We start from the raw sequence: 122,682 nt of genomic DNA, 5'->3' as shown, positions 1-122,682 counted from the left end.
TTACCGAATGTGAATTAGAGAGACGCAGGGAGCCTAAATACAGTCTGAGGGGGGTGGATGAAAGTTTAGTCCATAATTTTACAGACAGAGAGGAATGACTTAACCTGTGCATTAGTTTTCGGAACCAGATGTTTAGCTCGCAATGACAAGATATCTGCACTTTTATGATAAACACGGGAGTCAGCGGCTTGGAGAAATGGTGCTGACTGACTCCTCTAGCTCTTGACCTTATGTCACATCCTAACCATAAACGTCAACGTAACATACAGAGACTTTACACTAACTCAAAAATAGTGCAAGGAGTCATTTAGTTACCAAGACAATTGTGACTTTCAAAGAAGATGGAAAGATAAAAAAAGAGATGTAAAATCCAGTATATATTAGGGTTTCAGGGCTCAAAGGTTCAAAAAAGGTTTGATGCATTTTCTTGTAAAGTTAACAACTGTAACTTCACAAGAGTCTGAGTTGGTCCCAGCAAAATAGTTTCAAATTAGATTTGAAAAGAAAAAAAGAAACAACGTATATTAATTTACAATAATTCGGTGCAATAGCAAGTCTATGTTTCCATATAATATGTTGTTAAAAATGTTCTGAAACTAATAGTAACGGATACTATTAATTTTATATAATGATGCTAAGAGTAAATAATCCTAGCTAAAAAAATATGTACTTGACTAATTTAGGTAATTACTATTACTTGATGTTATTATCTATTTTATTCTAAAAAAAAAGGCTATTTATTATTATTATTATTATTATTATTATTATTATTATTATTATTATTATTATTATTATTATTATTATTATTTGCTTATTTCGACTCAGCAGTTCTTATATCACCTACTACCCACACATTGCTTCAACTACAGGTTTGCTGTTGAGTTTCCCACGTTTCACGTTAATGTCTGGGACCCCGAGAGCAAAAAGCATCTGAAAGCTGCATCAAACTAAACAAAAAGCATTCAAGCACATGCAACACATTTCCAGATCCCGCTTCCACCGCCATCCAGATACGAGTGATGCAATGGTTTCCAGAGCTCGACGTGTTTGGTTGACTGTTGCTGCTTTTTTGTTTTTGCATTCCCGGCACATGTTGAAAACATTCCGTGGCCAGCAGTATTCCCATGCATAGCTTCTGCTACACATCATCAGACGTTATAGAGTTGTGAGTGTCTGTGAGAAACAGATAGAAATACAAACCCAAGGGGAAGGCCCCCTTCGTCCCCCCTTTTTTTTCCTGGAGGTCATTTCCTGTCTGACCATATCCATTTTATACTGCTCTGGATGTCTTCTACTTTTTCTTTCTCTCTCTCTCTCTCTCTCTCTCTCTCTCTCTCTCTCTCTGCGTATCTGTCTGAATGTCTGTCAGGTCCATTTTGGTCTTGTTCCCTTAGGGGACACGCACATTGAGGCCACAGTTGGCCCCAGATTCGGCAGGTCCGGTTCATTTGTTTGTACAGAAGTTGCCTGAATTGTCCCCAGGATTCAGAGAAACAAGCAAAAGTTTCATCTTCATCCTGCTTCTTAATTCAAGATCAGAAGTAACATCCGCATCTAAAGAGGAACAAAAGGAGCACGATGCATTATTGAAGGAGTTCCTTCGATAAAGTAACCGAAGGGAAAGTGGAAGAGCAGCGTTAGACTGATCCACACAGCAGATTGCTGTCTGGGATGACCCAGATTCACAAACGCACTGAAAAAAAGAGAGACTCCATTGAGAGGAGTGCGGTGACCAACTCTCAAAACTGTGTTTGGCTAATATGCAGTGCATAGCTAAAGTATTCATACCCTTTGAATCACAAACATTAATGCATTTGTTGCAATTTTATGACATAGACCGGCACAAAGTAAAGGTAAGAGAGCACACATAAATCTGGAAGGAGAGTGGCGCAGCTGGAAACTCAAGAAAAAACTTTTTTAACGTTTTAACCTGCATGCAAAACTCTAAAGGTGGTAGAAAACTTATGTGTTTCTGATAAAACTTTGCACGAATGTACGTACCCAACAGTTATTAAGTTGTAATTTATATTGCTGGACCCAACTTTTCTGTGTTAGTGCTGGGTTTCACCCACCGGGGATTCACGTGCTGAAACATTGTAATATTAATAGGAACTAAAGGGATTTTCAATCAATCTCTAAGCCCTCAGAGTTAGAAAGATCTGTCGACTCAAACTTATTGGAGAAGCAGATGGTTGGGGCAGGAAGAGGAAGTTTAAGTTTCAGTCACACAAGCTCATATTTTTCCTTCACATTAAACTTTGTCAAGCTTATATCCAAGGGAATATTACTCTTACAAGGGGGGAATATTGTTTTACTGGTTATTCTTGGAGACAGCGTGGTGTGTTCTTTAGAGCTCGGTGATGCATTCAACAAACCAGAACACACAACTGAGCTAGTTTTTGGTCCTAACCCTAAACCATCTGCAGCTGATAGACAAAAATAGTCACACCCAGTGATCTTCTTCCAGATTATGTCGTGTTGTAGCCCCAAAGTTCAATGTATTTTATTGAAATTCTACATTATAAATCCACACAAAACAGAGCATAATGACGTGGATACAAAGAATTAATGTGTATTTTTGAAAACTACAAATTAACTGTCAAAATTGTCGAGTGCATTTGTATTCAGCCTGCCTGAGTCAACATTTTGTCGAACCTTTTGCTGTAATTACACAAAGTCTTTTCAAAGATTTTCGATTTGATTTTAACATGGCTTGTTCAAATCCAGCAAAATCCCAATAAAAACACTGGAGTTTTGTGATTGTAACGTAAATAATTGCCGGGGACAGTGGGGGGGCGCTAGGGGTATGAACACTTCCTGCAAAGCAAAGTGTCGCAAACCGATGAGTATGGGTGACATGACAGTAAGAAAGATGTTGGATCAAGTTGGGACATGCACACAGGAGTTTGTGCACAAAAAAAAGGTATGTATTATTTTTCTGGTGCTTCAATCTTGCAATCAAAGAAGACAGTACTTGATAATTTAGTTAACACCATCCAGAACGTTATGGTCAGTGTGGATTGTTGTAATCTAACCAACAGAGAACCATAGAGGATGGCTGTTTTCTGCAACCACAAACTAAAATCATGTCAGCATTTTGTCACTGTTGCTTTGGCAATATGAATGAGCCGACGCTTTATGGGGCTTTTAGACTACTGGAACTTCAACTTCATCTTTGATTTTCATGCACACAAAATGGATTCTTTGTTCTGGTGCCTGAGTATTATAAATAGAACCATCTGATAAAGTGCTACAGGTCAGTGATAGCGCTTAAGTATGGATGTTCTGACGCTAGCTGAGGATAATTTAGTCAGTTTAAGACAGAATTTTACATCTAAAATATTTTTACCTTTGCACAGAATATTGTTTTGTAAAACATAAATTAGTAGATAAAGAGGAGCGCAATGGCTAGAAGAAGGTATCTACATTTTATAGTTTTTTGAGGTGTTACTGAACAATCAGAAGCCAATTAGAATGAAAATGACAATAAAGTGTGAGAAGTCGTGCAAAAAAATACCAAAAACTTACACTTGTTTGTTTTGAGTTTGCATTACAAGAAATATAATTTTGTACAGGGACCGAAAATCTTTTCGAGATGAAGTGCTACGGTTCCACGTTTAGTTGGAGCTCTTGGATGTCAGACTCTGCTCAGACGGTGCTCTCTTCAGACAGCCGGGGTTTCCAGATAGACGTCGAAACAGATGGCATTTTCTTTCATCTGGAGAAAGCACATGTGCAAAATTCCAGGCAGATTTATCGTCTGCTACCATAATGATTCATGGGACTCTTTAAAAATAGACACAAACCACCACGAGAACCTGCTGATTTTGGTTTCATCTCATCGTGCTAGCCCATGTAAAACAACAAATCGCCAGTTCAACGTTTGAAAAGCACCTTAGCCTCATAATCTCACAAAATAGAAGCCTGTGAAGCTTCAAGAAGCTACGAAAAGTGGATGTGATGCTGACAGTGCAAAGGCGGTTCTTTTTAAAATTGCATATAAAACCAAAAAAAAAAAAAAACAATTTATTTACATAATCTTCTACTTTATGCCTGCTGAAAATTAGGTCACCTCCTTTTGACTTAGCTATTATTAGCCCTTCAGCTATAAACTAGAACTCATTCTCTGGAGGGCTAAAACCTTAGTAGGTCACTTCACATATTATATTCATATTCAGTCTAAATGTAAACAGAGAATTACCACACATGCACTAATAATGGTGGGTGGCACAACCTAGACGATGATTTGTATTGTATTTTGCACATGTACAGTAATAGAAGAGCAAATAATGGATGGACAAAATATTACACCTTTGATATTCACAGCATTTATTACCGATCTTTAAATTCTTCTTAGATCTTCTTCAGGTCAAAATTTTATACCCAAGCTTGCAGGCTTCTTGGGTTTTGAAATTTTTAATTTATTGTACATTTTGTTTCACAGTCAAAAACATACATACATCACCGCTAATATTTGGGTAAATGTCTTGCAAAACGTTTTGCAACATTTGTGCAGCTTCTGTTATTATACTGGTTAGATATTTGACCACTGACAAGAGGAAGTTGTGGAGCTTATTTAAATCAGTTGGTTTTCTGAGACATGGTTACAGCTTTTCACTGTGGTTAAGGTTACGGTCCGGGTACTTTCAGAAGCTTAGTGTTTATCTGCTCTATCCATTTGAATAACATTGTGCGCTGATGTTGGCTTTGTGATTGTTGTCCTTTCGGAGCCTCCAGCTGTTTCCATGTTTTGACCATGAAGCCATTTGGTTAATTCACAGGTGAATCATATGGAGGCAGTCCTTTATCCTTATTATTGTGCACCATTGAAAGACCGAATAACAGCAATGGCAGCTAAACAGATCCTCAGCGTGATGCCACACCACCATGATTGACAACAGGGACGATGTTCTTTCACTTTAAAGTCTCACCTTAACTCCTGAAAGGTATACTTGTTGCCAATGTGGCCTAATCTAATCTTAACATTAACTCTCTCTCAGATTACTTCAGCTTCTTTATGTGAGCAGCTACATATTGTTGTCAATCTGTGAAAAGTTGATTTTGTTCAGCAACTGATGATGCCATTTTGGGTTTAAATGGTTGGAACTTTGACAACGTTTAGTAAAAAAAAAAGAAAGAAAGAAATAATAAGGTGAGTCATCATTTAAATTATATTTGGAGGCATCAAAGTATGATGCATTACACAAAGTGAGTGGCATAGTGAAAATATCGCAGGACCTCTAGATTCTTCAAGTTCATGACCTCCGACGAACAGGAAATAGTTGAAACAAATTTACTACTGCCTTACCTGTTACAATACCAGAAAACATATGTGGCTGCATTTTTCCATGCATGTATTTGTAAATTTATCAATATAATATAAACCATTCTAGGCTTAAACGTACATGCAAGGATTAAAGCGGCAAAAGGAGGAAAGGAAAGGTTCAAAAGGAGAGGATGTGAAGTTTACATGAGCAACAGCTGCTGCAGTCATTAAGTGCTTCTGCCTTAGCTGGGCTTGAAGCTAAGGCTTCGAAAGCTGAGATGCAGTACGACTGTGTGCGCAAGTGTTTGTTGTTTGACAGATATGTGTGTTTATGGACTTAGTGGACGATGGTGAATGAGATTTTCCTCAGAGAAAATAACACAACCATCAGGATGTATCACAAACATGCCAAAATGTTGGATAAATGATGGACTAAGAGTGAGAGGATCACCTGGGCCCCATGCCTGCAGCCATCTACATTCCCATTGCTCCCCCTGCTCAGCTATCCCTCCACCCCCAGGTGGTTCCCATCACACACAGGGGGAAAAGAGGCCAGCACAGACAGAAAAGGACAAAATGACAACGATCTCGCCCTTATCAAAACAACGAAAGAATCTTCACCACGGTCAGAGCTGGATAAAAAAAAAAGAGGATTTTAGAACCAAACACAGCAAAGTTGCTGAATGCACTGTGCCATGCAACATGGGAATTGGGATTTCTATTTAGGAAAATCTCCAGTGTCTGCTGCCTGACCTCCTGGGGTCACATTTGGTTACAGAGGCCAACGCGTTGAACGACCAGAGGAGGGGAGGGCAAACCTTTACAGGCTCGGTCAGCGTGGGGAGAGCAAAGAATGGAGGGATTGGAGCAGGGAGGACGGGAGGTAGTCCACATCTGGAATAAATTACAGAGCATGCAAAGGCCTTGTTGAAAGGAGAGAGCGGAGGGGGAGATAAAGGAAATAGTACTGTAGTATAGTGGCTCTTGTGTGTGTGTGTGTGCGTGTGTGTGTGTGTGTGCATTGAAAGGCAGACGCTTTGAACTCAGAGCCCTGATAGAAAGTGTATGAATAGTCATAATCAGTCTCAATCACTTAATGACACTGGCATGGCAGATTGCACTGACATGTTAACCCTGCTGAGCTGCTCACAAGATAAGAGATATGCATGCACACACAGAGGGATAAAAGCGATCCCAAAAGCGCCCATATGGACATGATCTCGGGATTAGAGTCGCTCGGGCTAAGTCGGTGTGGTACAAGTAACAAGAGTGTAGAAAAATGTGGCCTTTATGACTCATTAAAGCACAGTCGTCAGTGGGTAATTTAGGTTGAGACATCTGAGCAGCAGCTGTCTGAGTCTGATGGTGTGCTGTGTCGCCCTCTGCAGACACATGAAGGGATCATCCTTTCAGTTGTGCCACTTGAAGATTTATCTTTTCTCTTTACAGGTAAGACTAATGTTGTGTGTCAGACAGTTTACCGTTTATCTCCAGATTGTTGCTTGCATCAAACGTAGTTGTGCTTCACTTTGCACATTAGTTTGCGAGGAAAAACTGGATAATCAGGAAACGTGGTGCACTAAGGACTACCAGCTGGGTATTAGACAAGTACATCTCAATAACATTTTCTGCACCAGCTTGTCCTTTGCACTGTCAACTTTTTGGACTGTGGTACCGTTTAGTTGGGACAGTATCAGTGCTGCATGACATTAAGACAATCAACATGTGGTTCTGGTGAGGTGTTAAGGAAGCTCAGGTTATACCTTTGGGTCTGGTGTGTACTATGTGCCTTTGGACAATACTCCATTAATTCCCTATGTTGGATCAGGTCACGCAATGTTTCTGGCCAAGGAAGAACTGTAATTCCATGACCATTAAAACAGGTGCTAATATTTTTGACAGTGTGGGTAGGTATCACATCCTGCTGGAAAATTGAATGTCGGTTACCAGAAGGAAAAAGGAAGTGGTCTAAAATTTCCTGGTAAACTGACATGCTAAGTTTGTAACTGACTGGACATAGCGTCTCCTCAATTGGGCTTATACATCCCTTTACTCTTCAGCCAGACTGTGAAACTTTGATTTTCCAGTGAATTAAAGCATTTACTTTAATATGAAAAAGTACTTTGAACCATGAACAGCATCCCAGTAGGTAAGATGTTGTTTCTGCTTCAGTTGGGGCTTAATGACGAGAATATGACAGTAGTCACCCATGTCTTTGATACTTGTGTGTGACAGCTCATGATGGCTTACATTTTGTGAATTTCACCCAAATAGATTGTTTTTTATGTTTCTTTATCTATGTTTTGACCATCAACTATGATTGTGGTTAAAAAAAACAACCAAAAAAACAACCAAACAAACAAACAAAAAAAACAGATCCTAGTTTTGACAAGAGTCGAATCTCTCGTCCGATGTCAACTGTCCTCAAAAGGAACTCATTCTGAAACCACTACTGAAAAATCAAGCAAGGAGCTGAGGGGCCTCCTTCTCAGGTGGATGAGGGTCCCCAGAGTGACGCAGACTTTCCAGACGGGTGACGGCAAGGTATATTATGCCTTCTGGTTTGGGAATACCATGAGGTGCCCAAGAATGAGGTGGAGAATGCTGCTAGCGAGAGTCATATGGGGGTTCTCTAGATGAGCAGAAGATTATGGACACATCAAAAGAGGAAAACAGCTATGTCATTCCCAATAGATTCCTATTGTGGCGTTATACTACATTACATCTTTTAAGCATCAAATGCTCATAAAACACATCTGGCTTTTTCACACCTGTGCCGTGAAACGGGTATGGACAGTGATCGACCATTTCCAAGAAACAAAATCTCAACTATCAGGCACCATCACATACCTTCATCAGATTAACTCTTTTCTTTTAATGAGAACTATTTGTGGGAAAAAAAATAAATCAAAAATGCAACACAATTGTAGGAGCAATGTCCATTTTAGAATCTTTGAGGAAGACTAATGTCTTTGAAAGACTTCCAGTCCAGAACCTTGGGGGTCCAACTCTAAGAACGTTTTGCTTCTATGTGGTTGGGTTTCCTGCAAGTCCTCCCAGTTTTGCAGCCTCCAGCAGCCTGAATAGGAGCCCCTGAGTGTGCAGTAACCAAAGAGAACCTGCAGATGTCACTGCAACACCCAGTCTGTAGGAGGCTTTGGACGTTTCCATGGGGTCTGAAGTGACAGAGAGGGCCTGCGGTATAAATAACCACAGGTTTCATTTAAAAACTTTATTTATGTATGCTTGCTCTGCTTAATTGAGACCTTATCCAGATGTCAAAATCTTTGAAAATTTTGAAAAACATTAGCCACATTCTGAGTGTCCTTGTTGCAAGCCAGGTCAGGGTGTGTTCAGTTGTGGCTATATGTAAGTGCACACTCCTTAAATGAGAGCACAGGAATCCACCTTGTTTAACAATGTAAATACCTGAAATATAAACCCAGAGAACAATCTCTTTATATAACCCTTCCATTCCAAACACCACCCCAAATGCAGGCAGCTGCCACACTGTCTGTCAGGTCTTGACATAAGAGGCCTGCATTCCTTTCACAAATGAACGCTGTTATGATTTTGTTGGGCTTTGAATGTCCCGACACACCCAGCTATCTTCTCAGAAAGAGTGAACCTCCTCCCCATCCCCCCACCATCTACTTTTTTTCATGTTTTTACTTCATTCCGTTGCCATAGAAATAAGCCCTGGACAGGAAGTCAGCCTCATGCCCATGCAAAGGAGGGAATTTGTTTTGTTGGGTAAACAAATCCAAAGCATGAAGGTGGTGCACTGAGCCACAAGGACATGAGGAGCAGAGCTTCCAGAAAGAGAGAAAAGATATAGAGAAAAAAAAAACCATGCCAGATTAGGTAGAGACAGATAAACAATTCATCATTTTTTCCTATCCAATTACATCACGTCTCTCCATTAGTCATTACTTAGGTATAAACTCAGAAGACATGCGCAAAGCCAACTTTTGCAATAGTAACTCACAGGAAAATCACCAGTCATCGGATGTGTGCTGTTAGGCAATGAAAGGAAGCAGATTAATAATGCATCTTCACATAAAGTGGTTTGGGGCTATTGTGTAAGCTACAGTAACTATGTTTACAACACAATAATCTTTGTACAATCCAATATTGGTGGAGATAAACATGTTTTTTTCCCCACCAAGTCTGTAATAATTCTTTGCCATGAGGCAGAACGTCAGGAATGCAAAGCATCAAGATGACTGTTAGCTTTCAATCAAGAACGCTAACTTGTGCTGGGACACTTTATTCTCTTTTCACTGCCAACTAAAACTCATGGCTAGTTGATTTGTTAGACATGATGTTGTTTAGTGTTTAATACTTTAATTACTTTATTTCTTGTCTTATATCATCTTATCATTTTCACAGGACAAATGATTTCACATTTCTTATTACTCTGATCTAAAATAAACACTGAGGAAGACTGAAATTAGGATTTCAGAATTAGGATCTAAGTATGCTGTATTGAGATTTAGTTTAATAGGCCAACACTAAGCAGAACATAATTTTATGCAGAATATTTTTTAAGTAGATCAAAATGTTACTTTCTAGTCTAAATCTAAACTAACGACATACTAATATGTTGAGTGGGGCAATAAATGGGGCCAAATAAAGGGCTAAAATGGAGGAAATCTTGTTTGTGAAGGCAAAAGAGACTGAGCTCAAGACAATTTCAAAAAACAAGACTTGATCGAAACAAAAAGACATGTTTTAAGATAAAAAGAACAACTTTCTGAAAAAGATGTTGCAGAAAAATCCAGATTTTCTGAGTTACTCACTTTTTAATGCACATTTGTAAACCTCAAATTCGTCTTTTCTGGATACATTCTTGATATATTCGTCTCACTAGTTTTAAAGTTGTAATTGAGATACCTACAGTATTTAGATTCTGATTAATACAAATATTTTTGACGAGAATAAATAATGTGATTAATTTCTTACAAAGTAATAGGAGGATTAAATGTCAGTGGTCACAACGGGCTGCCTTTTTAATTTTTTACCTCGTTTGATTTTTCAGGGCCTCTCATTCTTGCTTCTACGTCACAATTCCTGCCAGTTAGAAGAACGTGCCCGCTCTATTTTTCTTTTTCCAACCTCCACTCATTCTCAATTCTGATTGGATCAGAAGCACGTCACTCTAACCTGCTACTCATCTGGCTCCTCCCCCATTAACACCGTCCAACTCGCTGCTGTGGAACGAGTAGCTGTTCGGTCCAAAACCCGGTGCTGTACTGCTTGTTGAAAGGGGACACGATGCTGTAGCTTTCGCATACGTAAGTTTCTTTATTTCCTAAAACTTATGGGAAATGGGCGTTTGTCTCTAGCTGTTTGGTTTTTGGCTGTTTCCGTTTGAATGAAGCGACACACTTGTCAGCGCCGACTGTGCTCCGTCTGTCTAAAGTGAAATATCGTTTTCGATAGAATTATTAATAGACCCCTCTTGATATCTGGTAACCTAATACAGCTAGTCTGTAGCAGATTCCATTTAGGGATTTTAATATCAGCATCTAACGAGGCTGTGTAATTTTCGACTCCGGGGAGTATATTAGACATTTTGTTAACAAGTTTGGTTTTGCTGTGCTGGCTGCTGTTGGGCAACAGAAGCTGTCTTCTGCGTGGCCACCTGTGGTTTCTCCCTGTGGAGTTTCACCCCGTTAATGAATATTTCATTCAACCAATCCGCCTCGACAGCCTTTCTGACATCATCAGTAAAACTAACCACGAATTTTCAGCATGTTTTATGTTGCATGCTTCCGTTTATTCTTGTTAGCGTGGTTTGTTTAATCAGACTTGTAAATTAGTGGTGTGCATAGTACTCTTCCATTGTGTGTGTTTGTGTGTGGGTAAAGCGATAGTTTGGGTTGTTCTTATTAACTGTTAACTTATTAACTCCTCAACCAGATAAGATTTCTAAATCCATGAGAAGTGATTGTATCACTGTCAGGTCAATAAATACCAATATTTTCATTCAAGGCTATTTGGCTGCCTTGTAAAAAAATATCAGAGAAAGCAGAAACGAACAGTAAAGTGATATGAGGATTAGCGTCGGTTTGTGTCCTCAACTGCTATATTATATTGTTATGATTCATTTCAGTTGTCATCTTTTGAAAAGCAACAGTTTTTCAAATCTTTTTTCTTTTCTTTTTTACATCTCCAGTGTTTGTAAAGCTTTGGTTCGGAGTTGAGATGTTTTTGATTTTTCAAAATAACAGCGTTGAAAATGTGCACTTCCTGCCACGAGCAGTCGTTCATCGTTTGTTGCAGGAGCTGAGGTAACGTCATATGGTGTGTGTGTGTGAGTGTGAGAGTGAGAGAGAGAGAGAGGCGTTATTGAGTTTACTATTATTTCAAGCAAACAAAATAATTATACAGGAGACATTGTAAGATTGTTTTTTTTATCAGTAAACAGTGGTTACTGCTTGCCTTCCAAGGAGATTGTACACCCTCAGCTTATTGGTGAGATTTCCTAAAATTTGGCAATGTTGTTGGTGCACTTATTTCAAGAGTACATTCAACCACTGCTTAAAAATTGATACCAAAATTAACAGCCAGTATGCTTCTGTTGAAACACAGTTTCCTTTTAAATAGCCTCTTACACCTTTTTGCTCTTCTTCTGATTTTATTTTTAGTCACATACTGGAAATACCCACCTTTCACACTGCTGTTCTTGAAAGCTGACCTTCTTGTCCTTGCAGGTCTTTGTTGTCCTGACACCTTAAAAATAGAAAAGTTAAGATGCTTAAGTTAAGTTCATGATCTCAAATATGACAAAACAGGCTTCTTGTCCTTAAATCAAAAGACATAGAGTTTATTGCCATTGAGTGACCAGCATATGTATTGTAGGGATTGACCTCAGATTGGGCAATGTGGAAAGTTTTATCATGATATTTTGTGATACTTTTCTGACAACAATAAAAAGTTACATTAAAAGTAACCACTTTTTATCTAACTGTGAGGCTGTTGCTGCATGACTCAGAGAAATCATAGTTCCAAAAACATACCCATTTCTAATGCGCTTCTTTAGGACATCAGCCACGCAAAGTTGTGGGATTTGTGTCACTAAACCACTTAAAGTAACTGCATTTAGTCATATTTTCAAATTGAACAAGCAGTGGAGAAAATATTAAAACTAACAGTTCCAAAACTACAGACAATTTTGGGGAGGTTAAACACAATAAATTGGAATTTATTGAGACAACAATATATCAAAATTCTTACAATAATAATAAATGTATCGTGATCAACGATGAGTGATATGATAAACACCCATAGATTGACCTTTATTTAAAAATACTGTTTCTTTGAAAAGTAAACCAGAAAAAAAAACAATTGCAGCTACAGGCTGATTATAGCTGTTTTATTTCTGCTTTTATATTGTCACCTTCCTAAAATAGCAGCCTATGTCATCTTTTGTCAAAAAATTATTTAGACCATTATTTTAGTAAGGTGATATTTATCTGTCAACATTTTCTTATTGCCCTTGAGCAGATATATAGAATAAACTAATGTGTTTATTGCTCAGAAAGTTTTTTTTGTTTTGGTTTTAATAGAGTTACATCAAATGTATAAAAAGCTGGGTAATAAATCAAACCATCTGTCATCTGCTGAACAGAATGGCTTATTTTACCTTGACACATTTCTATATTTCTTCTACTTTTTTTAAGGTTTATGCAAGACTTGCACTCAGTGGTGTGCCTGTAAAGCAAGAAGGAGAAAATTCAAAGAGAGTTGTTGGAAAAATACTGTAGCTGTTTAAAAGATATGGACCGTAACTGGGCCTACGTTGCCTTGGAGTTAATGGCTCAGTGAGTAATACTGTATGTTTGATCATTTAAGCACCACAAAGCTCTGACTCAGGTGAACTTTATTTATAAAGCAAGTTTGACCCCAGGGGCTTTGAACAGAAACCGGACTTAAACGAAAACATCTCACATTATCCGTCATTGTAATTTATTATGTATAAATTTAAGTCTTCCGTTTGTAAAGATTGGTGGTATCAGTAGGCCTGTCACGATAACAAATTTTGCTGAGTGATTGATTGTCTGAAAAATTATTGCGATAAACGATAATATTATCTGAAGGCCTTTTTATTCTGATTTAATGGAAATGATGGATGCATGTGATTTCCTGCCAAAGATAAATGCATTTTATTTTCAAAAGAACACTTAACACTGGAACTGATAAAATAACCAAAACAATCAAAAATAAAATGGATTCTCAGTCTCCATTAACAAGAAATGTACTAGAATAAAAACTAAACAACATAAAGCCAAAGTGGAAATAAATACTGCATTCAACCAAAAGAGTGCAGATTATGAAGTCTGTATACTACATTGCCCTTCAGTAATCATTAGATTTAAATAGAAACAATGGGCACATCCGGCTTCCTGATGCAATAGTTCACACTACGCGATTTTTTGCCACAATTTTCCCCTTACGACAATCTTAGAACATTGGACGTTCTAAGATTGTCGCTTGCGATAACAGATCATCCTGTAGTGTGTGGTGTGTTACGGTAGATCGTCAAGGCCTCTCAGATCTAAATCAGAGGTTTTCCCCGACTGGGAGCGTTAACCAGCCTGTTAAATGTGACAGGTAGCCAATCAGAAAGCACGGATTCCGCTCGTACGGAGAGTAATCCCAAACAGCTGACACAGCGTAACCCGAAGTCCAGCGAACATTGGAGATGATATGTGGAAACAACATTAATGTTTATTCAAAATTTTGTGCAAAGAATATAGAAATGACATGGGAAGGAGTTGGAGCGAAATTGCTACTGCATTTGATAAATCCGTAACTTTTCAGCTGTTCTTTATTTACGTGACATAAATAGGTTATAATGATTTTCATTCAGTCAGGACTGACACTAGAGCCACATGCTTTGCAGGTAGATTGTAGTAAAACATTGATTAATGCCTGGTTTTAAAATGAGTGAACTGAACTTGTAGCCATTATTTTGTACCCACTGTTGGACACCACACGGCACGATGGAACCCGATCGAACCGTTATACCTAGGATTTCTGTCAGCTTGTGTGATCTCAGGTTTTGAAAATGGGCCGACAATCGGCCGACAGCCTAAGATCATGTAGTGTGTGCTGGGCATTACACTACGGATATGAGGAAGGGAGGGTCAGTGGAGAGCACCGGAGTTGAGCCTTTTTTATTCAGTGCCATTAACAGAAAGAGAAAAAGGCCGGGAGAAACAATAATGCCGATAATTAAAATGAGGTCGATAGTTTTAATTTATCGTGCGATTAATTGATTTATTGTTTATCGGAACAGGCTTAGGTATCAGGAGTAACAGTGAGGCCATAGGTAAAGCCAAAGGCACTCAGGTGTGTTTCTTGTAAATACAAAGTTCATCCATCTCACAATAAAGGACAATTCCTCTACAATAAGCCTGTCTAAGTATGCCAGTCAGCTGATCACCATTCAGTCCGGCATTCCTGGGGCGTCAGCATCCAGTGTGGCTATTATGATTTGCTGAGTTATCTCTGTGTCACTTTCTCCTTTGCACAACACCCACCGCAAAGCTGGTAAACACAGAGCACTCCTACTCGACTAATTCCTCAAGCAGTAGCTCTGATAAAAGCCGTCCTCTGCTGGTGTAGAGGTTGGAGGATGCCGTTCCTCTTGCACTCAAACCACCGGTCAGCACAGCGACTCCATATAGTTCAGCTTCTATAAATAACCCCTCCTTAACACTCCCAATTATTTATTTATTCATTTTTTAACAAACATCAAGCTGACTATAATATTGCTTTGTTTTGTTGTCTCCATAGCAACTTGTGATTGAGCAGCAACACAAAGTGTCTCTTGTCTCAGCAGGAAAAGACCAAAAGACGTCTTTTGTGATGCGGCTCTGATGGAAAATCTGCTTCTAGACCTGAGGGCATGATGCTGTTCGGCATATTGGAGTCGATGCGTATCATTTTTATGATCACCGCATTGGTATTTCTCACAATAGGTTCTATTTTCAGACAGAAATACTTTGAAATAGTTTTAAACCAGTCTGTTATATCTTGCGTCCTGTCAGACTTAATGTCAAAGGTCAGACAAGTGCTGTCACCATCAACTATTTCAAAAGCCATATGCTGCCTTTTTCTAAAATTTAGATCTAAAAATAGTAGATATTGCCTGATGTTAGTCTATTAAAAGCATCCAAATGCTGCTCTCTGATCATCAGAGGATCATCCGCAGCTGTAACCTGATAATTCTGTAATCTGTGAGAGAAGCTTTTTTTAAATTTTATTCATTTATTTATTTATTTTTTTGCATTCGCTGTGTGGTAGTATCAACAAGGTGGAGGATATTTGTCGGGTCGACGGCCCCTCAAGCTTCAGGAATGCATAGGAGAAAGTTGCTGCTCCGTCAGCGTCAGTGTGTGTATCTTTAGAAAAGTATTTTCTTATGGCAGGATTAGAGTTCCCAGTCCTGACTATCCCTCAGGTGTCAACCTGAAAGTCAGGAACAATAAGGCTTAGCTTGGCTGTATGGAGATCACAGGGTTTGTCTAAAAATAGACAGGATGTGTGTTGCCTGGTGTCACCCACAACCCAGAAAAGGACAAAGACTTTCTTTGTTTTGTAGTATTCCTCCAGTTCCTGGATATTGTAAGAATTATGTGCACAGAGGAGTTTGGTCCAGCAATCCTTAAGATAGGCAGAAAATGTCATCATCACCTAATCTCAGTGTCCTCATTATAAGGAAATCAAGTGTGATGCTTTGTGATGAATTTTGTATTTACAAGAAACACACCTCAGTGCCTTTGGCTCTGCCTATCACAAGTGGGTTGTCTGGTGATCATGAGCCCTTATAGACTGTAGGACATGTCATGCACGGAAAGAAAATGTCATTTTCATCTAATCTCAGAGTCTCCTCACTATAAGGAAATTAAGTGTGACATATGGACCAGAAAAGTTTAATGTGGAAAATTCTGACATTTTGGGCTTTCTAGTTTAGTTTAGACATAATGAATAGCAAGTCTGCTGTTGTCTTTTTTTTTTTTTTGCCTGACCTACTAGGACTTTCTTTAATAAGTGCTGTTCAGCAGACCAAATGGTAAAATTTCTGCAGTTCCTTGCATTCTGGTGCAACCAAAAACGAGCATATACTGTACCTGGGATTTTACCTGACAGACCTACATAAGTGGGCCAGAATTTTGGTTTCCAATATTCTCTACAGATAATAAATCTGGCTTGGATTTGTATTAAGACCCCTTTTTTTCTGATTAAAGTCTCGTGCAACCAATTAAGAATCACTCTGTGTAATGCACTCTATGTACTCAGTAAAAAATGCACAAAATTCACATGTGGTTGAAGAAACAGCTTCATGAAGACCACAGAAACATAGGAGTTAAGATATGAGGCAATGTCTCTGTTAAGCACTATTTTATCTCTTATGAAAGAAAAAAATAGATATGCAGTGGCACAATTGGAAACCTACCAAGTAGCCTGACAGACTGGTCAGTGGGGCATTAATTAAAGAGGCAGCCGAGAGGCTCATCATAACTTACCCTATCAAAGTCCAGACATTAAGTCCAGATTTTGAGAGTGTGAGGATCAAGAACTGAAAGTCACTGTGCTCAGATGCTCTCTATCTAATCTCACTGACCTTTGTCCGAAGAAAATGGGCAGAAATTTCACTTTTTATATGCGCAACAGTGGCTACAAATGCATACCCTAAAGACTTTCAGTTGTAGTTGGTGTACAAACTATTGACTGGTGGGAAATACAAATGCACAGCAGATTTTCAAAAGTGTAAAAAATGTTAAATTATTTCTGTTTTTACTTCCAATTCAACAACTTCCATTTGTTGGTCTACCACTTTTGTCTCTCCTTTGACCCGCTGCCACACTATTTTAGCATAACAAGGAATTTACAAGGCGTTGTGCTGTTAATGACTGACTCACATTATGTAAGACAGGCTTGGGAAAAAATACCAGCCTTTTCTATGCTTACACCGCAGAAGACTTTGATAAACAGGTCTGCGGTAAGTGCCCAGAGGAGATGGCGTAAGTAGGCCACACAATTACACAGGATGTTCAGGGAATCGTGGCCCATCTTCATTCACAGTTTATCTATATGGAATCCTGAGTACTTCTTTTACACAGCAGATTTATTACAGCCTAGCAAGAAGTGGATGTGCCATGAGGTAGTGAGAGTTGAAACCCAAGCCTTGCACTGATGCACTGTGGTGATTTCTGAGGTTTTGCTTGAACCCCTTGACTGTCACCACAAAAGACACATGCTTGCAAGTCAATGGGTTCATGAGGGGTTTTAAAGGAATGTTGTTGCAAGTGTGGTTACTGAGCTATAATGAAAGGGTGGCAGGTGTTGGAAGTATGGATAAGAAATAAGTTGATGAATCTTTTTATGCAGCATTGTTTGGATGAGTTGAAATGTGGTCACTTGTTCTCATGTTTTGGTAATTCTGAAAAGTGATCCTTAACAGTCGATGCTCGTTATGTTTTTTTGGAGTTAACATTATTCTGCTTGTATTATTACTTGCACTTGGTCTTTTTTTAGTAAAATTGCAAAGTTTAGAAAGTCCATTGAGCCTTGGCAGAAATGTATCAGTACTGTGTCTGTTGGGCTGCCTTTGGTGAACTTTGTCTTGTTGGCTTTTAAGAGATGTTTCTGGGTCCTCTATAACTTTCTTATTGCATATACCGGACCATTTTCAGCAAAATTAGTCGGTGGCTAAGATAAGTAGCAAAGACAAAATCATTTCAAAATTCTTCTACCTCATCCCCCTGCACAAAGGGATGAGCCTTTGGGCAGATGCAATTTTTTCTAAAAGGTTTTGCAGCAAGCACTGACAAAATGACAGACACTTCCTTTACATATTCTAAAACAAGCTTATAACCTCATATTTGCATATGGTACAAACAAGTGAACGGCCCCGATCTGCCACACAGGTTGTCTCCAGTTCTGTCAGTATCTTTAACACATCTGTCACAGTTCAAATTCTCCTTTTTAGTGTATTTTATTTTTAAAGGGACCACATTTGGTTGTTTGACAGTCATCTCTCCTCCAATCATAATGAGTGTCAACTTCCTGACAAATAGTAGATGCAACCTTTCACTTCTACAAGACTGAATACAAGGCCATATAGACTGCAAAGGTACTGTTATTAGTTTTATTATGGGAAAGTATTTACAGGTGTTTTACACAAATCATAGTTTGATAACTGTAGTTCTTCATAATACAAGTTTAAAAATGATTTCTATTCATGTCTCTGGACACTTTGTAATTCAGAAACTGTTTCAAGAAACTTGATTCCGCTTTGAAGCTCGACATGTGTCGAGCCCTTAATGGCTAAATGTCTCTGAAGCTAAATGGGATGTGGTATTGTAGCTAACATCCTTCCATCCAAGCAAGTAAGGAGTGGGTCTGCTGTGAAACCCACAGTGTATTCTGATCCTGTGACTAACCTTAAGCAGTAATGGAAACTACCACCACCCACTAACTTGTAAACCCTTTTGAAAACATGGAGATTTCAGAAGCAGGCAGCTGGAGAGACATTGCGAACTAATAGCTCTCCCATACTTCACCTGAAGCTGAACAGTCAATAGGTGGTGAGGTGGTTGCAGGATGTTCATATTCACACACCTACTGCTTCAGCATGCGTCATGCTGGGGTCCTGATGTATGCTGGAGGAAGTAGCAACTCTAATTTACTGCTTCTTCCAGTTTGCGTTAACGAAACAGTGATGAAACAGTGACGAAGCGAGTGCCACAACTTTCTGCTGACAGAATCCCGTCTGGATAACAATTTTGCAATTTCCATCCAGTAGATTGTAGAGATTTTGTGAAGAATCATACAAATATACATAACTTCTCAGGGCATCTAATAAGCGCTCCTCAAAAGTATTCATGCAGATATAAAAACTGGATAGAGGAAACGAGCTAGTTGAACATATCAACATTGCTGTACAAGCGCATTTCTGCAGAAAACACTGTCACAAACTTCTGATCACATAACACTTCGGACACAGCTCTGTCAGAATAATTCAACAAGGACCTGGTGTCGGGAATGGGAGGGCGACGCCTCCCTACAAGCAAAAAGAGAGCATTTTTGTCATGTGACCACATCAATGAAAACCAATTTTGAGTCTGAAGAAGCCTTTCATTTATTTATTTATTTTTGGCTCAATTTCTGGTTTATCTGCAACAGGTTTCTTCTTCCGGATAGAGAAATTGAAGAACTACTCTTCCCTCAGGTTTACAGTTTCTATATTTCTTAAAACATGTTTTTTGATTTAAAGGAAATGCTGACTAACCTTTTGTACTAGTACTCTAGTGAGAACCTTTAGATCCAAACTGACACCCTAGTCCAGCGGTCCCCAAGTCCAGTCCTCAAGGGCTACCATCCTGCTACTATTAGATGTATCTCTGGATCACATAAACTGCTCATTACCAGCCTATTGCAGAGCTGATTGGATGCTGGTGAGGGAATTCAGACATTTTGGAGCAGAGATGCATTTAAAAGTTGCAGGACGGTAGCCCTTGAGGACTGGAGTTGGGGACCCCTGCCCTATTCTATGACATCACAATCCAAGAGAGACCCTACCATTAGCATTTGTGTTGAGGGTGTGTGTTAGTAGATTCCTGACTTGATTATTCTGAGAAAACTTTAAGTGGAGCTGAACACACCTAGCAAGTCACAACCTGAAAATTGCAAAGTGAACAGCTCGACTGGCTAAATCAACATACCCGAGATTATCATGTGAAACGCACTCAAATATGTTGCCTGTGCTCCAAAGCTGTGAGCACAGCTTTGGAGCTGTGTGCTCCAGTCTGCTTTTAGTTGAGTGCTGACTGTAACCGCCCTGGTGTTGTGGTTGTATTGGAGGTAGCGAAGCACGGATTCTTTCCTGTCGATGACTCACGTCCTGAGCTCAGTGCAGACTGCAAGTGAGGGCTTGGGGGAACTTCAGAATCCGCAAACACACACATATTCATTCAAACCAAACAGGGGACTTACAGAGGGTAGAGGATGCAACTCTAATTTGAATCCAGGCGTTTATGTTGATTTCCATGCATGCTAGTGCACGCAATGCCTGGAGGCCTTCCCACCAGCCAGGGATGTCATTTTCATGTGGCCCTTCCCCTTTCTTGGAAACATTCCTTCAGAAGTATCCACAAGCCAAAGGCTTCCAAACCTCCATAGAGGCAAAACATTCTTAGGTCAGGTCATTTGTGGAAAGGAGAAGAATTTGAGTTGCATTATAATGTGTTTTTAATATTTTCTCCCCATGCTGGTCAATTATGTAATAAAGACTAGAATGTCACATTTACATAAATATTTGTAGTTTTGACTGTTGTCCCCTCTAGTTTTATGAAGCATTCCTTTTTACTGGATTGACTTAGCAATTAATAAACAGGGTGCCAACTTAACAACATAAGGTGTTAGTTATTTTTTTCCCTTTGTGGTGATTGTAAAGTTAATCTTCTAATAAGTCAGAAGCAAGACAGAAAACCTTGTTTGCTTCTTAGTAAAGCTCTTATGAACACATACTGGGAGAAAGTGCCTAAAGGACACTTGACTGTCTTAATCAATAATAAACTAAACATTTGACTAGATGTCACCAACAACCTATGTCTGTACCAAAAGAAGCAGTACCATTCACATTGTCAAGCGTGGTGAAGAGAGTATCATGCTGTGGGGATAATTTTAGTTTTTGATAGAAAAATCAGCAACATAGTTCAAGAAAATCTAATATATAATGAGGATATTTTTATAGAACGGTGATAATTAAAGGTAGGGTTTAAGATCATGCAAAGCCTTATATGTGCTACTCACAATATCATAAGCTTGAGTAATAATACTAAACTAATAGTTTTAATACAAAGATTTAAAATAAAAATGTAAAATGATGTAGTTATTTCAAAACAAAAAACTACTACAAAAACATTACAAAATAAAATGACTAAAATAAAATGCTAAAATAAAATAAAAAATTTTCAAGCAGTAATAAGTTATTTTGTTTATCTTTTATATAATAATTATTAAATAAGAATGTATAACAGGGTTTCCACCACAAAGCTCTACTTGTGCCCCCACCAGGCTAGGCATTGCTTATTTATTTAAGTCTTTTTAAAATGTTTAAGACTTTGTAGTTGGTGTTCAGGTGTTAATCTTCCAATCTTTCAATAGCACATGATTATCAAGTGATATTTTCAAATTGTCTGTCAACTCTTAAGTCAAAAACACGACGGGCTGCTGGATGACTGACTGCCCTAGCACCCAATCACCGGGCTTAGCAAGTTTTCTAGGGAAAACCTTATGTAAGGCATGTTAAGAAAAATGTGATTATGATCTAATTTTTTTAAAACAACAAAAACTATAATATTGTTCTACATAATACATTATTACATATTTATTACAGATATACTAATGGTGTTTGTAATTCCTTTATTGTTCTGGAGTGTGTTAATAAAAAGTTAGATCATAATCACATTTTGTGATTTTTTTTTTTTTTTTTTTTTTTTTTTGATGATTTGACAAATCATCAAAACCTAATTCAGTTTCAGCTAAAATCAGTTGGTCATGTTTAACTATAATGCCACATATTGAATAAGCACATAGCACTTAGTAGAGGCTTTAAGTAAACACTCTCATTCAGAATACTTTTACTTCCTGTCATTTTGCTTTGCATTGAGTTAAAGCTGAAATTATTAGAATAATTCTTGTGTGCACTTATCGAGTTTCAAAAACAAACATTTTAAGCAATTTGTGTGATTCTTTCATTCAATACTGAATGAAAACAGAATCACACAAACTATAGTTTGTGTGATTCTATATTGCTGTTGCCAACGTAGTACCATCATCACAGAGAAACGGTGATCAAAGACTGGCCTTTGATCACTGCTCTTCTATGGCACATGCATTGCAATAAATATTGACTTGTAAGCATTTGTTACTTATGCTCCCAGTCCACATTTATACGAAAGTCCACTAAGAGCAGGGGATAAGTCAAAGCACATCCAAAAGCACATTTAGCTCAATAACCGTCTTTCCACTTGTCTGGAAAGACAGCTGTTGAGCTTCCTCAAAGATCATGCGCTTTGGACCTCTGGGGATTTCATAAGTTAGTCACAGAGACTGTGAGTAAACGATTCCGCTGTTAAAGCTTATATTTCAGGTTCTTTTCGCGGCCACAGTTCTCTTTTGAATAAGTTTAACCTTTGTTATGTGACCTTTCTCTGCAGTGCTGACTGTCGGCGAGGCCTCCAAAGGTCAGAGGGATGCTCCTGGAGGCTTTCCTGTGATCGCGGTTTCCACAGAAGCATGACATCAAGTCGCGAGAAGATGACATCACCATCACCCACACACAGCGACAGCAGCGGCTCGTCCAAGCACGACACCAACCAGGTATGTAGGCGTGACGCTCGCATGCTCGATTTGGCTGTCGTTGTAGAGATTGTTTTTCTTCATGGGTAACGTGAGCTGACATCTGATTTGCTTTGTGAATGTGCTCTTATGTCACTGAGGCTGCAAAACAGGCTTTGTGGATTTAAAACAATGAAAAACTTCTAACATATTTTGAAGGAAGTAAAAATGAATTCTCTTGTAGCCAATTTTGCAATCATTTCATACTTTAGACAGCAGCTTTTTTAAATAAATACCTTTAAAAGTTTATTGAAAATATTTTAGCATTGTCTCTGTTCCTAATACAATAAGTCCAATGCAATGCAGGTTTTTGCCCCAGTCAAGGTACTGACAGAAGGCTAAAAGACAACTATCGTATTAAAATGAGACTACTCCTGTAAGCTCCCAATGTTTCAGATTCCTAACAGCACCTCTTGCTTTAGTTTAACCAGATGTTGTTTACATGTGATTACACTGATATGTGCAGTAGTGTACACAACATCTGTTTTCTGAAGGCAAGGAATGTGGCTTAGCTGTCTGAGTCATGGCGTGTTGCTCCTGTGTTTTCCTTCAGGATAGCTGGGAGATTGTGGAGGGACTCAGGGGGGCTCCTGCCAGCATCCAGGAGCCTGACAGACAGGAAGGCTTCCTGCTCAAGAGGAGGAAGTGGCCCATGAAGGGATGGCATAAGGTGAGCAACTCACCTGTCACTTTATAGCTCTACAAAACTTTAAAATGTTTTGTAGAGCTTGTTTTTTTAATTATTTGTTTATACTCTCGTTGTAATTATTTTTAAAAATGTCTTTGATTATTTTCAAAATTTTACATTCACAAAAATTACTGTCTTTAAATAACTTTAGAAAATCCAGATTATGATCTTATGGCCTTGAAAGCTTCTGATTCATACACTTCACAACATTGCAGTTAATTGGAGGCACACCTCAAGCACACTGCGTCCTTTTGTAAATAAATAATAAAAGGGCATCTCAATATAATAATAACAATAATTTCAATAATAATCTTTATTGTTATTATAAAAACATATAATACATGGACTATATTGAAATTGGGTGCCTTCCATTTAAAACATTCATTCGCACACAATACCATCAAAAGTTGGTGAACCTCCACATGTTTGGTTTAATTCCAGATACCTGAAGGCGACACTTTTTTTCAAACATCCAGTTAAGCACACAAATATTCAAACCGGAGCTGAAAACGTGTGTGTAAGCAAACCTTTTCCAGTTACACCAGTTCCAGCTAGAAGAATGGAGCAAACTTATTGCATGAAGGATATCCAGAGGGGAAAAGGTTATGTGTATTTTCAGGCTGTGTATGGTTTCAATTTTGCGTAATAGATTCTTTCCTTCACATCTTAATCTTTGACTGTAGCTCTTAAATCTCTAGCTAGGTTCTCATTTCATGCACTATTACCTTTCCTTTGTGTCTCAGTCTTTTCATTCTTTTATTCCCAAGAGCTACAATGCCAATGAGACAAATAAGGTTTTGCTTTTTCTGTAAAGATCTGCCTTGCAGCACCACACTCACAGTCATTCCCTAAGTTCTCCTGGAATGCCCTGTCAGCATACATCCAGGATTATAAAGTTAAAATGTCATCGTAAACTATGATTATATCAGTTGTGATCATTCTCTTTGCTGCTGGTCACCTGTTTAACTGCTGCGGTCATAAAATGTCAATGTCAAGGTTACGGGAAAGCATGTGCTTTTAATTTAATAATCATTGTAAAGAGCAGTTGTAAGAACATTGTCACGATTTACTACATGTTTTTTGTTTTTTTCTTCGCTTTTTTCCTTTAGAGATACTTTGTCTTGGAGAGAGGCATCTTGAAATATGCGAAGCGACCAGCTGATGTAGGTGTAACCTCAACAGCGCCATCTGTCATCAATTCTTTGCTATGTTTTTTTTTTTTTTTTTGTCACATTACAACCACAAACGCACTGCAAAAGTTGGTTAGTAAATCACTGATACCAAGGGATAGTGTACAAAAAGATTTTCACTTGTGAAAAAAATCTAAAACCATGTATCACTGTTATTCTGCTTCATAATTTGAATCTGCTGCGTAATAAAACATTGAATTTTTTGGTTTTAATGTGACAATTAAAAAAAAAAACCAACACAATAGAAACCAACTTCACCACTATTATTATTTTACCTCAGCTGCAGAAGGGAAAGGTCCATGGGCTGATAGATGTGGGCCTCTCAGTTATGTCCATCAAGAATAAAGCTATGTGCGTCGACCTGGACACCGAGGACAACATTTATCACCTAAAGGTAACTCTAGAAATACAGAGTTGTGGCTCGTCGCCTCCGGATGTTTTCTTTCATTTCCTGTGTCTGTTTCACGCAGAAAAAAACATTCTCAGACGCTTTTATTCTGCTTCCTAATTCAATCTTGCGGCACGCAGGTGAAGACTCCAGAGCTGTTTGATGAGTGGGTGTCAAAGCTGCGTCACCATCGTATGTTTCGGCAGAACGAAATTGCGTTGTATCCTCACGAGACCTACCTCTTCCACCCCCATGCCGCAAGCTCACCTTCGCTTAATGACTCACTTAGAAAAGTAAGTTGTCTCTTTTTTGCAGGAAAAATGTTTTTTTTTTTTTTTTTATGTTATTTTTTGGATTACGTCATGATTTTTCATCTCTCTTTGTGCCTTCCAACAGAGAGCGACTCTTACTAAGCAGGCGTCATTCCACCAGTCTAAGGTCAGCTCCTGGCTCCACTCTTCAGAGGAGATGAGCAAGTGCTCCAAAGGTGCGGCTCGTTTTCTTCTCTTCTCGTCTTTGCAAAGAAACAATCACTACATTTTCATCTTGCTTTTTTTTTTTTTTTTTTTTTTTTTTTTTGTCAGCACAGTCTTTATTCCTCATCACTGTGTCTGCACAAACCTTCACTTTGATCTAATAATAATCTGCTGTTCACTCAGAGCTGGAAGAATGTGAGTCTTATCTGCTGGAGCTCAACCAGCTGCTGAAGAGCATGGAGGTCATCCACCGCACGTACTCGGCTCCAACCATCACCGCACTACAAGTGAGCGCAGCCGCACGGAATTGCGTGCGCTTTGAGTCTGGACAGAGAAATGCCGTCAGCAGCTTGTTAATGTTCTTTGCAGTCATAGAAACGGCGCTCGCCTTAGCGATCACCAGCACATTCAGGAAGCTGTGCATCACTATCACGTGTTTGATCTGCCAGCACAAAACTTGGCTTGTACACATTGCGTGTATTTGGACACCCAGGATGTGAATCACAACAGGAAGTTCATCTACGGATATTGATATTTCTGAATATAAAAGTTATTTTAGTGCATTTATTTGCCTTGTGGCCTACTGAAAATCATCACACATTTCTGCCCTTGAAGTCTTTTTGTTTCAAACATAGTTATTCAATTCAGTTCAAAAATATTTTAGAATATTAAATATTATATCTTTTCTGACTCAATTTCCAGGCAACAGAGACAATATTTCATAGTAACATGTTCTGGATAGTGCTGCAACTGCTATTATTTTAGTAATTGATATAAATTCTGTCAATTATTATGACGATTAGTCAATTAATTGGATGAAAGATTTTGGTACATTCTGCTGATTTTTCATTTAACCACTTCACTATCTTGTACAATATTAACAATACTTGGAAAATGCTAATAAAACAATTAAATTCCTTTTCTTTAAAAAAAAATCATTGCATAAAATGCAGTGACACAGAGTTCCTTTTACATACACATGATCATTTGTACCAAAAGAAGGCTAAAATAAAACTTCTGACGTCAAAATGTGAAACACAACCCTTTTTGCTTAACTTAACGTGATTACAGTGCAGAGCTAATTTGTTCACAATTTTTTGACCAATAAACGGATACCAAAAGATGCATAATAGATGTTTTTTTTTTTTTTACAGAATTTGAACCGATTGAAGCTAAAATTCTACAACCTGAAGAGTTGTGGGTATAACATAGTTACAGACAAAAGTTTTTTTTTTTATCTCGCATGCAAAATGTATATATTTTTGTATACGGTCCTCTTTAATCGTGGTTAATCCGATTGGTCGTTTCAGCCCTATTCCTGGATGACATCATCAAACACTGCTAAACCGCCTCATTTGCTTTTGCTGCTCTCCTTTAAATCTCTGTGTGGCCGTATAAATAGAAACCCGGGCACTCTGGGATATGACTATATTCCAGAGTGGTCATACCCATTTTGATGAGTAGAAGAGAGGATTTGAACTTCCTCCTCTTTACCTGCTCTGTGGTCTTTCTCTGCATCCAGAAAGACTCCTTTTTCCAACTCCTCTGCAGTTTGGGGTCAGAGTTCAGGCATTATTTCAGCTTTTGAAATGCTAATCAACTGCTCCGAGTTGTAAACAACAACAACAACAACAGAAAAAGAACACAATATCTTGTTGCCTTGGTTACGCATTATAATAACTGCCTGGTCATAAAAACTTAGGCATAAAAATATTCAAAACCAGAGGCAATAATTGTCCAAACTTGCAATGCTTCTACCAAAAAAAAAAAGAAAAACGTAACAGTACTGCGACATGCTGCTACCTTCTACAAATCTATCAAAATCTTCTCTTTAAAATTAAGATTTTCTCTCATCAAATACAGATTTAACAGTGTGACAGACATGGAGATCAATCTAAAATGTAGCTTGAACGTTTTTTTTCTAAAATGTACCAACATTTTTAAGTTCATTAAATCTTGCTTGTCTTTCTTCTTTGGCACTACAGGCATCTACTTATGACATCCCCAAAAAGGAGAAGAGGCCCCGGAGATGGCGATCTAAAAACAGCAAAGACGCCAAATCCACACTACAAGTACACCTCTGCTCGCTCTCTTTTATTTATGTTATTGCCAGTCAGTCATACACCAACATCAGTGAGCGAATAAAGGGGAAAAACCATGGCTCCTCCTTTGATTGCTAGGTTCCAAGCTGCATCTCCACCCAGTCCCCTCGTCTCCATGCCTCCAACCCCAATCTCCCCACCACAGAGTCCGCCTCACAGGAAGCCTGTCCCCAGTCGCCCGACTCCCCGACAGAAGTGTCACGTCTGCAGCAGGACTTCTACCGACTGGCCAACAACAGTGAGTTGGAAGTGCATGGCATGTACAGTAGAGAGAGACAGACGGGGGGGGGGTGTGTGGGGAAGAGAGCTTGTGTATGTTTTCTTCTGTATGGGAGCATAGTTGCCATGACAACTCCTGTTCCACATTTCTTTCCTGTGTCTGGCTTTTGCCTCTCACCAGTTCATGTTTCACTGAAATCAGCGTACGGCTCCCTGGTAGCAGAGAGGGAGCGGCTGAAGCACACCATCGACCTGCAAGCGCCTCAGCCGCCTGAAGTCGTCGGTCTCAAGAACCTCTATGCTTCAGTAAAAGAATAAACCCTTCCAACTTTTGCATGGTTACATTTGGTTATTTGCATCATTTTGTCTAATTTATCTCAAATAATACCTGAAACCAGGAGGGTACAAGTTCCCCGCACTCCTTGGTCCACCAGGCGTCCGGTGAAAGCAGAGTATCTATCCCAGAGTCCATTTCAGAGTTCTTTGATGCACAGGAGTACCTTCTGTCTTCATCTTCATCGGAGAATGAGGTCAATATTCTCGTCGTCTCAACTGATGTTTTCTTCTTTGTGTTCAAAACCAAATGGGTTTGAAAAATGTTTTAAAACCACAATAATTTAACATCGGCTATGTTGTCTGTACTGCGACATAAAATGTTTTTGAATATTTCTTTGAGCGTAAAGTTGTGTTAGTAATAATCATACTAATCCACATATTAATACATAAAACTTAAATCAGTGGTTTATGGGGAAAACATTGATTGTTTTGAGACACTTAAAGCTGAACAGACGTAGTTGGAAAACACTTCAAATTCTTTAAATTGACACATTGATATTGCTAAATATTCTGAATGAGGATTAGTTTACAGTCTGTCTTGTGTTGTCTTTAGTAAAGCAAGAAGTGCAGTGAAAGTATTTACAGCGCTTCACTTTCTCTGCAATTTGTGTACATTACAGCCTTATTCCAAATTGTTTTGAATCTATTCTTTCCTCCAATTACCAGCCACAAAACACCCTGTCTTTAATTTCTTCCATCAGCCAATCTAGTTTATCTATTATCCATCCATTCAACCATTTGTCTACTACCATCCATCTGTTTTTCAATCTGTTTTCCAGTTGTCCATCCAGTTTTTCTTTGTTTCTTTGTCTCTACCTGTTTATAATATATTTGCGTTTTGTAACATGGACAGAAAATTCAGGAAGTATTTCAACCTGGAAAAATCTAGAATATTGAAAAGAAAACCGAGTAGGACCCCAATACAAATACTTCTAAACTGTTTACATCCTAATAGCAGTCTCCTTAGCCATCCTGCGGATAGTCTCATTTTAAAGCAGTAGCAACATTTTCCATAAAACCAGAGATGACCAGGAAACAAATCTTCCAACCTTGAGGACTTTACGGACATTCACGGTTTTGTCCGTCGATCCTGCTTACGGGGGCGTCTTTAATCTTTCCTCATCGATTCCCTTTGTCCAGGTGTCAGACGACGACTCTTATATCAGTGATGTCAGCGACACCGTCTCCATGGATACCTTCGACGGAGGCAGCGCGAGACACAACTCCGGTACACGATGAAGTTGTTTGTCTGCTTATGTGTTAAGTCAGACTAATCTCTGTAACAGATGGAAAGCCGCCACAGCTTGAATAGATGTTTTTTTTTTTTTTCTTGCTCAGCATTGGGCTGTTGATTCTGACTAAGTCTTGGTGTAAAACTTGGTGTTTTACCGACTTTCACCACTATCTAAATTCTGGATGTTTAAAATTGGTGCAGAGAAGGTGTTAAACATGAGCAATCTTAGCATCCGGACATGTTTGCAAACTAAATGTGGCGATTTGTCGCGGTTTATCCCAAGCCATCTGTTAGCAAAGATCGCTAAGTCACTTCTGCATGCATTTCCCATCAATTTCATTGCATCCGCTTAAAATCGCCTTTTGGTTTCTTCTTCTCTGGATAGATATTTAACCGTTCTCTGATTATTATTATTTTTTTTAGAATCTAGATTTGAAAATGTCTCAGCTGACTCAGATCTCTGTTTGAAACGTCCCGTTCCTCCTGCAGTCAGCAGCGTAATGACCTTGACTCGCCGTCGCTCCACGCTGCCATCGCCCTGCCCGTCCAGCACCGTGAGCCTGTGGAACATCCTGAGGAACAACATCGGCAAAGACCTGTCCAAAGTAGCCATGCCCGTGCAGCTCAACGAGCCAATCAACACCCTGCAGAGGCTGTGTGAGGAGCTGGAGTACAGCGAGCTCCTGGACATCGCAAACCAGACGGAAGACCCTTATCAACGGATGGTACATAAAAAAACTATGAAAACAAATTAGTCTACCAACAACAATCTATTTAAATTAGATGAAGTGAATTTTATCTAATTTTCTTGCCATAGATACCAGGTCAGCGTATTTTCAGTTGATTTTATGTGATGGACTTCAAACTAGTACATAATTGTAACATGGAAGGAAAATTATGGTCGTTTTTAATATTAGTTAAAGGCTAAAAGTGTTTTGTGCTTCTGCCTTCAGCCTACCTGCAGACTGCAACTCTTTCGGCTTATATCTCTGCCAGTTTAGAAACGCTAATCTGTACGAATTCTTCATTGCAAACTCAAAACTCGAGGCTTCAAATGGTGGGTCGCGCTATCCCCTACGCCACCGCAACACGCCCAGACTGGGTCTTTCTAATTTGTAAGAATGTTTGCAACCTGCAGCTCCAGAGCCTTTGGACGTTCCACAATGGCTCTTTAATATTTAATATTTTTAAATACAGATATAATAACAAATGCTGGCTTTTAACAGGTTGGTTTTTTTCAATTTCCCCCTCAAATATTAGCAACAGATTTCCACAAAGAATGACGGTAATAGTCCTAGTAATCCTTTTATAGTTTTCCTTTGTCGTTATGTTGGAATCTGTGCTTTTAAAAAAATAAATAAATAAAAATCCATTGTCTTTTATGTTTATCTCCATGTTAAATCCTAAAATAGAGCTAAAACTCTGGTGCTTTAAAAATGACAGTACATTTCCTGGAGTAGTCATGTGACATTTGTGGCTCTAAACAATGTTTATTTGGTTGTGAAAACAAAATTGCTCTTAAAGTTGGAACCGTTACAGAGCTCCGAACTATAAGTTGAATTTCACCCCAGTTTTAAGTCTTCTGTAACATCCAGCAGTGTTTAATTCCATAGCTGCAATTTTTTAGCTCCATCCATCAACCATCAGCTATTTTTTCACTGCCGAAAAAAATTCTTTCCACGGCTAGATGTCGCCACGTTTCACAGTGGGATGCGTAGCATCGGTTTTCCCCCAAACATAGCATTTTGCTCAATTGTTCAATTTGGATTTCATCTGACCAAAGCACCTTCTTCCTAGTGTTTGTTGTGTGGTTTTTAAATCGTCCAAATAAAATATATCTATCTCATTGCCTCAACCCCCAGGCTGAATGCTGGATAATTAACCAAAGGTAAATAAAGTGATAAGGGAAAACCCTTTGGGGTTGAAAGCAACACTGGCATCAGTGATTTGTTTTACCGCACCTCATAAAGATGTCTTCTCTTTTTTTTTTTTTCCCACTCACTTTCTTCATGGTTTTAGAATTGAACTAAACAGCTCTGCTCTCTCCTCACTACTGGTCAAACACATCATGAATGGGGAGCACAATGCAGCGTGCAGATCGCTATCCGCTGCATTCACTTGCAGTCAGACAACTGATAAGTACTCACTTAAACTTCAGATGGCATAAAGGTTTATATTCCACAGCCTGTCAGAATAAATAGCGCTGGTAAATTGGTGCCACATTATTATTTTGTGTAAATGTTGAAAGTCTAAGTAAGTTATTTGTTATCTCTTGTTCCTGCAGGTGTGTGTGGCAACTTTTGCCATATCTGCCTACGCGTCGTCCTACTATAGAGCCGGAAGCAAGCCCTTTAACCCCGTTCTGGGAGAGACGTACGAGTGTGACCGGCCTGATAAGGGCTTCAGGTTTATAGCTGAGCAGGTGCTATCACACAGTCTTCATACTCCACTCACTAAAGTATATTGTGTTCTCAAGTATATATGTAAAGTTTAGAGTATTTCTGTCCAAACTATTAAATTACCTACGCCCAAGAAAAAGAAAGTTTGTGCCATTCGTCAGTCACTTTTAACATTTTAAAAACAAACACAACTTGCACATCTGGTTAGACTGCTAATCTGTTTTGAGCCTCTCACTAGAGCTAACGTGCACAGCAGTCAGTGTTTTGATTTTACAAATTCACAAGGTCAGTAGAGGACAAACTAACAGAACAACTTAAACCACAGAAAGTGTCCTGTGTTTTAGATCTCCTGGTATTGCAAAAAGAAAATGGCCGAATGTAGCAGCTTCATGGCTATTTAGATTTAAATAAGATCAGTGGTTAAAGATCACTTTCACATTTAAGTATCGGTTGATCACCAGTCTACCTAAAATTTAGGAAATCAGGGTCGACTAGCAACTTTCTCTTTCTAAATAATTCAAAGCAATTGACTCCATTTTGTCTCCTTGCTTATTTTCACCAAAATAACTGATCCCTCATGTTTCAGTTGTTTTTAATATTTTCATACCTGATAAAACGTTGCAGTTGTCACATTGCAACCCTAGATTCAATACATTTTCAAACACAATAGAAACTTAAAATAAAGGGCCTTATCGTTCCTTCTCTCCGATTCCCAGGTGAGTCATCATCCACCTGTCTCAGCATGTCACTCTGATTCAAAGAACTTCTGCTTTTGGCAAGGTGAGCGCACGTTTGGAATTACCTCATTTCCTCCTAGTAGATCAGTGCTGTCACGCTGTCCGTTTCATGCTTCAGCATCTTAACGTTTTGGATGAAAATTTTTTTGTGATTTAAATTAAGATCATTTAGCCCTTTGCTGAAACATAACAACAGATGCATGTTAGGTTAAGCATAACTTCCATTTCAAACCGATAATCCAAAGGTAGTGAAAGAAAGAGACGCTTTGTTTGTTTCCGTTAATGTACTTAAACCAGAAACCAATTGTAAAAATTGGTCAGATTAACACTGTGATGATTTAAATGAGAATAGCGCTCTTTCTACGGTCACAGCCCCTCACCTGTTGTTTTGTGTTATCCATTTTAGATGTGCGATGGAAAAATAAATTCTGGGGAAAGTCCATGGAAATAGTTCCCATGGGAACCACACATGTCACACTACCTGCGTAGGTCCTCTCCACTTTCTTTTTTTTTTTTCAGATCCTGTGGGTGTGTATGTTTAATCGGAGTGTCTGGGTAATTATGCACAACGAAGCATGTTATTGTGAAACAATAATAGGAGAATTGTGCGCATGTTTGTCCCGCAGCTTCGGGGATCACTACGAATGGAACAAAGTGACGTCCTGCATCCACAACATCCTTAGCGGCCAGCGCTGGATTGAACACTATGGAGAGATGGCCATCAAGAACATGAACAGTAATGTCTGCCAGTGCAAAGTAACATTTGTCAAGGTGAAAAGAAAAATGCTGACGTGTTCTGTACTGAATGTTTGTTTCTCGCTTCAAATGGGTGAATCTGGCGGAGAAGTAATTCTTCTGTGATGTTTTATCAGAGTACTGTGTTTAAATAAAGAGCACTGTGCTGTCTTTTCTATGCTGTCGATGCAAACACTGCCATCTAGTGGAGGAAATATGGATATATTGGGGGGAAAAAAAAAGATGAGCTCAGAAAGTTTTTCTCCTAAATGCAAGTATGCACAAACTTGCATTTAGCACGTTCAAACTATGCAAGTAAATCCCAGTAAATTAGAGAATATCTCTGAACATTTACTTGTTTCAATTCACATAGTGATTCTTGCATACTGTATAGTTTCACTACAAAAACGGTAAACTATTTTAAGTGTTCCTATTTGTTGGGTTTTATGATTATGACTGCATGAGTTAGATTTTTTAAAATAAGTACAAGTAGACAGGGTGTCCACACATCCTTAAAATGTCTTAAATGAATTTGAGATACTTTACAGCCTTAATTTTGAATACACAAATTTAAGAAAGTAAGTTGTCGTTAAATACGTTAATTACAGGTGTTAAATTTGTTCTCGTGTCTAGTATAGTATGTGTAGATTTTATTTTATTTTCTTCCACGGGACTTTTCTGTTTGAGTCGTGCGCAGACATTTTGATTGTGTGTGTGACTCAAGGCGGTTGAGGCTACCGCTGACTAGCTGCTAACATGCTTTTGCTAGCCAACTAGGTTTTTTTTTTTTTTTTTTTTTGCCTCTGTCAAGGATAAGGACATATTTATCAGCAGTTGGCTGGATGACTTCTGTATTCATACATGTTTAACTGTAGTGTGAAGCAAAACCTTGAGTCTCTTTCTAAAAACAAATGTTTCTACTCAGGCCAAGTCATGGAGCTCCACAGTGAACGAGATAGAGGGTGTGGTTACAGATTCAAATGGGAAAGCGGTGCACAGCATTTTTGGAAAATGGCATGAATCAGTGTTTCAAGGAGCCCCTCCTTCTGCCACTTGTATTTGGAGAGCGAGTGAGTCAAAAAGGACAGCCAGGAAATCTCAGCCACCATGGTTCTTTTTAAAGACACGATGGTAAATGCTGTTTGTCATGTGTTTGCCTGCAGATCCCATGCCAGTGGAGCAGGAGCAGTACTATGGTTTCACCCAGTTTGCAGTGGAGCTGAATGAACTGGACTCCTCCTTAAAACCACTGCTGCCCCCCACAGACACGCGTTTCAGGCCGGACCAGAGGTTGGCACTCTTCTCATTCCTGTTTACTGGGCAGAATCAGAGCGTGATCACTACCCGTTGGTGTTTTTAAGTTGTTTTTTCTAACATGTTTAAACGGATTCAAATGACAATGTCAAAAGAGAATAAAAGATAGAAAAATCATTTAATTTCTAGACTTTTAGTTGTTCCTTTTTCTAAAGTTTCCCATCCATCCCTCCATCAAACTGCAGCAATATTTTGAGCCTCTCCTCTACATAGACATTTTCACCACTCAACTCCTTGTCTGTTCGCTTGCATCAGGCTGCTGGAGGAGGGGAACATAGACGGAGCTGAAGAGCAGAAACAGAGGATAGAGCAGCTCCAGAGGGAGAGGAGGAGAGTGCTGCAGGACAACAGCATGATCCATCAGCCACGATTTTTCAAGTACGCAACTTTCTACCTGCAAGTTCTTGGGCTCAATCTGATGCATGCTTTAATTCCAACTGGTCTGATGTGACAAGGGATGAGTTCATGCAAAAGCCTGACCTGTTTGGTCTGGCATTCGTCACAGCAAGGCATAATTTGTCACGCAGCTACTAAAGAAGTAAATCAGAAGCCATTCTCTGATTAAATATGCGTTGTTTTGTTTGTGTAGGAAGTCCAAGGATGACACATGGGTGAGCAACAACACGTACTGGGAGCAACGCAGAGACCCCGGCTTTAGCAAAGTGGACTTTCCCGTGTTGTGGTGACCTGCCGGTCAGAAAACATAATAAAACTAGATGAAGTTCAGCAATCAGGAACGCCGACCTGGTTAACATGAACTGCTCTGTGTCACAGTAGCCCACACATGGACCTCCTGCTTCCTCTTTCGGACCAAGTGTACACGGAACCTGTTGTGTATATATTATTCACGTTTGTGTACATTTTCTTCTACTGACTGTAACGTACACAGAGTCGGTGTAGATCAGTGTGTTTTACTGCTTTTCACCGTTTATCTAAGTGCCTTTTCACTGTAATGCTGCACTCAGAACTGCTGGAGCAGTTATGCAAAAGTACCTTTATTCAGAGACTGACGACCGTCTGAATGACGAGTGGACTAAAGACCGAGGACTGGAGGTCACATCCCACTTCTGTGTTCTTCTCTTGTGTCACACTGATGACACAATGACTTTCTGCTGACTTCAGCAATAAGCTGATCAGTTTTTATATATCTAAAAAAAAAAAAGAAAAAAAAACGTAAGTACTGCCTTTTTCAATATGCTGCCTTGTTCACATCATTCATGTCTGTAGCAGGACTGTGGATGGCGTTTTCTCTTAAGGAAACAGCACAAATGTTCCCTTTTGGAAGTATATAATAAAATATTACAATGGGTGGAAGAATTATGCATTATCTATTTATTATTAATAATACATGCAGCTGTTTATTTCACTTCATTCCAGGTGAAAATGATTTTACTCCACTCTTTAATGTATTTCTGTCTGCTTTGAAGTGTTGTAGGGTGGATTTTTCCTCATATTTTTCATATTTACCCTGCAAATAACAGGGTATATATGGGACAAACTTTCTCTTGACTTGTATTACGGTGTTATGATGCCTCACTGTGGTTTACCTCATGAAGTGAGTTTGCTTTTTTTTTTTTTTTATTTACTGACTTTCATGCCCTGTATTTGCCATGAGGTTATTTAGGTCACACATGGTGCCACTTTCAGCTGCTGCTGCTAAAACATTTTTTGACATCATATTTCACATCATATTTTTGAAAACCCATCTTTTGCTACTACGTCCACAAATCCCAGTGTTTTTTATTTGGATTTTATGAACTGCGCTTTTGTGAAGTTATTAGAAAATCTTGTAGAAACCTTTAGATGCAAGATTTAAGCTAAAAATCTACTAAGACCGCGAGAAGATGCATGTGTTTAGCTGTTTGGGAAAAAGACAAATTATTTAAAATCTTTTCTGGAAGCACTTTCATAGTGGAATTTGGTAGATTGTTTCAGAATTATTAATGCTAGTTCAGGTTTTGGTTTAAAATTCTGTGCACACACAGGAAGAAATGATAGAACTAGACTCTGATTCCACAGCTTGAACTGCACATTTTCCTTCTTGCCCATACAAATACAATGAAAACAGCTTAAAAAGCATTTTACACCTTTTTTTTTTTTTTTTTGCTTCCTGAGCTTAGTTTTAGTATATTTAATTTGTTTAAGTTTGGTACATAGGCTCCATATTTCTTCACTGTTTTCTTACTAAGGATTTACATGCAAAGGCAGCACAACGGTGTAATAAAAAGTAGTAAAACTACAATTGTTATGGTAAAATAGGCTCACTGGATATAAAACGTCAACACACCCTGTAGGAATTCATGGTGTCTGTGAAAATAAGGCCAATGTGAGTCATGTCAGGATTTTTTCCCACCTTGAAGGTGATATTCATTCTGTTATTGATCTGAACAACAAATATGTTGGGGAGAAACGTATATTGACAGAAAGCTGGAATAATCTGGTTATTACCTGATCATATCCCAGATTCCAACATCTCTCTGCATGGCTTTCTAACCACACAGCCAGAGACTTAATGAGAAGTGGCAAAAGCAAATGAGGTTGATTAGCAGTGCTTGCCAATAACTGATGGTGTAATCCATAACGTAACTGTGGAATATTGTCTCTGCGGCCCAGAAATTGAGCTATTAGCATGTCTTGGCAGTCATGAGACTGTTTTCCAGCAATAGTCTTCAGTCAGAGTCCTCTTCAGGTACATTGGAAGTCTGACTGCTACTGGAAATCCTTTCTACAGACAGCACCGCCCTCCACAATAACTCTTTGAAGGTACTTGGACGATATGTGATTTACAACATTTAATTCTCCAGTGGGATAAAGCGTGTGAATTGAATAGTTGCATAAATCTGCAAACCCCTAAAGAATATTTTGTAAACCTCAAACTCAGTCACAGCATTCACCCAGTTTTGGTACCCATCTGAAATCAGTTGGAGTCACCTAATTCATAAATTTGTCAACTTGTGTGTAATTTAATTTCTTCATCTGTGAAGAAATTAAATTACCACTCCAACCACTCTCCAACCAGAGTGGTTGGAGAGCATTACTGAAACGGCTTAACGAAGGCGACACCAAACAGATCAGAGATGCATAAAGTTGGAGAAAGTTATGTTATCAGATGATATGCCAAGTTTTGAACAGCTAACGGTGCATCAACAGAAAGGAGAGACTGATACAACTTCAAGCCTTCCAAGACGTGACCATCCATTGGTAGCAGCCAACTCTGGAGGAGCTGCAGAGATGCAGAGCAAATTTTAGGTCTAAAGTCGTTTCAAAACTGCAAACTTACCAAAGTGCTTTACACAGAAGTGTTAAACCGCAAGTTCAAAATGAGGGCACATAGCTAATGGTATGAAGCATAAAATGTCACATGCCAGTGAAACAAGACCAGCTTTAAGAGCAGAATTGAAAACATGCAGTAATACCTATCGGATAGGTATTAAAACCTCTGTCCTGAGCTTCCATGACAAATCCAGAAGAGGCTGCTGGTCCTGTGAAGGGAAGCTTAGTGGTGATGAACAGGAGCACAAGTTTTGAAAACTTCCTCACAAGGAAAAACAATGTCAGTCAACAGAGGCATATGGGCTGAAACAGTTTCTTATAGGTGTTCTGCATGGCAGGATGTGGCGCATTGAAATCTCCCTACCTACTTCTCACTATGTAAAACATGACTGCAGACAGGCACGACCAATACAAGAGCCATTAAATATTCTCTCCTTTGATTTTGACTGATCAGAAGTAAACAAAATTTAAATAAAAATCGGAAAGGCAAGTCTGCTCATGCAATAGAAACATCCCCACTGGGTTACTATGACTCCACCGGGTGGGCGGAGGAGTGGGCCGGCCGCTCGCCTTTTAACCCCAGATCTGGTCCAGCTCAGATCAGTTCGGAGAAGAGCCGCTGTCGGTCCGTTGTCTTCTGGATATTTTAGTCGAGTCCGCGTCTTTCTGTAGTGTGACATCCGGAAAAACGGGCTTTCAACTCTTCGTTTAAGGTAAGCAACTCTATTTAGGTCTGAACTATCAATACGTTTTTGGGAAGACTTGTTTATTTTTCTGTCCAGCCGTTTCCAGGCACTCCTACGGAGCCCCCTAGGGGACATGGGGATTTTTTTTTCGTTTGCGTTACCTCGCAAAACTTTTGCGTTACCTCCAAATACTCCAGATTCCTTGATTTAATTTTATAATGTGAGTCATGAGGCTCCAGGCGCAGCGTGCAGCTGCGGGGTCTGGGTGGTAGAGGGGAAAGTAGGGGGCGGGAGCGGAGTCTATATTTCCTGCAAATTACAAGTGGCAGGCTTTGGCGGCATCACCGCAATTTAACCCATTTATTACTGATAGAAACACCAGTGTGTTCATGAACCCTCTGACCTCTCATGTAAGAATTTTGAGGGTGCCAGGTGGAAGACCTCCTTGCCATCACCCTAATATTCATCTTTATTCACAAACAGAACTCTAGCCTTGACTTCTTTTCAGAAGAAAAAAATTTGGTAAAAAGAAATTTTCTTTGAACTTCCACCATAAGCATTCATTAACCACCCGTTGGATATATATATATATATATATATATATATATATATATATATATATATATGTGTGTGTGTGTGTGTGTGTGTGTGTGTGTGTTCTTCACAGTACAAAATGTTAGGTTGAAACGTAAATCATCTGAGTGGGATTTAGACATGAAATCCAGTTTGTAGTTACTTAGGTGACAATTTCATTATGTAAAAAAAAAAAAAGTGCCATGTTTCCCACTTGTTCTCCGCGGTTCAGATCACAGTAAACAAAGGCAACATGAAATATTCACCAACCGTACATCTGAGCCTGTGGATGTTGGAGTTGGAGGAGAGGGGAAAGGTTTGGTAGTGACACTACGACGACTCTTAAAAAATTCAGCCCCGGATGACTCAACTCATGTGAAACCCAGAGGAGTCAGAGTTGCTTCTTCCACTTGAAGCACGTTCAAATGGGGCCTTAGCCTGCTGACTTCCAGCCAGACGTCGCATCTGTTTTTTATTTCACGCATTCTTCTGTCCAACACAGTCCCGAATGATGCTAATCACTTTCTTCTGTTTGCTCCTGAGCGTTTTCGAAACTAAAGCCACGATGTCGGAGCCCCCACAGTGGTAGTGAGTGTGAGATTATTCCTGCATTTGTGCGGTAGTATTCGGGGGACTTCCTTCCTGAAGGGCTGCGTTGTAAAAAACCCACACTTTTCTGAAATACTACACTTCAAAAAAGATTTTCAAAAAATAAAATAAAATAAAAAAATCTATATGAGGTTGTTACACAACACTAACAGGCAAAAAGCTATATTAAGTTAATAAAAATACTGTGCTCTTTATGTCATAAAGGAATCCCACATATATAAATAAATAAAATCTCTTTCAGCTTTCCTGTAATCCTCTCTTGGTGAGGCCATGTTTTCCAAGGCCACTGCCAACTTCGTCCGTCAGGTTGATCCGGAGGGAAGCCTCATCCACGTGTCCCGAGTTAACGACTCCCACAAACTGCTCCCCATGGCAGTTGTGGTCAAGCGCAAACGCCTCTGGGCGTGGCAGAGGCCCAAGTACCAGCCGACTGATTTCACCCTGGGCGATCTGCTGCAGGGCGACGAGGTGCTCCGACCCGGTAGGTGTGCGTGTTTACAAGGGATTTCAAAGTCACACACACACAAAGAGGAAAGCGCTCGTTCTGCTGGACGCTGTAGTCACTACTTGGCAAGAAGATTCATAAGCCTTGAAATTTTTATATTTGTCAAGTTAAAACCACTGGGTTCGAAGGGTCAAAGGTTAACCCCGCTGTAGTCTTTTACAGTTTTTCTTCCAGGATTGCCCTGTATTTACCGCCATCTGTCTTTCCGTCGACTCTGGAGGCGCTGCCTCTTGGCTTCCCATTCAAAGGGATGGATAGAAACTAAGCCGATCTTATAACTGCTTAATAAAAACTGAAGACCTATCTCCTCAATAGACTAAGAAGAATGCTTTTTAAATGTCCAAATTGTTTATTTTTAAGTAGAGACTTTAGTGCATGGAGTATTTTTAGCACCCGATACAAATCTGGTGTTACTTTTTTTCTTTTGCAGGAGTTTCTGAGACAGAATTCCTGACCTACAAGGTGACGCACCGGGACGAGCATTCCGGGAAGCTGGACGCAGAGGCCGGTCCCGTCAACATCGGTCTGGAGGGACTGGGCTCGTCCAAGCTGGAGTCGTGTTTCGAAAAGCTGAAGAAAGAGGAGCTGGATGTCAAGAAGCTGTTGAAGGACTCCGACAGCAGGTCTCTGCCAGTCTTTTTCGTATCGTTTATTCTGCGTCGAGTCCAACGCAAGGAAGGAAGGAAGGAAGGTGTCTGGGTGTAAAACTGAAAAAAAGGGCTTTGGTGTGACAGATTTTGTCTGCCTCAGGCTAGTGGACATGCAGCACATGCTGGTGCAGCAACTGGAGAAGCGCGCCGAGGTTCTGACGGTGGTGAAGGAGCGCATCCTCACCACCAGCTCGTGCTTCGTCACCATGACGAAGAAGCAGCAGTGCACCTTTCAGGGCGTGCTGGGGCTGATGGGCCTGATGGGGGGCTCCGTGAAGGTTGGCCCCGCAGCTTTTCACATTTATGTGGCGCTTTGTATACAGTTACCTCCATAGAATAATGGACTAAGTTAGTTTTTGCAACAAAAAAAAAAAAGCCATTATTTTAAGAAGGCGACTATATGCGTGTTAAATTTGTGTTTTTAGGTGATTGGAAAGGATGTGAACAATATTGAGGTGGACACCGACGTTTTCTTGGAGATTCCCTCTGGCACCGTGATCGCGTACAGCATAATGGAGCTGGAGATCAAAAAGAACGGACACTACGGTGAGAATGAGTCCCAAAAAAAAAAGTTAAACCTGGGAAGGAGATGGGCTGCACAGTGGCGCAGTTGGTAGAGCTGTTGCCTCTCAGCAAGAAGGTCCGCTTGAGCTCAGGATTTCAGCTGCTCCTCCAATGTTAACATGGAAGAGGTGCTGGGACAAGGCTAGCGGTAGTATTGTTTTTAACCAGTTATCTTCAAATATTTCAAATCGGTTAGCACTTTCAAATGCGTAGGTGGCAAAATTTCTTCAGTTGGGGGAAATTGTGAAGAAGCATTCAAAAGGTTTCATAAGCCTTTGGATTTTGGAGTCAAAGAAGTACACAAAGACAAAACAGAAACTTTAATCACTGCAGGTTCCCAAAAGGGACACAAGTGTTGGCTTTGAGCATTGTCTTTTTTTCTCTCTCTTTTTCTCAAGATCCTCCTCAAAGTCATAAACTTGAATTCGTCATTCAGTCTTTCTTGTTGGATTTTTTGCTGTTTTCAATTAAAATAAAAATGTTCTCCAACTCTACACGAGTTTGATGAATGGGTGATTTCTGTAATCATTTTACTGACTAAGATCACCACACGTCTTCCTTTTCTTAGATGGCATGTTCTCTTGTCTTTACCATTTTGAAGACAGGCTAATTAAAACAAGCCTTTCCTCCATGGATTAGTAATTCAAAAAGAAACCCTCAACACGGATCATCCATCCATTTTCTCACACCCTTGTCCCTAATGGAGTCAGGAGGGTTGTCTATCTCCAGGAAATGTTTCAGGCAAGAGGCTGGGGTTCACCCTGGACAGGTCGCCAGTCTGTCGCAGGGCAACACAGAGACATACAGGACACACAACCATTCACACACACACACTCACACCTAGGGAGAATTTAGAGAGCCCAATTAACCTGACAGTCATGTTTTTGGACTGTGGAAGGAAGCCAGAGAACCCAGAGAGAACCCACCATGCACAGGGAGAACATGCAAACTCTGTGCAGAAAGACCCCGGGCCAGGAATCGAAACCAGGACCTTCTTGCTGCAAGGCAACAGCTCTACCAACTGCGCTACCGTGCAAATGTTTCACTGGGAGTGCTTGGTGTGTTTATCTTTGCTGCTGTTGGAATTATTTTCAGGCCTATGCCTGCGGCCCAGCGCTCCCGGAGGTTTCGAGAGCGACTCCATCCCGCTCGATGGTTCCTTGGACACAGTGGACAGCAGTTTTGACGGACACGGGGCTCGGGAAGATGCTCCTTTCACCGTTTTTCACAGCGGTAATTCACAATTTCTCTTCCATGGGAAAGACTAAAACAGTTGACATGAGGAAGTGAAACACACTGCTAACGTTTTGGCAAAGACGAAGGTTCCCTTTCCTTAAGCTAAGCTTTAGAGTGATTAACAAGCCAACAAATCTACTTCCTACTAGACTAATACAAAGAATCAAATTTCCTGAATCAGCTTTAAACCTAAAAAATTTTGTGTTTTTAAATTTTAAGTTGTAGTGATGAAGATATAAAGTAGTTTGGCATCTTGCAGGATGGTCGGATATGGACCTTTCTCCTCTGGCAGACCTCCCCAGGTCTACTCGATGTGAGTTGATGGACAAGCTCCGAGAGGCTCTTCGGGACAGATTTGTTCTGTCCTACCTACAGAGTGAGGTGAGGGTCACGCTAACTTGACGTACACCAGTACGTCTGACGACGTTTGACTATTGCTTAAATCCAGAGCAATTGCGCCACAAGTGACTTGCCTACATATTTCTATACAATTGTTTGGTAAATTAAGTATATTTCAGAAAAAAAAGTCTGCAATCTTTTCCCCTCCATTAGCTGGAGAAGTTGTGTGAATGTGAAACGGCGGAGACTCCTATTAATGGTGAGAAGGAGACAATTCCTGCAAGTTCATGTGTCCCTGAATGCGTCCCGACTGGCTTCTCTTCACACCTACCCTCAGCTTACCTGCTGGTCAGTGCCATGGAAGGTAAAGAGAAACCTTGAAAATATTTGAACTTGGAGATAAATCCGTGCAGCCTCGGTTAATGTCTCCATTTTTAATCTTGTTGCATGTCTTTGCTTCCAGAGCTCCCTGATGAGACGCTGAACATTTTGAGCAACAGTCGACCGGATTTTCTGTCAGCGTTTGACGTGCTGGTTGGTCGATTTCATTTGCCTTTAATATATATCCTTGTCTATACATGCGTAGGTGTTGGCCCCCTATTTATCTAGAAGACGTAATGAGATAGGCCTACAACTCATTCAGAGTGTAATAAATCTGTTTTTTTTTAATGACTATCAGTTATGCAAGGCAGCCATGTTGGATATCGAGGCTGCTGAGAAACATCCAACTTTCCCATTCAGATTCCCACTTCTTGGAAACTTTGTGTTTATTTTCCGACCTTTCAAATGAAAAATGAACGAGCCAAATCTCTCAACCGGTCAAACAATCCCGCTGAACGAGAGCGTTTTGCTGCCGTCGTGTTTAGGACACGGCAGAGCAAAACTTAAGTCCAGTTGCTTTCAATTTGCCTGTCAGGGTGACGGCACTTGGGAAGTCGAGTATTTCCTCAGGTGGTGCTTGTTAGGAGAAAGTCTCAAAACGATTGCAATAAGACAAATGGCCGTCAAACCGAATGTATTCCTCAGGGAACGTAAGTAATGGCTTTCTACACTCATTCAATAAATGATGTTATTGAAAAGTTTATTTATCGACTCAATTCACTTTAAACACATTAAACGCGTTAAATACACAGATACTGATTTCAAGCCTTTATTTCTGTTAACTACAATGGTTTTCTACTCGCAGCTATGCTACAAAGCTGGACAACGTTTGTGTGCTTTGGTCAAAACATTAATTTCCTTTCTGTCTTATCCCGCTGAATGAAGATATTTTTATTGTGAAATAATTCTGCGGCAATGAGAATACCGATCCATTAAACGCATCCATCTGTCTGTTAGATCAGAGTGAAGTGGGTTTTGTCCTTTCGTCTAAAGGTAACAAAATATCCCCATCGCAGAATTTACAGCTCACTGAACACTTACCACTTCCTGTTGTCCTCCTGTTCAACTCAACCAACCTGGCAGGTCCCAACTTCCGGGATTCTCATCTTGCGACAGGACATTAAAACGATCCTGTCTATTTTCTGCTTGCGTCTCAACAGATGTGCGGGTTAAAGGAGAGCGGTGGGAATCTGTCCATCCTGTCCCTTCCTGCACCGCTGCAGGACAACCAGGTCTTCCAGCAGGCAGAGCAGCTGCTGGGCTCCATCAGAATGACGCTGAGGAGGGACGCCGATCAGCTCCGGGTGGAGATGGAAAACCCGGACGGGGCTCTGGCTCCGCTCCTCAGCCTCAGCGTACACGGCCTGGCCCTGCTCTACACCGGCATGCATTAGTTACAGCATCTGAGTCTTTGTTGTTACTTTCTTTATGGAGAACATTTATCTTGTATAAGCTTTTCATATTCCAGTGCTTGACTTTGTCATATTATCTTTGCTCTTAACTCAGTTTTCCAATCTGTGTTATTTATCCCATATCCATATATTATTGCTTAAATAAACTGTTTATATTTTTGTACAAGAAATGATGAATCTGGATGGAGGTTTTGAGTTTTGAGCATCAGTCACAATTTACTGTCAATCCAGTTGTTTCTGGGTCCAGCTTTAGCTCACAATGACTGTTATCCTCAGTTATTGGTAAATCCCAGAAAGCTTTTTGTATTTCAGTAATTACACATTGACTAAAAGTTAATGTGGGATTTGTCATAGTTTGAACAGAATTTGAGAATTGATTGCTTTCTGACAAAACACAAGATGATGAAGTTTTAAGCAGTTTGTTTTGTTTTGTCAGGAGCTTTGGCTCAAAAGATGCTGTTCTTTAGAAGTTCTTCTCTTAGAAGTTCTGTTATATTTATATTTTATATTAATCGGCAAAGGTGTATGTGTATGTATATCTCTATATCTCTCTCTATATATAAAAATATATATATATATTTTATTTATTTTTTTTTTCACATTCCCTGAGTTACTGGTATTAGACCATAAAAAGCTACACAGTCTATTTTGGTTATTTCCTTTGCCATAAGCTAAAAGCAAGGTCATGCTTTAATGTTTAATGAAATATAATTTCATTGCCTGAAGACTTTTTAAAAGTTTCTTTTTATCGCAAATGTACCACTGTTTTAATGTTTCTAGTACAATACATTTTGTTTTAAAATGTGGAATACTGTTTTCTTTTTTTGGGCGCTGGTTATTTATTTTTGTTTTTTCTGTATTTTGTTTTACAAAATTTGAAAGTGTAAAATGTTCAGTGTATTTGGATTTATTGCAAGAATCTAAAAATGCTTACAGTTGTTGTGATGCACCAAATCGTGCGGTGCTGGACCCAGCAGATTGTGTGTTGAAGCTGTTACAATAATAGCATATTAAAAAGGATTATGTGACATAGTGAGAAGGAACTTTGCTGGAAGGAAGTGGTAGTTCTTTACTTCTTCATTCACCAAATCACACAATAATCCCATTATTAATACTGTACGTTGCTCATTGTGTAACTTGTACTGAATAAAGCTTGTTCTGGTACATCATCTGTGTTCACAAATCATTAATAATCCAAATGTAATTGTTTTTGTACACCAATTCCAATTTAAACTTTAGCCAGGATGTGTTAATATGCATTATATAATAAATATTTTTATTTTATGTTGACCTTTATTTATTTGATGAAATATTCATAGCCTATTCATTAATAGCGATATTTATTTATTTCAACAACTCTAATTTTCCTTGCCCTTTTCACGCAGTAAAAACCTGAGCAGATGTCTTAAGATAAAGCTGCCACACGAGGTCGCTGTGAGTGAGCACTGACCGACGCGAAATGATGACGTAGATCTCGCGCGGCCTGTTTTTCGTAAACAGACCAAAACTGTGCTTTGCCGCGCCGTCACAGCGCGTTTAAAATGGTCGTGTGTAACTTTTTCCTCCAGGGCCGCTGTCGGTACGGAGACCGATGTTGGAATGAGCACCCGAGAGGCGGAAGCAGAGGAGGGGGAGGTTATAATGACAGCTACAGCCGCTCCGGTGGTCAGCAGCAGCCCAGAGGAGGAGGAGGAGGAGGAGGTAACATGACACTGAAACCTTCATCTACCAAATTATGTCAATTTGCTGTTCGATAAAACCCCTGTAGGGAAAATTCTGTACAGTGTTTTCTGTAGGTACCGGTTCCCTCGACATGTTGGGTTAATCGGTTGTTTTTTCCTCCGTTTTCTCCGTTTTGCTTCCAGGTTATGGGAACAGAGTTTGGGTGAATCCCTCCCAGCAAAGAGGAGGATATATTCAGCCGTCATCCTTCTCCTCACAGGGAAGCAGTGACTGGGGTTCAGGACGTGGTGGTGGTGGAGGAGGAGGAGGAGGAGGAGCAGGTGGCGGTGGTGGTGGCGGCGGCGGCGGCGGCGGGAGAAGAGAAAACTTGAAGAGCTCTGATTTCAGCTTCTCATCTTCGAATCGATTTTCTGCTCTCGATGCTTCCAATGCCTTTGACAAGGGAGGAAGAGGAGCAGTGGCAGGTTTAGGAACTGCTGGGGATGAAGATGACGATAAGAAACTGTGAGTTTGCTTGTTTTTAAATAAACCTTTTAGGCTTATTGTAAGGTATTCATTAATGTTTATATCCAACACTTTATCAGTGAAGTCATTCAGGCGGACGTGGATGCCTGGGAGAGTTCAGGACAGTGGGGCTTCTCCTGCTACTCTAGCTTTAAGACGCCCATATCAGGTTCGTGTCTGTTTTATTCTGTTTGTTTCAGAACTAATTTGCAAATCGGCAGTTTTAAAACTTGGAACATGAAACTCTATTATTTTGCCTGCAGGCTTCACTGATCTGTCTCCAGAAGAGCTCAGGCTGGAGTACTACTCCACCAGAGCATCAGGGGATCTGCAGGGCTACGTAGGCGCCCGCCTCGTTCCTAATAATAGTCTGCGTTTGTTTTTATTTTGTGTCGTGCAGCAGTCCTAATGACTTCCAGTTCTGTGTTTTTTAGCTAAATGGCGTAAACCAGCTGCTCAGTCAGTGGAAAAGCAGAGTCCAGGAGCTGAAGATTATGAGTCCGTCCACACGTCTGGCACTGGTAAGACACAGATATACGCACACAGACTCACAAATACGGTCAATGTCAGACACTTTTCATCCGTCTGCTTGAGGAACTTCTTGAAAAATCAGTGAGCAGGTTTAGTTGATGCCAGGCTTTCTTTTGCTCACAGCTCGCCGAGTTAAAAGGAACAGCTCCGCAGTCGTCTTCAAGTGGCTTTGGTTCGACAGCGACGACAGGATTTGGATCCTCCACATCCGGCTTTGGCAGCAAAGGTCAATAAGTATTACTGTATTGCAAGAGTAGACAATGGAAGGATCGACTGTTACAATAGGAAACACATTTGGAAACACTATTCATTCTCCATCACTCCTTTGCTAATTCTGATCATTCCGACCACGCAGGCTTCGGTGCACCAGCCCAGTCCGTCACCTTCGGTTTCCCAGCTCTGAGTTCTGGATTCGGCTCTTCTTCTACATCTTCACTTTCAACTGGGTTTGGTAGCCTTATAACAGCTCCAACACAACCTCCATCTGGGTTCGGCTCTTCCTCCGTGCCGTCTGCTTCGTCCTTCTCATTCGCCGCCCCGAGCGCAGACAAGCCGCCGCCAACGGCGTCTTCGGGGTTCGGATCGGCCTCGGGGTTCAGCTTCTCCACCACGACAGCGACCACTGGGGGAGGGTTTGGGAGTGCCTTCGGGGGGACGGCAGCTTCACTTGGAGCCGGAGCGGTGGGAGAGACCACAGACGGTCTGTTCTCACCCGAGAGCAAACTCACCCAGGAAGAACTGAATCAGTTTAAAGCCAAGAGGTTCACTTTGGGACAGATTCCACTAAAACCGCCACCTGCGAATATGCTAGTGGTCTGACACTGTGGAAAAAGCTAAAGATTTTTCACTAATATTTAGGTGCACAGCACACAAAATGCACAGATTTCTACTTTGGACTCATTATAAATGAAGTCTTTTGCGCCATAAAATGCTGACTTCAGATTTTTACATTTGGCTGATTTTATTTTATTTTTTTATTTTTTTTTTTGTAGAACCTTCTGTTTGTTATGGCGAAAACTTATCTGTAAATGATGAAGAATAGCAACTGCAACAAATCATTGACGATCAGTGGCCCTTCTATATAGGTCACAATAAGCTGCATTTACTGGTGTTAGTCATAAGAGGGCGCCATGATAAAAGCTTGAGTGTTTCTCACTTTCTCTGCCTTCGTGTCTCTGGTGGCCAACTGGTTTAATGTGAGCAGTCGCTTTCAGATTGTAATTTTTGCCCAACATTAAAACAATAAATGAAGATCGGTGAGTGCAAAGCTATTCGCCCACAGCTTTCTGTTCGGCACATCACAGAAGGGAACACAGATAAGCGACGCGTGAATGCAGTCTGTGTTTATTAGACGCCGAGCACCAGCGGGACTACAAGCGGAGTAATACAGAGCACAGCAATAAGCAGTTTTACTACAGAGGCCACTGCGCTGCTGACTGGTGCATATTTTCAGCTGACGAGGACCTCCTCGTGTTGTCAGCAGAGAGGTGAAAGGGAGCCGAGTGAAGTGTTTGCCAGGTCAAAAGGTAGATAAGGCTAATGCAATTAGAAGCGTCCCTGCAAATAGTTGTAGAACATGAAGTGCAAGCAAATAGAGTGCCGTTTTCTCTCCTACCTCTCAGACTGTCAGCAGTCCAACCCTCCTCATCCGCCCGTCTCCTTCTGCCAGCAGATAATACATAAATAATTCAACAGATTAAAAAGGGGCTATCTCATGAAAAAGGCAGTCTCATTTCACTGGAACTCATTTAATTTGCAACGCAGCTCCATCAAATTGCCAGTGTGCTCGCGTTGATGGGTGATGTGTGTGCACGAGCGGAGCGCAGATCAGAGCTGTATATTACATGCAGTGAATGAGGTCATGGATGTTTGCATACACACACTCACACATGGAGACACACACGCAGCCAGATGTAGTTTTTTTTTTTTCTTCTTCTTTTGTTGCCCTTCTGCAGCAGCCTTGATGTTTATTTGCACACCTGGCAATGATGTATTAAAATCATAAAAAAATAAAATAAAATCTGTCATCTTATATTGCAGTGGCATCATCTCACAATAAACGTTTTGTTTAATTTGAGTACTGGTTTGTTTCAGTGGGTCAGAGCCCTATGTTGGGAAATAGTTATTTTGTGAAAATTGTACCTGGTGCTACTATTCTTTTTTTAAATAGAAAAGTAAAAAGGCCCCATTTCTCTTTGCCACACTTCAAATTTTAAAACACAAAAAGACATGCCATTCAAGTGAGCCAGATGGCTTTTGAGCCCTTTTTAGCACAATTTCCTCCATTAATATTGATACCCCTCAAGTTTAAAGCTTTTAAAATGAACTTTTTTTTCTGTGGTAGTATTAATTTAATTACAACGATAATTCAATACTCACCAATCTCAACACTTCAGCATATGAAAGCATTTTAGAAAAGTGTGATACTCTCAACTCTGTGGGAACTATTTGATGATGGCTCTTTGTGTTCCAAGGTCAATAAGGACACAGATGAGGAAGTTTCCTGACCCTCAACCCAATAGACAACCACAGACATTGTGTGTCCATCATTGTCTGATCTTAGAAATGTTGTTCTGGAAGAATAGCAAAAAAAATGTTGGGTCAACATTAAATCAAACCCTATGGATTAGGAATGAGATATCGCTCTGTGAAGACAGATGAGCAAATGCTTCCTTCAATATCACACTCCCTAAAGCAGATCACGCCCTCTTCCTCTACCTTCTGTATATGTGTTTCATCTCTAAATATTCACTGTTTCTCACCCAGTGTGATGACTGAACCAGCTGAATGAGGATGAAACTACCCCCTCACCCTTCTGACATGCTAAACAAGTGATTTGGAGGCAGAGCTCGCCTTGTTGACGTTCGTTGGGAGCTGATCCCGGTCGAGCCTCCTTGCCTTTACAGCACAGCACAAGGGTTACTAATTGGAACAATGAATCCCGCGGTGGAATTGATTGGGTTCAGCCAGGGCAGTTTGTCTATGGGAAACGGTTGCATTGATTCCCGGCGCTGTGATTCATGCCGATTTGAGCGGCCTCCCTCTTGGGTGACTGAGCGGCACATAATTCACCTGCAGACGTTGGATTAGAGGAGTCTGTGTAAGGCGTTTTAAGGATGTGGTTACCGGATCACAGAGAGTTATGGTCGTCACCTTTTCTTAACGAATTCTCGTCATTTGGACCATTGTAACGCCTATGAGCAACTTTTAATTGTCTTTATTCATTAAGCACAACCTGGGGCACCGCGTGGCTCAGAGGTTGAGCAGAATCCACAACACAGTTGTTCCCGGTTCGATTCCCGGCCTCCTTCCCTCTCTGCCCTTCATCTTGTCAAGCTACTATTGAATAAAAGACTCTAGAACACCTCTTAAAAGAAATATAAAGCATAATCTGCGATTATAGAGAAAAGCAAGCAATGGTTTTTCATGTCTTTTTCTGTTAATCAACTTTTAAGGAAAAATATCTGGCTCTTATGGTGCTCCATCCCTCCCAGATACGGCGCAGTTTCTTGGGCTGGTTCAGGCAAAGTGTCTGCATACTCAGCTGTGTTCTGGCACCAGTTCATGTTCTCTGAGCCAGCTCTGGCCCATAAATTGTTGTCAAAATTTGTCAGTGTTTTGGGTATGTGGATCTGGGCCAGTTTGGACTGAGAGCTGGCACCTTCAGCTGCTTAAGGACTAACGGAGGACCAAACGTGTTTGTTGACCTAAATTTTGGGGGGCGTACATTTCCAGGGCGCCTGACTCTGTGTTTGGGTTGGCTGAGACGCGGTCTTCTTCTCTTGATTTCAAGAGCTGCGGCTTTCTTCTTCTCACATGACTCTGCTCGTCTTCAGCCATTTTGAATTCAGTGCAATGTATATACAGAGCCACCGATCTTCACATGTTTTTTCACTTTGCCGTTACAAACCTTAATGTGTTTTACTTGGATTTTGCTGTAGACCAACAACAAACTGAGAATCAGAAGAAAAAGTATGCATGCACCCTGAGCTATGAAACCCTCATACAACTAATGTTTAGTTTGTCACAGCCAACATGTGGAACAGTTTTCACAAGTCAAGTGAAATTAAAGTAGATTTTGATCATGCTCTGTTGATCCATTTCTTAAATAAACTGTGAAAATACAAAATCTTACCAATTTTTTTCTCTCTCTAGATTCTAGTGTAAATATCTTAGTACAATCGAAATAAAATAAAACAAGCATACAAATAAGTTTTCAGTAAGATATTGGAGCCTGTTTTAAGTCAATAATTCCTTAATGTTGATTTAAAATAAATTTTAAAAATCTTTATTCCCACTGGCAGATTTTTTCACTAATAACAAAATATTTTCCCATATTATAAGTGAAAAAAAAAAAAATTGCAAGTGGAACTACTACTTCGTTTTTGCCATGTTTTAGATTAAAACGTGTTCGCTTTTTTGTGTCTGGATGCTCAATTGTTATAAAAACGGCCTATAAAGACTTGACAAAAATACAAATTACAAACATTTAAAATTCTGTGGCTGTAAGGTGACAAAATGTGCAAAGGCTTAGGATGCGTCAATATTCCTGCAAAGCTCTCTACATCTGCTTCGACTCCCTTGGTACAGTTCGCAAGGTTTCTTGTTCCAAGGTTTATTCAGAAGGGCTGTTCAGTCATTAAATCAATACGTTTAGGATTATTTTCTCCTCGGTTTAGAGATCATGGAGTACCTCTCTTCCTCTCAGTGTATGCCAGCCAGTTTCTATCTATAGATTTATCTATGTCCTGTTTTTCATCTGTTAAAATAAAGTGCATACAAAAATCAAATTAAAAAAACAAAACAAAACAAAAAAACACAAAATTGTGACAATGTAACAATAAAATAAGACAAAAGTTTCTGGTGTAGCTATCATAATATGATTATGAGTAAAATAGTCACATCTTCTCTGAAATTGACTGCACTGGTAAATGCTGCAATGATGCTATTACATAGTTGAACCGATGTTGTGTTCAATCTGACAATGTTTACATCAGTATTTAAAGGTGGAATGATGTAGCTCCATATTAAAAGATATGGTGGTGTAGTTTAAAGTGAATTGAATTAATCGAGACTGTTTTTTCTTTTACAAAAACATCTTTATTTGCAGTTCCCAAAGACGGACCCAAGTGGTCGCTGTTTGTCCAAAACACTTCCTGGCAGCTTCGCAGCAACGCATCTCTCTCTCTCTCTCTCCCCCCCTCCTTTCTGCTCTCCTCTCCTCCCAGCTCCGCTCCGCTCAGCAGTGCGTCCCTCACCTCCTCGGTGTGACCAGCAGCCTTGAGTGGATAACAGCCGTCCGGCAGAGAGCCGCCCGTCCCGCAAACCAGCACAGCCACCATAAAACCCGAACGATGACATTCTTACAGCAGCGACAGGGGCTAACATTTATTTGACAACTTCTTTTCCCACACCTTGCCTCCGCCGCTCCTTGCTGTTAAGTGGTGAGTCCCTTTTTAATCTGCAGAATCTTTTTTTTTAAATTATTATTTTTTTGAAGTGACGTTCTGCTATAGAAATATTTGGCTTTGCTTTCATAAAACGTATTATCTCGTCGTCTTCCTTCTACTGTTGCATATACCTTTTGTCATTCAGTCACATGAACTGCTTAAAGGGGTTATTATAGTCATACCAGACGGAGATGATTGGATTATACACATTATTAAAGCTGCAGCAGAGATAGCGGTGCTGTTTTATTTACTTTCGCTCAGAATGCTACCCTAATGCATTTGGAACTGCTTATCAAATCAGCAGCGGAAGAAGTAGGGGGGGTCTTGCTTAGGTCAGTCACAGCCCTCTGGTTCTCAGGAGATGCCTTGCATGGGGGGTCAAAGTCATAAATCCACCCCAGGAAGGATAAATCATTCAAGCATCGCCCCTCTTGTTGTTTGCGCGCATTTGAATGCATGTGACTGTCGGTGTGACAGGTGGGAGGGGGAGGGCGAGCACGAGCACATTTTTAAAGATGCTTCTGCAAGCATCCAGCCCCGGGCCAAGAGCATGCACGCTGAGGTGTGAGATAGTATCAGATGGCGGCACGCACGCACGCAACACAACACACGCACACGTGCAGCAGACTGGCTCGCAGAACGTACTTCACTCCTCGGGACGCAGGCGAATGAAAATCTGAAAAGTGCGCCATCCGTGTTATTTTATGCTTTTCAGAATCTCCTGTGTCGTTGTTGCAATAACGCAGGTCGCAGCGCTGGCACACTTTTCGGAAAAACGGTCTGAGAAGGACAATTTTCCAAGTCTTGCCGTGAGTTCGGACTTGTGTCTTGTGCAGGTTTCTCTGTGAGGTTAGCCAGACCATTCATCACATCAACTTGATCATACTTGATCCCTGCCCCTTCTGTAGAAAAGCGTCTCATCTGGCAAGTTTTGCAGTGGAGATGGTGTTTTCTGGGTGACCCCGCTGTGTTCATGTTTGATCACACGTATTTAGTTTTTGCCTCTCCGCCATAAAGTCTAGCTTTTGTCTTATCTGATTAATTCTTGTCCTGTTGACTGACACCTCCTCCCCCCACCTGAGCTGTGGTTTTCTGCTGCTCCTCCAAAGCTATCATGGTTCTTTCGGCTGCTTCTCTGAATGATGTCACACGCTAGCCTCGCTTTGCTAGAAGCAAAACACAACAATGCGATAATATTGTTGAGTGTTGCAGCGATGAGATTGATTGCAGGGACCTCACATTTTATTGATGCTCTCCTTCTTTCTCAACATCCTGGCGTCCAGGCTACTCTCCCTCAACTTTAACATGTTGCATAGCTCAAGAAATATAATAGCTTAGCAAATATTGCATGCCTTAGGAGGTGTATAAATTTTGGGATATTATTTCATAAAAATGCTCCACAACTTCCTCCCTGACCTTCACTGCTGTCTTCATTGGCCGTCAAGGTGCTGTTTGTTCACTAACAAAGGGGTTCCTACACACTCTTCCTCCATTTTCAAAAAGACAAAAGTCTATATTTATTATTTATATCAGCCTTATTTTCTGTGTCTTTCATTTCAAACAGTGGCCATTTCACTAACCACTCGGTTTCTAGACAACTTTAAATACAGTTTGAATTGGAGTTGTGGTTCTTAGACTAAGGCTTTAAAGAATCTGTATTCCATCTTCAATATTTAACTCCTTATTTGACTGGTAAAAGCATTTTAGATTTTGAAACGGTTCTGAACTACCTAGACATGGACTTTATTATCATAGCTGCGCTTTTAAAATGTACGTGTTGAGCGAAATTTTGTTGCAGGCCTCCCGTAACAAAAACAAACAAATTCAAATTGATAATAAAAGGTAACAAAATAGGTATATCTGCGACAGACTGGCGACCGGTCCAGGGCGAACCCCGCCTCTCGACCAAAATGTTCGCTGGAGTTAGGCACCAGCACCTCCCGACCCCACTAGGGACAAGGTTGTACAGAAAATTGATGGATGGATGGAAAATAAGTATATAAAGTAAAAAAGAATAATAATAAAAACAGCTAAATTCCCATTGTTCTTTTTTGGGAATAATGGACCTCTAGGTCCAGACGCTACGAGAGCATTGAAATGCTCTAAAAATTTGAACCCAATTTCAGCATTTTGGATTTTCCTTATTTTTGTAGCCTATAGACAATAAGACCTGAATACTGTTGAAAGAAGTTCAAAGTTAATTGCACTAATGTGGCTGTTTCCGCTGGTAATTAGGTGATTTACGAAGACTGCTGTTGGATGGGACTTTATTTAGGGGTGTTTGAGGAAAGTTGGGAGGGAAAATGGAAATGCATGGCACATTTTTCAGATTTCTATTTCTATAAACCTCTCTAGAAATGTGTATGACGTAGAAATACCTTCACGAGACACTCCTAAACGTTAGCGCTAACATTGTACTGATCTGGGGAAGAATCAAGAGATTGAGGCTAATGAGCTTTATGTCAGGAGGAAATAAATATAAGGCCTCTTAGACATTGATGCCATGCGTGATTGTTTCTTTCCAAAGCGTGTAAAGCAAGCAAATGGTAAGTGCTTTGACTTGCATGAAAAGAGCCGCCACGCTCTTGGCACGTTTCAAGTAGAATCTGAATAATTACTCATGTAGGTTGAGTTCTGAAATCTCGCCTGACTCAGTCTTGATCTGCGGAGTAATCCAGCGAGACATAATTGAGGCTGAACCTCTTTTAAAAAAATTTTTTGTTTTGTTTTATTTACCTCATAGTGCAGGTGCCGAGCTGAAACAGGCAGCAAAATTTCACACGCGTTCCTGCGCATTTCGTCTGAATGGTTTAAAGTGAAGTTTAGTTTCGATTCACCGGAGTGAGCTGTTGAGCGTGCGTGCGTTTTGAGGCAGGGCTGCGGTTGGAGGACGGAGCTCGATGCGTCGCATGCTATCAGGATAATCTGGCTCCTCCAAAAGGCCAGGCTGACTGCTGTGCAGGCGAACTCTTAAAAAAAAAAGAAAAAGTAGTTGGAAAGGTTAGCACACTCTCATTCAGTGATATTACTCATAAATGCAGTGGCACATGTGACCGCTCTTCAGATCCGTTTCTGCCCGTTGCTGGCACTCGCGCTCTTTGAAATGAAAATCAATTGAAAACAAACCGAGGGGGCTGAGCGGACACTTATCATAATAACGAGAGAGCCTCTGCTCGTGTACCTGCTTGCATCTCAGTGCGCGTGTTGTTGCACAGCGTGCTGCTGTGTGCACCGTTGGACGACCATCTGCGAGGCATAATTTGCTGGCTAAGGGGATGTGTATCATCGCAGAGTGAGGCCGTGATTGGTGGAACGTGAGTGGTCGGTTGGAGCTGCTTCGAACAGGACTGTGGGTTTTTTTAATGACTCACCGTTAGATTGCTTCGACCTGCTCAGACTAAAACCGTTTTAACATAAATGAGGGCGACTGTCAAATCTGTTAGACAATATGGTAATGATCGCAGTTTAAATATAGGCAGTAGTAGTCTCTCAAAGAACCGTCCAGCATACTGAGGAAACATGGCCTGCAGCAGCTTCAATAAGATAAAAAAAATAAATAAAATGAAACAACTGTTTATTACCAACTGTAGCAAATCCGATAAAATAAATTAAATTGATTTTTTTAAATGTATACGAAGGAGCGTTGCTAAAATATCCATCTCCTTGTTTATTCTCCAGAGAATGTAGGTCCTTTCCTTATATTGCCAAGAGGCAGCCATTTTCAAATCGATTAGTCTTTGTGAGAACTGGGTTTGAAATCTTAAAAAAAAAGGACATCAATAAAAGAAAGTAAAATAACAGATTTGCTTTCCCCCTTTTAGCCTTCCTATTACCTGCTGAAAGTCTCGCTCTCAATACTGGAAACACCTCACTTTGAGTTTTCTTCGCACAGTAACAGCATCCACATTGAAGGGTGTTGCGAGTAAGACCCGGTGCCTGTTAGTTTCCAGTCACTTCTCAGGCAAAGATTGACTTTTCAGTTTCTTACTTAACATTACCGATTTGTGCCGGTCAAGCAAAGACTCTTTCTCTTTTTTAATTTTTTTTGCATCGTAACTCATGTTGTCTATTTAAAAATAAAATCTTGATGCAGTAAGCCTTGAGAGGACAATCTGGCACTAAATGTCAAATTGAATTAAATAATTCTGCATGCTTCATGTTTCCTATTGTCTAGCTGTCATTGAATATTATAGGACTAAAGTGCATTTTATCATAATCTGACCATCTAAATATACAGTAATGACAAACCATGTTCCTGTGAACACACTCCTCGAGTTGTTGTCAGTTTCCCCTCAGCTGTGATGATACCAGCGCTGCCAGGCCTTTGGCTACTTCGAGATAATTGCACGCCAGATTTCCTGCTAATGTGGCACGTGCAAAGATAATTACTTCTCGGGGACATTTGCGACAAATTATTTGGAAAAAATCATTTAGAAGGGAAAACATTAACAAGAGACTCCGAGTGGAGAGCAACGCCTAAGATGAGACATACAGTAGCCTCCAAAAGATGAAGATGAAAGTGAGTGGCAGCTAAGCCAAGTAAATAGATCGGAGTGTTGCCTGATTGGCTTGGGAGATCCATTTATCCTCCGCATGTTTTCCACAGATAAAACTAAACATTTCAGCTTTAAATGCATGAACACGGACCCAAAAGATTTGTCAAACAGCAGGTTTCCACAAGAAAAATTTACTTTGCCTTAAATGTCAGAGAAAAAAAAAGTGTTTGTTTGCCTTTTGGTGCGGCTAAAAATAGATTGTTTCAAATTGAAAATGACTATTAAGCATAACAAGTCTATATGTAGAGTATAATTTATTTATTTACTTTTTTTTTCTTTTTTAAATCAAAGCAATATAGTCCTGGTAGTCATATTTGTTGAAATGTTTCACATGTTTCTGTGAAGCTGTGGTATTTTCACCCCAGGTTATCATGTCGTGAGAATTTCATACTGGCCCACGCCTCGCCAGTTATGGAGCTGGGCCCCTTTTGAGCCTAATTGGCCAAGACTGCTGACCGACTGTTTCCGTTTTGGATATATCTGATTCCCCTGCTGGTCAAATTTACATGCTTTGGTTCCCCGGATGGTTGGTGTCGTGCGTACAGTGACACGGGAGGTAAGAATGGGCAGGGAGGATACAAGATTGTCAATTTGTTTTACCTCCTAGATCGTCAGCGAAGCATTGGGTGGATTTGTTCCACGCAAATCCACAATTCAAAGATCATACATTGCCAACCAGGATTCCTGTACATCATTCATTTACTTTTCCAGACTTGTATTTCCAAACTTTGCTCTCCTTTTATCCCATTTTTAAAGACATACAAAATTCACAATGGATTAGTAGCAGATAAGTCTTTAAATATTGATCCTGCCAAAAACAAAACAAAACAAACAAACAAAAAAACAAAACAGAGATATTAAGAAAGAAAGGGAGGAAAAATGGGAGGAAGAAAAGAAGGAAAAGGTGCACAATACAGAAACAGCTGAATGGAATTAAGCGGGGGAGAAAGACTAAAGGGACGTCAGGCAGAAGTGGAGAAGAAAGTAGTGAAGGAACCAAGGATGAAGCTAAGAAAACAACAAACAAAAGTTTGATTTTTTTCTCCACGCTGCGTAGTGTTAACCTGGTTAAAATATAAACTTTTCGTGTAAAGCAGGTCTCTCTACTCAAAGAGCCCGCAGGTGCCAGAAGCACCCCCTTAATATTGATTTGTAATTCAAAATTCAACGTATTTGAGATGCCATTTCTTTTACTTTGGTTAAGTCTTACAGTACCTATACAAATAATGGCTGATGACAACTAAAACAGACAGGTCTGCTGACTCTTAAAAGAGCTGCGAGTCGACTGTAGGATTCAGTGACACTGGACGTTATTGGTTAAAAGACGGTATTAGTCCGATCTGTAAGTAAAAGAAGTGTCATGGAAAAAAAAGAAATGGGCCACGCTTTAAAAGGAGCGCGGTAGAAAGCCTCCAATAGAAATCTTTTGAGAGAAGAGATAAATATACATCTGCTTCTCCTGAATTCCTGCAGGGTTCTGAAGAATTTCGCTCGACCGGGAGCATTGACATTGTAAGTGGGGTGAGATCTTGTTTAGATCCAGGATTACACGAACCGGCCACCAGTATCCCAGTAGGGGTGGAGTGATGGTGGAGTGAGAGGTAGGGGGCTACAGAGAGAGGGATGTCACTGACCACATTAGTCACCATAGAAAGCAGGCCATGAGTCAGGAAAGCTCTCAGTCTCATCCATCATGCCCCTCTTAACCCACTTTCCTTCCAGCCTAGCCGCTCTGACTTTTTGTCTATTTTCTGCCGGCTCTCCTCCACCACCACCATCACAAACCCCGCCTCACCCCCCTTTCGCTGCTGACGGAGGAACTTTGCTACCCTACTTTTCATGGCTGAAGACGAAAAAGAAAACTCTCTACAGTGCTGCGCAGATTGCAGGTTGAAACCGAGCAGACATTTTTTCATGCGGCGGAGAACATCCGTCAACGAGGTGCAATATGAGTAAATACAGTAGTTAAAGGGAGTTTGTTTAGCTAGTCGTTGTGCGATAAAAAACCCCAAATATATCATTATAGTGATGTGGAGAAAGGGACCTCATAAGTGTCTGAGACTTCAGTTGTATTTTATGAGAGGTCTCACGTCTCCAAAACGCCGCTGGCTCAGTTCCTGGTAACAGGGCATAGCTGACTTACTGCTGCAATGAAAACATGACATTGCCTGCTCAGCTTTGGTCGGATTAGCCTGGAAAATGGGAGAAACTTGGGAGAAGTGGATGAACATTTCTGGGAATACGGTGTAGTGATTTCAGGCTTGTCACTGCTACAAAGGAAGCATTTTTCCGGAAAGCAATGCAGCTATCAATGACAGGATGAACACACTTTTATGAGGCATATTATGTAGCCTCAAGGCGGACACCAGTGTCAAAGTTTTATGTTGCAAAAGTTTACATGAATTAAGTACAAGAAAAATACTAGTTTAAAATGAAAGTACTATAATTGTTACAAAAATAACTAGCAGTGGTTCTGATTTTCTCCGGGTAGAAATGCGCAGTTGGAACATTTTATCTTTTAGCAGCAATTAGCTTGGTTAGCATTGCCAATTGGGAATACTCACAGGCTTTTGGACATGTATTATCTAACACTACATGTTTGATTGACATGTAGCGTGTGGGCATTTGTTCATTGCTAAAACATAAACCGCCTTCGTGATGTGCACAAAGACATTTTCCCTTTGGACTTCAGCCTCTGGTAGTATTTTCCTGACGCACCAATGTACAAAAATGCCGATTCGAACTTTTGACTTTGACTCGAATCGCTCAAAATTCACACAATGAAAGACTTCAGATTGGCTTAGAGTAATGATGGATGTCTCTCCAGCTGAACGCCGTATTGGTTGTGATCGGGTCGTTTCCTTCTGAGCTCTCCTTTTGTCGTCAAGCTAGCTGCTTTACTACAAAGGCATGTCCAGTTCTTCAGAACAGAAGCTAAGTTTAAAAAATAAATAAATAATTGTATTTACTCACCACATCATGCTTTACTGACAATGTTGCAGACCAGCACACACACCTTGGATGGTTTTAACAGCTTACGTTAGATAAGAAGAGTTTTAAATGCAGATTTGCAGCGTGGATTACTGGGAATTCTCCAAATTTGTGTGTTCTTACTGTGAGAAGATGAAAAACCTTAAAAAGGGTTCATACAATAGCAATAAATATGGAAATATCTATAAAGTGCAACATCTGATCAATGAGTGGACAATATAAGAATGCTATATGGTCATACAAAAGCACTTTGTTTATTTAAACATAAACACTTTTTTATATTTCCCACTGTGTAAATACTATTCATCGGTTAAAACGTTTAAATATAAGTGCATTTGTATACATTTCTTATTGAGTTAAATAGATTATTTTTTCATGCATTTTGAGCTTTTGAGTCAATTGTTTAAAAGTCCTAAAGAATAAATGTTAAGGTAGATTTGAAAATGTTTATTTCGCTCATTAGAGACTTAAGACTTAATTTGAAAATGACTTGTCAGCGCACGGAAATAGAGCTGTGCCCAGAGGCGTCTCTGGGTGCCGACTCACAGAAGATGCTCGGCAGCCAGCTGCCTCAGGTGAGGGTTGAATTAATACAGACATTTTTTTTTTTTTTTTTGATGGCTGTCATACAACACCAGGGTTTTATTTTTGTTTGTTTCTTTTGTTTTTTCTTGCCCTTTTTACACCTCGTTGCACACGCACACACACACACACACACACACACACCCTGCAAGCTCCCAGCACTTTTTCTAAGCAATTAGCAAACACGTCTCTCACATTAGGATGCCATATGATGGAGGACATTGTTCTTAAACCGTGATTTCTAAATCTGCTCGTCTATCCTGAAATTAGAACTTGCGCAGTGTATTCCGTTGTTTACCGTCTTTCAACGATTCTATTAGTATTCTGAACAGCCTCAGACGGGTCAATTTGACCTGTAAACGCCACTCTAATTGGGGAAAATCAAAACATTCGCTTCCTTGCCACGGACGATTTGATATGATTCGGGTTGTTTATGGGAAAACAAAGTGTGACGGATCATATTTTTGCGCGCTGTCATGAGGCGATGCTGATGCTTATTAAAGATTTTATTGGGTAAAACAAAGATAAATAAAAATTGACAGAGACGGCAGGGGGCTTGCTTCATGTCGACTCCTTTGTGCGTTCATTTCACAGGTCCGCTCTGTTTCGGTTTGTAGAAACTGGATGGTAGCGGAGATCCAGTTGGACTTTTCTTCCACTCTGAGCGGAATAAAATCTGTGTTTCTTAGATAAATATTTTGGAGGAGACTTGGATGTTAATTCGGGTCCATCGGCCAAGGCATCAACGCCCTCTGTCATCCGATATCTTGGCATCTTGGCTGCTGCCGCTCTGGCACATCTTATTCATTACAGCATATGTGTATTTGCACCACTCCGGGTTTCTCAGTGTGGGATTTTGTGCAGGATCCACTTGGCTCTGTGTAAGTGTTGGTGTGTGTGTGTGTGCAACTGTAAACCCATCCTTCTGCCTTCTCGCCTTATAGAGCCCTTATGATCAGAGAGATACACCAGCCACTCACACACACACATCACCAGGCCAGGCACAAAGGCAGCAGGCGCCGGACCGAATGGCACAGCCTGGGGACGTTTCCATGGTAGCCTTAACAGGAAGTGCATTACACCTCCTGCGTGCCCTGCTGATGTGATTTTTAGAGGATTTTCTTTCTGTGCATCTTAAACAGGTTGTCAGATGTACATATTCTCGATGTTAAAGCTTAATACCAGTTATTGCATTGAGTGTGTAGCTCTGATTCAACACCAGTAATTAAGAGATTCATTCAGCCGAGAGGTCTTTTATTAAATTCTGAGTCACACGCAAGCTGTTTGTGGTTAACACCTCCCTTACAAACATCAATAGTACAAGACTTTTGGATCGACTGGAACTGAAGTGGTCGATGATTTTTAATTGATATCAGATGACCTGTTGAGCTTCCTTCAGTGATGCACCTCATTTGATCTGGTACCCTTTACCCTGTTCTCTGCCGTCACAGAGAAAACAGCTTGAACCTTCCCAAAGAAATTCAATGCACACAAGAAGACTCTGAAATGACAAGAGAGTTAGATCTACAGTGCCTCCTTAATAATTACATCAATTACGGCGTCGCAGGTTAATTAAAAAGTCCAGCGGTGGCAGAGCGGTTTCTGAAACAGAGCAGTCTCAGAGTGATATTTAATGGATCCGTCAGCCTCTTGTAATCACAAGGCTGTGGTACTTGTGTTCGCATGTGTGGTTGATTCACACCGTCATTCAATCATGTAGTTTTTTGTTGTTGTTTTTTTACAGTGTTGTCGAATGTTGGTTTCCGTTTTGAGCAGTGATGATGTTCAGGATTCGCTGCTTTGCTACAGTAACCGTACCTCTCGTGGTTTTCAACACATCGTCCCGTTACAACGTCAGTGGGTTTTGTTCTTCAGAAATGAAAATCTAAAAAAATAGTGTTATTCATTTGTGTCAGCCTTTGTAAGAAAACACTTTGTAGAGCTACCTTGAGTTGCAATCAAAGCTCCAACTCTTCTGGGATGTGTTTCTTTGTCATTCTTATTTTGAATGAGCTTTAGACTTTGACTGGGACATCCTAATGCATGCGTGTGCTTTATTCTAAAACCGTTCCGTTGCAGCTCCAACTGTGGATTGGCATATATTGCATCTGTTATCATTTTCCATAAAAAAATTCTTATCATAGGAACTTTGATTTATTGTTGTCTCGATAAATTTCAGTCAATAACATTAAATAAAAAACTGACGGTATTGTCGGAAATTGTAATTTTTCCCTTACAGATTGAAAGAGTGTCAATAAATATCAGTCAATTTGAAAATAGCATTAAATGCAGTTATTGTGTTCAGTTTTAGAGATATAAACTGCAATTCTTTAAGTAAGTAAAAATGCCTCTAAAAGCCAATCACAGACTTATAGTAACCCAAAAACGAAGTAATGAATAGTATTTTTATCGTATTTCTTTGTCAATGTCAGAATAGTAAAACAAAATATCACGATAAAATTCCAAGTCCATTTCCACCCCTCCTAACTCTGACTGCATGTTTCGGTTCATTCCTGAGCTTCTCCTTTTTGTTTCGTCTCTTGCACCGTATCACAGCGATTCTTCCAGAATTAATCTTTATTCAGCTCACCCATATTCCTTTTGACCCTGACCCGGTTCTCTGAGACCACCAACGAAATTCATGCCCACAGCATGATGATGCCACCACCAGGTCCCGTGTCTCTAATGGCTGTTGCTCTGGTTAAAGCTCTCCCTGCCCATTCTGTCAGCTCTGGTGGATGCCGTTATTTTGACCGATTTGTATTTTGCCTTCTGTCATTCTTCAACAAATCTCTCAGACACGTGTCACACTTAAAGCCTGAGGGCCAAATCTAGCCTGTCGTAACATTTTATGTTTCCCTCTGGAGCACAAGTGTCAAACTCCAGTCCTCAGGGGCCACACAAATAGAACTTTTAAGATAAAAGTTGTTTGCTTAAATACTTTATAATATATATATTTTGAATATATAACCCTACCCCGCCTCTCACCCGGAACGTAGCTGGATATTGGCACCAGCAACCCTCCCGACCCCATTCAGGACAAGGGTGAACAGAAAATGGATGGATGAATATATAGCCCAAGTGTTTAACATAAGCTGTACAACTAGTGACATTTTTACATTTTCATGTAAGGATAAATGTCTAGGCATATGAATAGTGGATAGGGGACACACACTGTGTGGAGAGAAGCACAGGGAGTTGGACTGTTTGCTGATAGAGGGAGAATTAGCTTCTCTTGGATGAGAAGCTAAAAAGCAGAGACATTTGATGAGCATGGCCTGTCTGGTGCGGGAATGAAGATGGATGGGCGGCGGATCCGCCTTAAGGTCCGCCTGCAGGTCCAGTATAAAGTCAGGTGCATGTTGGCATGTGTTGTCGGGGCCACTGTGTTGATGATGGCGAGGTCAGAGGGTTTTCTTATGATGTGTTTCTGCATAAATATGGAATGAATTGGTGAAAAAAACAAACAGTTTCCTTTCATACTGATGCAGCAACTACCTGCCCCACTTTAGAAGGAAGCATTTTGTTGCTTAATTCATGAGGTGTGGAGTTAATGTAGCACTCAAATCCGTATGTAAAAAAAAAACAAACAAAAAAAACAACAAACAAACAAACAGGGCTCGAAAAGCAATTGAAATATGAAAGCTGTACTTGTAGAGTCAAAAGAACAGATCTGCCACATGATTGCACTTTCAAAGAGTAGCCAAACAAATATAAATATTTCAGATCGTCAAACTAATTATAATAACAAAGAAAACCTGAAAGCAAGATACAAATTGCTCTCCAGAAAACCTCCCTGAACAAGTAATCAAAAAATTTAGATATTCAGAATTTATATATATATATGTAAAAAATAAGAGATTACTGCAAAATACTTAATTTCTTTGATTTTACTTTTCATAAGTATATGCTTGAGTAAAATGAACATTGTTCTTTTATTTTATAAACTACTGACAACATGTATCCGAAAGTCCCGGCAAAGATTTAGTATTTATTTGCAGAAAATGAGAAATGGTCAAAATAACGAAAAAGATGCAGCGCTTTCAGACCTCAATCTAATGCAAAGAAAACAAGTTCATACTCATTTACAAACAAGAATTCTAATGTTTTAACTCAGGAAGAGTCCAGAAATCAATATTTGGTGGAATAACCATCAAGTTTTCAGTGGGGTTCATTGCGACGGGCTCTTACTTTTTTCCCCAGAGCTGTATATAGATATATATATACACTAGAATTTGTCTGCCATGTAGTCAGCATGTCATATCGTTCTTAGTCTCCTGCTCATGCCTCCAGCTCTGTGTTTCCCACAGATCTGGCCACTGCTTCCTGCAGTGTCTCTCTCTCTCCCCGTCCATTTATTATCATGCATGTCCTCCTACCACGTTTCTCTCCTCCTGTTATTCTTCTCCCTTCACTCGTTTTTTTTCTCTCTCCCCTCCCCATCCCGTCCTCCTGCTCTTCTTCGAAACCCAAATTATTCCATGTATCCTTTTTGCAGCCCTCTCTATCCCTCTCATCTGTTTATTTTTCTCCCCTTGCTTTGCTCGCTGTGTGTTCAAAAGCAGAGGGACCCCCCCAACCCCCCGCCCAGGAAGCCAAGGAACAGCACACGTTGGCTAGAACGAGGAAGAAGGGCGAGATTTAGGGCTTGTGTGCTTACCTAAATTTACTCTTTAAAAGCCTCACATTCTTCCTCCTGATTATGAGTTTCAATTAAAACAAACCAAACCAAAACAAAAACAACCCAAAATGTCAAAATGCTTCTTGAGACTTTTCTAAAGAAGATGATTACTCCTGTGATGCGCCCATTTCAGGTATTCTGTGAACAGTAATGGCACTGATGTGACAATCATGCTCAGCAGAGCTGAGGAGGTGATTTAAGGAGATGCTTGAAATGCATTTTGGGTGTCTCTGCTAGAGATTTAAAAGTAAAATCACCTCGCCGTATACACAATTTGCATTATTTATGATTGTCATTTTGTGTTAATGCCCTGTAAGTTTCTCTCTCTCTCTTTTTTTAAAGTTCGTTGTATTTTTGCACGCTCCTCTCCATCACCGACTGGGTGAGCAAAAACAAACAAACAAACAAACAAACAAAAAAGAATGTCTTTCAGACTTCCAAAAAGTCTGGAAATGAGAATATCACATGTGGTTTTTTTTTGTTTTTTGTTTTTTTGTGGCCACGGAAATTTGATAGAACACCACGAAGTAGAGTTCTGACACTCACAGCACTCGGATAATGAATCCTGCAGATGTTGGCGCGGGCCGCGGACTTTTCTTTCAGCGCCACCATGAGGGTTTACAGTTATTGCTTTCAGTGAGACTCCTGAAAGGCTATCGCATTTACAGGCGCGGAATTAAATTGGCTCTCGTCGATTGTGATCGCTGTAGAATCAGCAGGGATTATTATGACCTGTGATAATAATTAAGTTGAAAAATGCAGATGAATCCCACGTTTTATCTAAGAGGATTTGTTCAGCTGGCGGAAAATATCCAGTGTTAAGCTACAAAAGACATTTATGTGTTTTCTTTTTTTTTATTGTTATTTTTTTATTCTTTTTTGTATTGATCAGTAGACTCTTTGTCCTTTTTATTATTCCTTGTGAAAAATAAAAAAACATATGTTTTATGGAGAGCATAAAACATTTGTTCTCCATAAGTCTTATGGCATTTCTCTGTAACAATCTTGAAAATTGGAAAAACAAGGGTACATGCCATTTAAGACTGACAAATGTGTTAATCTTTCTATGTCTCTTTTAATGGCCAATGTCCAGCCTGAGGACGGATGAAAAGGTTGGAACAGTGGCAAATAAGGCCGGCCAGAGACACAAGCTTATATTTTCGCATACAGAAGAAAATACATTAAAAAACCCTCCAAAGCTTAGTACCGCAGCAGATTTCAAAATGTGAGTTTTTTGCTAGAAAAGCCAAATAAGAAAACATAAAACTAATCATTAAATGATTTTTCTTTTTTAAGGAGAGCTATGCAGACATCTTCATTTAGTGCCCAAATCATCATTTTGTAATGCTAACTTTAGCATTCAGCTGCAGGTATGTGCCCAAGCAAAGTGGCTCGATTCTTTTCCTATCTACATGCTCTTACATATTTAAGTGTGTCAGTGTGTTGAGGTAGATAAATTTTGCAAGGCTTCTATTAATAGGGTGATGAAACACAGTGCAGCTGCTGCTACTTGGTGTTTAAAGTAACAAAGGGGAGACAAATCTGGGCTTGAGGAGCAACAATAAATTGTCATGTGGAAGAAGAGCAGCGACGACGAAGAAATAATATTAAAAGGCTCACAGCGTCTGCATATTTAATTTGCCCAATGGCTGTCAGTTTAGCCTAATCCCTGCGATACTGTGGGAGAGAAAGGAAAACAGATAACAGATGAGTTCGAAGGCAAGATAAATCAAGAAGGTTTAGCGGCATTGCTCAGAGATAAAGAGCTTTTATCACCGAAGATGTTTTAATTTCCTTTTGGGGAACACACAAGTAACCATTTATTGAACCATGATTGAATTTAATAGAGCGATTAGACTATTAGGGTCATGGTAAAAAAACAAACAAACAAACAAACAAACAAACAAACAAACAAAACAACAGCAAGACGTACAGATGCACTGATCTGAGTTTTGTAAAGCCTTCCCTGCCAAAAGTGATTATTATTATCTACCGTAGTGAAAATATGTTTTATGGCATTTCTTAGTCATTTAACAATGTACATATTATGCAGTATTAACTGTAAGCATCAGTGTTTATGTAAGTATGGATACTTTTACTTGACTCTGATATTTTCAAACGGCTAACGACATTTTCAAATCCAGAACGCGCCATGACAGATACAAGTTGAACGCTCAAAAACATCTTGGTTTGGAAAATTCAGCTTCCTTTACGTAGCTTCCTACAGCTTATGTGCATTGTCACTTGAAAAAATCAGACTTTTAGTTGTCTTCCGTCCTTAACAACCCCCACACCGAAGAGTGTTATTGTTAATATGACTTGGGAATGCTTAGGTTTGGTGCTTTCACAGATTAGCTGAAAAAAAAGGAAAAGATTTTTGAGTTATTGACAGGCGTGTAAACTGAAAATCATCCAATTGTTATTATTTAGAGGTTGTCATGTGGAAGAAGAGCAGCAACGACAAAGAAATAATATTAAAAGGCTCACAGCGTCTACATATTTAATTTGCCCAGTGGCTGTCAATTTTATGGGAGTGGGAGTTTTGGCAGGCTTGTTGTCAGTATCTGGAAAACCGGCCTTGACATTTAGTGTCTGTGTGTGTTTGTAGGAGTGGCTTTGTTTTTAGCAAGTAAACAGTCTGCATCCATCTGTACTGTCCGCTCCTACTGACCTTTGTGTTCTTAGTTTCCCAAATGTCTGAATATCACAAAGACTTACATTCCTTCCAGCTTCTGTGTCTTGGCTAAACTTCTACCCTCACCTTGTTGTTGCTCTCTGTCTTTAGCCCTGTTCCAGCTGTCCCGTCCTCTCTCTGGTTCCCTCCCCACCCGTCGGACTCTCCGGTTCAGCGGGACCATGATGCTCAGCACCTCCGTGGAGGTGCCCAGCCCGGGCGGGATAAGCGGCCTTGGCGGGCTGAGTGCGGCGGCACGGAACGTGGTGCGCTCCTCGAGCATCTCAGGGACCATGTACAGCCTGGAAAAGAGCCCCAGCAACGGGGGTCCGGACTCGGCGTCGTTGACTGGCAACAAGAAGCGGCGCTCCAGTCTGGGCGCCAAGATGGTGGCCATTGTGGGGTTGTCACAGTGGAGCAGAAGCACACAGCAACTTAACCAGCAAGGTCAGTTTACTGGTGGATTATTTATATAAGCTAGAGGGTCTGAAGGTCATCCTGTGTGTTTTAAAGGCCAAATGTCCAATGCTGTCCTCTTTGACATCCTTTGAAATTGGTCTCTGCTTGATTTCTCTATTTATCATATTGGAATTAAAGTAGATTTAGATATAAATCTACCTCTACAGAGCTTAATCATCTGGATAAAACAGTACAAAATACTTCTTGATCATATATCACTGCAGATTATTATCTTTATTATAGTAAAAAGGTGCTTTAGGAACACCCCAATAGAGGCCTAATGCACTATGAAGTGTATTTGTCGGTCCACTGTTATAATAAGAGTATATATCTGACTCAACAAGCTTTCTGTGGCTTTGTAAGAAACTGCAGGTCTATTGTGTGCACTGCTGTGCTCGGATCTCTGCAGTGGGTTTGCATTGTGACCGTGGCTCCATGCTCTAAAATGTCCCCTATAGCGTGTAATTACAGATCCTGTGAAGCTGCGACAAACGTGCTTCTCGGTTTGCGCGTGTGTGGTGAAAACAAAACCGTTTGTTCCTGCTGTATGAAGGGATAACATGTCACTCGGTAGGAGAGGCTGGGCCAATAGGAGCAGGGTATACTGTGGTGAAACATGCTGTTTTGTTTTTTTTTTCTTCCAGTTTGTTAATAAAAAAGAAAAAAAAAACTGTTCATCTTGCGCTCCTTCCTAGTGGGTTATGTTTCTGCTGTGAGTACAGCGGCCGGCATCCTGAACAGATCAGTGTGTATCTGTCTGCGTTCTCTGCTGCTTGTCTGCAAACATTAGCGGTCTAACACTCCTTTCAGACATGCACTGCTTTACTGTTAACTGGCCAGGCTATAAATATGTCCGTGTCACGGTTGTAGGAACCTTCAGATCAATTTCTGTTACAGCGTCATGGTATTTGCACCAAAATGTAAAACAAATGAATAACATAAACAGAAAAGGAGGAATTATTCATCTTAATTGCAACAGGTATTATTACAGCAACATACTTGTTACATTTTGATACACAAACTTCAGAAAATAAAGAAACACTCCATGCAGCCTGCAGATTAACTGATGCTGCTTGTATCCTGCTGATAGTTTTTATATATATGCTTCTAAAAAAATATCAAACAGAACTCCTTTTATGGTCATTTTCCTTTTCCTGTTTTTAAACATTGTGAATATTCCCAATAAAAGGAACGTTCAACGGATGTTTCTCTTTATTGTTCTACTGACTAAATACCCAAGTTATACACTAGACAGATGTTCTGACTCACTCGAGCTAAAAGTCTTCAAGGACATCTTCAGCTTGTGCCCTACCTTTTTATGTATCTACTTTTCAAAGTGGTAATGTTTTTTAAAGTTTTTCTCCGTGAGTGGCATGCTAGTTGCTGTCTTGCTAGATACACATATTACCCCAAAGTTGTGCCAAGTGCTTAAAATTGAATTTAACTTTCATTTTGACAATTCAGGAAACAGATAAAAAAAAACCCAACAACAAATGTTAAAGTGTCATTATAATGTCTTAAGAAAATCTTAACACCCTTGCTACCTTAATAGATTTAGCATCATTACTGGTATAACATATTTGATTTGGGCAGAAAACGTAAATAGCTAGCTTTGTCAATTTTTCTATCTTGTTGTGTGGAGCGTCATGACAAAATGTTCAGTGTTTATGATTTCCAAAAGGATTCCACTCTAAGCAGTGGATCTATGACAGAACTTTACATACTGAAGAGACTCAAAAGCTACATCCAAATCCTGCCAACTTGTATTAGTCACACTCGTTTGTACCACATAACATTTATTTCAGGTATCTTATGAAACTTTGGAATCAATTACCCACACCTCTCTGACACTCAGGCTATTTATTCTCTGACTACAGCATCTAGATCATCTTTCGAAATAGCTTTCACTTGCGTTTTTAGTGCATTTGTGTATCGAGACACATTTACATAAAGCCCGTAGTCCTTTATGAACAAGCTATATAGTCTGCTTCTGAAAACGCCATTTCCCAATATAGATTCATGCACACATAGAAAGAACCCGCTCCGCTCAGGCACAGCTGACTCTCGTCTGACGCAGACAGAGCTGTCGATATTTTCACCACAGGGGCTTCTGTGTCTCTGTGTTTGTGGTGCTGAGGAGAGCACATAGGAGGGGAGAGAGTGGAAGAGGAGGCAAGGAGAAGCTAAGGATGTAGAAAAGAGGAAGGGACATGCATCTAAATTTAGATGTTCTTTGCAGCCAGAGGAACACATCAGGCCTGGAACTAAATCACAGCATCACAGCAACGTTCTTCTTTCTTCTCCGTGTTGTCAACAGGTTGTTACATAAATGTCAAAAGGTATTTCAGCAATTTGAGAAAATATAATTGTTCCTATTAACAAAATTACTGTTGGTAGTGAATTTGGTTATACTAGAGTTTACAAAAAATGATGCACACTCCTTAGAGTCTTTCACAGTGCCTTTGTACAACCATAGTTAAACTTCGGTGTGTTTTTTTTTTTTTTTTTAGGGTTTATGATATAGATATAGGCAATGTATTGTGGAATTGTGAAGTGGAAGGCAAAATATACATGGGTTTAAAAAAATCACAAGAGGTCTTGTTTGTAGTTCTCTACCCGCCAGGTGGGGAACATAGACATGTGGTAGAAGCTGCTCTGGCCCACTGAGACCCAAATTAAATTATTTGGCCTACAATCAAAGTTGCATGAAGTTAGTCAGAGTTAATGGGAAGATACGTGGAGCTAGCTACAAGAGAAAGCAGGGTTATTTTACTAATGCAGCTCATATAAAACATACAGTGCTTTATATTAGAGGTCCCAAAACCTGGTCCTGAAGGCCCATCGTCCTGCATATTTTAGGATTCATTCTTTAATAAAACTCAAATTTGTTTGCCTAGAAAGTCTTATTTCATTTGTGGAGGTGTGAATGCACAATTGGACCAAATATGTAACTTTGGCCCTCTTAAAAACCTGGGCCTGGTTCAGTTGAAGTGAACTCTGGTGCAGTTCGAATGCGTACGTGAATGCCAAACCGACTGGAGACCGCTCCAAGAGAATTATAGTGTAGGACATTCTGGATAAATATGACAATAAGAAACGTTCTTGTTCAGCGGTAGAAGGAGAAATGACTCGACTTTCGCAAAAGACAAAAGAAAAAAAAATCTCAACCACAAATCCTATAACTACAAAATGCAAACAAAAACAATGTTTATGTCCTAGGCGTCTTCTTCAAAAGTTTTTTGTGCTATTTCCCTCAGTGGTTCTTGGCGAAGCGCCACCACAGACGAGGGTGTGAACAAGTGTTTCTAAGGGTTTGGATTGTTTGACGCAGTGCAGTGTGAAAGTGAACCTCAGCAGCTGAAATTGTAACAAATGTAGCAGTTCTGGTCCACAACTGAACTGAGTCTACCAGACTATCAGTGTCGTGGGCAACTGATTTATAGAATTAAATCATTGGGCCACTCACTACCTCATTAGCACCAAAAAACAAAAAACAAAAAAAAAAAACAATTCTCGTTCTGGTAATTGTTTGTAGGAAATACCCTAAAACCTCCAAAAACAAAGGAATCAGTGTATCTTGACAAGAAAATGTTATTGGGGCTTACAGGGTCAACGTTCCAATTGATTTAGCTTCAAATTGAATCAAGTAATAGGGCTTTTGCACAACATCTGTCCAGCCAGATGATGTCACTCCTCTTCTAGGAATCTTCTCAGGCAAAGTTACAAGTCTGATACTGATAATCTAGAGGAAAAATAATCTTGTTTACTCAATGAAGGCTGGATTTGGGTCTTGTTTTCCAATTACTGCCTCTTTATTTGGTTTGCATAGATGCCAAAGTAAAGTAAACTACCTATGTGAGCCACTGAGACTGGGTGATAAAGAAGCACTGCGTCTTAAATGATTGGGCTAGTTGTGTCTCCTTTCAGGTTTTGCCCTGGCAGTCATTAACAGCTCCGTCCAGTCAGCTGCTGGAACTCCATGTTCCGACTGACACGTGCTGATTGGTTGGTGGGCTGGGTCGACCCAGCAGTCTGCTCCTTGCTCCGCTCAGTCGGTCAGCTAATAGCCAATAAGCCCCAGACTGATTTACTCGGGATAGAAGAGTGAGACGGAGTAAATCTGCACTCCATGTGTAGCAACAGTGGAAGATCTCTAGTAACATTCAAATCTGGTTCAGCTTAACGGTTTAATCTTATGTAAAAGTCTACAACTATTTCTCGGTAAACAATGAAAAGCAAACAATTATATCAATGCTTTAACTAGCAAGGGAGACACTTCGATGTGAAAAAGATAAAGTGGTCAAAAACAATCGGAGAACATGCCACCATGTCGCCATTACACCATAACGAGGTTATTGTGTTGTTATTGTGTCGGTTTCTGGAGGCCATGTTCTAGCCTGGCTCCATTTGTGGAATTGGACTCGGCCAGTTTTCAGAACCACACTTTTTATCATCTTATGTGAGCGAGTTTATTGTTTTATAGATGTGTCGTAGATGTGTTCTTAGAGGATTTGTGGAAAAACGTTTTACCTTTTGCATTTGTCATTATTTGGGCTGTAAAGGTCACAGTGTGTAAAAATGCAGAATTGGAGTACGATCAGAAATGAAGTTGGAAATATCATTGCAGTGCCACTGGCAGTTGCTTCAATTTAATCTGCCCTAATTAAAATCAAGCGATACAGTAACTCAGCATTGTGCCTGTTTGACAAAAGTTTAATTAAGTTGGACAAATTTACACAATGCTGAAAGCTGCTGCTGGGTTGAAAACAGACCAGTTTGGGTTTGGTTTATTTTGCTAACCCATTCGTGGGTTAGCAGGAAGTGATCAACTATGAGGTGGTGGAGCACAACAGAATTGTTTTATGTGTTTGACCTCGTTTAGTTTAGGTTAGGTTTTCCATGCTATGAAGTACGGTAAAGCTCCTTGTGGTATCCTCTCTAACCTCATAAACTGGGTCACACATTTTGACTCGATGTCTCTCACAAAATAGACAAAGCATTCGGCGTAAAATATCCTACTTTTCATCTAAAATTATCAACACTTCCCCTAAAATATTCGGTTTTGAAATCCAACAGTATGCATTCATGCTTTCAAATTCCCACTAAGTGTATTTGGCTTCCATCAAAAGCCGACTAGGGACACAGTATTTAAGGAACCGTTTGATTGGAAGACATACATTTTTTTAATTGGCTCTTGTGGTCATTTTGTAGCTGGCAACATGTCATAGCTATGTTCTGGAATGACAAATGTGAAAATATGTCCTATTACCTCATCTGCTATTGGTCAGTCCTTCTCTAATTGCTGTGGCCTAATCATATTATGTGGTAAAGCTTTCCGGTGCCAAGCCGCTAGGACTTTTAAAAGTTAGCAGTAAAACGTTAAACTGAATTCTGGAGTTAGTAGGAAATGAGTGCATGACACAATTCTGTTTTTTTTTGTTTGTTTTTTTTTTTTGTTTTTTTTGGTTCATTCATGTTTGTAGCCTTTTTCAGTTCATCCCTTTGTATTTAGTCTTGTTCTTGATATTATTTCTGCACTTCAGTTTTGATTAGTGTTTCCGTCCCCAGCTATTAGCTCCAGCTAAAACCTTGATGAACATTAATGTCAGTAACAAGCCCAGGTAATTTTTTTAGAACTGTGTGAAATGCACGTTAAAGTTTGATTTTCATGTTCATGTTCTAAGACTGCACTTTTTTTTTTTTTTTACTGCAGTGCAGCGAAGCTTAGCGGCTTTGTTGTATAAGCAGATATTTTATTTATTACTCCTCACCCATTTTAGCCTGTTTTCGTACATTCTTACATCCATAAGTTATTCTTTCACCATATTTCATTTTGTATTTCCATGCTGTTCCACACGTATCTCTAGTTTCCAAAATGTGCAATCCCGCCATCTCATTATTCTAGCCTTTGTAACTGGCAAGCCACAGTGATGGCATTTTGGTTTTGTCTGCGCTTTTTTTATTACCTGCTATTATTAGGATCGGTAAGGAGAAGGAACACACACGCGCACACACGCACACGGACACACACGACACAGTTCCCCAGGTTTAACGGGTGAGTCACTTCTTTACTGAACATGCTCTTATCTCCTAAGCAGGTTTTATCCATGGCTGAGAGCCAGCAGATCAGCTCCCAGTTCACCGTCGACCCTCACACAGAGGAAGACGCCCCTGATAGGAACCTGTGGAGCGATCAGATTAAAACCAACATACAGAGGAAACCAGATGTTTGTATACAATACATGCACCGTATGTACATATACTACAATCTTTCTTTATCTCACTAGCATTAAATGAACACAAATTTAATTTGTTCCAGCCTGCAGTTTGCATCCTAGACATCTGTATTTGGAAACGTGTGTCTACACTGAAAATAATGACAATTGAGGTAATTCATTCCAACCCAACCACCCACAAACATCAGTCAAAATCAGCCATTTTTAATATAACAGATTGACTGGTCCTATACCGGAAGATAAACTAATGATGAAACACTTAAATAATGAGAGTGAATACAGTTTTTTTTTGTTCGTAGCCCTAATTTGACACATTAAAAATGATTAAAGTTTTTTTTCAACACTTTTTCTTAACACAAGACATCATGGTGTGTTTTCTGCCGTAGCGATGTCAGCACTAGCCCAAAATCCAGCACAACAAGAGATTTCAGTATCACCAGCTTTCCAGCTGCCTAGAATCACTGGAAGAAATTCCATCATTGTCTAAGAACAAAAATAAACACTTAGTTGATGCTTGTGTCTGTGGGTCAAAATGTAAAAAAAAAAAAACGTCCCTCCGCATAGATTTATGCTGCCCGACACGGCTTTTTGCTCAGTTTTCTGCTGCACGCAGAAGTACTTTTTTTTTTTTTTTGCTCCTTTTTTTTTACTTGAGCACACATCCCTTTGACAGCACTGGAAGTGGTCACCACAACTGCTGCTTTGCAGGCCGAGCACAGAAAAACTTGGAATGCAACAGCAGGAAAAGAGCGCACATGTAGCATCCATGTATCGGGAATAAAGTCGCACAACGTTCTGGTTTGAGCTTTTAAGCTTGCAAGAGACATTCCACTCATTTGTAAAATGAAAATGATTTACACTTGTAGGATGACTAAATGGCCCAAATATGAGAATGTGAGATTTTATGAGATTTTTTATTTATTTTTTTTGTCTATTTTCTTGAATTTCAGAAGTGGTTGATTTGGGTCAAACATTGTGGTCCATCCTCAGTTTTCCCAAATGTTTAAGAGCATTTCGTCTTTGTCCACCAAAAACGTCTATATTTGACGGAAATATTATTCACTAGATTTACAAAACAGTTGTGTATCTTTAAATAGTTTTTTTTTTTCCAGCGGTAGAGTCTCCGTCATTACTTTCTTTTTATATTTTTCTGCTAATACATTCGACTTGTTCAAATTCATTTGTGATCGTCTCCCTCTTTCATTTCTTTATTTGCTCCCCTCCCTTACACATTCAACACCCACACTCATCTTTTTGCAAACCTCAAATCCTTTAAATATTCTTCATTTAAATCTTCCGTCTGTCTGTTTATTTCTGCTGCTCTGCTGCTGTGGCTGGAAATATGCCAGAGACAAAGACAAGAAGCAGAGACGGCAAAGGAAGAGTTATTTGACACAGGAAGAGAATACTTGTTAGCTTTCTTATTAAACTGAGTCCAAGTTTACTCTGAGAACAGTAGCAAGTGTCTCCCCTGCTGGGCATTTGTCACAGAAATAAATATGTTTGTGCTGACTGACTGGAAGTCCTGTTCCAGCTTGAGAATGAAGTGATGGGAAGTAGTTTAGATCATTGCCAGTGATGTTATTTCTCACTCTCGCAGTGGAATGCTGTCATTTTCAGCATGAGGACAAGACAGTAGAAAATTTCACATTGTATACCTGCTGGAAATATTTGCCATTTTTCAATACTTTTACCTTTTTTTTTTTTTTTTTTTTTTTTTTTTTACATTTATGACTGATCTGATGGTGATTGTTAACTGGAAAAAAAAATCAACAACATGCATATTTAAGTCCACTTTACTTTACTTTGTTTTTGTTAAACCAACTACAGTGCAACTCGTTTTAGTGGTGGGAAAACTCTAGGAGAAGTTGGTGGTCTTTCAGTAGCTACGTTTCCATCCACTTGTCATGTAAATTTTCAGTAAACTTTTAAAGCATTGCAAAAAGGAAAACAAAAAAGAAAATGTTGAGTGGCGTGTGTTTCCATCCACTGTGTTTTCAACCAGGCTATGCGGAACATAATTTTGTTAGATATAAGCATTGCTGTTTAATACAGCAGTGCTAATTAGATTGCTTTAATAAACAGGAAGGGCGTGAGGTAAAAGTTCGGTGTGTCCGAACTTATTTGACAAACTTACTTCCACAGCCCCTTTAGTGCGTTAACTCTTATTCGGAAAAGCCAAAAACCACCTCAAGCGAGTGTAAAAATATTTTTGCTAAATTGGGAAAGGTTGATGGATGCTAAATCCATCAACCTTTTCTATTGTTATATTTCCAAATGTTGATGGAAAAGCTAAAGTGGCTAATGCCAGAGCCATCAGAATGTAGATAAGAAAAGGAAGCTGGACAAACAAGAAATCCATAACACATTAACTTTTTCAATTGATTGATTTATTCAGTTGATTGATTATCTTCAGCTGGAAAGTTTGCAGCCTCCTTGTTCATAACAGCAATATTCAGATAGGCACTTTGCACACTAGGCAATAGGTAACAGAAATACCCTTTGAATGTGACATTTCCTCTTTGACCCAAAAGAAATGAATACCAAAAAAAAAGAAAAGAAAATTAAAATACTGAACAGTTTAAATCCTACCTGAAAATATTTCTCTTTTTCTTGAAGGAAATCAGTAAGGTCTTAAAAATATCTACATTTTTTAAGTATGCAAATTCAACTGAAAATTGTTTACTGTCCATTCCAACAATGAAAACTCCAATGTAAATAAAATGACAAAGTCCCTGAAATGTTGAGTCAAAGGCGTAAAAATGACAAACGTATGGTTACAAACTGTTCCCTCAGGTTCTGGTTTTTGAGGTTTCTGGAACAGATATGACAGCTGCAGACTGTCTTCCTCCTTTTGGTCGACAATGGAAGGGAAAATGTTCCACTCAGCTGAAAAACAAGAACTACAGCTGGGATTGTTTTTCCAGACCTGCGGCAGACAAAAAAAGAAATAATACTAAAAGAAAAATCTCTGCAGATGTTTGAACTAGAAATACAGTTCTCCCCAACACTTATATGGCTTCGCCTGGTGGGTTTATTTTTCGGTGATCTAAAATCTTTTCCAATGATTATCTGCTTTTTAAAGTCATTTTTAATCTGAGGTGTTTTCGACTCGACTCGACTCGTGGCCTACTTTTAGCTTCGCCTCTGAGTCACAGTTGGGAAACGCATTTTAAGTCATTTTTGTGGCAACGTTTTGGAACGCCCGCAGTAATCAGATCCTTCCTGAAAAGAACTACTGGAACTTTGCTGCTGCTGCTTTTAAAAAGACTGAGCGAGGCGAGCGGCGCTGAGTAAAAAGCAGTGAATTGTCATGATGAGGAAAGTTGTTTTGGTAACACTCTAACTGCCTTTCTATAATAATAGTAATCTCTCTCGATGAGTGCACACGATTGCTATTCATACTCCGGGTGAGTCACTGAAAAAAATTATGCTATTTCAGGTGAGACTAATGCTTTGTTGTAGGTACACAGCACCTCCTCCTGCTCTACCACCTCCCTTTTCCTTTCAAGCCTGTTGGGATTTTTTTTTTTCTTTTGCTTTGGTGTTGCAGATGCTCTGAAACTTCAGTCATGTCTCTAAGAGCTTTCTCCTCCACACTGAGGCTGTTGGTGGCTACCAGCCCTCTGCCAGGATGGCTGCTGATCACTTTCCCCGGCTCGTCCTGCCTGTCATCTCCCCACTCACCGTTCTCCCTTGCTGCCCTGACTGTGTTTGATCTGGCTGCTGAAACCTTCATTCCCCCCACCCCTCTCTCCTTTATCTCTCTGTGTCAATCCACATCTCTTTAGCTCCCAGTTTCACTCAGACATCTGTCACGTTTTCCTGATCATGCCCACCAGCTCGTCCGTGTTCTATTCTTAGCCAGACAGTCTGAACAATTCAACTGTTTTTTCTCTTTTTTGGGGGGGATTCTAGGGTGCTGCTCTGGGATTTGTGTCTAGGTTCTGCACACGCATCGCTGCATTCCTATAAGGTCCTTTTTTGACGTTGTGTGTCCGCAGTAAAGCCAACTGATGACTATAGTTTTGCGTATTGACTGTTACTATAAAAATTGTGACATTTTTGTGTAAACTTGTTTAATCCTGCCAAATTAAACTCCCCCTGGTTGCTTCTGGTCGGATTCAGTGGCTGAACGTCCCACAAACTCCTTCTGCTCTTTTTTTTTAATAAATTTTACTAACAAAATGGAAAATAAAATGAGATGTTGTCAAAAGCTATTTAATCCTCCTTCACTGAACTTGTGAACTTGAAATAGTCTTTCCTCTCTGCCGTGATCACTGTGTTTATTACAATGTTATAAACCACACATACGGCAAAACGCCACAAGGTTTCCTGCCTCGGGGTCTCGGCTCAGTGTGTCTTTTTGGACTGAGGAAGGTGTGTGTGTGTTAAAACAACCTCCCCCAAACCACTCGACCGCGCGTTGATGGTTCGACTTCAGTCAGACCTCGCCTAACCCTTAAATACGGCGGAGGTACATTGAGGTTGAGGTTATGTTCATGAGTTCGAGCACAAACAAGGAACTTGTTGTTTCCGTGCCCGCTCAACCTGGAAATGTTGTAATTTTGTGCCACTTTGCGATCGTCTCCCAGGTCATTATGTAAGTGAGGACAGCGAGTCCAGGCATTTGGACACACTGTTCTAACTGCTTCTCCGAAAAGAAACACACCACAGAGGTCAGGCAGAAGGAGAACATGAATCCATGGCGCCATTCACAGAAAATTTTGCACTTAAAAAAAATAAAATAAATAAGAGAAACTTTGTGGGAAACACAACTCCAAAATGACTTATGAATAAATCCTTGTCCGCGCTGGTAAGGTTCAAATCGGTAAAGGTTTGTGTGGATGTGGAAACCGTGTTGCCTCACGTTTAGTTTTTAAGAAAGATTTTTAAGTCTAAGCATTGGTCTTTTATCTTTACATATTGTTCTACCATATTGCAAACGCTCATCACTTGGTCATCGGGCGTTGAGTTGAGTAATCATAAGGAAATTACATCTAAATTAGATTACTCTTTTCCTCATTGTAATTAATTGGCATTAGATTAGAGCCAGTGGGGCACATTCACGCATTGACAGACATCCTGCCACACATGAAGACTTTCGATTTCAAGAAACCATTTCCTATGGATTATGGCTCTAAATGACTAATTTCTTCTCCCAGACCCAATACTTTCTACTGCATCCTCGTTTATTACCTCACAGAAAGGCCTGCCTTACACACAGAGACAGCGCAGGAGATTAGATTTGTTTAATGCCTCTGTATAATCATTAAACAGAAAACAACACTTGGATTATTGGATTATACTTCAGTGTCTGTCACATTGGGCTCTTTGTATGCTTCAGGGAGTATAAATAACCAAAAGGGAACAGATTTTTGCTTTTTTTTTGTTGTTCCCATTGATAATTTGGTCATTGTTATTTAACCGTAAGCTCCAAGTCTTTGAGGTTGGAATGCTTCCTACCCATAGCCTTAATCGTTAGCTCCCTGCTAAGAGTCTCCATCAAATTCATGTTGGGACGCTGGCTGGGCCACCAGGAGGCGGTAACATTCCCTCCAGTCAGAACAAACATGTTGGGATCACTTTCAATCTATGCCTGACAGACATATTTCTTCACAAACGCTTAAGGTAATCTAAAAGATGGATGCACCCATAGACCAATTTATTTTTCCATTTTCATTTACATTCGTTCCTTTCTCTGAAGTCGTCACATCAGAGAAAACAACTTTTGATGGGTCCATCTGCATTAGCATCAATTACAGTCATAGACCACACACAGTTATTTAAAGCCACAAAAGTTATTGATTTGCACAGAAGTTTGTTTTTACCCTACATGATGTAAAGTGAAATAAAAATAACACCTCCCTTACAGCCAGTTCAGTGAATCTGAAGTTAAAGCTGACTCTTCGACTCTGGCTGTGCGGTGAGTGCATCTGGCTCTGACAGCATCACACACACACGGGCCCTGAACACTCTGCTGTCTTTCAGAGCCTTCCACAGTAAGTCTCCCAGTGGTCCAAATTTAACAGGACTCCGGCGGTAAAGACACCACAGTGGGTCTTTCATGTCCAACACCCTTCCTTGGTTACGGTTGCTATGCATGGCGGCTCGTTGCCGTCACCGGTGCATCCAATAGGCATGTCGGCGCGGCCGGGGGAGTCTAAAAACAGCATTCTATATTACAGCATATAATGAGAGAGGCTTCATCAGTGTTCTCTCCAAATGTCAGAGCAGCTTTAATGATCTGCTAACCACACACACAAGCACACACTGATGCTGTGTGCATGCTATCCCAATGTGCGAGGCACATTGTTGGTGTTTTCTGTAATCCCACCCATCTTCATTCCTTATCTATGATTATATATTTGCCTTATCTTGTTACTTTCATGGTCACCATAAAAAAAAAAATAAAAAAAAATTCTGTTTCTCCACTTGAAAAGAAAGTTCCGCACATCTGTTCACTAGTTACAAATTTGCAATGTTTTTTTTTTGTTTGTTTGTTTGTTTTTGTCTCATTCGGTATTATAATGAAGACCGGATACGTTAAGGGTTCTGCTGAACGCAGAGACCCAGAAAATCCCTTCTCCAGATAATCTTAGACACTCGAAAGACACTGAACCTCCGTTCCTCCAGGATGTGTCTGTGCGGGTTTGAGATTAATACCAGTGAGTCAGCTCACATGCAGGGCAGGAGAAAATACGCTGAATTATTTACGGCGAGTGATGAGCAGATGACAAATAGATCGGAGCCCAGGAGTAAAGATGGACGGAAGCAGAAAAACTAAAAGGAAAAAACAGGACGCAATGGAGAAGCAGGTAAAAAAAAAAATAGAGAGAGAAGCATTTAATGGAAAGAAGCAGAAGGAAGAGTTTGTTGCCAGAACAGACAGAGAAAACAGAAGGCAGGCTGAAGATTAAGAGTTGTGGAGAGGACAATACAACCTAAGAGAAAGAGACAGAGTAAGAGGAAAGGCTTATGAGTGAACATGCCGGCCAGGGCTCTTGGTGCATTGCAGAAGGCATTGCCATGGAAACGAATAGGGGGAATGCGCAGGCAAGGAGGAGGGGATTAAATAGGAAGGAAGAGATCACTGCTTCACACAATTGAAGCTGGGAGGGAGGGGGCTCCGATGTGAAGGGCGGGGCATGCAGACAAATAACGGGAAATGAAGTTTAGATGAATAGCCTCTTACTACTTTACCACTGAGAATATTTCAGAGTGGTGCGTAAATTCATATTTGACGATCCTTTGTCCGATCAGAAACACACTTGGTTGCAATTATAAAACAGACTTTTACAATGATGATGATGATCAATCAGTAAAATAGTTTATTTACAATTTAATTCTTCCTTTTAGCTGTCAGTGATTCAACCATGTTTCACCAAGACGACTTTAAAGGTTTTATAACATATTTCTGCTTACATTAATGCCCTGAAAAAAGACTAAAGTTATTGAGTGAAAGTCGAAAGAGAGAAAAAAAGGAGCAACTTTGCAAATCGACTTACAGCAGATGGGCAAAGTTAACCCCAAATGTACTTCAGAGTGAAACTGTTTTCCCCTAAGCAACTGGCTGCTGCCAACAAAACGTAACGTTGATTCTCCCAATAAATTTTACTACTAATCAAGTTCAGAGTCTCTGGCTCCAAGTAAAAAAATAAAAATAAAACACTGCTTGAGGTCATAATAAATATTTTGGAATGCAAAAACATGTTGATTTTTTATTTTTTTTTACCTTTTTGGAGAAAAAAAAGAACAAATCTGGAAAAGGTTTCTAATAAGTTGAGTGCCTTGGAAAAGCATTAAAAGCATTAATACCCCTTGAACTTTTTCACACTTTGACACATCACAACCACAAATGTCAGTGAAGTTTAGTAGGGTGAAGGTTTTAGGTTTCAGACCAACAGAAAGTTTCCCTCCAGAGGTCAATTCAATTCAAAAATACTTTATGGAACCTAAGGGAAAACAAATGTTGTCTAATTAAATTTTTCTCAATGGGTTGTTGTAGATGGTGATGGCTATGGGCAATATGTAGCAGTCGGTATTACACAGATCAAATGCTTGAACTGGCTGCTGAAACTTGAGTACAAGTGCCTGCCACACTTTTCAGGTTTTTGTTTGTAAACTATACAGCTCTCCTTCCACTTTGTGTTTGTCTGTAACATAAAATACTAATAAAATTTATGAACATTTGGTGTCGTAGCTTGATCAAAATGTAATTAAGATCAAGGACTATGAATACATTTGCAACAATTTGCATGCTGTGGAATAACAAATTGATATTTTATGATGCTCCAACATTTTTTTTTTATGTCTGGGCTTTCATTATCTACTCATATAAGATGCTAAGACTTGTTACCTTCTGACCACGTCTTGAATAACAACTCGTAGCGCTTAATCAAACCTGTGTGTTTTGATTGTGAGCCTCCCTGCTGTGAGGAGTCTAGTTAAAGTGCCAGGGAGCTAAATAAGTGTTGCCTCAATAACATAATAATAATGATAAAAAAAAGTAACAAGAGATGAGCCGGTTGTCTCGGGTGGCGTTTTCTGGGTGAGGGCGAGGTTGTCATGGCAGCAGAAGTGTGCATGGAGTTTGTCTAGGTGTCATGCTATTAAGACACACACGCGCATGCACACACACACACACACATGCATATACACGTGGCTATTGGAAATATTCTTGACTGCAGGATTATAAATAGAAAGCATCAGAAGACAGTTGTCCCCCCTTGGGACTCCATCCTTCTCATCTTCGCTCTCCATCCTCTCCTCATCGGTGCCACTCCTCGTCGTTGACTCGAGCCCCTTCTACCCTTATCACCCACCGATCCCTGAAGTCTCATCGAGGGGCTCTGTTTGACTTTGTTTATCTCCATAGCGATAGTGACGATGCTGGGTGTCGGTGGTTGTCATGGCGATGAGACGGGCATGGCAGGGGTGCTTAATGAGACTTGAGTTGCTCGGGCTAATGAGGTGGGACGGCTGTGGCTGGGTGTGTTCTTCGACTGCGACGACAGGCAAACGGCTTGTTAAGGGTTCTTCCTTACAAGTAACTTCTCTGCGTTTTCTGAGCTGTCTGGGCTGCTATAAAGTACCACGCTCTGCCTGTACCACGGCTGCAAGCCTAACGAGTTGCACGGAGCCAGTGTTTATCCGGTTGATCACATTTTGTTCATGCTGTCATAACAAGTGGGTTGACGCGGTATATTAGCAAGTTGAAAAGGGATGGAAACTCTTTGAGCTAAAACGTAAACTAAGACAGAAGATCCTACCGTGTTTCTGACTTGTTGCTCTGCAGCTGGGAGTGCTCACACGTGACCACTGACTGCAAATATTGCATGGTATATAGCTGCGCAGGTCACCAAATATTATGTGCTCCTCTGTGGGTGTGCTTCGTCTTCCTCTGCAGCAATTAGTCTTTTCTAGAAAAGTAAATATTTCAGATGCCAGATTCTTTGTCAAGAAGAATCCTTCTTGGGATTTCTCTAATCTAAACCATACCTAAATAAAATTGTAAAGGTGTTTTAAGAAGTCCAGGTATTGGACTGATGCTCCAAATTCACTGTTCTTTGTAGGACAAAAGATCAGTGTCTTCAAAGTTGGTTGATGTATACACGATGCGGTCACCTTCATGTTGCATAGAATAAGTCTTCCATAAAAGTTTTCTTATGTAAGACTATTCACCCCTTGTACTCCTCCTTGGCATGACTGTGCAAAATGTACAGGAGCAGCGATGTGGAATGAGTATAAGGGTAAGAGAATTCATATTACTGGAGTTAACCTGATTTGCAGATTTTTCATCATCAGGTACAAAAATAGTCCACGGGAGATTGAAACCAGAACCTTGCTCACAAGACTAATAAAGATGTATTTACATGGTATTAGCTTTTAGAGATGATTTACTTTCATAGAATGAAACTAAGACATTACCAGGAGCTTTAAAAATCCGCTGAAACATGGATTGTGTCTGCAAGGCCTTTGAGAGGTCAAGAATGCTACGCTCTCCTCATTCCACGCAAGGACGTTTGAGAGTTTTCCATCTTGTTTGCAGCATGCCATGCACAGGACTGCGGCGGTGAGATTGTGGTAGAGAGACCAACATCTGATCAACATTGAAGCTATCCACCTCAGACAGCTTCCTTCACTGGGGAGAGGTGCACTAAATGCTCTGGATTACACAGAGAAGCCGGTTGGTAGGAAACCAAAGGAGGTTATAAGTTTTTCATGATGCAGTTGAAATACAAGTTTTCAATTTCTGTTGCCATTCTTCTCCTTACTCATTCAATAAGGCCAGACTTGTTGAGTGCATGAATAAGACTTGTTCTATCTCTTGAGGTTTCCACCTGAACCGTGGATATTTGCAGCTCCTCTAAAGTCACAGTGGCTCCACTGACTAATGGCCTTCTGGCCCAGCTTGTGGGTTTAGGCGGAAAGCCGTGTTTCGCCACTCACCGCAAACGCTACGTATTGTGCTTGGTTGCTAGTGGGACTATCTGTGAAAACCTCTTTACCACTTGAAAACTTATTGCCTCCAGTCACCAGAGCAGCTGCCAAATGACCTGTGCGTGTGTTTAAAATGGAGTGTAGTATTATCTGAAAAGTGGAGAGAACTCTTTTCAACAGAGCAGAGACATCCCAAAGGATATTAGGTAAGATTGGCTCCTCGCCTGAGTAAGCTTGCTTCAAAATAAATAGCGCAGAAACGGCCGATCTCAAGGTGAATTTAAATTCCTCCTCAGTGGAAAGGATTTGGTTTTGAAAAAAACCAAATCATAAAATAGAGTTCTATGATCACGCATTCTCAGTTGGTTTGGGATACGTGTGTATAAGGCTTTTGTTTTGTTTGTTTTTTTGTCCTTTAGATGGCGGAATGAAGAAGCTCCGCAGTACAATCCGAAGGAGCACAGAGACCGGCATAGCAGTGGAGATGAGGAACCGGGTGACACGGCAGGGCAGCAAAGACTCCACCGATGGCAGCACCAACTCCAACAGCTCCGAAGGAACGTATGTGTCCGAGCGGTGATCTCAACATCCGTCCATCCGTGATTGTCTGACAGTCCATCGTAATCTTTGTTGTTCTTTTTTAGGTTTGTCTTCCCTACCACTCGCCTGGGGCCTGAGAGTCAGTTCAGCGACTTTCTTGATGGTCTTGGCCCCGCACAGATCGTAGGACGGCAAACACTAGCCACACCCTCCATGGGTAAGGCTCTAGTAAAACCCTTATTTTGCAGGAGATATCCACTGTGGTGGGTTGCACAAATATTCTGCATGCAATATCTATAAAATACTTGCAAAGAGAGAGCATGGGATTAATCATATAAGATTAACCCTAAAATATAGAAATGGAGGCGTAGTCTTGTTTATGAATGATGTGTTTTATTTGACTTTGTTATTGGACTTAAATGGTCCATTATTATTATTATTATTATTATTATTATTATTATTATTATTATTATTATTATTATTATTATTATTTTTTTTTTTATTTCTTATTTATTTATTTGTTTTAGAATTTTCAGTTGGTGGAAGAAAGAGGCAGAGTAACCTGGTTGTGTTTTGGTACATTTTAGTTAGATAAATGTTTTGTTATGAAGAGAGTTGACGTTAAACCCATTTATAAAAGGTACTTTCTTATGTTACAGTTCTTTGGAAGAAATGGGTCTTAGTTAAATCTGCAAGTCAGAGATTGATTGAATAAAATGTAAAATTTGACTTTTAAAACATGCATTTCTTTTCTGTTCTTGTTTTTTAAGGTGCAACAGATTACATGTAAACAAAGGCATGTTAATTTTTGTCAGTTTTACGTATGCAAATATGCAATTTGCTTATTTGTACTCACAAATGTTTTTCATGTTAAAAAAACAAACAAGCAAAAAAAAAAAAAAAACACAGCAGGCTGCTTCCTCTAACTTGATAGTTAACACACTCAACCAGGTCTTTGTCGCCCTCTACTGTTACACCCCGCCTTCTGCAGTTTTAAGATGAATTTTTAATTCCATGTCTAAAGTGCATCCATTTATTTGCTGCTGGTTTGTTCCCTCTCGTTAGGGGATGTCCATGTAGCCATGGTAGACAGAGGAGGGCAGCTGGAGGTGGAAGTGAACCAGGCCAGAGGGTTGACCCCAAAACCAGGCTCCAAGAACATACCAGGTACTGACGCCACCGGCTAAACGTGCAACAGCTGTCCATCCAGAAGGCTCACTATAAATCATCTCTCTTAGCAACCTACGTGAAGGTGTATGTCCTGGAGAACGGCATGTGCTTGGCCAAGAAGAAAACCAAAGTAGTAAAGAAGACTCTGGATCCCACCTACCAGCAGGCCTTGTTGTTTGATGAAAGTCCTCAGGGCAAAGTCCTACAGGTAACTGGTCTCTGGTTTTCTGATTTTCTTTTATTCACAACACAACCAGATGAAAAAACGAAATTTATCATGCTGAAAAAAAATTCCCGGTGTGTGTGCCACCATTTCAAAGCAGAATATCTCAAGCTGTCTCTTTGAGATATTTATCTAATAAGCACATATTAAAATGTACTTACTAGATAATCTTAGTTAATTGTCATCAACTTATTATACCAAATCCATCTGTGCAAGATGTCTGATGAGGGACTTTAATTCTTTTTGGAGACAGTTTATTGTTTGATTATAAATGCAACTTGCAAGATAGCACTACTGCTAGGACCCAGATACTGTATTTGCTCCCGTCTTATTGAGCAACCTTGGTTTAGCTATGGAAATCTTTCAAATTCTCGCACAACCAATAAATGAAGACATGTCAGAAGGATCTCTCCAACAACTACCAACTACGTCCCGGCTGATTTTTAATGCCAAGGCGGACTCTTAATTTTGTGTGAAGGAGGTCCAACTCAAAACGTACATCTAATATTTTGAAATTTAAGACAAAATATAATTTCTTGTAGATAAAGGTATTTGAGTTTTTTCTATTTGTATAAAAAAAATGCAATTAAAGAGCTTCAATTTACATTTGGAAAAATTACATTTTGGCCCTTTATTTTAATGAAAGATATGCAGACATGAAGTTTACCTACATCGATTTCCCATAGATCTTGTGCGCATGAAGATGTCGCTGACAGCGCTTTGTTTTACTGTTATTCCTCCTCCAGGTAATAGTGTGGGGGGATTACGGACGTATGGACCACAAGTGCTTCATGGGAATGGCTCAGATCCTCCTGGAGGACCTGGACCTGTCTGCCACCGTCGGCGGCTGGTACAAGCTGTTCCCTACCTCCTCTCTGGCAGACCCCAGCATCGGACCCCTCACCAGACGCCTCTCCCAGTCTTCCCTGGAGAGCGCCACCAGCCCCACGTGCACCTAGACACCCAGCAGACGTCCCGCAGAGCGCAGACACCGGCACGCGTACTGTATATACACGACGACTGTACCTGAAGCGCGTCGCAGATAGGCATACACCGTTCAGCGGCACATCCCAGGTTCCATACCCATCGACGGCACACACAACCATTCCTCCATCGTCCATCACGAGTCACCCGCCACACCTAACCCAACGTAGACACAAGCGATGTGAACATGTAGCGATTTTCATTTCACGACAGCGACCGCACCAGGCGCCACGCCCCGCATTCCGATGTCGTCAAACCTCCGCGGCGCGTCTCATCCCGGGGCCATCCCAGTCGATGCCAGTTTCTAATCTCTCTATGCCAAACTAAGAAAAAAAACTTTATTTTTTAAAACCAAAGCAATTGTTATCGTTGTTGTTCTTATTCCTATAAGTAGTAGGTGAAACTAGTATACAATATAAAGTATGGATATGTAGCAGAGTCAATGACTTAGATGTAATGCAAAAAAAGAAAAAAAAGGAAAAAAAAGAAGATATATTCTACTTACACACACACACACAGAAGTCAAGAGCGGGATGTCAAACACACAAACCTGGCTCGGATGTTCACGTAATGGCTGTCATGTGAGGTAGCAACACTGCTATATTCTATGATTTTCACAGGGCAGAGTTTATACATGAATATCTAAATATATACGAAATAGATAGCTAAATACTTATTTGTCTATATGTATCGGCTGCATTCTGCATGTTTGCTTGCGAGACATTTTGGAGTGCTTCAAAGTCTTTTTATTTAGCTTGCCTTGACCAATGTAAACAGTGCCGCTGCTTTTATTTTGCCGATATGTCCCGACGAAAAGGAGCGCCGAGTTAGAGCAAAGGACGTGACTGTCATCGCTGTTTGCAGAAGAAGAAAAAGAATTAGCCACACACTCGCTGTTGACTTTACAGTCCCTTCCTTCACCTTTGGTGTGTTTGAACCACTTCTGCATCGGGGTTGGGGTTGAGGAGGCGGGGATGTTCTCACATGGTTGGACTGCCACTTCATTTCCTTTGTTTTGATGTCCTGAATTCTTCTTCCTGCTCAATGAGACGGGAAGCATCAGCAGCTGGCCTTTTCTTACCATAGCCACTCGTTTGTCCCTCTGAACCTGCTGTAAATATGTAAACCTGTACATAATTTCAGAGGACTTTTTTTTTTTCTTTTTCTTTTTGGACATTACAGTAGCATTATAGGTGCAGCCACAAATATTAAAAGAACATTGATAAGTAAATGTATTTCTTCAGTTCAGTTCAAAAAGTGAAAGTCATATATTGTGTAAACATTTTTTTAATCACACTTTTTCCTTCCACTAAACCTTTCATTAATAGGCAGCTGACTTGACAGTTGTTCACCAGTGTTAACCAAGATAGAATAGTTCATAACATTATATCTCCGATATTAAATTAGGGACCTTAATAATACAAAACATTCCTTTTTATTTATCTTTAAATAAAATAAACGAGTTGTAATATTCTCACATTATAATTTTGGATTTTCATTAGTTGTAAAGTATTACTGTCACAATTAATGTAATGAATCGACAGTATCCAATATATGACTTTCACTTTTGAAGTGAATTAATAAAAGTAATAAACTGGTTATATTCTAATTTACTGGCACAAACATTAACTTTACTAGCACTTACAGTAACCAGCCTTGTTCTGGTAGTAGAACTTGTTTCAGGTGCAATATGTTACTAACACAACCTTCAGCATTCCTGTTTTATATTTCCTGTTTGTCAGTATGTTTGTGTTTTTTGGATAGCACTTTATTGTCAATTTTTTTTGTATTATTGTTTTCAATTTTAAGTCCAGGCGGTGGTGAACCACCTCTATTTTTCTGTATTATATGATGACAGTTATTATTAGTAATATTATTATCAATGTTGTCACATGAGTACCGGAGTTTTAATACTCGGAAGTTCATTGCACATTTCCAGGTCTTTGAATTTCGACGTGAAACCAGAGTGTATTTTCTATTGAAATTATGGAGACGCACTGGAGCGGCTGAGACTGGTTCTGGTTTTAGACATGCATCTAAGCACTTATCTATAATATTTAAGTCCAAAATATTTTTTTTTAATTCATCTTGGACTATATAAAAAAAATCCTTACATAAGGAAAATTAGAAGATTTGTCACAAAAGTAATAAACCCTGAAATTGCTTACATTTTTTATTTCTTTGCAAAAAGATATTACTTTTCACAGTTTATGCAGCACGATAGTAGGCATGGGCCGGGATTAAAAACATAAAGGAAAATCGCATAATTAAATTATTCAAATTTTCTAACTGCATAATCAAAATATTGACAACAAAAATGTAGAACGTGACCTTGAATTCTTGGATGTAACACAACAAATATAAGTTATTTTTACTGGTGCCATAATATTACATTGACTACAGTTAGTGTTAGTGTTGTCAGCAACTTTTAGTTCCTTTTATTTAGATTCTGATGAATAGATTAACACCAAAAACTCTGATTAAACACCCCTTAAGTTTAGTTATTTATCTCTCTACTCTTTATAAACATAAACAAGATGTTAGTGGAACAGCCTCCACTTATTAACAGATATGCTGGCCGTAGCTTTCCAAATGTCGTTTTCTACAGCATTACCAAAAATAATAAATGAAAAATTAGATCATCAAATTTGTCTGTCCTGTAAAAGTGTAGCAGCCTGTTTCCAGCCATCTGACCAGCAGTAGGCAGCAATAGGTGGGAGAGGGGCAGAACTACATTACTCTTTGCTCCATATAGTAACAGAAAACTCTTAATTTGTTTTTATTTTATGTAAGCATAGAGGCACAGTGGCTTCACTTCAGCCAGCTGGCTTGCAGCAAGCTGCAGCACTAGGTGGGGGCGGGGCAGACCTTTACTACTCTGTGTTTCATTCATCCAGAAAAAAAACTCTGGCACTCTCTCTGCCATCTCTTTAGAACAACTCTAAACTGTGTAGACAATTTGGGGAATTAATTATTTTTTTCTGCGATTTTGATTCACTTCCTGTTTAAAAACTCCTCATGCCTTGGTACCAGAAATCGGCCCATGCCTACTGCATCATGCTACGTTGAACTTTCTGAATCGAACAGATTTGGGGGAGGAAAGGGCAAAATGGGACCTATCAGCTGTTCTAGTTGAGTGTGCAATGTTTGAGTTTTCACCATCAGCAAAGGAGCGAAAGGCCGAAGCAAACCACTGGGGTTTCTGAGGTTCCTTGAGGATGGCGAACTTTTTAAAGAGTCACTTTATTGGCTTGTTATAATTAAGAATATTCTTAAGCCAACCTTGTATGTAGATGGATTTCACCTGAGTGTTAACACTGTTAACCTCTAACCTGTATGTTGATAAATTTCATTTTGGTTTCGCTGTTGTCTGTCATCAAAGAGCTTCTTCTCCTCGTCATCGTTCACCTTAAAAAGGGAAACATTGACTATTTTAGCCTTTTTTGAACTTCAGATACATTTATCTCTGAAATTTTCAGATCATATGGATGTTTTAGCCCTGCTAGTAATGTACTTACACCTCTATTTTAGAAGTAGCTTCAAATCAGGGCTCTATTTTCAAACTATTTCTTGTTAGATTGCAACTGGTTATGGTACCGTTTTTAAGGTGATCTTCTGGATCTTATTGTTTGTATGTGATTTTCCTGGATAGCTGGCATGATGTACGAATACATATGTGAGTACTTTCCATCTGCACACATGCTTTGAGTGTGAAAAAGAAAACCACACCTAAAATTGATCTCTCTCTCTTACTTATGCTTATGAAGGTCATATTTTTTTGTAGTGATTCCATGACTTAAATATGTGTCGAACTGTGCCACTTTTGCTCTGCCATGCCAACTGAATGAAAGTAACAATGGGTTTTGTAAATGTCTGTCACAACAGAAAACAATGGATTTCTGCAACCAAAAGAAATGGTTAGAATGTGCCCTTCCTTTAAAGTACAGCATCTTTGTTTAAGCTTTATTGAACAAGTGCGTTCGATGTACCGCGTGTTGCGTCATGCGTGGCAGGCCAGTGAGTGATGTTGTCTAGATGATGACTATTGAATTGTTAGAAATCTGAGGAGGAAGGTCCGCCAAACTTTTCAAAACTTTCATGATCAATTTACAAGGGATTTCAAACTGTACAACACAGATTTCTGATTTAAATGTGAAAACATGATGTGAGTAAATATAAAATGCAGGCTCCAAGCGATGAATTCATTGTAAAAAAAAAAAAAAAAAAAAAAAAAAGCTATTCAAAGTAATTTGACCATGTGCACAAAAGTAAGTCTAAATCTAATGAAAAACTGTTTCTTTATTTAATTTTTTATGTGACAAAAAGAAGCTAAATTGGGGGCAGTTGCTTTTTTATAGCACTGTACTGCCTTTAAAAAGTGTGGGACAGCTGAAGCCTGGAGGAGTTTTGTGGGGCTAAAATTTAGAAAGGCCTTTCTGTTTGTTGTCAAGGTAGAGTCATAGATCAGGACTGAGTGGGAAACATGTCGCTCTTGGTCCGTTTTGGTCCGCTGGCTTCAATTTAACATTGATTGTAAAACCGTGGATGTTCAGAATGTCAAGTCCACTTGCTTCACCTTGTGCATAATTGCGTCATGTTCACCTTCGCCCGTGTTGAGCACTGCGTTTAAAACGTATTTTATTTTTGTAAGGACAGAGATTTTATTGAGGGCAGGAGTTGGAAAGGCGAGGTAGGGCAAAACCTGCCCTTAGGTTTTTGCAAAAAAAAAACCCAACAAAAAAATAAAACGAGGGCTTGATCAGTTTACAATGGCCTTATTTTGTGTGGGAGACGTTGCTTTGCTATTGTAGCACACACACAACTGAAAGTTTTTTGTAAAAAAAAACAAAAACAAAAACAATTATTTTGCTTGAAATAATGTACCGAAGTTCTATATGCGTATAGTTTTATGAATGTATTTCTAATTTGTGCACTTTTTTTGTCGTCCTGTTTGCTATATTGTCTATCTGAAGAACTTTACAACCCCCTCTCTTCTACTGTACTGTATTATCTACGTCTTATTATTTGTATCACGAGAAAGGAGCATGAATTCTGTCTGGCAAAAGGCATTTTGATTCATAGAAGTCGCCACAATGACTGTTGAGCTGAAATGATTCCTCCCCTTACACCCTCTGTATCCTATCCCTGCAATGTCCCCACTTTATCAAACTCATACTTTTGAATAAGGTAATGTTTGCTGCACGGTGTTTATGACAGTTTTTTTTTTGTCTGATTCTGCAAGGCACAGTGAAGGGGTTTCCATTAGGCAACTTACACATATGCAAGAGAGTTGTCTAAATGCTGTACCTTTACGTAGCAAGGCGTCGGCCTTATGTTTTCCTCGATACGTCTTCAGGCAATAACCATTTAGATGTAGCCTGTTTCTCAGTTATCAGAGCTGGTCCTGTGGTTACTGCGCCACCACAAATAAAATACATTTGAACCACTTTTCGAGCACTAAAAGTAAGTATACTCGATCTAGCATGCTCTGCATTGTGAATACACGTTAGGATGGCTTTCATGAAAAACGAGGTTCGTTTTGTCTTTGAGCAAGTACGCATTCCGTATACCGCTGACACCTAATGGCACCACTGGTGAAGATGTGGAAAAATACTTAGATTAATTCATTAAAATCATGTTATATAGCAATTGCAAAATGCCACAGTAGACATTTTTAAGCTGGTCAGAGTCTCTAGGAACCTTTAGTTAGGAGTCTCTGTTTCATTGGGTATAAATATCCCAGGACACTGAGGCCATTTCATAGCCATTAGCCGATAGGTTTGATAAGGATGGCCGGAGGTCTGTACAAGGTAAAACAACAAAGAATTGCACTTTGGGGCCATAAAGCCTCCATATTAGCTACAAAGTCTTGTCTTTCCCTCCATCACATTCATAAACATGTGTAATTTGTGTGTTCACACTCTTATTTTTTCATTTTGAAAATATTTCATTTTGAGACGCAGCTCTGCCAACTGAAGATGACTTTCAGGTATTTCCCACATCTTCAGTAGGAGTCCCATTATGTGTGGAAGGTGCCTGAGTAGCAACTATCAACATGAACAGGACAGGCATCACCGCTGAGCTTTTATTTTAGTTTTTTATTTTTTTATTTGCAAGTTTACGAGTTTGTGCTGCTGGATCCTTTTCATCTGTTGTCTAGCACAAGCTTTACTAGCCACATTTTCTTCTATTTATTTATTTTTTGTCTGTCAGGCTATTACAAGGCCCAGGTGTCTCTCAACCCGTCATCTCGCCAAGCCCCTAAAAGCACAGAACACAACCAGAACTAACAGCTCCAAGAGTCGAAAATTACATCAGTATTCAGATTTATTTTTGTTGGAATCTGTAATATTCCTGGCAGATCTAGATGTAAAACATATAAAGATTGAACAACTCTTTCGTGGTTGTCTTCAGCGTTCCCATCCGAGGCGTGTCGGCAGCGCAACGGGGTCGGAAAAAAAGTACCGGGCCGTGATGACGTGTGTGAGGGTTTGCGGTTGAGAGGAACAAAAAGGGAGCTGTAATTTTATACCTGTGCTTTGTAAATGTTTTCTATGTGCAGTATTTGATAATGTAAAACTGGTATTTTTGTGGTTTGTACGCTGCAAAATTGATTACTTAAGGTGCACGTAGTTTTGTAAAAAAAAAAAGAAAAAAACAACGGAGCCAAACTGAGGGGGAAAAAAAATTGAAAACAATTTGGGATTCTGAAGCCTGTATTTGCATGCCCTTTGACATCTGGACGCTGAAATAAATAAAGTTCATTTGAATCACAATTTGTGTATATCTGTTTATTCTTTTGTTTTTTTTTGTTTTTTGTGGCCTCAATGCTGCAAAGATTATTGTCGGTGTTGCTGGTCACTAGAGGGCAACAAAATCAAAGTTCACACAACACAAGGTCATAATGTTTCTTTTACAAAAAATGTTTTAATTTTGTGTATGTTTTCTTTATGCAAAAGTTTAAGAAACTTTAAAAAAAAAGAATTTATTTAGGCAATATTATTTTTCTCTTATAACAGGGACAATATATTTTTAATCAAACTTTTATTGTTGATTTCATGAAGACAAAACTAAAAGAGGCAAAGCATGTGAAAAAAATGCAGAGCTAATATGCAGAACATATCCATCAATCTTGTTTATGAATGTAATGTACAGATATCCTATTAAAGAATAAAACCTCACTACATATTGACATGACAAAAAGGTACATTCCTTCATTGTCTTTCATTTCCCAGGAAATGTAACAGAGAAAAAAGGACTGGACACAAGGGAACTTTTTCCACGAAGTCCTCAGTGTTCTCCAACAAAATCTAATATTACAGTGTACAATCTTAGCAGATAAAAGTTCCTGCCGAGCCAGCTATTTTAGTCACATGGCCCCCAAATTTAGCCCAACTGGAAAAACAAAAGAATATAGCTTTAAAGAACAGAGCTGTGAAACTTAGGGTGTGTGCAGATATTACTGAGTCTCTCCCTTTCAGCATCAAAAGCAGTGACTGAAGAACCAAAACCGGTTAAACAGAAGATAAGCAAGTGTGGAAAAACTGAGAGTTTTCAGCAATGGTTTCATGCATTTCAAAGGAAGAGCAACTGTAAACGGCAAAGACAAAGACGAGGTTCTCTGACGTTTTGCAAGGTGGTAGATTTGTGTATGCACATTCTCTTTCCCACTTCGCATTGTATATTGGCCAGACTGTAAGTGTTCCTGAATCACCTGAAGACAAATGACTAAATCAGTCTGATCACAGTTTGCTCCCAACATAGCGGCAAAATGACGACGGAACAGAACCTGACGGAAAGGCATTCCACCACAAGACATTCGAAAGACAACTGCACACTGTTGGACGCATTCAAATATTATTAAAAATAAAAAACAACAATGGCAGAAATAGTCAAGTCTGTGTACCCATTACAATCAGGAGAACATTCATGACACACATTCATTGATAGTTTTGTTAGTCTTGGTCACAGACTGATTAGAATATACAGTAGATAGAAACATCTGGTAATCTGAAAACGTACAGTATGCACAGTCGATGGTGGATAAACATTCTTTTCATGCAGTTCTGTGGAAGTATCTGAAACGTGACGGATAATCACCCCCTCCTTGGTTTCACTCTCGCTTCGGGACATTCAACGTTGTTTGAGGCCACAATTGGACAAGGTGGACAGTCAGCTTAAGGTGTTTGAGCAGTTACAGGACGACAAAAACATGCGATCTTTTGAGAGTGTCCCACGCTTTCTGAGGCAATAGCACAGTGAACTGTAACAGCAGGTATTCCCAAAGACACAGCTCAAATGCTGTGGTCATTTTTATACTAGTCACTAGCTGGGTGGCAATTTGAGAAAAGAAAAAAATAAAATACTGTACAGTCTTAGTAAAGCTAGCGCTAATCTTTGGTCTGCAAAAATCCAGTATAGCACTTTTTTTTTTAGACACTTTATTAATAATTTAAATAAAGCCCTCAGTGTTTTGAAAAGCAGACATCATATAGAAATTTTGTTTAGGTAGGCTTTGTTGCAGTTCTAGGTTTCAAAACAATGTTCATCTAGGAACTCAAACACTTAAAGGGATTTTTTAGCAAAAACAAATATTTTCACTTGGGACCCTTTTTCTTTTATTCCTTTTACAGAAAGAAAAGAAATAAAGGACATTAAAGCCATTCAAATGATTTTAAACTTCCAGGAAATCACGTAATTGCCAATATATAGCTCATTTTAGCATACTACTGGAAATGAAAACAAATTAGCCTAGCCTGTTTTAAGTCATGGCTGGTCATTGGAAATGAGATTAGCAAGTACACTTTAAATAGGACTCTCTCCTCAAAATGAGTTGCCATGAGTTCTATGAAATAAACATTGTAGTTGTTTATTTCACTACATTGTACATTTCAAAAGATATATTGAGCTAATCTTAGCATCCCACTGGAACAAAGCTTGTTTCAGCTCAGTTTTAGGAGAATGTGCTTTATATGCGACACTTTGCTCAAAATATTTGGCAATTTGTAAATTGGACATCATAATATTCTTTACTTGCTATTTATTTAAGAGAGGACATTTGCCAAACATTTGGAAAATCTGTTTCTTTTGTTTTTTCCAATCCTATGCACAAAAAAAGAGAAATGCTAAGCACATTTTAGTATCCTAATTCTAAAAAAGGATTAGCATAGTTTGTTTTAACATTACTTTTAGTTGATCATATAAAACAGTTAGCAGCAGTTTCTTTCACAATTGAGAAAAAGTAATTTGTGACCATTTGGAAATGTTATTCTTATTCATTTGCTACCCTGCACACTAAAATAGCAAAAGGTTAGCATCTTAATGAAAAGGTAAGATTAGCCTAGCATATTTTAGCTTGATTTCTGTCTGTTCCTATAAAATATATTCCGCTTCTCTTGTAAGGTAATTGTCCTATAAATAGGAAATTAACTTTTCATTCATCTGTGTTATTCTGGAAGTTATGTGAATATATTATGTGGCCTTATACACCTAAAAACACATTTTGAGCAAACCTTAGCATGCCACTAGAAAATGGGAAATTAGCCTCATTATTTTATATTGATTCTCAGATGGAGTAATTAGCAGCAGCTTCTTCTACTTGCAAGAAAGCATACATTAAATGGACACAGCTTTCCATCAGAATAATTTGTGGATTTAAAATCCTGACTAGTAATATTTTTGCTGGCTACAAGAATAGGGAAAATTAGCAAAGCTTGACTTAGCCTGTTGAACCATCCACAATACTGTGGATGTTACATCACTGTTTATTTGTTTCCTTAAATGCCATAGGAAAATGGAAATTAGCCTAGTCAATTTTTGTTATTTTATGTGTTTATAACTGTTAACTAACACCTGTAAAAAGTATACGTTAAGCTGGATTCTGGACTCAGTTTTTGTGTTGATAACAAACCATTGGCTATTGCAGCCACTGCTTTACACATGGTTCATGCCGATATGTAGCAATTGTCCTTTTGAATGAGCTTGCATCAGGAAACCCTGATGGTGCATAGATTACAAATAAATCCCACAAGGTGCCTAATATTTTCTTTGTCTTGTCTCAATAAATTTGACTTTTAGGATAGGCGAATATCTGTGCTCAACCTCAAGGTACAAAAAAAAAAAAAAAAGAAATCTTCCAAAAGCAAAAGCTGCTTCTTCACACCTACTGAATACACATGTGGGGATATGGAGATACTCTCATATAACGATTAAATACAAATAAAGATGTGAATGCCTAAGCAACGGTCTATGAACCCTGTTATCTCGGTACCAAAATGTCCTGAAGGCAAACATGGAAATTTGCAGAACATGGCTATGAATGGGACAGCGAGAGGAGGCTTAGGTAGAGAGGAGAGAGAGACAGAGGTAGTAATCATTTCCCAAATCTTCTTCACGCCCGTCTTCTCTTCCTCCTGTTGCCTTGCGTTTCAAAATGTTTCGCGTTGTTCCCAATCCGTCTGTTGCTCTCATCTTAAAGATGTTCCTTCAGCTTTTAGGTGTACAAAATCACTTCCAGACGTGTGCCGTAATGTGCGCCGAACTCGGAGCTGTTGAGCTTCCCGTGTGTTGGCTCCTGTATCCTGCCATGCCGTTGGTGCTGTAGAGATTCATGCCAGCTACTTGCTGAGTCATCTAAAAGAAAGAAAGACACACTTTCAAAACAAGGAGGATTTAAAAAAAAAAATTCTACTGAAAACACTCCAAAACGATTACACACACCTGAGCCATGTTCCACTGAAGCTGCTGGCCTTGTTGCACTCCGTACATTTGCTGGTGAGGTAACGGGGCTATGCCTCCAACCTGCTGCTGTCCCATCATCCCACTCTGCTGTGGAGCCAATACTCCATTCTGCTGCTGCAAGACCATTCCACTTTGCTGCTGTCCCATCATTCCCTGGCCCATTCCTGTCATGTAAGGCGTTGCCACAACGGCGCTTGGCTGAGCCATGACACCCTGACCGCCCATTAATCCATTCTGCTGTCCCATCATGCTGTTCTGGTGAACCCCCATTACACCACTCTGCTGCTGACCCATCATGGCCATTTGTGATGTCATCATGGCGCCTCCCATCCCCCCAACCTGGGCTAAAGAATGGTATGGGCCGTAAGGATGTGTCGGGAATCCCATTCTGTTCATATATAAGCCTGGGAAAAACAAACAGAAACGCCATAAGCACAAAAAATACTCGTTAAAATAAGCTAACCATGAAGGTATTATAAGACCTGAGGGAAATCTAAGCAGATCTCACCGTGTGTGGCCATACCGCTGGCGTGCAGCGAAGGCGTGGAGGCGTACAGGGACAGGATGGAATCCTTGGACAGCTTCTTGACGGCGCCTTCCTCTGCTTTGGGTTTTGGATCCATGAACAAGCTGAGGTTTTCAGGCACTGAGGCGGTCACTCTGCTTTGAGACAAGGAGCTGGATGCAGGCTGGACAGAGAGAAAAACACCAAGGATTAAAAAAAGGGGGGGAAAAAAAAGCCATCAGAATGAACAAGTGCAAAACAGAAGAACTGAAATTTGGAACTGTGCAATGAAGAAACATTAATGTATTATGCGTTAGATTTAAAGTTTACACATTTTTTCATTTGATTTTAGCACAAACCCTAGATGCACCGAGCACCCAACCAACTTAATAGGTAAAAAAAAATAATAAAAAAATTGTTGATTTTTTACTGATGAACGTTTTCCAATATTACTTGAAAGTCGAAATAATGGTCAAGTTCTGTTAGTGGGATGGTTGTCAAATTCCAGTGGAAGTTTCTGAGAATAAGGTGGATCTATTTTAGATCTCTTTAAAACAGTGCCAGACACACGACAAATTGGACAAGATTTCTAGAACAATTCACTACATTTTAGAGATCACAGATTATTTTGTCTGTTTCATATTGGACAAAGATAATATTCATAAATCCCCCAACAATCAAATTTAGGAACTTTTCACTTTGATTGCATAATGATTACAGATTTTCCTTAGAATGTGTAATTACAATGAAAAAGTTATTTTCAGTTTGTTTATAGATGTGGTAAACAATAAAGATTTTTAAATCTGCGCATTACTAAATATGCCTTTAATTATAAAGCATATTTAAACCTGCTTGGCTCATATTGCCCTCTTGTTTTCAATAAGGTGGATCTATTTTAGATCTCTTTAAAACAGTGCCAGACACACGACAAATTGGACAAGATTTCTAGAACAATTCACTACATTTTAGAGATCACAGATTATTTTTGAGGCTTTGGATCAAACGTTGGTCACACACTGAGGTGAAATAGTTCTACTTATAAGAGAAGGTTTAGATTCATAAAGTTGATGTACTGGACTACTATATGGTTAGAGGAGAATTTACAACATGGTAACCTAGTCATAACTTAGCTTATTCCATTCACTTTTGAGATATAATATAGCCTCTTTTAGATTAACCGTTTGTTCAGTTATCTTTGTGCCTAGCTTCTAAGTACAAGCGTTTTCTTTCTTTCTTTCTCTCCTTCCTTCTTTCTTTCCTCCATTCTTTTTTCTTTTTTTCTTTCTTACATATTTCTCCACTTTGCACATTGCATTTAGCAAAACAATTGCATGCAAATAAAACACAACGCAAAAGAAAAGCTTTTAAAAATAAGGTATGTGCCCTTCTATCTGATCTCTTCAACATGCGGGAAAATGCAAGAAAACCTTACATATAAAAAAAAAAAAAAAAAAAAAAAGAACAAAAACTGCACTGCAAAAATACAGCATGGAGTATGGCAGAGAGTGTTTTAAACTACCGTAGTTTTCGTAGAGGACACTGAGGATGGGGCTGGAAGAGAACCAAAGAGATCCAGAGCAGATTGGGCCTGAGCTGGATTAGACGCTGCCGGGCTCTCGTTACTGTCTGGAACACATCCTCCACCATTAGACACCGCAGGACTGGGAGTAGGTGCATCTAATGGAGGAGAGATGGAAAAAGGGAGACCGTTATAGCTCTTCAAGACATGAGCGAGCCGTTTTTAAATCAATATATCAAATAAAATGTTCATTTTAAACCTCAAAGTGGTGATAATTTCTGCCTAACAGAACCCTCCCGTTGAAAGATAAGCATATATGGAGCGGCGTGGAGTGTGAGTGCAGGTGAGGAAGTTCAAAAGATACAATACCGAGTCCAAGTAGATCTGTAACGGCCTGGGAATCTGTCTTCGGGCTCACGTCTTTTTTCTAAGAAAATCAATACAATCAATGCAGCATTATTGCTAATTGAGAAATGGGCATGAATCCAATGGTCTTCTCAATCAATGACCTTCTCGCTCAATGAAGACTTAGAACTGGCTGAAAACATCTGCTTTAAAGAACTGTGCTCATTTTACCTTTCATCTGACTGCACTAACTATACTGCACTTAAAATGTTAAAAATAATAATAATAAAAAGAGTAGCCTACCAGTTTCATTTTCTCAAACACAACAGGTTCCTTAGGGATGTTGTCACAACTTTTTTCTTTCTGTAAACAGAAAACACATTTGGACTGGACGTAAGCAGAGCTCTTCATCTTGAAGATTCGGCCCGAGGCAAAAGTCCAATTGATTTCCTTTGTTTGGCTCACCCTGAGCATCTGGATGTCAATAACCTTATCCATATACTTCTTTTTCTCATACTTGTCCCTGATGAATATCTCTGCAGCTTGGTCTGTCTCGGGCCTCTGGAAGCATTCAGGTAAAAAGGCCTCATAGAGACGCTTGGCCTTGGCGTTTCCCATCTCTTGAACGCACTAGGGTCACCAGAGCAAAACAAACACAATTACTGGATTGGATCAAATAGAACAGCAGAATTTTCAAGGTCTGACTCACTTATGTAGAGATACTAATGGGGAGTAGAGCCAACAGAGTATTTAAGATTGCTTAGGCCCCAGGAAAAATATCAGTCCAAAGACATATTTTTGACTGATTAGAAAAAATAAATAAATAAATAAAAAAAATCTCTATCTACATGGTTTTTGGCGATCCAATTAAAAAATGTTGTAAATACCTATGGTGCCATTAGGTTACATTAAAAACCTCAAAATAAGAAGATGCTACCCATGACTAAAGTATGCTAGGCTAAAGATTATCTCACAACACCATTTACTCTCTCATTCAATGGCCTACACCTAACGATACATCATTTCTTATCAGTTTTCCTGATGCTAATTAGTCATGACAAGCTAGTAGCTGGTTAAGTTGTTCAAAACACTAAAGTATAAGAATTGTGCTGGAAAAGAACACACTGATGATTTGGGCAGACTGTGTATTCCTTATTGAGAGCAAGAAATGCATACTCTTATCTTAGAAAAAGAATAATTGCTAAATAACTTATGTTAAATAAACCATTTGTTTGACATACTGACAAATGCCAAGGTTACTGTGATGCTAATAGCATCAATGATAGCTCATTAATTAACAATGTATGCAGTAGGTAGCCAGGGAATTAATTGAATACTGGTGACTATCAAAGAGACAAAAACTATCGATCCCTCATAAATCTTCTTCAAAGCAAGCTATGGCATGACTATGCTTTTGTATTTTGAAGCTTTTGTTAATCTATTCCTATAGCATACGGACAGTTCGGGCCTCTGACCTGGACCTGCTCCTGGGTCCACTGATCCAAGTTGACAGACTTGACCTTTGAGATGTGGACCCCAAGATTTCGATGAATCCCAGCACAGCGGATGCACACAAAGATGCCTAAATTCCAGGAAGCCCATCTTGGACCTGGGACAGACGGAGGAAGAAGACGAAAACTATTTGAACACAGAGCAGCGTCTCCTGGAGAAAGGGTAATGAGTCTATCTAGTGGGATAGCAGAGTGCCAGATTGTGTGGGAGTGAGTTCAATAATACATGCTGAGTCTGAAACCTCAATTATGAGTTTGAATTCAGCGGGGAACACAATAAGTAATCTTCTGCAAGTCGTCTGTTTTGCAAATGCATAATAGCATTGAATAGATGTCTTTGTCTGCATGACTGAGAAGACAGGGAGAGCAAAAAAAAATAAATAATGAAAAAAAAACAGACACGCATAAACACTCTCAATCTGGATACCTGCAGGGGTGATTACTCATTTGGTCATGAGCCTGCATGTGTGGGAGCAATGTTATCTGAACACGCTATTATGTTCACAACACTGCCATATGCATCTAAACAGATCCATCTGATGTTTAAATCGCCCTCTTTGCGCTGCATACACATGTAGAAGATATAATTCCAGGTTTGATGCCTCTACTTAAATTTAGGTAATTACATGTTATTTGTAGCTATATATATTTTTTTCTCAAGCTTTACATTTTTCTACTTTGTGCTGTTTCACATTTATTACACTCTTAATGACTTTAATACATTTGTGTCCCTGGTTTTCATGATAGTAACACATTCTAACCACATAAGGACACTTTACAAGGCAATAAAACTACAGAGCAAAAATTACACAAAATAAACCAGAAAAATGTGATTATAGAGCGCATGCTATCAATAGCAGGGGGAGTTTTGAGTCTGGATCTGAACAGAGGGAGAGAATCAATATCTCGACTGTCTGGTGGGAGTGAATGCCTGAGTTGGGTAGTATAGGAGCCGAAAGCTTTGGTCCCTAGGGTGCTGAGGTGGGTGCAGGGTGTAGCGAGTCGGGAAGACTGTGGATGTGGGTGGCGTTGAATATGTGCACAAAGAGCTTTATGTCTGCTGTGAATTTGATGTGCAGTGCAATTGCTGTAAAACTTTAATGATGTGTTGAAGCTGCATTCTTGACCATTTGAAGCTTATGGAGAGATTTTGAGAAAGACCAAAGAGGAGAGACTCACTATAGTCAATAGGTGAAGTGATGAGGACAAATAAAAACAAGCACAACAGACATAATGTGAAAATGAAATTATTTTTGGCTGTAACAGATGGCACTCAAACTCTTGACCTGAGCAGAAAGGGAAACAGAAAAACAGTTCATCGAGATGGAAGAACTGACAACTTTAATTCATTTAGATTCAGTTCCAAGAAGAACAACCTCTGATTAATCACAGTTCGGCCTTAGAAAGTGTAAGGTAAACCACGATTTTATTTCAGATAAGTGGATAATATGAATGGAGAGTGAGAGAAATTGATTTATTTCAATAGAAAAGTAGAGTTGGGTGTTATCAAGAAAAATAACATTGGATTTGATGAAAATATCTTTAAAGGCAAATAGGTAAGTGATAGAGAAAAGGGGACCTATAAGAACACCTGAGGAGACGGGGAAAAGGTCAGATCTGAGTTCAGAGTGAAATCAGCCAAGACTGGCATTTAGGATGCCATTTTAAAACATAATCTATTAAGAAAATGGCGTGGGAAATTGTATTAAAGGCTGTCCTTTAATGAAATAATGATAATGAGACCACAATTAGCTGCCATGAGGAAATCCTCTTCTATCACAATTTTAGCTTTTATCATGATTGGCTGCAACTAATGATTATTTTAGTAATCCAATTACTCTATCGATTATTCTGATGATTCATCGATTAATCAGATATATAAATGACACAGTTTGCAGATGTTTTATTTAACCACTCAAGCCTTTATCCACATAGAGCCCGTGTACTCCAGTTAATGATTAAAAAATTACTAAATTAGTTGGTGATTATTTCAATAATCGATTAATTGCAAAATATTTGGTTAATCATTTCAGCCCTAGTGTATTTATTGTTTATTCTCTATTTATTTCTTATCTTGTGGTTAACATTGGCAAGTTTTTTTTACATTGTTTATATCTGTCCCTGATCTTTTCTCAGTATGACATTTTCTTCCAGTTCTCCAGTATTTATCATCATTCCTATGGAACTAAGCATTTTTGATGTTCATTGTTTCCTGTGCTCTATAAATAAAGCCTGATGGCTTGAATTTTGACTTACACCCTTGCTACAAGTTGATGCACTGTGGCCCCTTCCCCACTAGGTGGCGGAACAGCTTTGGGTTTGGGTCCTTATCTCCTGTCAAACGAGAAGTCACTGTGCAGAGTTGGGGAAAGGACCATTCTATGCAAATGAAAGTAGAAGCTGATTTTCAGGACGAAAATCCTGCAAAGCCTTCCTCTTTGTGGCAGCCACGGAAACCGAGTGCCAGGGTCCAAGAATAGCCTATTGTCTCAATTGCAAGAAGGGCTACTATATTCTCTTACTGAGACTAATCAGGAGAATCATTTTAAAAAACAAAAAGCAGAGCAACAATGAATGTTAACACCAGCACTAAGAGGAAACCAGCAAATGTAAACCACAGGATCATCAGCTGGATGGTCTATCTATCAGCCTGACAGCAAAGCTGCAGCATTAGCTCTCATGCCGGCTAATAATAGTAGAATTACTCTGCAAAGCCTGCTTAACCGCTGTAAACACTGGCACTGACACAGAGGGACTGTCAATTGTATTGAACTTCCTTTAAAACAGGAATTTGGTAATCCTTCATTCTTTTTCACAGCCCCCTCAGTTTCTTCTTTTTATCATATTTATTCACTGCTGCCTCTTTTTACATCCACATCTCTCTACACAATAAAATTGATCATTTTCCATAAATATCTGCACCCTTCCCCCCCCCCCCCTCCCCCAGAATTGTACTCGTTTTCTATTTTCCTTTGCAAATTACAACATTTTCCAAAATTGTTGTAGCCATTGTGTCAACAGCAGTAACAGTGATGTCATACTGGACTCTCTAAAAAACACTGCTGACGATTATGTGTTTGCACTTATGCAATAAGCAGGAGAGTGTTAAATTAAGAAGTATTGGCTAGGAGAGATTTAGCTACGAGGCAAATGTATAAGATCACAGAAAACTTTGAAGCAAACTGAAGATGGCACACAATAAGACTATTGAACTCTGGGTAATGGTATCAACATCTTGTGGCATTTTATCTTGCAATGCTAAAACATCTTGATATTTTGGGTCTAACTAAAGTGCGTGTATCTTACAGTGCACAAAAGGGAGTAGTTCTTGAACTGGATTCTTATGTGGACTGAGAGGACTAATAAGTATCAGTTCAGCCATTCGCTAACTAAACTGTCTCAAATTGCCACCCTTGATACAATGAAACCTTTTTATTTTCATTCAAGGCAAAATGCATATCAAATTGGTTTATCATGTTTGTCAAATCTGTTTCTCAACAGATATTTCTCTATCTAGACTTGGATAGGGTAGGCCCTACACAGTTGTTCTGGATAACAGTTTTATCATGTTGCTGGCAAACTGCCTTTGTGTCAGTGTGCTACAGTGAAAAAGTAAACTGTTTTCATTTTTGGCTGTTGTCTTCCGTACAATAATAGCATAAAACCATGTTGTTTTCAATCAAGGTTAGGGTATGCTAGCATGCTGATGAATGCTGTTAGGTCAGAGTATGGATTTGCTAACAGCTAAGCCTAGCTACTACACTTTTTTTTTTTAAACTGTAGCCTGAGGAATGTTATGATTTGTACTTCAGGTATTTACAAGAGTCAATTGAACCCAGGAGGATTTAAAGTAAATAAAAAACCCCCAACAAAACAAACATTTTAAAGTGAATCAAGTAAACACAGGGTTGCAGCACCAGTTTTTGCTCAAATCTGTGTAGTGGTTGAATAAGAACTCCTGATAAAGTATGTTCAGCAAACACACACCTCCAGGTACTTCTAACATCTACAGTTGAAAGAGTGTAGGAGGAACAGATATCTAAAAAAAGGAAGGAGAGACTGAGAAAACACTTCAAAAGAAGCAAAGTGGCTATGCTGAGTACGTGGCAGTTTTCTTTATAAGAAAAGGTCATGAATACTGGAATGGTGAGGGTGTGACAAATAAATGCAACTAAACTTTTTAAAAGGTGAGGTGCCCAAAAGCAGAGAGGGTTTGAAGTTGTTGGTGGATGAATCATCCTGGCAAAAAAGAGAACGTGGTTGTGTGTGTCAAACATCTAAGCTGGAGCACACGAGTAGTGGAGAAGGCAAAGGCAAACAGGACAAGATTATCTTAGTCATCAAATGGTGGACTTTGGCTATTTGATGATGTGCCTGAATGTGTACAGGGAGTTAGGATCACAGTGAACACAAACCGAGATTTAAAATCAAAGCCACTTCACAACAAGTTCTAAATAATTCAATTTTGTGAGCAGCCATGTTGTGAATGTACCCCCCCCTTGATCCTTCGGCTAGTTTCTATTTAAAAAACAGAATAGATAATGAGATGTTTAAATGTTTTACACAGTTCTGAATGTGCTTTAGAAAGTACCTTTGGACACACGTCATTTAGCTTGCAGGTAAACTTGCTCGAGCAGGTGCACATGCCTCATTAGCCTACATCCCACAAGGATAAATGGTGCTCTCTGCAAGCACCGAATTAATCCTGCAGAGCCTCGGTTATCAGGGGATAGTGTACCCTCCTCCTCCCCCGCCTCCATGCAAACATAGACGCACTTGCTTCACCCTCTTGTCCTCTAGCGTAAAACCCCCCAACCGGAAACCCTTAAGCCATCCTTCAACCCGATCTCAATCTGAGCAAGGCAGATGGGCTCCCATTTAAAATTTACCAACACACACCCACCGTCTGTGTCACGTTTTGTCACCATGTCTGAAGAGGGTTACGCTCAACGACGCAAGAAAAAACATGGATCCTTCTAGTTTGTTTCATTTAAAAATCTCTTCTTGTTTTCATCTAAGCAGTTGTGAATAGCACACGAGAACTGATTTAAAGTGCAACAAAGTCGATTACAGACGCCCCCAGAAAAGGGTTGTTGGCTGGAGTTGTTTGATTTTTTTTTTTGCCTTTCAGCAAACGCAACACATGGAGTGCTACCAGTCTGTGCTGACAAAATCAATAAAAGAATATCTTTGGTGTGGGTATTGTGACTGAGTGAGGAAGATGTCTTGAAACTTTCCATTTCTGGGAAGGAGTTCAAAGGAAGACGGGTGAGGCAGATGTAAGAAACCATCTGTTTTCTATAAAACGTTGAGACACGTTCGTCGTTCTTTCAGAGAGCAAGAGAGAACAAGATATTCACAGATAACACAAAGTGCAAAACGAGAAAAAGGTTGATTGCTCGCTCTTTCTATTATATAGTTTAGTTGATAGGGAACAGTTTTGAACTTTAAAATATGGATTAAAAAAAAAGGTAACTATTGCCTCCATGGTGACATATGGCACCCTAAAACATGTTTAATTATTTAGCATTTTACCCGTAATGAAAACAGCAAACTGAAAGCCAGGGGCGAAACATGAAAGGCATGAATACTAATTAACAAACTTCAAACTGAATACAAGGATTATGGCTGTTTTGGAGTCTTTGCATACAGATTTGTATACAATGTTCTTTACAACTGTGCCTACGTAGACTCTCCTTGGTACTAAACCTTTGTGTCTTCCAGAGGGCACAGGTAACCGTGTTTGACTGGAAATCCCTGCTGGCTTTTGATTGGATGAGATTAAAGGCTGCAAAGGGCAGGGGGTGGGGGTGCTAAGAGCTTGTGGTGGAGGTGGTGATGGTGGTGGGGGAGCGTGACAAAGCCAGGTGATATCTCCACAGCATCCTGGGCCTAGCCTGCGTGTAAACACGAGCACATCGAGGAGAAAGACAGAGAGAAAGAGAGAGAGAGAGAGAGAGAGAGAGAGAGAGAGAACAGCAACACTCTTGAGACTGGAGCCAGAAGTATTGACTACATTAAACACCTGCATCTTCCTTTGCCACTATTTCCTGGCGGCGCTGAAGGTTTTACAGTCTCCGTGTCACTTTGTGTGGAAGTGGTTTTGAAAAAAAACAAAAAAAAGAAATATGAATTTACATAATGTCAGAGAGAAGAGAGCATGGGACTGGCAGGAAGTTGGCTTGCACAGCTATACAACTCAACAAACAGAGGTCTTGTTTTTATGGCTGCTGTGTTTGTATAGTAAGACTGAATGGGGGAGATGGCTGGGCAGGAGTGTTGTTTTGCTTTTACACACCACTTCCTGTACAATTACCCACAAGGGCGGGGGGTAAATCTGTCGATGTCAACGCAAACGAGATTACATCAAACGTCATTGTGAGCCATATGGCTAAAACCGCGACTTTACAGCTCATGCTTGGGGAGTTGCAGGGGGTCGAAGGCAAGAGTGTGGATGGACAAACAGAAGATAAACTGCAACCAGGATTCTAGTATCAGCACACTCATTAGGAGCTTCATCCAACAACGTGGGGAATTAGCCTAATGTGTGACCTTTTAAATCAGTGTGCAGCCATAAATGCATGCAAGACTAAATAATGAGTGCAAAGGAGAAAATCTGCTTTAAGTTGTCGCTGAGAAATGCATTTTCACATTTTGTCCTGTCACAACCACATACTTAAGTGTTTTATTTGGATTTGATTTCAAAATCCAAAGTAGGGCATCATTCTGAAGCGGAAAGAACACCAAACGTGGTTTTCAAATAAAAACCCTGAAAGGCAGATGAATCTCCAGAGACTTACATCTTTGCTCATTCTCCTTCACAAAGCAGCTCCAGCTTGGTCTGATTGAATAAAGAGCGACTGTGAACACTTGTTTTGAATTCTTTCCACAAAACAAAAAATATCAATATCGGCAAGTTGGTTTTTAAAAAATCGATGATCAGCTAGAAAGCTGCAATTGGTACACCCCGAATTCATATAATTTCATTTTAGCTCTATTTGTATGTTTAGAGATATTAGGTGGAAGGTGAACCTCTGCCTCAGTCTCAAGCCTTTTATAGACTCTAATGTCTCATTTTCACTGAGTGCTACAGTACAGGTCAGTGAGGTCCGGCATGTTACAAAACAATCAATTTCCAACTTATCTGACAAGGAAATCTTTATTTACAAAATTGCTGTGTCCCCTTAATGTCTTACGCCAAACAACAAACGGAGCTTCTCATAAGCTTCTTCTCATGAGAAATATATCTGTCATAGGCAGGCGAAGTTGTGGTTATGACAGGCAAAAAAAAGTTCAAGTGGCTCAAATACTTTTTCAAGCCCTTCCTTCATACACTAGAGAAAACAACTTATATTTAAGCTTTAAATTGGAGCCTAATAATCCTCTGTGTGTTCATGTATGTGTTCCTGCTGCTGTTCTTCCTTTAACAGCCTTATCTCATCCACAGTCTAATTATACCAGACTAATGCAAATTGTGACCAATCAAAAGGCCAAGAGCACAAACATGCTTAATGAACATGAAATCAAGCATGCAAAAAAAAACAATAAAAAATGAAATAATAAGAGCAAGAGATGGCCTTAAAAGACCTTTCTCTTCCGGGAAAGGCTGACTGCAAGTCTCATTATTATTTTAAAACATGCACCTTCTTATTTGTCTTTAATCAACCAATCCTTCACATGAGCCAGAAGAGTCTGATCACAGCTTGGATTATATAACCAACTTCGCCTGAAGTGTCTCGACATCTGCATTAGCTCTGATTACTGTGGGTTTTATTAAGAGTCAGGGTCATCATTAGGCAAAATGACAAGAGATATATTTTTATTTGATTTGGTCTGATGTAATATTCTAATCTTAAACAGTGTGTTTCGCAGCTGTAGGCATAATTAACAGAAATAAAGACGTGAAAACATGAATCTGAGTGTAATTGTTCTAGAAAACGTGTGTCACTTAGTGGATTGGGTTAATTAAATAAACAAACTTTTCAGTAGCATTCTAATCTACTGAATATGTCTGTTGCCCCTGCAATGAGTTCTAGGTCTTCAATTTGTTTCTTCTTTTTTTCGTTTTATTTTAAAGAGCAACATTTTTAAAATATAATGAATCTTATAGTAATATTAAGTCAAAAGGCAATGTAATATAAAGTTGGACGAAAAATCTTAGATGTTTAATGTTATTTCTGCTGAACAGACTAACATCAAAAAGTGCACTCCAAATGTTTGAAGGTTGTAACAGTGCACAATAAAAATGGCTCAAATCATTTGGAGTTGTTTTGATATTTAGGCAATCCTGAGTATGAGATTTAAATTGGAGCCTAATAATCCTCTGTGTGTCCATGTATGTGTTCCTGCTGTTTTCTTCCCTTAGCAGCCTAATCTGTTACTTAAAATCAAAACTTTTATGGTTTTAAATGCTCCATAAAAGTGTTTTCTAGCCGCATAAGTCGCATAAGTCGCATAAGCTGCGCAGCGTTTTGGATGGGTTGAGTGATACAGGTAGTTGGATATGGACCTGGGTTTGGGCGTGCTTTTTGGGGAAGCAGCTTCTTTACTGCGGCCAATTGCTGATTCACGAAGACCAACAACCAGCAGGATAAGTTAAAAAGCATGTACTCTTGTCCTTCCTATTTGTAAGGGTGGATAAGGGACTGTGTCACAGGAAGTCACTGATTACGGGGTGAAACTAAATGCACCTTCAGTGATTTTGATCATTTCTCCTCTGGGACTGTCACGAATAGATGTAACTAAATTACAACGTTGCTCAAGTGTTCAATATCAGATAATTCTATCTAAGTTTTTTCATGTTCTTGGCAGATTTTTATAGTGTAAATTTTACAGCTACAAACGATGAGATTTGTCCCATATGTTTTGCAGCATACCATTAACATTAGGTATCCCAGAATATTCCTTAAAAGAAAAAACAGAGCAATGATTGGAATCATTCAGAACGTTTTCATGAACAATCACTCAGTGACTCTGTCTAAAAGCCTGCAGTAATTTACTGTCTTGTGGGAGCGCGGTGTAGGCGTCTCCATTAAATGACAAACCTCTCTGCCGCTGAGGCATTTCTCTGACGAGGCACAGCCTCACGAGGCCGTCTCAGACAGCTCAACACCAAGGACGAGCTCTGATGACGCTCACGATGACGAAGGTATAAACCTTTTCTAATAACACCCAGCTATCCTGCAGACTAAGTTTAATTACAGTCAGATGTTGCAGCTTCTTCAAGCCATCAGCAAGTCTGACTTACATTGCTTTGCAGAAGTATTCACACAGTTTAAATCTTTCCGCATTCCGTAAGTAGCAAACACAGACTTTGATGGACCTCATAGGGATTTTATGATACAAACAAGCAATAAGTAGAGCACAATTGTGAAATGGAAGAAAAGTTGTTGTCTTTTGTGTCTAATATAAACTCTACTAAACTTAGAAACCATTGTGGTTGCTGTCCGGCTGGAAGCCGGCAACTATGTGGCCCCAAACAGGTTTTCCTCCGGTTTTGCTTTGTTTAGCTTCATCTATCGTCTCATCAACTCCTATCCAGCACCACATGTTTCTTGGTAGCCTTCATTTCCTTTTACAAATGAAATTGAAAAATGTGCTGTGCATTATTCAGGTCCATTAACTGGGATGATCTTTGTTGTTAAATCTAAAACTCTTCCATCTATGGAGAGAGCCACTAAGGAAAGAACTTCATAAGCCATATAAATCACACAGCAAACCAGTGGAAGAAAGTGCTTTAGTCAGAGGACACCAAATTTGGCCAAACGTTTTGGTCTATGCTCAGAGTGCTGTCTGTGGCACATTACCACACCATTCGTGCAATGAAGGATTGTGGATCCTTCTCTTTAGCAGAACCATGGAAGCTGGTCAGAGTTCATGAGAAGAATGACTGAGATAACCTGTTAGAGTAGTAGCTCTTGAACTTTTCTAGAAATGTAGACATGTTAGAAAGTCCGTGACCCTGACTCGTGGTTGATCATATAAGCATTTATACTTAGTCAGCTAAAAGGTTGTACAATGTAAACACCATCAACATCATCGGCCAATATACTGACCAAAACATTGCCATGTTCTTCTTATGGCCTTAAGACCACAAACTTAGGGTATGAATACTCTGGCAAGACACTATTAGTTTTAGAGAATCCAATGATGATTTGGCCCTCAGTGTTGCATATTTGCAACCTAAACATCCATGTTTACCCAACAGCGTGGCAAAACAGTTTCGGCAAACAGCTGATGACATGCGGTTCAAGGCCTCCTGGAGGACACAAGCCTTATGGGGTTAGGAGATACACACGACCGACCGCATGTTATGGTGTGTTTACAAATTCATACACCAATTCGGTGGAAATTAGGTTCCGTGATCAGAAATCACACCAGGCAGTCAACATGAGTGGAATTGCAACCGCTGCGCAAGTAATCTGAGAGGAGCAGCCTCACTTTGTCGGGGCAGTAAAAAAAAAAAGTGCCATTTAATGGCAGAAAGGGTTTCCTGTCTGCTCCCAGCCTACAGGAACAATCTGTTCAGGGTGATCCAAAGTCAGCACAGGTGTTTCCCAACAAGATCTCAATTTCTCCCAATGTTTCTCATTCTATTTGATGCTCTAGTTTTCACTATAACTCGCAGAAAATTAGAGGTTTTTATGTGTATATGAAAACTCTAATCAAACTGTGAATGTCTTGAGGTATTCTGACATGATGTAACTGCATGCCGTTCGTCTGCCTGGGAGGATGTGGCCGAATCTCTTGCACCACACCACAACGTAATTGGCCGAGGGGGCAGATACATGCTATGCCGCATTTATTTCCCGCTGTAGTATAAATAGGATTAGTGGAAAGATTCGTGCGCAGGGCCATCTGCAGGCGTGATCAGACACAGGACGAGGTAGAGGGAAATATGATCCAGGCGATGATGATGATGATGATGGTGATGATGATGACCCACCTTTTGAGTCGCAGTCGGCGCAGTATTTGTTCTCCTCCAGCGCCAGCAGAGAGTTGAGCACCGCCTGGTATCTGTCAACGTCTTTCACAGATTTGCCCGTCATCGCTGCGCTCTGAGTCCACCCTCCTCCACACACAAGACCCCCCGATGTTTCTCCCGTCCGCGCCGGCTCTTGTCAGGGGGAGCTCGAGAAAAATGAAAAGCGGTGCGGCGGTCAGATTCGGCGATGCGCTCAGTTCCTTCCCCCTCCTCCACCTCCTCCTCCTCCTCCTAAATGAGTGGAGTGCAGTGAGTTTGCTTCACTGCGATCATAGGATGAGAGAGAGCCTCTCCCCGGAGCCCAGAACACAAGAAAACAGACACGTGATTTCCAGGACTGAAAATGAGCAGCTCACTTTGAAGCACATCTGTAACCTATCAGAGAGACCGCCGCTCACTCCTTGGAGTGCCTATCCCTGGACCTAAAGGAACGCGCACCTATGCTGCCATCTAGTGGTTAAACCAAGGCACTACTGTTGAGACAACGGCACGGTGGCCATGTTGTGACTGTCAATTTGCTATTAAAAAGTTGTATTTTCCCATTACAACAACACCCACCAATTTTAATTATTACTTTTTTGATGAAGTAACATTTAGGAATGGCTTTTTTGTGTTGGGGTATTTTTTTTGTCCGGTATATGATGTGAATACTTTTCTAAATTTGTGTATACTATGATATATACACTTTTATGTTTCCATCGTCATATTTTATTTTTCTGAGAAATTTAATTTTCGTTTTTAAATAAGTGTAGATCATAGTCATGACATACATCGACAGAAATAAACTCTTAATAATGAATATGATTTTCAGTTAATTACGTGTCAGAATAATGAATTATTTGAATGTATTCTAATTTATGCACCTGTATGTATATTAGAATCTGAGGAGAGCTGTTGTCCTCTTGGTCACTAGAGGGCGGTAACTCTACATACTATTGGGAAAAAATTGACGAAATACAGACGCGTTGCCTTCAAAATAAATGTCTCAGTATATCTTTTCCAAAATTATAAAAACCATATACTGTGTAGCGTTCTGAAACATAAGCTTTGTTGCTCTCTTATGTAGTCAAAACCTTCCTTTTACTTTTTACTCTTTATGTTGCCTTTCTATTTCACATCCTCGCTCTTCTAAGCTTTTAAGTTAACCGGAAATTGATGCTTCTATTTGACTAACTTTCCACAACAGGAAGTGTGTGAGCGAACTAGTGATTACGGAACTAAGTTCTTAGCCAGAATCAAATAAATAAAGGATTAATCTCGAATTACCTCCCGTGTAATCCTGTAACTCTTTCCACGATGTCTCGGCAATCCAACCGAACGACAGACAGCAAGAAAATGGTAGGATTTGCTCCATAGGAGCGAGCTAGCTAGCTAAGTTGCAAATGCTAATCTTTGAAAAAATATAGAGCAAACTATTTCATATCTTCGTCAAACAAATGCTTGACAGTCGTGATTTGTTGTTTATGCGCTTGCGAAAAAACGTATTAAAAACACGAAAACCTGTTACGTTTATGTATCATTTATTGCTGGCTTCTAGGGGAAGTGTAGCTCGTATACATCTAAGCTAAAAATATAAAGGTTTACATGCAGTCATAGTCGGCTGCGTTAGTTTTGGGGTGTTTATGTTTTGAGTTTTAATGTTAATTTACATATTTTTAAATAAGTATTTTATCTTAATATGTTCTGGTAACTGAAGTAGCACCACATCCTGACATTAGCATCATCTTTCAGCGGATAAAAAAAAAACGGGGCTTTGCATTCTTAGATTGTGGGGTAGAAAAACCCCCCGAAATACTGTATGTTGATATGTCTCTTCTGAGTGTTTTACCATTGTTGGCTACCACCAGGTATTTATATTACTATATAATTACATGCCGAGGCATAATAATAATAATAATAATAATAATAATAATAATAATAATAATAATAATAATAATAATAATAAAACAAACAACAACTACAAAAAAACATATTCAGCACCAAAACAAAAATTGTACCAAGCTATTATAAAGTAAAAATCTAAATGAAAGAAACATGTAGCTTCTTGTCACATTATTACGATTAATGTTATATAATTTCTTCTTGTGGCATGATAGGAGTTTGGCATATATTTTTAAATTTAACAATATATTTCTTGATACTTTTATAAAGCACAAAAATGTCCTGATTTGTTATTTTAGAAATTTGGATTGTTTGTTTGTACCTGTCAAAATTCCTGTCACAGATTAATAATTTCAGTTTCATACAATTTTGGATCTTTTTTCTTTTAAATGTTTTATTTTACCTCTTTATGTTGGTGTACATTAGTTTACCAACCCATGAGCATTGAAACAGCAAAAAGTAAATACATTGCTGTGCTTTTTCCTTTAGAACTCTGAGCTGTTCACATTGACCTATGGGGCCCTGGTGACCCAGCTTTGTAAAGACTATGAAAATGACGAGGAAGTCAATAAACAGCTGGACAAGATGTAAGTACACTTTAAGAAGCATTTGTCACACCCACTGCAGGTTGTAAATGGTGTGAACCTTTGAAGCAAATCGGTATGTTTAGCTTCCATTGTTTGAAGAAAATCTATTTCATTGTTGTTTCTGTTCTGGTATTGCAGAATGTGTGCATCGTTTTAATTTTCTGCACCATGACCATATAACCACCAGTTATTTGATTACTATACTGAAACTGTTACAGTCATAAAATTGTGGCTTGGTGTTACATTATTAACCATTATTACATTGGCAATTGCTACAAACGTGTTTGAACCAGTAAGTGAAAACAAAGGCATTTCTGCACCAGAAAGAACAAAACTGTATCCTTGAGTGTCTTTGGGAAAGATTGTGAACATACTTTGTGCTCAAATGTCACCTTTGGACAGGATGCTTGACTATCAAATTGTGCATATTCATTATTAAGTTTATCTGTGCATTCTAGTGAACACCGCAGTACATTGGATTTAATGTATTTAATAGTATAACACTAAGGTTAGTTCTTTACGATATTAATTTTGTTATTTCATAACAACGCTTTCTATGAGATAAACTGCATTGTTGTCTGTCATGTGAAAATGTATCTTTGAATATGTAAAAAAGAAACTGTGCGCTGTTGGTTGCAAGTCCCAAAAGCTTAAGTGTAGCTTGGCCATTCTCCTGGTGTAAGATCAGTAACACTGTGGCCTATGTTAAGATTTAATTTTTCACACACATCCATGTATTGTTAGACTTTTTTAGTGGAAAAAAAGCTTTAGAAGTAGCTAATGTTGAGACTAGTTTTAAAGGCAGACAAAACATCTCTTGACAGTCAATCTGGATACAGCAATCCTGGAGCAAAATAGTTTAGACAAAATCATGGATTTGTAGCCCCCAAAAATTCAAAACATCCCTTCAAGCCGGCAGCTCTTTGGACTGAGTGTGCTTTGTTTCTCTGGTTGTATGGCAACCCCGAGCTTAGAGCAGGATTAGACATGTCTCAGCTGCCCAAAGAAGGTAGTAAATGTTCTCTGCCCGCTCTCAAGTTTTCCGCCCAACAGGTCAGAGATGGGCTATGTTAGGATACGGACACATTAATTGGCTTCCAGCTGCAGTCAGGATAAGTTGTCTCGACTTAAGTCACAATTGGCAGCAAGTTCAAGGCTTCAAGTGAGTGAAGCAAAAACGTCTTGAATGATAGAATTCCGTATAATTTCTGCCTCTTTCACCTCTCTCCTAATGTGGATACGAGCATTGATATCCGTTGCCGTTCTGTCTGGCTCCCTCTCACTCACAGGGGATACAACATCGGAGTGCGTCTGATTGAGGACTTCTTGGCGCGTTCCAGCATCGGCAGGTGTCAGGATTTCCGAGAAACAGCCGATATCATCGCTAAGGTAACTGGAAGGTTGCAGACCAATTGGAGCGTGACTGCGGGCGTCTCCCAAGATTGGGGGTGGGAGGAGGTCTTAAAAATTCAGATTAGAGAGATCAAAACACCCCAACACATGACGAGTGAAAGAGCAAAAGTACAGATGGGAGATCATATGTTTAAGGCCAAGTAGAGGAGAAAATTGTAAAGTTTACAGGATAAAGTTATTAGCATTGATTCTAAATGTTAAACTAAGATACCTGCTGCGGTCATGACCTTTTTTTGACCCAAAATGCTGTATTTAAAACTGCTAAGCTTTAGTAAGCTGCATATCAGGTGGAGTAGTTCTACACACGAATTTGGTGCATGTGACGCTGGAAGTTTATAAATTTAATCAAATGTTCTTGAAAATTCTTATGAGTTAATAAAGTCACTGTGTTCCTAATTTGATTTGCATTCCTCCTGCTTTTCTTCTTTTGCTACATTTGTGGTTTTTTTGGACTTACATCCGTTTTTCTTGATGACTTCCCTGACAAGAAAACAGAAAAGCAGCTTTTAGACTTGAGCTGGTTCAGATGTTATTGTTTCGTGCTTAGATGGAACAACGCTTATTCAGAAAACAGTAGTCTGGACTCAAAAATTAATGATTGCATTGTCTTGGGATATCACTTGGCCCCTCATTGAACCTCAAATATCATAGAAGTGATTCATTCAGTCAGTTATGCAAGAATGTTACTCGCAGTGGGTAAAGTATTTAGAAATTTTGCTCAAGTACTAGTCGCCGTACTTTGTAATAACACTATTCAAGTATTCAGTGTAGCAGAAATTCCCACAAATACAACTCTAGTAAATGTAACTAGTTAGTATTACACCGACCTCATGGCTGATCCATTGAATGTTTCATCATTTATTGTTTAATGCTTTTAAATAGGCACCAATAGTTAGATGGGTTTGTTCAACAATATTTGACATTAAAAGTAACTAAAGATAAAATATGTCCAGCTAAACTCACCAAATAAATGTGCAACAAATAAAAGATTGTCTTTTCTATCCAGACCTTGATTTGTTTTTCTTTTCCTCCCCCCTCACCCTTCTCTTCAACATTGTTGTGGTCCGTTAGGTTGCATTTAAGATGTACCTGGGAATTACCCCCAGTGTGACCAACTGGAGTCCAGGAGGAGATGAATTTTCTCTGATTCTGGAGAACAACCCGCTGGCCGACTTTGTGGAGCTGCCAGATAACCACAGCACGCTCATTTACTCCAATCTACTGTGTGGTGTCCTCAGAGGAGCCCTGGAGATGGTAAATTCAACCGCTTCATTTTCCCCATTGTGAATAAGACCTGGTCAGATTTAATAAAATAACATGGCTACCATGGATTAAGATCCTGAATTTGGTGCCTGTGCAGCTGGAAGTTTATAAAATGTATTCAAATGTTCTTGAAAATCCTAATGAGTTAATAAAGTCGCTGTGTTTAACAGAAGGATGTAGACATAGAGTTCATTGTCATTCAGTTGTATGTTTAAAAATGTACAAATTGAAAGAAATTTCATTGTAAGGCTCCAATAATAATAATTAAATAAATCATTGAAAATATATCATAAATAAATCATTTACATGCAAAATAAATAAAATAAATTCTGCATGTATAACCTTTCTGATAATCTGCAGATTTCTTTCTTAGACAGACTCATTTAAAGTATTTTGAAGCTTCATAAAATACTTAAGACTTTTAGTTTGTTATTTAAAAGTTGCCTGTCAAAGGAAGAGTGTTTCTTGAAGTGTTTTGTGTCTCGTTTGGACCTGAGCATATGACATTCTGAATCTGATTTAGGTCCAGATGGCAGTGGATGTGAAGTTTGCCCAGGACAGTCTCAGAGGGGACAACGTTACAGAAATCCGCATGAAGTTCATCAAGAGGATTGAAGAAAACCTCCCAGCCGGAGAGGAGTGACAGAAAAACAAAGACACTTTTATTTTGCTTAGGTGTATTTTTTTTTTGAGTTGCGTGGCATGTTTCTTAATTTATGTATATATTTTTTTCTCAATTAAATCAACATTAATCAATATATGTTACATGATCCTTTTCTCACTGGGTGATTTCAAAACATTTTTACCACAGTTGAATTTGGGACTGGACTATATGAATAGGCTGTTTCAACACATTTGTATGCTTTGATTTAAGCCATTAAAATTTAACTAGGCTGTATATTTAGGGTTGTTTTGCTGAAAGACGTTCTTCTACTCCAGTCTTATGGAGCTTTAAAGGTCTTTAATACCAGGATTTCCCTGTATTTCTCTCCATCCATTTCTCACCCACTCTGACTAGGTTTAATGTCCCCTCAGAGGGGAAAACATTCCTGCAGCATGATGCAGTCACCACATTTCATGGTGGGCTATGTTGTAAGTGTGATGTGCAATCTTAGGTTTCCAAAACATGTAGCGTTTAGCATGTCCACTTAAGCGCTCTGGTGTCTTCTGACCAGAGTACAATCATCCAAATATCTGCAGCTGCTCCAGAGTTACCACGGTCTTCTAACAGCTCGCCTTCACAGTTGTGGCTTTAACTGGTTCTTTCCAGTCAGCCCAGCACGTTTCTTATCCATTCGCAAATCCAGTGCGGTTCCTTCCTGTTGTTTGGAACCGTCTCAAGGGTGGTACAAGCCAGGGCAATCTGGGTATAGAAATTTGAGTGCATTTGTTGATCGGCTTGTGGATTTACGTGGATTTCGTGAAGGTGTTACTTGTGGAAGAATGCATACAGCATCACGTAATGAACAGAAATAAAATGAGAGATCTTGAAGAAACTGGTTGCCCAAAGGTACACGCTTAAAATGACGTTATCAGAGTGTCGACCGCGTTCCCACATTCCTGCTCACGTTCTTACGCACATCCATGCGCACATAGTGAAGAACAGACACCCAACTTGCTAGAACCGAAACAGACTTTAACCGGCTAGAGTAAGACTGAATATTGAGAATATACATTGATGAAATATGAAAAGGTTTAAGCTTCATGTTTCTACTTGAGGTCATTTCTTTGACGCACCAGAGGTGCTTTGCGAAGTCGAACAGTGCTGGATCTGTTACCAGGCCTGTGTTTGTGCAAAGGACATTGAATGAGTCTTGAGTGTGCGTGTCCAATAAACCTCTTGCAAGTGCTCACTTGTGGTTTTCACACCTATGAATGGTTTTACATCACCCAGAAGTAACGAGCAGAACCCCCCAGTTTGTCCCAACACGCACCTCGTCAATAACCCAAGAAACACAGATGGCTTTTCAACTGCCAATGTGCTCACACATACACAAATCATTTCTCCCCTCACATTTAAAGGAAGAGGGAAAGAAAATCTGGTATGGCTTCCATAAAAACATTAGACATGTTTTTCCTATTGTTCTTCAATGTAACAGAGCAACACTTGTACCAAACTCTTCAGACGGTTGAAAGCACTTACGAGGATGAGATTGTCAGATAGGGATTTCCTCCTGGAAAAAACTCTGTCAGCTAATAGCTGCTGGAAATCTCAAGGCTCTACACATCCTATTTTATAGCTGCTGTTACATAAGAGAAACGCCTTTTACGCATTCCTGATCAACTCTGTGGATTTAGGAAAAAAGTTGGTACTGTGGGTGCGCTGGAGTGGGGATCAGTGGAAATATTTTTAGAGGATGTTTTTGGCCAGTGACCCTCGTAACGCTATTTGTGAGGATAAAACTGGACCACTCTTTTTGCAGTAAGCTAGGTAATCTAACGTTGCTTTCAAATTATTTGGTCAGACTACAGCCTTACTTATCAAAATCATAAATAAACAGGCCTTTTCTTTTGTAATAATGGAAAGATTTCCTCTACTCGCCTTGTCGAAATGACAATACGCCTCTATGCTCAGGATCAAATGTAAACAATGGAGGAGATTGCGATGTTGTTGGAGGAAAAACTGGAACTATTTTGAGTTTCTGTCGCCAAGTCCGATTATTATAAGCGGCTTGGGCTTCATTTTTTTAAAGTCGCTTTGAAAATTTAACGAGTTGCTGGTTTGAGATGCAGACAAATACACATGCTGTGCGCGGAGGCCAAAACAAGGATGAATTTATTACCATTCCTACACTCACACTCAGGTGTTAATGCACACTGAAATGACCTTTTCCAAGCACGCAATCTTGCTTTGCAGCCCTCAGAGCCATAACAGGGATTCTCACATATTCTATAACAAGTACCATCTAAATAAATAGAGCTGTCCAACGAACAACGTCTTTGTAGACTTTTTCAAACAGGGCTCAGGAGTTTTAAGTGGGTATTTTACTGCTTGTTGTTTTATTGAAATTTTTTAAATGGTTATTACAATTGTGATATATTGCGACAGTAAATTGCAATTCGTGTTGAAAATTAGTAGGGGTCCTATTTTGGAGAAGCAGGCCAAAATAGCAATGACTTCTTAGTTCATTTTCATCCACTACCTTGTGTTTGCATTTACCTTACAATTAATACAAAAAATTCACTAAAGTCAGGCCAAGTACCACCAGCGGCAGGTGAACCCCACTTTGAGAACCGGGGTTCTACTGTGGGACTCGTGAGAATTTTTGTTGATGGTTTTAGCAGTTTTTGCCCATTAAACAAGAGCTGACTTCAACTTGTGCTCCATTGGATGGGGCTCACCCTTTCCCAAGACTGCAGATGTTGTCGCAGAATAAAAACACTCAAGGGTTGGGAAGATACTGTTATCATATTTTCCCCCATTCCTTCTCTCTCTCACATTTGTTTAAATAAATTTAAGACAGCTTGTTCAACGCCTGAACTCAGCAGGCCTG

General features: G+C 39.6%; 6 protein-coding genes across 7 annotated transcripts; 5 read left to right on the top strand and 1 right to left on the bottom strand.

The window, feature by feature from the left end:
• The first annotated feature begins 11,446 nt into the window (after positions 1-11,446).
• Positions 11,447-35,825, top strand: LOC122843735 (oxysterol-binding protein-related protein 3-like). Of its 2 annotated transcripts, none has more exons than XM_044138746.1 (22): positions 11,447-11,562; positions 22,507-22,669; positions 23,241-23,357; positions 24,485-24,538; positions 24,846-24,959; positions 25,094-25,246; positions 25,350-25,440; positions 25,613-25,716; positions 27,415-27,501; positions 27,610-27,769; positions 27,953-28,056; positions 28,149-28,280; positions 29,227-29,314; positions 29,810-30,045; positions 31,605-31,742; positions 32,436-32,499; positions 32,863-32,941; positions 33,083-33,227; positions 34,117-34,261; positions 34,355-34,481; positions 34,761-34,883; positions 35,095-35,825. In XM_044138746.1, exons 1-22 carry the CDS (start codon positions 11,477-11,479, stop codon positions 35,189-35,191), a joined length of 2,607 nt encoding a protein of 868 aa, XP_043994681.1. In that variant the 5' UTR covers positions 11,447-11,476; the 3' UTR covers positions 35,192-35,825. The 2 variants fall into 2 exon arrangements, with proteins under 2 accessions (XP_043994681.1, XP_043994680.1); XM_044138745.1 differs by having other exon boundaries at positions 11,448-11,562; positions 27,932-28,056.
• A 2,531-nt stretch (positions 35,826-38,356) lies between these two features.
• On the top strand, positions 38,357-45,902 carry LOC122843733 (gasdermin-E-like). Its single transcript, XM_044138743.1, has 10 exons — positions 38,357-38,491; positions 39,888-40,127; positions 40,582-40,774; positions 40,902-41,079; positions 41,227-41,347; positions 42,461-42,598; positions 42,861-42,982; positions 43,154-43,304; positions 43,404-43,474; positions 44,482-45,902. Exons 2-10 carry the CDS (start codon positions 39,917-39,919, stop codon positions 44,713-44,715), a joined length of 1,419 nt encoding a protein of 472 aa, XP_043994678.1. The 5' UTR covers positions 38,357-38,491; positions 39,888-39,916; the 3' UTR covers positions 44,716-45,902.
• A 249-nt stretch (positions 45,903-46,151) lies between these two features.
• On the top strand, positions 46,152-48,718 carry nup42 (nucleoporin 42). The gene is made up of 7 exons (XM_044138744.1): positions 46,152-46,434; positions 46,599-46,920; positions 47,001-47,089; positions 47,184-47,260; positions 47,355-47,441; positions 47,575-47,677; positions 47,807-48,718. Exons 1-7 carry the CDS (start codon positions 46,275-46,277, stop codon positions 48,268-48,270), a joined length of 1,302 nt encoding a protein of 433 aa, XP_043994679.1. The 5' UTR covers positions 46,152-46,274; the 3' UTR covers positions 48,271-48,718.
• A 3,775-nt stretch (positions 48,719-52,493) lies between these two features.
• rims3 (regulating synaptic membrane exocytosis 3) lies at positions 52,494-95,216 on the top strand. Its single transcript, XM_044138740.1, has 7 exons — positions 52,494-52,895; positions 68,497-68,832; positions 85,943-86,084; positions 86,168-86,280; positions 87,129-87,230; positions 87,302-87,441; positions 88,203-95,216. Exons 2-7 carry the CDS (start codon positions 68,568-68,570, stop codon positions 88,413-88,415), a joined length of 975 nt encoding a protein of 324 aa, XP_043994675.1. The 5' UTR covers positions 52,494-52,895; positions 68,497-68,567; the 3' UTR covers positions 88,416-95,216.
• smap2 (small ArfGAP2) lies at positions 93,239-115,082 on the bottom strand. Its single transcript, XM_044138739.1, has 9 exons — positions 114,006-115,082; positions 103,025-103,158; positions 102,015-102,179; positions 101,853-101,912; positions 101,574-101,631; positions 101,205-101,362; positions 99,689-99,869; positions 99,160-99,584; positions 93,239-99,072 (listed from the first exon to the last, which is right to left on the bottom strand). The coding sequence occupies exons 1-9, from the start codon at positions 114,106-114,108 to the stop codon at positions 98,947-98,949; spliced, it is 1,410 nt and encodes a 469-aa protein (XP_043994674.1). The 5' UTR covers positions 114,109-115,082; the 3' UTR covers positions 93,239-98,946.
• Positions 115,083-115,212: 130 nt separating this feature from the next.
• trappc3 (trafficking protein particle complex subunit 3) lies at positions 115,213-121,037 on the top strand. The gene is made up of 5 exons (XM_044138741.1): positions 115,213-115,382; positions 116,415-116,512; positions 117,802-117,901; positions 118,997-119,179; positions 119,712-121,037. Exons 1-5 carry the CDS (start codon positions 115,341-115,343, stop codon positions 119,829-119,831), a joined length of 543 nt encoding a protein of 180 aa, XP_043994676.1. The 5' UTR covers positions 115,213-115,340; the 3' UTR covers positions 119,832-121,037.
• The last annotated feature ends 1,645 nt before the right edge of the window (positions 121,038-122,682 follow it).

Source organism: Gambusia affinis, linkage group LG14, assembly GCF_019740435.1.
Source record: "Gambusia affinis linkage group LG14, SWU_Gaff_1.0, whole genome shotgun sequence".
NCBI classification, from domain to species: Eukaryota; Metazoa; Chordata; class Actinopteri; order Cyprinodontiformes; family Poeciliidae; genus Gambusia; species Gambusia affinis.
Note: the sequence above shows the minus strand (reverse complement) of the source record. Positions and strands in the feature narration are given on the sequence as shown.

What these genes read in the sequence shown, in the direction of transcription:
- trappc3 (XM_044138741.1), top strand. Translation starts at nt 115,341, where the DNA reads ATGTCTCGGCAATCCAACCGAACGACAGACAGCAAGAAAATG. An exon ending in CAGCCGATATCATCGCTAAG is followed by an intron (nt 117,902 to 118,996) that starts GTAACTGGAAGG and finishes GTGGTCCGTTAG; the next exon opens with GTTGCATTTAAGATGTACCT. An exon ending in TCAGAGGAGCCCTGGAGATG is followed by an intron (nt 119,180 to 119,711) that starts GTAAATTCAACC and finishes AATCTGATTTAG; the next exon opens with GTCCAGATGGCAGTGGATGT.
- LOC122843735 (XM_044138745.1), top strand. Translation starts at nt 11,477, where the DNA reads ATGTTTTTGATTTTTCAAAATAACAGCGTTGAAAATGTGCACTTCCTG. An exon ending in ATGCGAAGCGACCAGCTGAT is followed by an intron (nt 24,539 to 24,845) that starts GTAGGTGTAACC and finishes ATTTTACCTCAG; the next exon opens with CTGCAGAAGGGAAAGGTCCA. An exon ending in TCAAGAACCTCTATGCTTCA is followed by an intron (nt 28,057 to 28,148) that starts GTAAAAGAATAA and finishes ACCTGAAACCAG; the next exon opens with GAGGGTACAAGTTCCCCGCA.
- smap2 (XM_044138739.1), bottom strand. Translation starts at nt 114,108, where the DNA reads ATGACGGGCAAATCTGTGAAAGACGTTGACAGATACCAGGCGGTGCTC. An exon ending in GGACCCAGGAGCAGGTCCAG is followed by an intron (nt 102,180 to 103,024) that starts GTCAGAGGCCCG and finishes TGGTGACCCTAG; the next exon opens with TGCGTTCAAGAGATGGGAAA. An exon ending in TGTTTGAGAAAATGAAACTG is followed by an intron (nt 101,632 to 101,852) that starts GTAGGCTACTCT and finishes TGATTTTCTTAG; the next exon opens with AAAAAAGACGTGAGCCCGAA.
- rims3 (XM_044138740.1), top strand. Translation starts at nt 68,568, where the DNA reads ATGATGCTCAGCACCTCCGTGGAGGTGCCCAGCCCGGGCGGGATAAGC. An exon ending in ACAGCAACTTAACCAGCAAG is followed by an intron (nt 68,833 to 85,942) that starts GTCAGTTTACTG and finishes TTTGTCCTTTAG; the next exon opens with ATGGCGGAATGAAGAAGCTC. An exon ending in CTCAGGGCAAAGTCCTACAG is followed by an intron (nt 87,442 to 88,202) that starts GTAACTGGTCTC and finishes TTCCTCCTCCAG; the next exon opens with GTAATAGTGTGGGGGGATTA.
- LOC122843733 (XM_044138743.1), top strand. Translation starts at nt 39,917, where the DNA reads ATGTTTTCCAAGGCCACTGCCAACTTCGTCCGTCAGGTTGATCCGGAG. An exon ending in CGACGAGGTGCTCCGACCCG is followed by an intron (nt 40,128 to 40,581) that starts GTAGGTGTGCGT and finishes TTTCTTTTGCAG; the next exon opens with GAGTTTCTGAGACAGAATTC. An exon ending in TTGAAGGACTCCGACAGCAG is followed by an intron (nt 40,775 to 40,901) that starts GTCTCTGCCAGT and finishes TGTCTGCCTCAG; the next exon opens with GCTAGTGGACATGCAGCACA.
- nup42 (XM_044138744.1), top strand. Translation starts at nt 46,275, where the DNA reads ATGGTCGTGTGTAACTTTTTCCTCCAGGGCCGCTGTCGGTACGGAGAC. An exon ending in AGGAGGAGGAGGAGGAGGAG is followed by an intron (nt 46,435 to 46,598) that starts GTAACATGACAC and finishes TTTTGCTTCCAG; the next exon opens with GTTATGGGAACAGAGTTTGG. An exon ending in CGTCCACACGTCTGGCACTG is followed by an intron (nt 47,442 to 47,574) that starts GTAAGACACAGA and finishes TTTTGCTCACAG; the next exon opens with CTCGCCGAGTTAAAAGGAAC.